The sequence below is a fragment of the Lagenorhynchus albirostris genome, chromosome 16 (genome assembly GCF_949774975.1).
Source record: "Lagenorhynchus albirostris chromosome 16, mLagAlb1.1, whole genome shotgun sequence".
In the NCBI taxonomy this organism is placed as follows: Eukaryota; Metazoa; Chordata; class Mammalia; order Artiodactyla; family Delphinidae; genus Lagenorhynchus; species Lagenorhynchus albirostris.
The window spans coordinates 46,649,997-46,794,175 of NC_083110.1; the positions used below are offsets into that span (position 1 = coordinate 46,649,997).

General features: G+C 36.4%; 1 protein-coding gene and 1 pseudogene across 1 annotated transcript; both read left to right on the top strand.

The window, feature by feature from the left end:
• Positions 1-217: 217 nt before the first annotated feature.
• On the top strand, positions 218-89,829 carry PTEN (phosphatase and tensin homolog; the record flags this gene model as incomplete). Its single annotated transcript, XM_060125761.1, has 9 exons — positions 218-995; positions 26,716-26,800; positions 51,287-51,331; positions 57,792-57,835; positions 59,662-59,900; positions 75,609-75,750; positions 80,651-80,817; positions 83,530-83,754; positions 86,350-89,829. Coding segments are annotated over 9 exons (1,911 nt in total), but the record flags the coding sequence as incomplete, so codon positions are not given.
• Positions 89,830-99,130: 9,301 nt separating this feature from the next.
• LOC132507684 (U6 spliceosomal RNA) lies at positions 99,131-99,222 on the top strand (annotated as a pseudogene).
• The last annotated feature ends 44,957 nt before the right edge of the window (positions 99,223-144,179 follow it).

Sequence of the window (144,179 nt, forward strand, 5' to 3'; positions counted from 1 at the left end):
CAGGCCGGCGGGCGGTGATGTGGCGGGACTCTTTGTGCACTGCGGCAGGATACACGTTCGGGCGCTGGGACGCGGCTGCGCTCAGTTCTCTCCTCTCGGAAGCTGCAGCCATGATGGAAGTTTGAGAGTTGAGCCGCTGTGAGGCGAGGCCGGGCTCAGGCGAAGGAGATGAGAGACGGCGGCGGCCGCGGCCCAGAGCCCCTCTCAGCGCCTGTGAGCAGCCGCGGGGGCAGCGCCCTCGGGGAGCCGGCCGGCCGGCGGCGGCGGCAGCGGCGGCGTTTCTCGCCTCCTCTTCGTCTTCTTTTCTAACCGTGCAGCCTCTTCCTCGGCTTCTCCTGAAAGGGAAGGTGGAAGCTGTGGACTCGGGCGGGAGCCGGCTGAGGCGCGGCGGCTGCACCTCCCGCTCCTGGAGCGGGGGGCAGAAGCGGCGGCGGCGGCGGCGGCTGCAGCTCCGGGGAGGGTGTCGGAGTCGCCTGTCACCATTTCCAGGGCTGGGAACGCCGGAGAGTTGGTCTCTCCCCTTCTACTGCCTCCAACACGGCGGCGGCGGCGGCGGCACATCCAGGGACCCGGGCCGGTTTTAAACCTCCCCTCCGCCGCCGCCGCACCCCTCCTGGCCCGGGCTCCGGAGGCCGCCGGAGGAGGCAGCCGTTGCGAGGATTATTCTTCTCCCCATTCCGCTGCCGCCGCTGCCAGACCTCTGGCTGCTGAGGAGAAGCAGGCCCAGTCGCTGCAACCATCCAGCAGCCGCCGCAGCAGCCATTACCCGGCTGCTGTCCAGAACCAAGCGGCAGCAGAGCGAGGGGCATCAGCCACCGCCAAGTCCAGAGCCATTTCCATCCTGCAGAAGAAGCCCCGCCACCAGCAGCTTCTGCCATCTCTCTCCTCCTTTTTCTTCAGCCACAGGCTCCCAGACATGACAGCCATCATCAAAGAGATCGTTAGCAGAAACAAAAGGAGATATCAAGAGGATGGATTCGACTTAGACTTGACCTGTATCCATTTCTGTGGCTGCCGCTCCTCTTTGCCTTTCTGTCACTCTCTCTTATAACGTGGGAGTAGACGGATGCGAAAAATGTCCATAGTTTGGGTGACTATGACATTTAACCCTGGTCGGATTTCTAGATCATGTATATTATGTGCCTCTTTTGAATGCATTCAACCTAGGGTGTGTTCGGCTATTCGGAACTCTTGCCTGGTTGCAAGTGTCAAGGCACTGATGGGTTTCTTAGTCTGTCTGTGGGGACTCTCCCCTAAGGGCTATTGTCCGTTAATAAAGAATACAGTACACTGCTAGTGGATTAGTGAGCTCGGTAATCCGGTCTGCTAAATGAACAGAAAAGTAGATGCTTTGAGGTTGAGCATATTTCGATTAAATCTTGGCTTTAGGCCCTAGATCAAGGGTATAGATCAGATTAAAATGAAAATTAGTGTTGCGCGTACGCATATTGCATCAGAATCTTGCAGTGATTGCTTTTAGTTTCCTGAGTTGCATTGATAGATTCTTTTAAAATGTGAGTTGTGAACCGAACTGATTTGCATAACTTTAGAGAGAGAATCATTTTAGCATATATGGTGCTCATTTGAAGGCAAAAGTAGGTTTGTATGTTGAAACTAAGTTAATTACAACTTTGAATCGCATTTAGAAGTTTTGTAGCTTGAAATCAATAGTACGGTGATACATCTCAAAGGCGCTCTTACTAGATCTTTGTTAAATTTGCTTTTTTTGTCTCGTGTTGGGCTGATGTGGGATAGGGCATGAAATTTGCAGTTCAGTAGCACTGTATATTCAGTGCTCTTGTGACACATAATAGAATGGAGATTGAGTGGTTTTTGATCCCAGATGATAATGTTGTGTAGGTTCAAGGGTATTGTGTGTAGCAAATGGTGATTGCAGAGATTAAACTTCAGTTTCACTTGAAATTTAAGTATTATTGTGATACCAGAATTGACACTCACCTTATTTAGGTTTCAGGTCCTGTGACACCTTTGGGTATCCATTAACTTTACTCTGGCTTGTGTAGAATATCAGTATAAGTATAATTTACCAGCTAATAACCAGAAATGCTGGCAAGAGTGGATCACTCCAGCTTCGGATTGTAGGTGTGTTCGCTTTTTTCATATGGTGTATTAAATTTACTGAGTCAGCTTGTTGGATAAGACAGAAACCCAAGAGTTTCAGTGGTATATAATTGGTTGTCTAAAAGTTAGGCCTTTATATTTCAAAAGATAGTGGTTATCGAAAGGCATGAGTCTTTGCAGTTTCAGGTATAATAAACCGGTTTTGATCAAGGATGGCGATAGAGCCCTCCTTTTTTGCAGAATGGAAAGTATCGTAGGAATTGAGACTCACTGGTAGGCCAGTGTAAGGCATGAAGAACAGGATTAAGTTATTGGTCTGAGGAGACTGAAGCATTTTATTAAGGCCTCTATTAAGATAAAAAATTTGGTGCTGTGAATTGTAGCAGTGGACAATACTTACTTAAAACTACATAATTGCATAAGTGTTAATAGCCTTAATAAAAATGGTTTCTTAGCATTAAACATTTTGCCTAAAGGTAGAGTGACACTAAAGTGTCTATACGTCCAGGTAAAAACCGTGGGGAAGATTTTTTTGAAGAAAATGTTACATATCTGAAGAGGTTTTATTCCTTTGGATTATGTATCCACACATAAATGTGCACAGCTAATTTTGCCCCAGTTTTTGATATGAAATGAAGATAAAAGTTACTGAAGAAGTAGCTTTACAACACACACAACGTAAGTTTTCTGTTAGGTTAAAAAATGATACTTTAAAAGAATATTTGGAAAGTTTGGAGTTGCATTAATTGAAAAACTTTACTAAAGCTGAACTTGACCCGCTTGCCCAGAAGATAATCAATTATGAAAAAACTCTTCTGATTTGTAACCTATTTCAAAAATAGTCTACTATTGGTGTGACTTGACAGTCATCTAGATGTATAGAAATAAATTAATTAAATGTTTAAATTTTTAAAATAAACCCCCATTCAAAAAATTTTCTAGAATGCTGTTTGTTGGGCAGATTGATTTTAGTATTCAGAATATGTTTATGCTATTTTTGCTTTACACATTTGATTTAAAATTATCAGAGTTATAAGACTAACATTCTACCGGGTTCTTATATATGAGCACTGAGGTGATTAGCCATTTCTCCTTTGATTTCAGAGTGTGTGTGCCTCTATGTATGAAATTTATGTGACTTACAACTTTCTCTAAAACTGTCCTTTTAGTTATGGTATGCATAGAAAGCATTATCGTATATTGCATCAAATGACTAATAACACTTAATTTCTAGAGTTGTGGTTTTATTGAGCCAAATGTTGATGTGAAAAAAAAATCACTTAGGGAAGTCAGTAAACGGTTTACTTTTTTGGTAGTTGCACTTCCAATAATTTTGAAATACCAAAGCACTTTAGTTTGCTTGGTTTCACTTTAGTGTTTTGTATTTACTGTGGTGGGGGGAAAATTAAAATGGTCATTGAAGGCTTTGTCTCTAGCAGGTTGTAGTATCTCTCTAGCAGGTTGTATGTAGTATCTATTTCAACAGCTAACCTGTTCAAAGTTAAATTCTTTTATGAAAGTAGTGATTGGAGTATTTTTATAAAGATCAATAATGAAGTGATTTCCTCAGAGGAAAATTGAGGACCATACTTTACTTAATTTTTTTTGCAGAATTGAATTATTCTAAAAATAGTTTGTTGGTGGGTTTTATCCTTAATGTTAGTCTGGAAAGTAGTATTAAACATGAGACTATAAAAAATTCATTGTCTTTAGATTTCATGGAAACTTTAGGCTTCTGTTGTATTTTAATGGATAAGTTTGATAAGTTTGCATCTTCATAGGGAATACTTTTTAATTCGTAGAGAGTACAGGGGCTATTGAAGTTAGCTGTATTATCTTTTAAGATTAGTGATTACTGAAATGACTGTATTGTGAGGTTTTTTTTGAAAAAAGATTCTACTCACAATTTTAATTTACATTGTTTTGTATCTGTTAAGTTGTGTTTCTTTCCTGTGCAACATAATTGGGCCACCTAATTGCTATACAGTAATTTATAAACTTCATTTTCATAAAGCGTATTAAAGAATAAAGCGCATCTGAGAGGAATTTACAGTTTATATAACTCTTAATATAAGTAAAAAGGAATTTTATTGCTGTTCATTGTAAAAGTTTGCACAGTAGTACAGTCATCAGTGCAGATTTAACATTGCTTATGATACACTAAATAAATACTAAGTAAATATAAAATATGGTGAGGTATAATCACCTTAACTTTAAATAGTTTTAGAAAGATAGTAAAGAAAGGTGCATATGTGTGTATTACCTTTCAGAATTTTATTTTAACAACATTCAAGGTAGCTGGTGATACTTTAATGCTTGTGTGGAACCGTATAGTATCTGCTTTTTCCCATTAACCACACACAAAAATATAAACCTCTTAATGTTATAAAATTTCTTACTTTTTGGAAGTCTTTAGTACTGATTTTCAAATGTCCTCATTTTGAGATTTGCCCCATTTGCTATTTGTTCATTTGATGATAGCTTAATACTTTTTAATAATTTCTAAGCAACTTAAGAAGTAGTCACTTCAGTGACTTTTTAATGTAGGAGTATTTATTATGGGAAGATCACTTCACAAAGTTTCTACATTAAATCACTCTCAGTAAACATTCTATTTTTAAATTTTTGCCTTTGCAGTTTTAGTAAGACAGCAGTGTAGGGAATGTTTTTATATTAGTATTGTATGTGAAATTTGAGTTTGTGAGAAGAAATTTAGAAGTTTGTGTGCATATGACAGTTTTTCACTTACTTGAAATGTTAGGCCTTGGCTGTACTATAAGAATTTAGCTTCCAGAAAAATACGTTATTAATGATGGTGTAAGAAATTTATTTGGTGTGTTTTTTTTTCCTGTAGCCACCATTATTTCTGAAGTTTTATTTCTATTTCATAGAACCGTCACTCTTTATTTTCTCCTGTCTCTTTTTTTGTTAGATAAACTTAAGTAAAATCAGTATTCTTTTGTGGTATGAATTCATTAAGAAAAGGTGTTAGGATTTGTTCTAAGGATAGTGACTTAAGACATTTGTATCAGCTTGTGAGATTGGGGTCACAAATGGTTTCAGTAAATATTCAGTTTTATGATACTAAATATTCTGTTTTACAGTTGCTTTCTATGTGGTAGCTTTGAGGTTAACACAGTTGCTATCAGAAACACCAGTAATGTTAGACCGAACAACCCTAAGTTGTCAAGGATTTGCTGAGCAAACTGATGTCCTTAATTCCTTTATTTAGGCCATATTAGTGCCACATGCATTCTTTGCTAGGTGGTCAAAAGTGTTTTGGTCTGTGATTCTCTAAGTATTGAATATGTATATGCATTTACTAATGTAAAGTACTTTCATTTGTCAGGAAAGGTGAAATTAGTATATTGGATTTGACTATTCACATATCCCCAAATTTTTGGAATTTTTTCATGGGTTACAGAAAAGCTATTGGCAGTTTGGTTCTTTTAAAATAATTTGCACTGGAATTAAAAAAGGCTGTTAGAAAAATATTAGTATAAGAAGAATAAACATAATTTAGGGGTAAATTAATTTTATATGGAAAGTCTTAATTTAGTTCAGTATAGTTAAGGCAAATTCACTTCATTTGCAACAGTTTGCATTAAGAGATGAGTGGACATCTTCAGGGTATTAGGTATACACTTGTTGGTAGTGTTGAGAATATTGAGAGATTTGGATACTGTGGTGCACCTTCCAGCAAAAGAATATTCTTAACCTGTATATAGTGTGGAAAAAAAGACTGTTTATGTATTATATTTTAAGTGATTATACACTTAATTCTTACCAGTAGTCATCACTTCAGGTATGGACAGTGAATCTAACTTATAAGTGTTTGAATACTCTGTGTATATATGTAAATAAAGACAGAGTGAGGAAACTATAGTAATATTTCTAAAAACTGAACTTTTTTCTCTTTAGAGATCATTTGTGGATGTGGTTTTATAATTTTTAAATAAGGTTAAATCTATTTTAAATTACATTAAAATATTGAGTATTAGTTTTATCTACACACTGTTTGTACATTGTTTCATTTTAGATTTTAGGGTGGCAGTGTAGGCTCTGGAACCAACACTGCCTGTGTGGGAATCCTGACTGCCGCTTAGCTGGATGACTGTGTAGGTTACTTTTCTCAATCTGTTATATCTGTAAAATGAGGATGATGGTACCAACCCACATAAAGTTTATTTTGAAGAATAAATGAGATAATGTAAATAATTCACTTAGCATAGCACCTACCACATTGTAAATACTTAAATGGTAACAGCTTGTCTTAAAAATCATAATTTCAGATTACCCATGTATGAGAAATTATTTGTCTTCATTTATGGGAGGAGCAGTGATTTTAACTGAATTTTTCCTCAGTTTTGGATATGTTAGCATGTTAATTGGTTCAGGCTATGACTATTTTTTAAAATAGGGGTATTCTTTTAGGAGTTGTGAGTGTAACATGTCTGTGATTTTGCTGTTTCATTGCAAATAATTTGAAGCTCTGCTCCCTCATACTATGGAGCAAAGAAGAGATAATCATTGCTAATCGAAGAGTATTTGCTTTAAAATACTAAGGTATGATGTAAACTTCCTCTGTTATGGCTTAATGAAGTAGAAGTTTTAAAATAAAAATTTGCTATAATATTAAATTTTCTTTAGTGTTAAAGATAGGTCAGCTAAAATATCATATAGTTTTATTCACAGAGTAATCTCCATCTCAAAACTTTTAATATATGATACAACAGTTATATAAACTGTCTTATCAATAAAGGTATCTTAGCATTTCTTTCTAAGTTCAGATTTTTGGAGGAGTCATGCAACTTTGAATGCCAAGTTAACATTTATTACAGTAACATTTACACTTAATATAATTTGGCAGTGCATTAATATAGGAATTTTATTTAGGTTAAACCTTTGTATTATTGTTTCCCATTTTTGCTTTTGATCAAGATTCTCATTGTAGGCCCTAGAAATGGGAAGAAGAGCTAACGGATTTCTTTCTTCATTTATTCTTACCAGGTATGGGGAAGGATGGGATAAGCTTGAGACCTGCCTATTAAAGGCCATTACTTGTACATAGGGATCAATCTGTTTTTTCCTTTCCCTGTGCTGGTCTCCAAGCTGTGTGTCGCAGTACCCTCAGTAGTGAAGCACTTGATTTCCAGTGAGTTTTTTTTTACATATTTGTTTTGCATTGCAGAATGAATTGTGCTGTCTAACTTTATATGCAGTTATCTGATTATATGACTTTTACGTGTTTTGTTATGTGTTGGATAAACTAGCTGTATTTTTGGTCCAAGTCTAGGTTGTAGAATTGAACTGTTCATTTTGACAACTTTTAGGAAAATTTAGTTATCTAAAATTCCCTCTCTTTCTCTCTAATGCTTCATGCTCCTGTATTTTGTTTTATATTACTACCTAAAACTTAGTTGATTTAGTGTTATTAAAGCACTTCTGAATAGTTTTCAATTTTATTTATTTTGATCTTTGTAGGTTCTCAGGCTAAATATAATAAGGTTCTATTTTCTTTAGTAGTAATTGCAGGGATTGCACTCTGCTAATTTTATATGTTTAATATTTTTGATCTTTTAAGGAGGCTGTAATTATTTAAGGTATTATGAAATGGGTTGTGATCTGATTCTTTAAATCATATGTATTCCTAAAGTGATTTATAAATATAATAGCATACTTGTTCAGAGTTGCAAACAACTCCTTGTTTTAAAATGTGTGCAATTGTTTTTTCCATTTAAAATTCTTTTGCTCTCATGAATTTAGTGAGACTCTTCTTTTTGAGTGTTCTAGTTACTCGGAACTTACTGGAGATTAAATAAATAGAATTTAAATCTTTTCTCTACTTTTAAAATGAAGTTTGGGTACCTGTTTGGATATGAAACAGTGTTATTACTTTTTTTGGGGGTGGGGGATGGACAGTGCTGGATATTCTGTTTGCCCATCAAGATCCATTTTCCGCCTTTCTCCACCCTTCTTTGAGGCCTGGTAGACTGACATCCTTAGATGGCTCATTCAGGCTCCCTTATCCTCTGGCTTCCATTTGGATTCAGTCCCCAGGAAGCTCTAGCAGAATATTGGAGGGAAGAGGGCGAGTTGGCAGGGGTTGCTGTTGGGCACTAAGACTATAGCTCCTTTATGATGGCTCCTCTTCTATGGCTCTTTATTCCGATAATGGCTGCCTTCCATTGTCCCTTTAGGCCTAGGGGTGAAAATGGTTTACAAGGCTTACCACCATTGCTAAATTCTGTGATGCTTCAGTATTCCTTATTGGTTACCTTGCCTTTAAGCGGTCCTTGCATTAAACTCTCTTCAAATCAAAAAAAAAAACAGAAAAATGAACTTTGGGGAATGTTACCAAGCTTGATATTTAGGTGTAATGTATTTATCAATTACTTTACTCTGAGTCCATCAGAGTGAAAGTGGAATGCCTGGACTTTTTTTTCTTTCATAATGTGAAAAAAGTACTTTGCCAGGCTTAACTTAGCCTTGTAAAATTTATTTAACATTTTAACTTACTCGTTTATGAAGTATGAAAGATGAAAAAGGGAGGACTTAAGTCAGAAGTGTTTTTTTCAATTAATAGAATTAGCTAGTATATACCCTAACAGTGTCTTATATTTGTTTAGTATTTTTTCATTAACAAAGGCTTTTCTTAATCATTAGCTCATTTGATTTTGCAAAGAAAAAAGGAGCAACCTAAGAGATGGTACAGGGCTTCCCTGGTGGTGCAGTGGTTGAGAGTCCGCCTGCTGATGCAGGGCACAAAGGTTCGTGGCCCGGTCCGGGAAGATCCCACATGCCGCGGAGCGGCTAGGCCCGTGAGCCATGGCCGCTGAGCCTGCGCGTCAGGAGCCTGTGCTCCGCAGCGGGAGAGGCCACAACAGTGAGAGGCCCGCATACCGCAAAAAAAAAAAAAAAAAGATGGTACAAGCATTACTTTCCTCATTTTTTGTAGTATAGGAATCGTAGCTCCAAAAAAAAAAAAAATCAGTAACTTGTTAAAGGCTACCTGAAGATTGGGTCCAAAGAAGGATGCAGGGTTTTTAGGTACCTCGTGCAGTATTTTTCCCATTATGTTACATCGGTGGTTCTCAGACTTTAGATGGCATTCGAATAACTTGTAGGGCTTAAGTCATAGATTACTAGCCCCACCTCCAGAGTTTCTGACTCATTAGGTCTGGGTTGGGGCCTGAGAATTTGTTGGTTTTTTTAAATTAATTAATTAATTTCTGGCTGCGTTGGGTCTTTGTTGCTGTGCGTGGGTTTTCTCTAGTTGCGGCGAGCGGAGGCTACTCTTTCGTTGCGGGGCGCAGGCTTCTCATTGCGGTGGCTTCTCGTTGCGGAGCACGGGCTCTAGGCGCACGGGCTTCCGTAGTTGTGGCACGCAGCCTCAGTAGTTGTGGCTCGTGGGCTCTAGAGTGCAGCTCAGTAGTTGTGGCGCACAGGCTTAGTTGCTCTGCGGCATGTGGGATCTTCCTGGACCAGGGCTCGAACCCGTGTCCCCTGCATTGGCAGGCAGGCTCTTAACCACTGTGCCACCAGGGAAGCCCCAGAATTTGTATTTCTAACAAGTTCCCAGGTGGCGCTGATGATGGTAGTCTGGGGATCACAGTTTGTGAATCACTGTGTTATATTATCTCCTGTCAAGCAAATCCTTAATGTGTTATCTCTTTTAGTTTAATAGAATTTACACATACATTATATCATTTGATTTGTAAACCCTAAGTAGCTCAGCATGGCAAATGTTACCCTGATTTTTGTGGACGAGGCAGTGAGTTTAGAAAAGCAGCATAGTGGAATGGAAGGAGCATAGATTTGGGAGTCAGCTAGACCTAAAGTGTAGCTTAAATCCTTGCTCCGCTACTTATCAGTTATGTAATAAAAGATAAACTCCTTAACCTTAGTGAACCTTAGTTTTCACATCTCTAACATGGTAAAAACCCTTAACTTGTAGGGTGCTTTTTAGGTGTCTTAGAAGAATATATTTTCAGAATATTGTTTGCCAACTGGGAGTGATCTCCTTCCACCTTGTCTGGGTATTTGGCAAAGTCTGGAGACATTTTTGGTGGTCACAGCCCCGGGGGTGGGGGGGTGGTCAAAGCACGGAAGCTGTTGGCATTTGTCTCAGAGTAGAGGCCGGGAATGCTGCTAAACATCCTACAGTGCACAGAACAGCCTCATCCACAACAAATAATTGCCTAGCCCAAACTGCCAACGCTGCCGAGGTTGAGAAACTCTGGTTTAGAGGTGTAAGTGTCTGGTATATAATAAGTATAATATTTGATAAGTCAGTACCTTTGTCCTTAGGTTGTGGTATTTAAGGTGAAATTGCTAATAAATGATAGAGCTAGGCTTTTAATATCTATTTTTTCTGACTGCTGCTAGGCCAGTATTCTTTATAATAACTTTTTCCACAAAACATATCCCTGGTAACAAAAAAGGGTTTATTTGGAGAAGGCTCATGTGTGACTGACTGATTGTGAAGGTGTTGCTTTGAACTTCTGTCAGAAAAGGCTGAAGATGTTTTCAATAAACGTGAGTATATTGCAGTACATGAGGTATTCAGAAGGGTGTTACATAGAACTCTAACGGGATGGATATGCTTTATTAAAGCATTTTTCATTTCATTTTTATATTGCCATTAGTTTTAAAAGTAATTCTTAGCTTGCTTCTTTTAGGTATGTAATTAATAGTTACTTTGCTCACAGGATACTTGTTTTGTGCTGTTTAATTCATTCTTTAATCTTCTGCTTTTTTTTCCTAAAGCTGTTTTTGTTACAGTCAGATGTGGTAAAGTTAAATCTGCTTATGTAAAATGGCAAATTTCTGACAAGTTATAAGAATTTCTCATATCTTTCCAGATGAAGTAGGGCCAACTCTAAGGTTCTCTGATGCATGTGTTACATTCTTTTCTAGACCCTAAATTTGCTATGTCAGCCTGTTGAATTAAAGTGCTGTATTTATCTACATTAAAAACTTGCGTTAGTGTGTGAAAGTTTTAGAAAAAAATTGGGATGGAGTTTTAGACTAGTCCAGAGATGAGAAGATGCCAAGGGGGTAGCTTAGTGGATTCTGAATTTTGTGTTGTTTTTAGGGCAGACAAACATAATTACGAAAGTGTTCTAGGAATTGATTGTTTGCTATGATTTTTTTCTGTTCACTTGATATTACAATTTACTTTGCCTCTCAACTTTGCACAGGCAGATTAAAATGTCAAGGCCTATTTTAAAAATCCTTATGAAATTTAAGTTTTGACTGTTATGATTCTTTGTGAAATTACAGGAGATAGAGATACTAATATTTTAAAACCAGGACTGCTAATCATGTGATAGCTTCACATTTATTAAGAAAAACAAGTAGCATTTATTATTGTAATTTAATTGAATAAATATGGTATTTATTTCAGTATATGAATAAAACATTCCATTTGCTTTACTGTACTTAAGAATATTTTTTTTATAAAAACTAACTAAAATTTTAAAAAAATTACTCATTGTCCTACTTCTCTGAAACTTCATATTTCCATGTTAGCTTCTAGTTTTTGTTCATATGCATTTATTTTAAAATATAATTCTTCATAGTGAACTTAGAGGTGTGTGTGTGTTTTAACAATTTCCAAAGCACCTCATAATTACCTTAATTATTTTAAATGGCGAAGTCATCAGAAATATTTGTTTCTCTGTAGTTATACATTAAACATCTATCCAGTATTTGGCCAATTTTTTTTCCTGCCCTTTTCAGATTTTCTTCAGTGTGGATTTAAGCTGACCTAAATATTAGAAAAGGTTTTCATGATTTTGATTCACAAAATCATAGTCTCTTACACAAAAAAATAGCTGAAGTTTGAAGTCTAGAAGCTTTTTTTTTCCTTATTTACTTATAGGATAGTTATCGCATATTTAAAATTAAAAGCATATTTTAATTATGTAAAAGTGAGGCAAAATAAAATGTATGTAAACACTTTTGATCTGTCAAATTTTCTTTTGCTATTTTCTATTCCTATTACTAATAGCAATAGTAATCCTATTGTGTTGAAATTAAAGTAGATATAGAAGTAATTTGAATAAACTGTCACATCACTTTATACTAAAGTTGTTATAACCCTGTTGCTGTCCTCTCTTTAATCAGAAAGGGTATGACTTATGATGTTACTGTTCCGTAGAGCATATTTTGAATGATACAGTTTATATTTGCTTAGTTGCCTTGGTGATAGTAATTGGTAATAGTGATTGATGCAGGTTTGATGTGCATTTGCATTTATAATCAATATTAATTTTTGTGGTAAAAAATTGCATTTGTTTGTATCAAATTTTAATTTTAAGTATCAGTTACTAAAACATGGAAATAATTTTAACCTTATTAGCCAAATGATAATTCTCAATGAATTTATTCATGTAGTTAGAAAAAAAAATATTGTGGAAGAAACAAACTTTTCTCTTTTTTAAACACAGTTACTTGTTAGAGTAACATTTTTCCAAATGAGATAAAATTGTTTCAATTCTTTTTTTTTTTTTTTGCGGTACGCGGGCGGAGCACAGGCTCCGGACGCGCAGGCTCAGCGGCGGCCATGGCTCCCGGGCCCAGCCGCTCCGCGGCATGTGGGATCTTCCCGGACCGGGGCACGAACCCTGTCCCCTGCATCGGCAGGCGGACTCTCAACCACTACGCCACCAGGGAAGCCCTGTTTCAATTCTTAAACATAAGGAAATTTTAATCTAGGTGTGGGGTACCTTCTTGGGTGTTGATGAAAACATAATGAAGGCAAAAATGTTTTGTTTGTAAGTAAATATATGTATTTTTTTAAAACTCAAGAAGCAATCTAATATATGAATAGTTTTCATGGACTAGTGGTAGGAAATCTAAATAAATAACTTAGTATACGGAAAGTATACAATTTTTCATATCTAGGTTCTGTCTAGTGTGAGCAAGTTTATATCTAATACTGTAAAATACACTGAGGTACTGGTTATTAAGGCTAGTTGGATTCTTCTTGATAATGAAAAGGTCACACAGATTGTGATTTTTGTATAGTGTCCAAAAAGTAAGGTTTGCCATCTGTAACACAAATATAGGAAAAAGTTAAGATAATCTAGTGATATAAGTGGTTTTGACACTTCTCTTTTTGGAATCATCTATTAATTACAATTTTTAAAAACTAATAGAAAATTTTAAGCTTTTGCAAAAATAAAACTTAATGGTTATGCCAGTGTTGATACTTTTCTACTAAAATACAAAGATAGCAGTTGGGAACTAAAGATTATGTAATGAAAGCCTGGCTTTTAGTCATTTACTTTTAGAAGATTGTTTGGATATTTAAGTGGAAACATCGTGTTTTAACTTGAGGTATTAAGTTATACAATATTTTGATACTGTAGTTATACAAGATTTTTAAACTGTAGTTTCCCTAAGAGTTGATATATAGGAATTCATTATTACAGAACTTAATCAAGGATCTGATTGAATAAGTATTCCTTAAAGATTTGCTTAAATATTTTTCAAGTTCTCTTCTTTCTTCTACCATAACTCACTTCTTGTCTGTATGCTAGTAAATGAGTTTCCCCTAAAATTTTGCTATTGCATTTTGAACCACTGCAGTAGTTGTTTCTATAACTTAATTTCTTTTCACCCCCAAGAATTTAATCTTGCCGAGTTGCATAGAAGTCTTTAAAATTGCATATTGGGCTTAATAAGATCTGATTAATTTTAATCTACTTTGTTTTATTTATTATGTTGACATTGTTTTTTATTGAGAAGTTTGTTACCATGCCAAGTGATTAATATGATCAGGTATAATATTTCAGTTTAGATACCATTTTGAATTTATGTTCTCAAATTCAACTTTGTGTCCAGGGTTTCTATTTTCCGTGTAAGAAACATCTTGCCAATTTCAAATTAATGTCTGATGAAAGTAGATTGTTTTACTAACATCAGTTTATAGATTTTGTTCATTCCTGAATTGTAGGCCATGAACAGAATGTTGCCTTTGTGTACCTTTTTGGATAGATAGTGTGTACATAAATTATATCTCTTACATGAAGTGTGGTGCATGTGTAGGTGAGATTTTTTTATCCAAATACTAAAAGTGTAAAAGTCTTCACCTGTTCTGTTTACTTAATAGTATTTAAATGGTGTGAGGTGTTAAGAGCTCCTTTCCCCTCTTTTCATTTCTGTCCCTCCTGTCTAACTTGGTATTTTTGTTTTTCTGTATGTTAAACGTTATGGTTTTTGTTTTCTTTTTGCGGTACGCGGGCCTCTCACTGTTGTGGCCTCTCCCGTTGCGGAGCACAGGCTCCGGACGCGCAGGCTCAGCGGCTATGGCTCACGGGCCTAGCCGCTCCGCGGCATGTGGGATCTTCCCGGACCAGGGCACGAACCCGTGTGCCCTGCATCGACAGGCGGACTCTCAACCACTGCGCCACGAGGGAAGCCCCAAACGTTATGTTTTTAAAAGTTTATTTACTGGTTGAAAAAGTTAGTAGCCCTTAAGTTAGTTTTTTCTTTAATGTTTCAGTCTAATTAGTTTCCAAGATTTTTACTGTGTTCTCCTTTGAATATGAAGATTCCACAACTAACCGTGATCAGTAATTGTGTTTTCTCCCCCATTTGCAATATTGGATTCATACTAATAATGGTATCCCTTGAGGAACATGCTGTTTAAAATTAAGTGTTATCAGTTCAAAGCAAGCAATGTACCTTATTCTCATAGCTGTTAGTATATTCTAAAATTGCATATTATTAAATCTTAAGATGAATTTTGACTAGTATTTTAGTATATGTAATTTCAGATCTTTTGGATAATATACTTATTCAAGCAGTTATAAATTGATACAATAATTAAAATACCATCAGTGGGAATATGAATCATATTATACAGTAGTATTAGAACAAGGCACTTATCATAAAATCAGTAATATGATTCTTACCAATAGAGTAATGAATGCCAGTATGTGTGCCTTCATATTTTAAAATCTATATGAATTTCTAGTTTATATTGTTCTTATCCAGATTAAAATACTACACTTAGGCAAAACTTTTTGCTAATTGAGGAAAAAAGTCATTTCCAGATGATTTTCTGACTTAAGATATGGAATAAAGAGATTTGATTTTATAATATTAAAAGTCAAATATAACATGAAACAGCACACACTTGTTTGGAGCTTTTCTCCTTTAAAATGTTTCAAATTAACAGGACTTTCTTTGAAAAGTAAATTTGACTGTTAGAAGTAAATTTAAAAATCTTGCAGTTTTGGCTAAATTAATAGGAAAAAGAAAATCCACTTGTTGGAGACACATTTGTATTAGAACTGTGTTTTCTTAGTACCTTGTGTGTGTGTGGTAGTTTTTGAATGTTAGGAAATTTGTTCATGATTGTATCTAAAAGATCAATTCAGTTACAAATCTTGGAATCTTTTTGTTCCTTCCAGAATGCAGTTTGCTAATATTGAGTGAATTGGCACTAAACGTTACTGGCCTTTGTTGTCAAACTACTGACAAATCCCTTGGCATCTTGTACCTTAACTCTTTGAGTGTCTTTTTTCTGTAAAAGTTAATGGCCTTTTATCTTTTTGCATAGCTATAGAGTAGCCAAAACTAATGTTTTAGGTAGTCACTTCTATTAAAATAAATGATAAAAGAATGGCTTTTATAATAGAATGATATTACAGAAGTAATTTATAAATCTAACATTGAATATGAATATTAGAGCATAAAAGACACCCTCTTATGTACTTCAGAGTAATGATGGATTGATATAATTTTAACTTTTACAGTCTTTAATATGCTTTATTAAGATTTTATGGTAGAAAACTAATTAGAATTTACATTTGGCTTGGTTCAGGTATATAATGTGGATAAGTATGTCTAATGCATGTTGTTGAACTGATAATCTTTTTGAAAGTTGTTATGTGTTACAGCCATAATTTGTTTGATTTGTCATTGGTAGTCAATCTTAGATGTTTTTTAGTGGGAGCAACACTTTAGGGAGGGGTGTGTGTGTGTGTATTTTAACAGCAGCAGAGTTCTGAAACAGGAAATCAGTCTTATCGTATTCATCCAGAGACCTAGGAAGAAGGTAATTGTTTGGTATACTCGTTAAAACCAGTTAGTTGGGCAACTTAAATTTTTAGAGGTTCACAGATGTAGGCTTGAACAGTTGTGGATATATTATTTCATAATTAACAAACTACTCTGGAGAAGAATTGATTGAGTTAGTTGAGGGGACTAATAATCCCTCAGCTAATACACTAGAAAATTGTACTTTGGATTTTAGACTATTGCTTGCATTATCAGTGACTTGATATTTTTCCATGGCTCTAATTTGATTAAATTTAAATAAATTTCAGTGCCTTGATTATTCCTTTAAAAAGATTTTTTTTAACCTCAGTGTAATCAATATATCTAGCTTGAAATGTTTTCAAAATGATTCTTAAATTTGAACAATTTAATAGAAAAAAGTTACTTCTATTTCAGATATTTGTCACTGGAAATTATCTTTCCCTGTTTGTTAATGTACATATGAACATAATTAGATCCTTGTAATCAGTGTTTTCATACTGTTCTGTGTTCTCTTTTATCACAGATTTTTATCTGTCGATGGATACTTATTTTAATAGCTATATAGGTAATATTTCATCAGGCTAAATATCGTGGTTTGCTAAACAGCACTATTGTAAATAATCTTTGTATAGTTTTTTTTCCTTGGTTTGTTTTTTTAGATTATATTGTTAGAGTGGGATTGTTGGAATAAAAGATACAGCAGTTTCATGGCTCTATAGGTTGCAGATTTCTTGTTTTTTTTTTAAGATGCTCATTCCTTTATTTATTTAGTTTATTTATGTTTTTGGCTGCATTGGGTCTTCATTGCTGCGCGCGGGCTTTCTCTAGTTGCAGCGAGTGGGGGCTACTCTTCGTTGTGGTGCACGGGCTTCTCATTGAGGTGGCTTCTTGTTGCTGAACACGGGCTCTAGGCATGCGGGCTTCAGTAGTTGTGGCACGCGGGCTCTAGATCGCAGGCTCAGTAGTTGTGGCGCATGGGTTTTGTTGCTCTGCAGCATGTGGGATCTTCCCGGATCAGGGCTGGAACCCTTGTCCCCAGCATTGGCAGGTGGATTCTTAACCACTGCGCCACCAGGGAAGTCACATGATTGCAGATTTCTTGCCAAACGAACCAGTTTATAGTATTGTTTCTAAGTGGAAGAATTACTAGCAATTCTTGATATTACCTTAGAAGAATGTAATTTTTCATTTAGAAAGTGAGATATAAACTTGTGTAAACTTTTCAGTCAAGAAGAGTTGGTATAATATAAAAACATCAAAGAAAGTTGTGAGGTTCAAATTGCTTGGAGAAGTAGAAAACTTCAGTGGAGTTCCTAAGTGATTTGGCAGTCAGTTTTCCTTTCTGGTTTGGCACTGCTAGCAGATAATTAAAAAGTGTTAAAAGGAACCTAAAATTTATGCTAATGTGAATTTAAGTTAATATAATTTGTTTATGAAAACTGTCTTGAGTTGCCTTGTAATGAGACATTTAAACTAAAAAATAACAGGACATTTCTAACTTATGCAACCTCAAATAATAACAACCCCTTATTTACAATTGTAGACCCCTTTGCAGTTTTACAGATTTAAAGATATTTCCAATATCGCATTTGATCTTTGAAACAACCGGTGAAGAAGTTACAGCAAGTGTTATTATCATTGTTTTACAGAAAAACAAAAATATTTGAGGCTCAGAGATTAACTTAATCTGAAGTCTAGGCTTTTAAGTTGCAAAGCTAAGAATGGAATTCTGGTTTTCTATATTAAATGACAGTATGCATTAAGTACTTAGTACAGGGCCTGTCATCTAGTAAATATTTTAGAGTTCCTGTGTCCTGTGTTGTTCCTGGACATTTCTTCTTTATTCTTAAAATTCCCATCTTTTTGAGCATTCTTTCTCTTCATATTTCTGTAGTTCATGCTTTTGTATCTACATACCCTTTTCATTTTAGAAAATAAAATTTTAGGCTGCATTAATTTGGTCTGTACAGGGATGATTATATGATGTATATTAGGGCAGATGATCTTAAATTCTGAACAATTAACACTTTATCAACTGGGAAATTCAAGGAACTCCTATTTCTGCTTTCCTCCCAATAGAATCATCAGAAACCAGATCCAAACATTTAACACACTTATTAGGGAAAAATAAAATCTAGTTAAGAAATATAAAATCTTTTATTAAATGAGAAAGTCATAGAAGTCTATGAGCATGGGTGGTATTTAAAACATAATGTGATTATAAAAGTTGATAATGTGGATTAACTGTGACATACTTGGAAAGTATTTGTTAAATTTAAACCTGTTAAAATTTGTTGAAAGAAATGTAAAGCTGATGTAGTTAATGAATGAGTGGCTGAATTTCTTTTCCTCTCACCTGAGCCTTAAGTGTCTGTGAGTTGAAAGCACTGACAGAAATCAGGGGAAAAGCTCCAGAAATTCCTCGAAAATGAAATTAAATGGTGATGTCCTGGTATTTGCTAACATGCTTTGATTCTTGTTGTCTTTTGTTAGTCTGACTTTATTCCTTTACTCCCGCTGCCAGTTTAGCTCAGTGTTCCTCTTGTGAGCCAGGCAACTTGAGATTTGCTTTTGAAACTTTTTGATCACTACCTCTCTAAAATCTGTATGTCACTTTTTATTTGACCTGTCGTGTTCCACGTATGCTATAGCTTCACATTGTACAACTTTCAGTTAACTAGAATTCTAAAAATAGCTTTTATGTGGTCTGTGGAAATAATTTTCCTTAAAATAATTATGGCAGGAAAAATAAGTATTTATTGGTTTGTATACGAGCACTGCACTTCAGTTTATAAGTTAAGGGATAAGTATATCTATATACTATACAGAGTACTACAGAGAAACTTTTCAGAACTGCTTTACTGTTAGTAATTATCATATTTATTTATTTTTAATTAATTAATTTTTGGCTGTGTTGGGTCTTCGCTGCTGTGTGTGGGCTTTCTCTAGTTGTGGTGAGCGGGCTTCTCATTGCAGTGGTTTCTCGTTGCAGAGCACGGGCTCTAGGTGTGCGGGCTTCAGTAGTTGTGGCGCATGGGCTTCAGTAGTTGTGGCTCGCGGGCTCTAGAGCGCAGGCTCAGTAGTTGTGGCGCACGGGCTTAGTTGCTGTGCAGCATGTGGGATCTTCCCGGACCAGGGCTCGAACCCGTGCCCCTTGCATTGGCAGGCAGATTCTTAACCACTGCACCATCAGGGAAGCCCCTGGTAATTATCATATTTAAAATAAGATTCAATCTGTGTCAGGAACACATTGTTATAAAATAAAGCTTAGGGAGCTATTTTTTCCCTCCCTTGTCATTTTAATAAAATGTGCAATAGAATGGTAAGTAGTAAAACAAAGTATCTTAGGGAGCTATTTTTGGTTGTTATCCTCTATTTGAAAATTCAAGGTAAATTTATAGTTTAAACCCCATTAATTTAGGCTAAAATAAATTTCTGAGATAAGGTAGACTCATGAGATCTCAAGTCACATGTTTTTTGAAAGATGTTTTGTTAATTAGAGGTAACTTCGAACATATTTTTAGTGTTTTAAGTTATGCTTGGATGCTTAGAACAGCCAATAAAAAATTATTTAACTCATAGTAGCCACATTATTTTATAATAGGTCATTTATATTATGGGTTGAATCAACTTCTGTGCACAGATTTTAGAACTTAACTATTATTTATTCATTATTTTCTTTGGGACAGTGTTCTGTGGTGTGAAGGGATTGTTGTAGCACTTGAATCAAACATGGTATACTGTATATAATTATCAGAACTCATAAACCAGTCACTTAAGATCTGTGTATTTATGTAAATTATACCTCAATTAAAGGAAAACAAAACACATTTTAACATGTTTACTTGAAGGAGGAGGAGTGGGGAAAGACTGTCCAGTGCATATCAGATCTCCTGTAGCTATGGTGGCATCCGACCTAGGCAAGATAGTACCATGTATGCATTTCTTACTCTCTCCTTGTTGCATGTGCAGGAGCCATTGGGAAAGAAGGCTTTTTTTTCCTTTTGGAGTTATATTTTGCATATGTTCTTAAGTTAAGTAAAAAGGCAAATTGATACAGTAAAGATTTTAAAGAGTTAAAGATTCTGTTGGGTTTTGATGTTCTTTAGAAGGGTTAGGTTATTCAACAAGTCATTGTCATTGAAAACCAACCAAATAGCGGTGGGCTCTTAAGATCTATGGTTATACCATTTGTTCAGTTCATAGACATCACTGTGTTCTAGGCATTGTTCATATATTAAATCATTTAATCTTTATAACAACCCTATATGATAGGTACTTTTATTAGCCCACTTTTATTATTCAAAATAATATCCAGTAAGTGCAAGTTAAGTCTATTCTGTATTAGAAGTCATATATATATATATATTTCCCCCCCCACCTCAGTTATTCCTATTTGGTTTAAATTGTCTAAAAAAGTATGTCATAAAAATTTTAATGGGAAGCAAAAAAGTCATATGTTAGAAAGGTTTTATTTATTGACATAATTCTTGGCATGAGAAATGTTTGCCTCAAAATTGAGCATTCGTAAGTTGCTGACATCAGTTTTGGAAATACCAGTAGATTTTTGTATTGTCTTTTAGAAGTTTTTTAGTTTTAACGTGTGATTAGTAAATTACTTTCATTTGAATATGCTCCCTTTGAAAATTTTATATTTTTACTATTGATTTGGAAGTATAGAAAATCTTAATCTTCTGAGGCAGAATGGTACAAAAAGTTTGGGCTTTAGAGTTACGTACATAATGGGTTTGAATTGTAACTAACTACTTGCTGGCTTTGGGACCAATCTTTTTGACCCTCAATTTCATCATCTGTGAAGTGGTAATGTTACTTCATAGGATTGTTAGGATTAAATGAGAATGTATTTGGCGTACTGTCTGGGACATGTTCTCTGTTTTTCTAATTTATGATGGATGCCAAAGTGTTGGGTAAAATCTCAAACTGTATGAATAGGGAAGTTGGGAGTCTGAGGAAAAATGAAACCTTAAGAAGGCTAAATTCCTAGATTCTATTTAAAGGAAGGATTGGATTATTGCTCTGCAAGAAACTCCCATGTTGATCCTGGCCTTTGACTCCTTATCTGTCTGATTGAATTGAACTTCCTGTCACAGCATCCTTAAAACCAGACCTAATCTTCTGTCAGTCCTGCCACCTTCTCCATAAAGCTTTGTGTGTGAGCTATACTGGACTGCTCACTTTTGCTGAATATTTTATGTATTTCCATGTATCTGCTCTACCCTCTCTTTGAAATGTTGTAATTGTTCTTGTTTCTTCTGTTTACTGGTGTATGACCTATTTCTTAAGGATTATCTAACATACTACTACCTACTTTGTGAAGCTGTATCTCTGCCTCTACAGAATTAATCCCTCTTTCTCTGGCTCTTAAAATATCTTGATCTTATGTATATATAATAGGGCCTTTGGCATAGTTGTATGTCTGTGCGTCTGTCTTCCCTGATAGAATAGGAACTCCTAGAGTGCTGTAATCTTTGCTTACTTAGTCTTATGTTCTCAGTGCCCCTTGCACAATGTTCATTGTGTTTTTGAATGTTCAAAATGTGTTTGGACATTATTATTAGTTGCTGACATCAGTTCTGGAAATCTGTAAATTCAGTCGGCCCCCTCCTAATTAAGTAAATAAAGGAGGGGGCTGACTGAATTTACTTTAATGAGTATATAACATCCCCAGTTATGTGTAGTTACTGATAAGTATTTTTCTTAAGTAAGTTAACCAAGCCCTTTCCAGCCTTATTTACTTTATTAGTTAGTATTCATAGTACACGGATAAATTTGAGTTTAGTCCTTGTTAAAATGACTGCATTTCAAGGGGCTTTATATTTCTATGCTTTTCTTTCTTTCTTTCTTTTTAAATTTATTGAATGAAGTACAGTGTTTCAGGAGTACAGCAAAGTGATTCGGTTTTATATATATATGATTATAAGAATATATATATTCCTTTCCATTATAGGTTATTCAAGATATTGAATATGATTCCCTGTGCTGTGCAGTAGGTCCTTGTTGTTTATCTATTTTATATATAGTAGTGTGTATCTGTTAATCCCAAATTCCTAATTTATCCCTCCCCCCACTTCTATGCTTTTCTATGAGGCTAGAATCTTACTAGCATTCTCACAGAAATTAATGGTTAGGTAAGTTTGTTAGTAGTAATAAAAATTTTTTTACATAAAAAATTTTCTGTTGCATTGCTCAGGAAAACTTGGCATTATTTCAATTTATATTTTTTACTAAAATGTATTTATAATTTTTTAGGTAGGAATTCCAGATTTGTGGCAACTGCCACTGCTTTGGGTTCCCTACTGCTGCCTCATTTTCTTCTGACTGTTATTTCCCATTTTCTTATGTTTCTACTCTATAAGACAGAATTAAAAAGTAAAGATGATTCATTTTCAGGAATTGTACTGCTTTAGGCTTAATTTGAGCCTCTGTTCTGGTTTTTTTTTTTTGCGGTACGTGGGCCTCTCACTGTTGTGGCCTCTCCCGTTGCGGAACACAGGCTCCGGACACGCAGGCTCAGCGGCCATGGCTCACGGGCCCAGCTGCTCTGCGGCACGTGGGATCTTCCCGGACCGGGGCACGAACCCGTGTCCCCTGCATTGGCAGGCGGACTCTCAACCACTGCGCCACCAGGGGAGCCCTGTTTTGGTTTTTTGTGTGTGTGTGTGAGTGGATACAATATGCTAAAACATTTTGTTAATTGAATAAGGCTACATTTTTAAGTGGGGCTACTTTCTTATGTGAGAATAATAGATGACAGCTAATATTCGTGATGTTAAAAATGTTAATCCTAACGGTTTTCTTTTGGAGTCTTTATAGTAGAAGAACCCTTTGAGGTTGAGGGTGAATTTATGTATTCTTAAAGTGACAAAAATTGTTCCTGGCCCATAGTAAAAGCTATTTAAGTCTTAGATACTTTTATTATTATACTTTTTTTTTAAAGAAATTCAGCATTTTAAAAAACTACATACAAAGCTGATTGTAAGTCATATAGGGAAAGACAATATTTTGTCAAGACACTTAGTAAATAGATTTGGAGATAATTATAAAACAAACATAATTTTTAAAACCCGTTATAGAGGGCTTCCCTGGTGGCGCAGTGGTTGAGAGTCCACCTGCCGATGCAGGGGACGCGGGTTCATGCCCCGGTCCGGGAAGATCCCACATGCCGCGGATCGGCTGGGCCCGTGAGCCATGGCCACTGAGCCTGCGCGTCTAGAGCCTGTGCTCCGCAATGGGAGAAGCCACAACAGTGAGAGGCCCGCATACCGCAAAAAACAAAAAACAGAAAAACAAAAAACCCGATAAAGAAATAGTACAGGTGCATCATACCAAAAATACAGAACAAGCAAAAATGAGAAAAAATATATATTCCTACCATCTAGAGATTATTACTTTTAGTACTTTAGTTTGTAATCTTTTTGTCTACATAATTTAATTAAGTATACAGGTATACTGTATATGTTTTCTTTTATCAAAATGGTGTCACACTGTACCTTCGCTCTTGAAACCTTTTTTTCAGTCAATAATGTCTACTCTTCTATTTCTGTAAATTTTCATCTCAACCAATCCTCGGATCATATTAAAATTTCTTAAAATGTCCTTAATGGCTGGTTTGTCTAAAACAGTAACCAGAACAGGATTGTACCAGTGAACTTGACTGTTAGAACACTTATGTCTTTCTAAATCAAGGATAACTACCCATCCCTCCCCTCCTCACCTTTTAAAATGATATTTGACTTTTTAAAAAGATAATTTGAAAGAGACTGCATCATGTCTGGCAGACCTTTTGAATTTGTCCAGTTTATGCTCATAATGTCATTTAGCTTGTTCTATCTCATATAGTGTCTGTAAGTTAAAATTTATATCTCTAAGTGCTTGGTGGATTTGCAGCTTGAAGATGATTTGGCTATCATAGATGATGCTGTGTTCTTCATATTGCAGCACATCAAAAGTTATGTGATCTCTACTTAACTTTCTTGGTAGTGCTGAGATTGACCACTGAAATTGGGTGATGACAGTCTTTTCTGCCCATTATTCAATTATGTTTGTCTTCTTACATTAGAAGATATTTTGTGCAGTGTTACTTCGGCTCTGTACGAAAGTTCAGGTCCTCATTATCTAATACCTGTTGGTTTAGCACCATTTGTTGATCCTTGCCTAAATCAGTAATTTTATTAGGGCTTGCAAAGTTTGATTTTCCTAATTCTGTCTTTTTATGTTTATTAACTGGTATTTTCTGTTGCGTTTGCTTTATGAAATGGAGTTATTTGCTTTCCCTGAAACAGAGTTCCTACAGGAAAAGTAGGATAAATCCTTAATCTCCCCCTTCACCAATTTCAAAGTAAAGAACTATTCCAATAGCCACTTTTATCAAGTTATAAATGAAAATAATTTTTTATTTAGTTGCTCTTTTTCTGTTTTGAATATCTTTATAGACTCACGGATTTTCATTTTATTCAGGATTCTTTAATTTACTACCATTTAAAATTTTTCTTTGATACTCAGTTTGTCACACATTGAGCCATTGTGATATCCTTCATGCTAGCTCCTATGTCTGTTTGATATAGACCACTAATCTCTATGCCTTCCTGCTTTTTGGCACAGAAAGATATCCCAGGCTCACCTTGTACCTTCCCTGCCCCAGATCTGACATCAACCAGTTTTCCAAGGAGTTGGTACCCTTTAGTGTATTATGATATTAGGGATGAAATCGGGTTCTAGAAGTGTTTACTACTGCTAAGGTGACATACTTCTAAGCCATTTCTTTGAAAAGACCTAAACAATATAGAGTTCTACAAACATGAGTTCACATTAATATATTCAGTTATTACTTGAGTTCTTGATTTTATAATGGTATCTCTTTTCTCTTACAGTAATAATCATGAATCTTCAAGTCATTAACATAACTTCATTGTTTTTTCCTATAATATAAGGAAAAAATTGAAGGTATCAATACTGATATTATTAGAAATAAACTATCAGAAGAAGTTTAAAATTTCTTTTTAGCTCTCTTCCTTCTTAGAATACTTCCTGCCCAGAAGTACAGTAAAATTAGTGTCCAAATAACCCTTGAAATAAATCCTTTCTCCTGGTTACCAATTTGATATTTAATCAGATTTGTTTCAATGTCTGCTTCCCTCTTTCCCCTCCCCTTCTCTATGAAGCAACCATTTTTGTTAGTTTCTCAGTTATCAGTGTGTGTGTGTGTGTGTGTGTGTGTGTGTGTGTGTGTTGGAGGGTTCAAATTCAAACAAAAATATGTATAAATATTTCTTTTATAAAATATCTCTTTTATACAAAAGGTAACATACTATATACTCTGTTCTGCACATTTTTTCTTAAAATATTCTGTAGATCTGTCCAAGCAGTACTAGTAATCATAAAGGTAGAACATATAGTAATATAATCTTTTCTTAAATTATAATGATATATCAAAGTGAAAGCTTTTAGTAATTTAATAGTTATTTTTAGATTGAAAATAATACTGAAATAAGCTCAATAGTGTGAATGCAGCAGAAATAAAGAAAAAAAATCTTTAAAAGGGCACTGGATTTCGTGAATTTTAAATTGTATTTGGAAGATGAATGGGTCCAAGTAGGTGGGCATAGAGCTTTAGAGATGGTCTTGAGTGGCTTAAGGCAGATTAGCTTGGCTGGTTTCTGTGTCAGAAAATCATGAAATTAGAGAGGGTTGATAGAGCTCAAGAATGAGAGCTAGTATGATGGACAAAATGCATAGAAATGTAGATTATTGGTGCTTTTTTATGGTTAATCTGATACAAATCTTTGAGGGTAGAAGTTTGTTTTATGCAACTGTAATATATAACATAAGTTAATAGAATGGGCATGCTAAATATTGATTACCTTGTTTGGAAATGAGAATAAGTTTCTACCTCAGTTCAGCATTATCAAGTCATAAATACCAAGGGCTAGAAGAGATCATAGTGGTCTTCTCAACCTAACTATTGTGTAGAATAGGAAAGGTTGAGTTGTCCAATTTATACAACTGTTTAGAGGCATAGCCAATTCTTAAATCTGACTTTGTAACTCTTAATTGTATCTACTTTTCTCTATACTGTAGTACCTTTTACAACCATGAAAAATGAGAAGTTGTACGCTGTTTTTTGTTTTATTTTTATTTTGAGTTTTGTCCTGATACTTTAGGACTGTAAATATGGAAGTTACCTTTTACCTTAGGTGCATTCTAAATATACTGAGCAGAAGGATTTAAAAATTGTTTTGTCGTATAATTGCTTTGAGGATCTTTTGGGGGATCAATGTATTTACCTGTATTTCTTAATTACACATGATGGCTTATAAGTAAATACATTTGACAATCTTTTATTAGCATAGCTTGTAGTGGGGAAAGCTTCTTTTTATAATCAGCTAATGTTTTAAAACATGTACATGTAGTTTGCATTGTTGTGTATTTCAATCAGCTAATGTTTTAAAATGTGTACATGGTAGTTTGCATTGTTGTGTATTTCAGTCAGCTAATGTTTTAAAATGTGTACATGTAATTTGCATTGTTGCATATTTCCTTAACTTAAGTACTCAGATATTTATCCAAACATTATTGCCATGGGGTTTCCTGCAGAAAGACTTGAAGGCGTATACAGGAACAATATTGATGATGTAGTAAGGTAAGAACTCTTTAATTTTCTGTTTCAAATATTGATGTATATTCGTGTTGTATTTTCATTTAAAAAAGATTTCTAAACCACAGAAAAAGATGTACATTGTGATGTAAACTTTATTTTTATTATGTTGGTGACCTATAACTGCTTTTTTCTTGCTTCACGTACCTACTCGGCCTCAATGGGATAAAACTCATTTGATAAGAACTGACCTTTTACATAATCAGGTGTATGTGATATGATTTCATGGACTCCATAAAATGCCCCTCACCAGTTTAATGTCTGGATTCCATTACACTATGATTTTTGTCTTTTATTTCACAATTGGGTATTATCCTTAAAATCCTGAGTGGATTTATTCACTTAAATTTATTTATGCTAAGGTGTAGGTACCTGGTACCATGTAATTTTACATAGAGCAGTTTATAATGGGGCATAAGTGTACCAAGGACCTGAAGAAGTATTTGGTACAGGGGATCTAGAAAGGAGTTGCTGGGCATACCAAAGCCTAAGTGTTTGCTTTACAATTTTGCATAATTTTCTAAGTGTAATTATCATTCAGTTCTGAACAGTAGTTCTCAAGGCTCATTTAAATAATTTTAAATACATTTATGACCTAAGAGTATGTAATATATTTTATGAGAGAAGGAATTTTTGTCTGCTGTGTAAATAGTCAATATGTTTTCTAATTTCAGAGCAAAAAATATGTGTATAAATAAATCAACTGTAAAATGTCAGTAGGAACTTTAATTGGCTTTTAAAAGTTAAAATTTTGGATTATTCCCTGTACTCTCAGAAGTATTTTTTTTGGAGACTTTCAATTTAAATATTTGGTGGTTATGAGAATTAAATGTTATAATGCGCAGGAAAACACTTTGTAAAGCTTTTTGCAGATGTAGAATCCTTTTTAAATAGTTGTCTTAGTATATAAGACTATCTGTACTCTCACATGAGCTAGGCATTGTTGTTTTACTAAGTGGTTAATTTTTAGCAATTTGCTTTGAGCCAGAGTATATTTACATTTTTGCAGTATTGAGTTGTATCCAATTGGATTTTTGTAATATTGTGTTCAGAATTAAATTTCAGTATCTACAAAAAACTCCCAGAGTTCTTTGTAGTTTCTGTTACGGTTATAGATGGTGCATGAGGCTGTCAGAGGAACTATTTAAGAACTTGAAAATAGGAAATGAATTTGCCTTCTCATAGTTGGGCAGGACACGATGGAAGAATGTGTAATATCGCAGATCCATGGGAGCAACAGCTTGATATGGCTTAGTCAGTGATAATACCCATCTACAGAAAATAAAGTGAATGATAGAAAAAAGAATAAGAGAGGTAAAGTTTGACTCAAGAGATGGAGAATCTGGGAAATGAGCAGTGCAGTCATCAAACATGTGTTTGCTGCTGTGGTGCAGGAGTGTTTATCAGGCCTCCTTATGGCCTAGACGAAACATCTCTGAAGTCTGTCTACTTCACATTACTATAATTCTGTATTCAACCAAGTCAGGTTAATACTTATACGGAAAAGGAGTATGAGTACTCTGAGCAGAGGATGCGTTTTCTGATCACTGTAAGGATATCCTTGTGATAAATTATCCTAATTTTTACATTGTCCTCTTCTGAATGTGAATTAGTCCCTTTTGACTGAATTTACTGAGGCTGACTGATCATGTTTCAGATTACTGATAAAGTCCAGTTTCTGGTTCTATACGTATGACTATCAGATCTTAGGTTGTAATAACGTCATCAAGCAACTACTGTGCTGGGAAGTATTTTGATCTGTCATCTTCTGACTTCATAACCTCTGCTTTTATGCCTCTGAATTAAGATTCACACATTTAGCTTGTAATCAGGAACAAAGGTTGAAATTTATTCTATCTTCTTTAAAGTTTATTTTATCTAGCTTTTGACTTTTTCAAATGTCACTCTTGAAAAGAGTTTTATGTGTATGGATTGTTATTTAGCCAGTGGTTACTTTAGCCAACTGATCTTGTCACCCCAGTGATAATGGTAATAGCACATAAAAATGAAAAATTATCAACTGAACATAATAGCTATGCTGTGCTTGTTTTTTTTTAAATTTATTTTATTATTGTATTTTATTTATTTATTGTTTCTGGCTGCATTCGGTCTCCGTTGCTGTGCGCGGGGCTTTCTCTAGTTGTGGCGAGCGGGGGCTTCTCATTGCGGTGGCTTCTCTTGTTGTGGAGCATGGGCTCTAGGTGTGCATGCCTCAGTAGTTGTGGCATGCAGGCTCAGTAGTTGTGGCTCACGGGCTTAGTTGCTCTGCGGCATGTGGGATCTTCCTGGACCAGGGCTTGAACCCGTGTCCCCTGCATTGGCAGGTGGATTCTTAACCACTGAGCCACCAGGGAAGCCCACTGTGCTTGTTTTGTTTTTGTTTTGGATTGGTGGATAAATGGCCAGTAAGGCTTTGTTGGCCTCAGTTACCCGCCCCCCTTAGTTTATGAGAAAGGATGAACAGTGACCAGGAAGGAAGATGTGGTTTTTCCTGTGAAGTCAAATGAAAATAAATAATTCCTAAGTAGATTGCATGTTAGGATTAACCTCTCCATGGAAATGACTGTCTCTAGTACCTAAATAATTGATTTCCTTGAATGGCTTACACTATATTGGAGACACTAGTACTAATCAGTAATGATTCCTTTTTGGTTCAAAGATGATAACATCTCAGTGAAAAATGTATTTTCTTATATCTTTTCTGTTAACAAAAAGAAAACATTGGGATTTAGACATTGGGATGTCTAAAGAATACTTAAAATTACCTTTTCTTCTCTAATTCCATATTTTCCCTATGATTTTTCCCCCCAAGCAGGAAATATTGTACAGAATTCAGACTTGGTTGTTGCTGTACGTCATTGCTTTGAGTAAAATAAAATCAAATTACAAATATCTTCATGCTTAAATTATTTAACCGTTTAGGGATATGGTTTATTATAGCAACGTGAGATTTTATACTTGAGGTACTCAAAGTAATACTTCTGTGACAGATATTTAACTTCTCCTTTCGAAGTTACCTCCTGGGATCAGGAATTTAATGTAAAAAATAAAAAGAGGTGAAAAAGAGAACCAAGTTGAAATTTTTTACTATCTTAACTGCAAATGTTTTCTTTAATAAGCGATCAGAATTGACAGGACAGGACAGGGTCATTTCATAGAAGGGAAGTTGAAGAACTAGCTCTTCCCAGATTTTTTTTTCTTCTTAATACTGCCTTCTCTCCCCGTTTTTTCTTGCCACTAAATTCTTGCTGTGACCAGCTGGTAATATGAAACAATGTTTTATTCAGGTGATTGATTATTCTTTGATATGTATATTAATCTTGTGTGTGTGTGTGTGTGTGTGTGTGTGTGTATTAATCTTATCCCTCAGGCTAATATTGAAGTTATCTAATTTACATGTTATCTGGTATAAATCTAGGCAATCTTTAACAAATTGATGCTTCATATGTTTAACAGACATAGCTTGAGAACTGTTCTGTACCTAATAAATCAGGAAAGTTTAGGTTTAATAGAGGTGAACTGACTTTCTTACTGCAGAAGCTTTAATGTGCTATTACTCATTGTAAATCTCCAAAGAATGAAATTTTAATATGTTGCTTTCCTTTTTTTTTTCCCTTTTCTTTCCATTTCTCTTCCTCTCCCTCCTTTCCCCCTTCTATCTCTCTTTTCTTTTGTAGTATAGTAAATAGCATCTCTCTAGTGCTAATAGTGTTCCATGGAGCACAATTTGGGAAATGTTGAAAATGAAAAAAGATGTATATAACAATATTTTCCTCTAGTTTGTCAGTAGGAAATAATTTACTTCCTCCTCTTTTATTGGAAAGATTTTAGATGTGGGAAGATTTCTGTATTTATTATGAGGAAATGCTTAGAGCTCAGTCTCCTGATATTTAGTGATTTTTGAAAAAAGCCTTTATTCATTATATTGTATACTATCAGCTTTTTTACCCATATATAAGCAGCTGTATTATAGATTCAAAAGTTCATCTTCCCCTTTCCTGTTTTATACATTTTCTTCCCGAAGAAAAATTTCAGATATTCTTTCTTGGGCTTCTCTGGTGGCTCAGTGGTTGAGAGTCCGCCTGCTGATGCAGGGGACACGGGATTGTGCCCCGGTCCGGGAAGATCCCACATGCCGCGGAGCGGCTGTGCACGTGAGCCATGGCCGCTGAGCCTGCGCGTCCGGAGCCTGTGCTCCGCAACGGGAGAGGCCACAACAGTGAGAGGCCCGCGTACCACCAAACAAACAAACAAAAAACTTCTCTTAATCACATGCTGATCTCTCAATCAACCTTAATTTTATGTTGATTTTCAATAAAAAAGGTGTTTGTCATCTCAACATTACCATTATTGGTTATTCAGTGAAAAAGAGTTGAAAAGAGATTATTTAGAGGAAAGCTTCAAAATAATTTAGAGGAAAGGATATCAGTTCCCTCTCCCTTTCCAACAGCTTTCGACTAGTTCCCTCATATTGCCTCTCTATTTCCTGCTTCCTTTTTTTTATTGAGGTGTAAATCCCATAACATAAAATTAACCACTTTAAAGTATACAATTCACTTACATTTAGTACCCTCACAATGTTTTGTAACCACCACCTCTGTCAAGTTCCAAAACATTTTTTATCACCCCAGAAGAAAACCCTGTCCCCATTTGCTGCCTCCCATTTCTTTTGTTAGTCTTTTTTTTTTTTTTTTTTGCCGTTCGCGGGGCTCTCACTGTTGTGGCCCCTCCCGCTGCGGAGCACAGGCTCCTGACGCGCAGGCTCAGTGGCCATGACTCACGGCTCACGGCTCACGGCTCACGGGCCCAGCCGCTCCGCGGCATGTGGGATCTTCCCGGACCACGGCACGAACCTGTGTCCCCTGCCTCGGCAGGTGGACTCTCAACCACTGCGCCACCAGGGAAGCCCTGTTAGTCTTATTCTTTACAAATAGTGAAGCCATGAAGGATTTGACAATGATTAAATTATCTGCACCAATTCAATTTTTGATATTTTAATAATAGGTAACATTTACATTTATTATATACATGTGTTACTGTTGTATAAGCAGTTTACATGCGTCATCTTATTAAATTGCTACAGTAAACCGATCACCATTTCATAGATGGTTTAAAAGAAGCTAACTTCCCCAAGTGCCACAGCTGGTAAGAACTGAGGCTGAGGATTGAGTCCAGGTATGTCAGATTCCAAAGCTGATTTCCTTAATAACCATAAAATCCTGTATATCAGAGGACAAAAACTGGAAACTCTTGGGCTCATCTAGCTTGTTGATGTCCTTTGTTTGGCCTAACACAGTGTTGGTCCCCACACAGTGTGGGAACTCATCAAAGAAAATCGTTTCTGGTATTATACCAGATATTTCTTTAGGATTTGAGTCTCCAGATTGAAAAGACCTATATAGTGCCAAGCACAATAAATGAGAACAGGCCAATACCAGGCAAATTATTTTGAAATTAAAAATACCAAGAATAATGAGAATTTCTCAAAAGCTTTCAGGATCATTTAGAAAGGATTAGGAATATCAGTGGCATCTAACTTCTCAGCAGTAGAATTAAAGATAGAAGATGGAGGAACAGCACTTCAGATGTTCTGCAGTCAGCCTAGAATTCTGTGTCTAGCCAAACCATCAATCAAGTGCAAGAGTAGGGAAAAAAAGACACTCAAGGACTAAAAACAATTTGTCCTTGTAACATATCTTAGGAGATTACTAAAAGATGTGCCCTAGCAAAACAGGGAAATAAACCATGGAAGAAAAGAAAAGGGCTTCGATAAACAGAGAATACAACTCAGAAACAACAAAGGAAAGTCCCAGGGTGACAACGGTGCCACAAAGCTGAAGAGTAACCAGTAGTGATTAGAGCAGTAGGACAGAGGGCTGCAGGGAAAGAAATTATAGGTGGATATTGAAATATTTAGGAGAAAATATAATAGATTCTTAGGAAATTAGGTGAGTTAGAAACAGGAAGCAATTTAAATTTAATATTTGATTTATTTAACCCAAAATTGTGATGTTGCCATTTGAAGGGGATTAAGAGAAATGAAATATTTGTGTTGGGGGTACTACTGGTTTTGTAAGCCTCCTCTAACATGGCAGAAAATATGTAGGTAATTGATAAATCTACAAAAAGCATTATTATGTATATTATGTAGAAATGCTGAATTAAATACCAGGAAAAGGAATTCCAGTACTTGAGGGTAGTTGCTTTGGGGGGAAAAATTTGGGTTTGAGGATGAAAAGAGATGGAAATGAGTAATTTTTTTTATTGTGGTATAATATATATAAGGTAATTTCATTTTAACCAGTTTTAAGTGTACAGTTTCAGTAACATTAAGTATATTCACTTTCTTGTGCAACTATCACCGCTATCCATCTCTAAAACTATTTTATCATTCCATACTGAAATGTACTCTTTAAACAGTAACTTCCCATTCCCCCTACTCCCAGCCCCTGGAAACCACTGTTCGATTTTCTGTTTCTATATGTTTGACCATTCTAGGTACCTTAGATAAGTGGAGTCATTTAATATTTATCTTTTTGTGACTTACTTCACTTAGTGTAATTTCTTTAAGGTTCACCCATATTGTGGTATGTGTCATTGTATGTATATACCACAATCTGTTTATCCATTCATCTGTTGATGGACACTTGGGTTGCTTCCACCTTTTGACTATTGTAGATAATGTTGGTATGAGCATGGGTCTACCAGTATGTGTTCAAGTCTCTGCTTTGAATTTGTTTAGGTATACACCCAGAAGTGGGATTGCTGGGTCAAATGGTCATTCCACGCTTAATTTTTTGAGGAACTATCATATTGTTTTCTACTGTGGCTGTATCATTTTACATTCCTACCAGCAATGTACAGATGTTCCAATTTCTCCACATCCTCGTTGCCAACACTGCTATTTTCTGGGCTTTCTGGGGTTTTTTTGTTTGGTTGGTTGTTTCTTTTGGATGATAGCCATCCGAATGGGTGTAAAGTGGTATCTCATTGTGGTTTTGATTTGCATTTCCTTAATGATAAATGATGTTGAGCATCTTTTCATGTGCTTTATTGACCATTTTGATATCTTCTTTGGAGATATATCTATTTAAGTCCTTTGCCTGTTTATGAGTTGGATGTTTTTTTTGTTGTTGTTGAGTTTTATATATTCTGGATATTAATCCTTTATTAGATATGTGATTTGCAAATATTTTCTTCCATCCTATGGGTTGCCTTTTTACTATGTTGCTTTTGTCCTTTGATACATAAAAGTTTCAAATTTTGTTGCAGTTCAGTGTATCTATTTTTTGTTGCCTGTGTCTTTGGTGTTGCATCCAAGAAATCATTGCTAAATCCAATGTCATGAGCTTTTCCCCTGTCTTTCCTTTTAAGAGTTTTATAGTTTTAGGTCTTTGATCAATTTTGAGTTAATTTTTGTATATGATGTAAGATAAAAGTCCAGCTTAATGCTTTGGCAAGTGGATATCCACATTTCCCAGCACCATTTATTGAAAAGACTCTCCTTTCTCTATTGAATAATTTTGGCACACTAGTCAAAAATCATTTGACGATATATACAAGGTTTTATTTCTGAGCTCTGTATTCTATTCCATTGGTGTATGTCTGTCTTTATGCCAGTACCATACATTGTAGCTTTGTACAAAGTAAATTTTGAAATCAGGAATTGTGAGTCCTACAACGTTGTTCTTCTATTTCAGGGTTGTTTTGGCGATTTGGGGTCCTGTGAGAATCCATATGAATTTTAGGATGGAATTTTCTATTCATGCAAAAGAAAATAGTTGTTGAGATTTTGATAGGAATTGCATTAATCTATAGATTACATAGTATGGTATGAAATTTTAACGATATCAAGTCTTCTAATCCAGGAACATGAGATGTCTTTCTGTTTATTTAGGTCTTCTTTAATTTTTTTTAACAGTGTTTTGTAGCTTTTTGTGTACAAGTATTTCAACTCTTTGCTTAAGATAATTCCTAGATATTTTATCCTTTTTGATGCTATCGTAAATAGAATTGTTTTCTTAATTTTCCTTTTTGGATTGTTCATTGTTATTGTATAAAAATGCAACTGATTTTTGCATGTTAATTTTGTATGCTGCTACTTTGCTGAATTTGTTTATTCTAACAATTTTTTTGTGGCATCTTAAAAGTTTTCTATATATAAGATCATGTCATCTGCAAACATAATTTTACTTCTTTCTTTCTAATTTGGATGCCTTTTTTTCTTCTTGCCTAATTACTCTGGCTTGAACATTCAGTACTATGTTTGAATGGAAGTGGCGAAAACAGGCCTCCTGCCTTGTTATTTACTTTAGAGGAAAAACTTTGTCTTTTACCATAGCATATCATATTAGCTGTGGAGTGTTGTTGTTTTTTTTTTAATAGACTTTAGTTTTTAGAGCCATATTACATTTGCAGCTATATTGAGCAGAAGGTACAGAGATTTCCCATATACCCCCTGCTATTCATGCATAGCTTCCTCATTATCGATGTCCCCAACCAGAGTGGTACATTTGTTAAAATTGATGAACCTACATTGACACATCTTTATCATGTGAAGTCCATAGTTTACATTAGGGCTTGGTATTGTACAGTCCATGGGTATGGACAAATTTATCATTATAAATATATATCCACTATTATAGTATCATACAGAGTAGCTTTACTGCCCTAAAAGTGGTCTGTGCTTCGGCTATTCATCCCTCTTTCTCCCCAGCCTCTGGCAACCACTGATGTTTTTACGGTCTCCACTGTAAAGCTTCTGTTTGACTTTTCCAGAATGTATTATAGGTAGAATTATCCAGTATGTAGCATACAGAAACTCTCTTCCTATTCAATATGGCAGTATATGAAAACTCCACAGCACGCTGTGTACAACTACTTTGGGAAGACAGTTGGTGGTTTCTTACAAAACCACACCTACTCCATACAGTCAAGCAATGCACCCCTTTGGCTGTTTACCCGAAGGAGTTGAAGACTAATGTTCACACAGAAAGACTTAGTGTTCATCCTTTTCATGGATGTCATACTTCTTAAATGTCTGGCTCCCAAAAGAAGAAAAGGGAAAAAAAATAGGCTCTGGATCTCTAAATCCCCTGGAAGCCATTTCAATTGTTGGGAATTGCAACAATGGCAGCCTGCTTGTGTCTGCACATCCATAATCGTAATCAGAAGCAGCAGTCAAGGATCAAGACACAGATCTCTGATATTTGGAGGACAAGTCCCACAAGCTCCATCAGGAATACATCCATGGCTGCCTGCTGGGAGGGGATGAGGGGTGGATAGCTGCTACCACACCAAGAGTTGAAATTGAAATTAACTGTGATTTACTGTCCAGGCCTTCTCCTGGAAGCTGCAAGCTTTTGAATAGACTCCAGAGTTCCAAAATAGTTACATCAGACAGATTATGCCAGTACAATTTTTGTCTAGGTGGGGAGATGCATTCCTAGTGCTTCCTATTCTGCCATCTTCACTCAAGTAATTTTTTATTACAAACTTTTTATATCTCTTGGAATATATATGTTTATATATTATTTTGACAAAAATAATTTTAAAAATTTTGCACATTGGAAGCTTATTTAGAACTATCTCATAGGAATTCTTTGAGGAAAGGAAAGACTTAAAAAATAAGACAGTGTTTATTCTCACAACTGTCTTTAATGAATTCAGATTTTATATATATATGAAATTATTTGAAATAAGGTATAGAAATTAGAGAGATTTGAATTCAAGATTTTTTAAGTTTTGAGGGTATTACCTCTCTGCTCTTGTCTAAGTTCTTATTCTCAACTTTCCAAGTATCCACAATTAAATTTTCCCATTTCCCTTTGGAAAGTGTTTTCTTGCTTTTTTCCGCCTTTCCATTGTATCAGACTTATAAGGCAATGAGCCAATTGTGGGCATGAAATCCTTGGGAGGAGAGAGGAGGAAGTGGGAGGGACAGTCATGCTGAATGTTTCCCTAAGTAATATTCAAGTTCTTTGAGAGAACTTACCCTCCCTCCTTTAAAAAAAAAATGCTGTGATGTTTTCTTTTAAATAGATTGTTTATTCTCCTGCCTGTCTCACTGTTGCCCACAGTGCTAGATAAGAAATTACAGTAAAGTTCAAATATTAAAGGGAGCACACAAAAAAGTATGTGTATGATTTCACCAACCCTCATTAAAAAAAAAAGAAAAGAAAACTATAGGAAAATAAAAGAAAGCAGTCAGGGTTCTTGGTTGCACATGACAAAAAGTAACTCTAATTAGCTTAATTAGAAGACAATTTTTTGAAAAATATTAGATAGCTCATAGCTAGAGAACCAGACTTTGAAGATTTTCAGAAGCTAAGAGAAGCAGGGCATAGTCAAGAGGTTATAATAAGAGTATCCTATGCTGAGGACATTGCTGCTTGGATATTTGCTGTCCCAGATACTGCCACCATGACTGGATATTGGTGGCTGTGCTCATAAACTTTAAGTTCCTCTGGAGATCTCTCTGAATAATCTCTGACTCCTCCGCACCTTGCTCTCACTACCGGGATTCAGTGTTCAGAACACAAGGACATAACTGATCTTAGACGTTGTACATGTGATGCGAGCAAGATGGGGAAGGGTGTATTTGCTTCTCATCTCTTGAAATTCTCCAAAATGGAATGGTTTTGGATGCTCAGCAGCCTAGAGATGGCAAATATCCCCTACAGATTTCTCCTATTTTACACGTCCCACCCTCAGACCCTCTTCCCAAAGATATCTACAATTAAAAGTTTCACATATTCTTTAAAAAATTGTTTTCATCTTATACTCACTTTTTAAAGAATTACAAATGAGAACATACTGCATATTCTTTTTTCATTTAACATACTTAGGAATTTTCCATATTGGTGTGGAGATATAATTGATTATTTTATTGGTTGTCTTTTATTCCATTTTATGATCATACCATAATAAACAGCCTGCCCAGATACATTTTTTACGGTATTTCCAGTTATTGCTATTGAAAACAGTGCTCTAATGAAAAGCTTCACACATTTATCTTGGTGTCCTTTTGCAAGTACTTATAATCCTTAAGGTAAATTCTTTGCAGTGGGTCCAGTGGGTCCATGGTTTAAACTAAAAAATGGTATCATTTTATATTCTCACCAACATGTATGAGTCTTGCCCCTCTCACAGTCTTGGTGAACTGAATATTATGAAACTTAAAACTTTTTACTATTTGTTGTAATTTGATTTTTGATTGCATTTCTTTTTGAGGTTAAACAACTTGGTGATCTTTATTGGTCTTAACAGATTTTTCCTTGGTTTGTTTGTGTATACCACCCTATTATTATTTTTTTTCTTAATGATTTTTATGAACTTTTTGAAAATTAGCAAATTAGTGGTACCGTTTCTTCAGACCATTTTTATAATGCTATGCCACTCTTGCCATTTGAATTTTACAACTACAAGATTCAGATGAAGCAGTGATAAAGAGCTTAGTGGATTATTTCTGTTTGAATTATTTATTGTTAACTGTCTTCTCTACTAATATGTATAATCATGGAATATCAGAGATTTTTGTTGATAGCTGTTTGTTAAGAAATGTTCTTTAAGAGATAGCCTTGCTTAAATTGCAAATAAAAAATGCTTTTAATCCAGAGAAATATCATGTACCAATCACTCTTGAGTTATTGAATCAGAGCAATATTCTCTTGGACAGAGAAGATAGAAGTGAAAAGGAGATTTAGGAGTTACTGCTTTTTTTCTACCTCTAGCATTATACAGCTGTCTAACTCATGGAATTCTACCTTATTTATTGTTCTTTTTTTAGTCTAAACATTGCCCCGCACTCCAAGCCTTTTCTTTCGTCTTTTCCATTTTTATGTTCCTTTATATACGTTACTCTTTTATGTTCATCTATAACTATTTCCCTCCTTTTTTCTGGCGATATGTATTTATTTGTTTGTTTATTTTTAAAATAACGTTGTGGGTAAATTCTCTGAAGCTTTGTTTATTGGTCTTAGATAATTTCTGTTTTTCCTCTTTTGTCTTTTTTAAACTAGAGTCATTTGTAATTGTTTATACAGAATTTTAGTTTTTAAAGCCTCTCTATGGTCTTTCCTTTTAGATATTGAGTTATGAATTCATAGCCTGTTATTTAAATGAAGCTTTTGAAATCCGTTTTACTGATCTGTATCATATCTAACTATGCCAGTATTTCCTTCCTTGTCTGACGTAAATTCTAAAATTATATGAACACTTTCTCCCTGTTTCCTGGCATTTCCACTCAAACTTGTTCCTCATTCTTGGTTAGAAATGTGTCCAAATTGTAGTTCCCTTCTTTATTAGTCTACTGATAAAAGAAAATTAATAAAAAAATATCAAGAATTTGTTAGAAAATTGCATATAGTTGAAAATACCTTTTTCAGTGGATATTTTGACAGTTGTGAAGTCCCCAGTTATTACTGTATCTTTCTTCTGTTTCAATTTTATTCTCTATCCCAAGAATACACCCATTTCTGTTTCCTTTCTAAGAAGCATGTGCATTGTATTCCAGTGGATTTTTTCATAGATACATCTTTTAGACTTATGCTATCCAATATGGTAGCCACTAGCCACATGTAGCTAATTATGATTAAATTTACATTCATTAAAAATAAATTTACTCATTCATTTTCCTTTGCACCAGTCACATTTCAAGTGCTCAGTAGCTACACGTGGCTAGTGTCTACTGTGTTGGACAGCACAGATATAGAACATTTCCATCATTGTGGAAAGTTCTATTGGACTACTATTCTAGACAGTGCCATTTTGCTTTTCATTCAAAAAAGTTCTAATTCCTGAAGATGATGTGCTCCTTCTATTGCTATGTCTGCTATTAATCAAAATAAATTTGAGATTTTTTGAGGTGGGTTGCATTTTATAAATTGATGCTTATAATCATATTACTCTTAAAAACCAATTTTTTAAGGTATAATTTATATGCAACATGTACCTTTTTTAAGTGTACACTTCACTGAGTTTTGACATATATATGCCCATGTAAACATCACCACAATCAAGATTTAGAACATTTCTATTACCATAAAAAGTTTCTTAATGCCCCTTTGCAATCAGTCCCCAGCCCTGGTTCCAGGCAATCTCTAAATTTGTCTTCTCTCACTGTAGATAAGTTTTGCCTGTTCTAGAATTTTATATAAATGTAGTCATATAGTATGTACTGTTTTGTGTCTGGCTTCTTTCTTTTAGCATAATAGTTTTGAAATTCATCCCTGTTGTTGCTTTTATTAGTAATTTGGTTCTTTTTATTGCTGAGTGGTATTCCATTTTATGGATATGATATAATTTATTTATCCATTCCCCTGTGATGGATATTCAGGTTGTTTTCAGTTTGGGTCTATTATGAACAAAGCTGCTATGAGTATTCATGGACAAGACTTTTGTGGACATATATTTTCATTTCTGTTGGCTACCTATGAGTAGAATTGCTGGGTCATATAGTGTAGATCAATGGAGCAAAATAGAGATTCCAGAAAAACTCACATATACATTAATTGACAAAGGCTTATTAACAAATGAAGCTGGAACAACTGTAAGTCAGTATGAAAAGTAAAATGAGCCTTTCTCATCATACAGGCATACCTCATTTTGTTATGCTTCACTTTATTGCACTTAACAAATACTGCATTTTTTTTTTTTTTTTTTTTACAAATTGAAGGTTTATGGCAGCCCTGAGTTGTCAAGTGATGTTTAGCATTTTTTAGCAATAAGGTATTTTTAAGTTAAGGTAGGTACATTGTTTTTTTTAGACATAATGCTGTTATTGCACACTTAATAGACTATAGTATAGTGCAAACATAACTTTTATATATGCACTGGGATACCAGAAATTTCATGTGATTTGCTTTGTTGCTATATCTGCTTTATTGTAGTCATCTAGAACCAAACTCAAAATATCTCTGAGGTATGCCTGTACACATAAATTAACTTAAAATGGATTATAGATGGAAACATAAAAGAAAATGTAAAACTATAAAACTTCTAGATAAAAACACCAAAGAAGAAAATCTTTGTGACTTTTTGTTTAGTCAAAGATTTCTTAGTACATACAAAATTAACCGTATAAGAAAAAATTGACAAAGTGAACTTCATCAACATTAAATACTTCTATTTTTTGAAAGACACCATTAGTGAATAAAAAAGCAGCCACAGTCTGGGAGGAATATTTGCAGTGCATATATCTGACAAAGGACTTGAATTCAACACAGTATAAAGATGCTGTTACAAATTTATAAGAGGACAACCCCATAAAGGGCAAAAGATCTGAACAGAAACTTTTTAAAAGAAGATTTATAAATGATCAATAAGCATATGAAAAATTCAAACTCAATCATCAGGAAAATGAAAATTAAAACGCAGTGAGATCCTATTTCATATTTAATGGGGTGGCTAAAACTTAAAGGGCTAATGGGTTGGCAAGGATGTAGATCAACTGGAACTCTTATCCATGTAAAAGCACAAAATGATACAACTTCTTCAGAGAAATGTTTGGTGGTTTCTTATTCATAATATTTTTAATAGCCTTCTGAATTTTTTTCAGTGGGTTATAGATTACTTACTACACTGTTTATTTCTTTTCCTTCTAATTTTATACCTCTTTAGATAGAATAGATTTTCTTTAGTTCTGGGGATTACTACCTTTCACCTGAATATAATATAAAGCTCTTATTTTTGCTCTTCTATTTAACTTGAGATAATGTAGGAGAAAGTACTACTGTGCAGGCAAGAGTGAAGAGTACATTTTCAACAAGATACTTTCCTTGTGTCTGATATGTGACTGATTTTAATTCTGACAACCTGAAGATGACTAGAAGAAAATAGTCAAGGGCTAGAATATTTGCAGTTTGCCTGTGTTAATGGGATTAAGGCAGATATAATTTATGTGTTAAAAAGAAAAACAACAATCCAATTTCATGTTTTAGTAGTAGCAGTAGTAATTGTAGGTATATTAGGGTTCTAAGGGCAAATGTTGATTCAACATGGATACAGCAGATGAATTAAAAATGGTTACCAAATAGTGACTCACCTACAGAAAAATGTAGCAAATAAGTAATTATTTTTCTTTTTAGCCTATTTCTGAATTAGTAAGAGCTATCTAGTGTTCTTAGGCTATTTTCTGAATGGGATACCTTGAAAGGGGGTTTGCTGATGGGTTTTTCTCAAGCTGCTAGGAGCAATTGTTATTATGATTGTGGTTGTTCCTACTTGGAGTTTTGTTACCAATGTATCCACAGTAGTGCTTGTCACATTGCAGGTGTTCAATAAATATTTGTTGGATGAATTTTTATCAGTTCCCAGCTCTAATAATATAGACCTTAATATCAGTAAGTACTGGCACCAAGCAGAAATATACCAGTTCACCTTTAAAAAACAGAATGACTCTCAGGCCTTACAGTAAGACTTCAGTTTAATGCAGTGGAGTATATTTAGTTTGTCAACATAAAGCCTTTCAGTGAAAAGAAGGATTGGTTAGCTATTGAAACATGGAAAAAGCACTGCCAAGAGAAAGGAAGCCTTAGCCAATGAACTTTAGATATTTTTGGCAAAACCATTCCTTTTGTGGAGATGGAAACATCAGAATATCTTAGTCTATTAAAAATTGCTTCATTTAACTAACTTCTCTTGTTTGATTCCACATTTATTCAGCAACATTCTGATTTCAATTCTCAGGTCTGCTTATGGTGAGATATGGTCATAAAGATATGAATAATTTAGTTCTTATGGCAGTTGGATTTTTCAATAAATTAGTATATTGCCATTATGATCATTTTGATATTTATACATCAGTCATATGATATGGGTTTTAATTTGTCCCTGGGGAGGGGGGGAAATAACCCACTCAATATACTAACAGGATCAAGTCTAACCCTGAAAGGTAGAGGGTTAGACTCTGGACCACCAGTAACTTCAAAGTAATAACTGAGTTTCTTATGCCTTCTAAGAGTCAGTATAAAGCTTATCTTGCAATCTAGATTTTTTCTCCTCTACTACAATGAGTTCAGTAGCATGGTGTTAATGTATAGAGCATCTAGATTGAGTTTTGCATTTGATTTATGTAATCTTGTCTTCTTCAGAGTTGAACATTGCATAGTATATTAATTTGTAGAGAGTGACAACTTGTGTAGCAAGTATATGTAAACATTTATATGTACTATATTTCATGAAGAAATATGAAGGTCAGTTTTGAACTTGCTTTGTAATCACTGACTTTTTTTTTTTTTTTTGGCTGAGTTGGGTCTTTGTTGCTGCGTGCAGGCTTTTCTCTAGTTGCAGCGAGTGGGAGCTGCTCTTCATTGTGGTGTGCGAGCTTCTCATTGCGGTGGCTTATCTTGTTGTGGATCATGGGCTCTAGGTGTGCAGGCTTCAGTAGCTGTGGCTCGCAGGCTCAGTAGTTGTGGCTCGCGGGCTCTAGAGCGCAGGCTCAGTAGTTGTGGTGCACGGTCTTAGTTTCTCCACGGCATGTGGGTTCTTCCTGGACCAGGGATTGAACCCGTGTCCCCTGCACTGGCAGGCGGATTCTTAACAATGAGCCACCAAGGAAATCCCCAATCACCAACTTGCTTAATTGGAGTGTTTAGTCCATTTATATTTAATATAATGATTAATATGTTTTATTTAAGACCAACATCTTTCTATTTGTGTTTAGTTGTTCATTCATTCCTGTTTCACTCTCATTCTCTCCATTCCTCTTTTTCTGTCCTCTTTGGGGTTAATAGAATATTTTCAGGTATTCAATTTAAATTCTTCTATTGACTTTTTATTTGTATGTATAAATATATATATTTAGAGTTTGTTCTAGGTATTATAGAACACATTCTTAGCTTATTACAGTTCCCATTAAAATATAAGAGCCCTACAACAGTAAAATTCTGCTTGCCTCAATTTTTTGGTATGATTTTATATCTATGTATGTAATAAACCCCAGAATACAGTGTTATTTTATTTGCTTTAAACAGTCAGTTGTCTTTCAGTGGAATCAAGAGAAGAAAAAGATGTCCTTTTATATTTATTCCTATATTTACTATTTCTGATGCTTTTTGTTTCTTTCTGTAGACTCACTTTTCATCTGGAATTAGTTCCCTTCAGCCTGTGGGCAAGTCTGCTGGCGACAGATCCTCTCAGCTTATGTTGATTGTTTTTGAAGGGCATTTTGCTGGATATAGACTTCTGGGATGGCTTTTTTTTTTTTGCTTTTCAGCACTTCATTAGATCTGATGAGAAGTCAGCCATTATTCAGACTGGTATTCTCCTATACATAATGTGTCTTTTTCTTTGACTCCTTTTGTTTTTTTCCGTTTGTCTTTGGTTTTCAGTGGTTTTGATCATGATATGCATAGTGTGGTTCTTTTTATATTTGTCTTACTTGAAGTTTATTGAGCTTCTAGTATCTCTAAGTTAATGTTTTACACCATGGGTGGGGAATTTCCGGCTGTAATGTCTTTAAAATTTTTTTCAATTTCTTCTGTTCTTCAGGTTAGATAATTACTACTAATCTTTGGTCAAATTCATATCTTTATTTTCCAGCTAATATTTATGCATAACAAACCACCTCTAAACATAAATAGCATAGACCATTTATTTATTTTATACTCACAGATTAAGTGAGTCAGGAATTCAGACAAGGCATGGTGGAGGTGGCTTATTTCTGCTCCACGGTGTCTGGGGCCTTAGTTGGGAAGACTCAGTGACTGGAGATGAGTTGGCACATTGGGGGCTGAATCATCTGAAGGTGTTTTCACTCACATGTCTGGGAAATGCAGTCCTTATCTGGGTCTTTAGTTGGGCTGTTGGCCAGAACCCCTATACTTGGCCTTTCCATGTAGGCTAGTTTGGGCTTCCTCATAGCATGGCAGCTTGTTAAGAATGAAGTGCATGGGTAAAAGTGCATGGCATTTTTATGACCTAGCCTTAGAAATAGCTTTATGTCACTTCTGCCCATACTGTGTTGGTTGAGGCAGTCACAAAGGTGTGCCCAAGTTCAAGGGGGAGGGACCATAGACCCCATCACTTGATAGGAACAGTGTTAAGGTTATGTTGTATGAAGAGCATGTGGGATGGGAGATGTAGTCATTCTTAGAAAATACAATCTGCCACATCTTTCTTCTGCAGTTCCCAGTCTTCCATTAAGACCATGCAAGTAGATTTTTTTCTTTTCAGATACTGTACTTTTGAGACCCAGAATTTCTGTCTTTTATAGTCTCTGTGTCTTTGCTGAGATTTGGCTTTTCATTTGCTATAATCATTTTCCTTTACATTCCCATATATATTTATAATAGCTGCTTCAAAGTCCGTGTCTGCTAATTCTAACATCTGGTTTGTCTTGGTGTTGGTTTCCACTGACTGCTTTTTTTTCCTTGGTCATAGGTCATGTTTTCCTGCTTTGCATGTCTAATAAGTTTTAATTGTATGATGAATGTTGTGGGTGATATGTTGTAGGGAGTCTGAATGTTAATTTAAGGGTGCTGAGTTTCATTTTGGCAGGCATTTAAATTAATGGTTAATCTTCTTGTATTATCAGGTTTGGTTTGCTTTGTTAAGGCAGGCCTATTTTAGTTTTGTCTTTTGTTCAGGGCATGATCCTTACTCCTAACGTGTGGCCTTTCTGGGTTCTCAGCTGAATACGTGAGTTCCTCAGTGAGGTCTCTCCACTCTGGCTGGACCAGAACTCCTTCTCCTAGAGCTGTGCTATCTCTGGTGTCATCTCCATTATGCTTCCAGATTCTGCACATATGCAGCCCAACCCATGGCCAAGGCCCTGAGGTGAATTTCCATACACACTTCGAAGTCCCTCTGTCTGTTCATCCTCCTTTTTCTGCTACCCTCTTCCACAAACTCTAGCTGCTTTACCACCCAACTCCAATCTCTGCCTGTATACCTCAGTGAAACCTTTGTTCCATTTGTGCTGCTTCCTTCTGCTGTGTCAGAAGAGTCTCCAACCTGAAAACAAGGCAGCCACGGGGTAACCTCATGTTTCTTTTTCCCTAGGGATCATAAGCCTATGCTACCTTTTGTTTAGTGCCTCATACATTTTGCCCAGTTTTACAGTTATTTACAAGAGGAAAACTCCTGTACCAGATACTCTTTAACGGTCAAAAGTATATACATGCTCCTGTAAGAAAAATTTTAAGAGATGGCCCCTTTATATTGAATGCCAGTATAAAAAAAGATTTTTAGAACAAAGTTATTTAAGGCCTATTCATAAAAGAACTTTAATCTGGTTACAATAACTTTGCTACTGTATAATAATTTATAATGTTCAAATTTTGCTTTTTACTGAATTTTACCCATATATTTGTATTGATGTTCTCTAGAAATGGCAAATAAAGTGAAAATTTTTATTTTATTCTCTCTCCCTCACTAATGGCAGATATTCTTTCCCAGTCTCCAACCTGTTTTAATAGCCTTAACATTGCCCCTCAACAAGCCACTACTAGTTTGACACCTATTTTACCATCTCTAATGTATTTCCATTTTACTAGGTCAATCAGTATTATTTTGTGGGATATTTAATTTAATGAAAGGTTACCCTAATAGATACTTTTCTTTTCTAGAAGTGAAGTGATTTTATTTTTAAATGTGTGTTATAAGGCATCAAATGAGGCTGTTTATTTAGGAAGCCTTTAGTACTTCCTGAATGGAATGTAGAAAAATAAAGGATTGGGAAGCAGAAATTCTTAGCAGTTGTGCCCATAATAAATAATACTTGAAAGTTAAAAGAGGATAAAAGTTGGCTTTGAACATACATTTTAGACACCTAGCTAAAGTAACATATGAAGTGTCCTGATGAAATTGAAGAATAGGCTTTCCATGGCTGGAGCCTCTAGGAGGGATTTAAAGAGATAACACTTTACCAGCATTTTAATGAATTGTTTCTGTTTTGTTGACATCATTTCTCACTGATGTTAGATTTGTGATTTTGGCATACAGTGTGTGCCAATAATTTCTTTTTTTTAACATCCTCAGGACAGGCTCAGTATGAATGAAAATATAATTAAGAAAAACCTCATGAGTCTTTATAAATAGGAATTGAATGAATCATTAAAACTAATTATTTCTCAAGGAGGACTGTTATCACATTGAAAAAAGCTTTGATCCTTGTTTTTTCTACTTTAAAAATAGTATATGAAAATATTAATTTTATGTAAACTCTAAAAAATACTGTTTAAAAGAACCTAGACTTTTAATGAAGCTCACTTTTTGGAGGTAAAACATAGTGTGATATAATTTCATCAGTTCTTACTTTTTTGGGAAAATACATTAGGACAGAAAACTTTTTTCTTTTGAAAGTAGTATGTGCTTATGTTTTAACAACAAAATTGTAGAAGTAAATTGTTGAAAGTAAATCATGAAAGCCTCCATCTTTCCCTGAAAACCCAGGATAGCCACTGTGATCATTTTGGTATGTGTTCTGTCAGTCCTTTAGACTCCAGTTGAAGTGTACGAAGGGCTGCCACATGTGAATAGTATTCCTTGGAGATGGGCAATGGGATGTGTACATACCTATTAATATAGTATTGGTTTATGTATTTAGATTCAAAACATAGTTACCAGACTCAGAATGAACTAAAAATGAACTGTTAATTCTCCAAAATACCTTTTCCCCCCCTCTGCTCACATTTACATTGTAGGCTTTCCGTGAGAAAATTGTATTTTGTAGATCATTTTTTACTTATTCATTTTCTCTCAGAAGAAACCTATGGTGGAAGATATGGCAGGTAGCAATGAGTTGTTGTTTATTAAATTTTATGATCACTGTCCTTCAAATCATTTGTCTATGTTTTGGTTATTCTAATTACCCATAATATTTACCTAAATTTCCAACCAAATTAAAATAGAAACTGAGAAAAGTCTAAAAGTATGTATAAAGCTTCTAGAACATAGAGAATATCTTTATGAATTCTTTATGTGTAGGGAAAGATTTCTCAGAGAGGATGCAAAGTTCTAAACAAAAGAAAAATTTGATATATTGGATTTTATCAAAATTTAAATTTGTTTATTTTCAAAGCACAATATTAAGGAAATGAAAAGGCAAGTCATACACAAGGAGCAAATAACTGACAAAGGACTTATACCCAGAATATATAAAAGACTCCTATAAATCAGTAATAAAAAAGACAAATAATCCATTTGGGGGAAGAAATGAGCCAGTGACTTAAACAGACATTTCAAAGAAGAAAGTGTAAAAATGGCTAATAAACAAATGAAGGACTAGAATTTTAAAAAGCTGACAACACCAAATATTGATGAGACTGTGGAGCAACTGGAACTCTTAAAATGTTGGTAGGACTGTAGAATGGTATAGCTGCTTTTGAAAACTGTTCAGTAGTTTCTTATAGAGTTAAATATGCACGCACCCTATCTCCTCTGTGACCCAGGAGTTCTACTCCTAGCTGTTATTTACTCAAGGAAATGAAAGCATATGTCCCCCAAAAGACTTGCACGAGAATGTTTATGCACTTTATTCATAATAACCCCAAACTGTAAACATCCCAGATATCCATCAAAGGAGAATGGATAAACAAATGGTGTTATGTTCATGCAGTGGAATAATAGAATAAAAAGAATGAACTATCCATACATGTAACAACATGGGTAAATTCAAAAAACATTAAGTGAAGGAAATCAGTTTAAAAAGAATGCATATTACATGATTACAATTACATGAAATTAAAGAACAAGGCCAAACTAATATATGGTAATAGTAGTAGCTACCTGAGAGCTTGGTGGGGCTTGACTGAAAACGGGCATGAGGGAATTTTCTGGGGTGGTAGAAGTGTTCTATATTTTGATTAGAGTGGTTGTTACAAAACTTATAGAATTGTACACCTAAGATCTGTCTATTTCACTGTATGTAAATTTTTACCTCAATTTAAAGAAAAGTCCAAAAGTAAAAATTGAGAAAAAGGTACAGGAATATAGAAGATAAAGAGGGTAGAACAGACAGGAGTGAAAGGGTCTGTAACAAACCACTTTTTCCTGTAATATATTTATAGCTCAGTAGAAGTCTGTAGCAGAATCAGTGCGTCCTGGGTTGGTTAAAGTAGTGGGTTAAAGCAAAGAATTATAAAAAGTTACACATACCTTAAATATTTACTTTAAAAAAGTTGTACACATGAAATACTAAAATCAAATAGTTCTATAGGGTTTATTAACAACCACTGCCACAAAAAAAAAAAAGGTAGTTATTTTCCTTTGTTTCCAAACTATGCCCTGTGGCAAGAGTTCTTAATCTTAGGCCATGCACCTTTTTGACAGTCTGGTGAAGCTTATGAACCCTTTCTTAAAATGATTTTAAATCCATAAAATAAAATTCATAGGATTATAAATGTGCCTATTATATTAGTTTTGGTTATAATTGTTATAAAATATTTTAAAACATCTATATAATAATAGTTATTAACACATTTAAATCAAATCTGTTGGCAGGTCTAATGACTTAATTTTTGCAGTGTTGATTGTAAATAATATTTTGATATCTTCATCAACTGTAGTATGACATATCAGTTAGTGATAAAGTTATAAGTACTGCTTGTATTACTGTGTAACAATTTTTCACATTCAAGTTTATGGACTCTTTTTTTCTTTCCCTCTTAACCCAACCACATATTTTCATTCTCCCATTCTTCCAGTAGTATATTGTAATTTTGGTTATATCAATATTGGGTTTTTATGTCATTATGACTAAATAAATGTCATTCATAGTTAAGCAGTATAGTATATTATAACTGGTTTTTCCTACACATTTTGTTTTCCTTGGATTTACAATTCTCCCTCTCTCCATCCCTTCTTCCCTCCTTTTTTCTCTCTCTCTTTCTCTCTCTCTCTCGGTTAGTTTCTACATTCTTAACTTTAATTCATCCCTAAACTTACTCCTAGTTGTATAAATCTCTATATATGTTTGAGCACATTTTTTATTATATTAATTTCATCTTCTCCAGGAACCTTCCGGTCTGCCCTAATCTGGATTAGTCATTCTCTAGGCTTGCTGTATGACTGTCTAATCAAGATGTCCATTCACTATTCATTCTGGGGATTCTCCTTTTTCTTCTCATGCGTTGGATTCTTCAGTTTCTGGAACTTGTCATCTTCTTGCACGGTTTCTCACCCTTGTTTTGGTGGAACACATCTTGTAGTAACTTCCTGAGAGAGAATATGTGGAAAGCAAAATTATTTGAGACTTTGCTTATTTTAAAATGCCTTTATTATGTATGTATTCACACTTGTTTTATAGTCTATCTTGGTATGGAATTCTAGGCTGGGAATAATTTTAAGTCAGAAGGTTTTGCCCAGTTGTTTTCTAGCTGCTGGTATTGCCATTAAAAAGGATGATGTTATTCGGATTCCAGATTCATTTTATGAAACATGTTTCCTCTCATGCAGCTAGGATCTTATGTTTATGTCTTCAGCATTCAGAAATTTCAGTGAGATATGTATGCCTTTATTTGGGTCTGTTTTAATATTGCTGAATACTCATTATACCCTTTCAGTTTGGAAATTCATGACCTTCAGTTTTGGGTGTTTTTCTTGAATTATATCTTGGATTTCTTCTCCTGTGTTTTCTGTTTTTTTCTCTGGGATGCCTATTCATATGTTGAATCTCCTAGACTTTAGATCTTCTAAAATCTTCTCTTCTGTTTTCCATTTGTTCTTCTATTTATTCTATTTCCTCAGCCTTATACTTTTCTAACCCCTCTATTACCTACCTTACAGGATTAAACAAATTTGTATGCATAAAGTATTTAAAATAGTGCCTGGCATATAGTAAGTGTTGGCTGTAATTGTTGTTGTTAGTTTCTTAACTAATTGTTGAGGGGAGAGGTCTTTGGTCTTTTGACGTATTATTTTGACGTATTAGCTGTATGACCTTGGGCAAGTCCTGTAATTTCTTTGATACCTACCTCTCAGATGTTTGTGAGCATCAAATGAGAATATGTATGTGAAAATACTTAATAAACTTTGTACAGAGCTAATAGTTATTACTTGCATCCTTCAAATATCAAAAGTTTTTAGTTTGAAAGAAAACGATGTCTGAATTTCCAGGATTATTTTTAAGATTTCTTGATTGCATGTGACTATTTCTCACAAAACTGTATAAGCTAGGTAAACTTGAGCTAAATGCTAATGCTGCTTTTTAAAGAAGTTATTTCTTAATACTCAATCTCATTATGTTAGGCTGAAGAGAGATTATGAAAATATTCATTTTATGAAGAGCTTTGGCTTTACTTCAGATTGTATAAATCTGTGTAATGTAATAATTACTTAAGAAAGACCTGATTACTAGTTTAAATCCATGGATAGACTATTTATTGGAGTTTATTTATTTTTCTTAAATGATATTTGAGATTAGGAAAAATAGAATCTGTCTTTTGGTTTTTCTCAATAGTAGTAATGTAATTTCAAATGTTAGCTCATTTTTGTTAATGGTGGCTTTTTGTTTGTTTGTTTTGTTTTAAGGTTTTTGGATTCAAAGCATAAAAACCATTACAAGATATACAATCTGTAAGTATGTTTTCTTGTTTGTATGCTTGCAAATATCTTCTAAAATAACTATTGAGTGAAAGTTATTTCCTTGTTAGAATGAGGTAAAGATATATTTTAACAGAATTGTATTCCTAAAACAATTAGTTCAAGAAGTCTGATTGAGAGCATTGTTAGGTCATTTAGAAAGTGTAATGATGAGGTAAAACAATGTTGGCACAGATTCATGTTACTTGATCTGCTTTAAATGACTTGGCATCTAGCCCATCTTTGGGCCCATAACCATGTGGTAACTTGAAGTGTAATTCACACACAGCTTCTGCTAAAGCATTAATGCCATCTTCCATGGAGGGATGCTTCTAGAGTAGACATAATTTTATTCTGTGTCTCTAGGTCAATTGATTGAAAAAGCTATTAGCATATTCTCTAACTGTATATAAAATAAATAAGTTAACTAAAATTGTTGAATTGGGTGGTTTCTCTTGTCTGGGGCAGCGATGTAAGGATTGCCTCTTGATTCAGCTAGCTGACCTTATCTTTAACCTTTCATTTTTTCTTTTGACTTTGTGAGTAGAGGTGTAAAATAGAAGAAGAAGGAAAGAAAAGTGTGAAGAAAATATCTTATCATTTTTGCTCTTGACCATTTTTTCCTTCCCAAAATATTGACCATTTTCTAATTAAAAAAACAAATTGTTCATAAAATATGTTATGTTTCTACCTGGCTTTTATTTTTCCTATGTGATATGTATAAATTATGCAATGGAAAAAATTTTAATCTAAAGTTACGTATGCTAATTTAGTGTTATAATTTCTGTAGAGTTTATTTATCAAATGTAAGAACAAGGTTTTTTTCTGCGTTCAGTGGGCTTTCAGATATTCACCAAAAAAATGAAAGATTCTCTGTGCCTTATTGGCTTGTGGGATGTTGCTTTTTTATCTTTAATTTAGTGATCTTTATACTCTGATAAGACTTCAGAAGACCTGAGAGTGAAGTAGACACTAGTATTGTATCTCTTAGTGAGTTGTCACTGATTTCCTCAGATGAACAAAGAAGCAAACATTTATTGAGGGCTTGCTACATGTTAGACATTTTACAACATTTTGTTAGTGCAGAGGTGAATAAGATGTAGTTCCATTCCTCAGGTAATTATAGTCTAATGTGAAAGGTAGACAAAGTATTATAGAAGAGGTAACTCTTGTATAGAAGAGAGCTGTGTAGACAACAGTCAAAATAGTGCATTGCACCCCGTAGGGAAGGCTTCATAAAGAATGGCATGTTTGAGCTGGGGTGAAAAGAATCATAGAGGTTGACCTGAGGCTTAGGAGGAGGGGAAATGGCAGTGCAGGCAGAGAGAATGGTGTGTAAGAAGCTTGTTGGCAATAATATTGTCTAGAATATGGCAGATAATCCATTATGGTCAGATTCTGGTGTGTGTGTGTGTGTACGGTATAGTAATAAGCAAGATGAAAGAAAGTAAAAGGTGCTGTAGAAACTTAAGTTTAGGTGGGTTCCAACTTAACAAATGATCTGTGCGAGTATCTTTCTCTTTTCTGGATTAACCTCTCCTACAAAAACTCTTGTTACAGGTGCTAGAGTGTTTCTGTGGAGGAAAATAAAAACCACAAAGTTTTGTAGTTTTTGAACAACTGGATTCAGAAGTTAAGTTTCAAGCAAAAAACCAAACAGGACATGAACTGTCAAAAGCTGGAGTCCACTAAATGAGTCACCTCAGGCTTAGACTCTTAGTACTGGGCATGTAGAGAGTCCCAGACTCTCTACTAAAGATAGAAAGATACTAAAGACAGATTCTGCCTTATTTCAAAACTTTATTTGAGTTTAACATTATATCCAAAGAAAGGAAAGGAAATTCTTTTCATTCCTGTATGCAATGGCTTCCTGCTTCTAGAATTTAGGGCTCAGGTTTGTACTGTCAGTATTGTGGGTCACTTGTGTTATTATGGTTAAAGTTGGCATTGGTATCTAGCCTGGAGAGTTGATTGCCTATTTGTTTTTGTATATCCAAACATCGGACCCCCAAGTTAATGAACTGTCTCATTATTAGTTGAGAGTAGCTTTCGGTGCACATATTTTAACTCCCTTATTCCCCCATCCATTTAATGGAATCATAGACTGGAAAGTACCTGAAAGAGATCATTTAGTCCAACCTTCTCATTTTACTGATGGGGAATCTGAGGCCTAGAGAAGTTAAGTGAGTTGAACAGGGTCACACAGGTACATATGGTAGCAGACCATCCACTGTTGATGCCAGTATTCCCTTTCTGTTTTTTTGTTTGTTTGTTTTAATCACCCCAAATTTTACTTTCTTCAAAAGTTTCTAGAACTACCAAGTTGTAGTATGTTTTGATTTCTGATGTTACTTTTCAGTCTTCTTTACTTTTCTACCTCTGTTTATATTTCTGGCTCTGGGTAAGTGAGTCTTATAAGTAGCAGATGTTTCTATTTTGTTTCTTTTATTTTTAGGATATTAATTAGATGTGATGTATGTCTTTGCAAACATATGTAAATGGAAAGATCTTAAAATATTTGCACTTGACATACCTGTATTTAATAGTATATTAAACTTTTTATGGCAACTATGACATATGTGGGTGAAGAAGAGTTCTTAATGTGGACTTTCTAATAATTGACTGTAACTTTATATCTCTATTATCAGGCATTCAGTAAGTTATTTTAAGAAAGGACAAAATTAGCCTCATATCATTAACCAAATTCAGGTATACTTGGTGAATTACTTAGTACATTAATCAGTTCGTTTTATGCAAGTGTGTGTACTTCATTTTTGTATTTTCCTCTGTAATCTGTCTTCTGGTGGGGGTAAGGGGAGGAGGGGGGAGATAGGGTATAAAGATATACTATAGTTCTTGCCTTTGAGGAAGTTAAATGTTCACTGGATACTAATTTTTAAAAGGTTGACTATATTTCATGGTATATTCTATTTGACATACAGCTATGCATCAATTTGTGGTAAACCTTCAGCTGTTGTTAATTTTTATCTATTAAGTTTTATTTTGTAAGATAGGGATAGCTCCATTGAAGAGAGTAAAGAAGAGACCTACATGCCTAGCTGATTCTATGACGAGTCTCATTTCTCTGGAAGCATTTCCTATTAATCTTATCCCTTTCTTCACTTTCTGTCTACTGCTTCATAAAAGCTCTCTTTCAGTGCATCTTTATTTCTCTTGTCTTATATAAGCCAATATGAGGTGATGATTTAAAAAAAGATATCTTTTGAGTTCTAGTTATAAGGAAGTATAAATACACTTGTCTTAGTCAGATCCCATTTACCATTCATGTATCTTTAATTTTGGTTTGTTGAAAGACTTGCCTTATCACTAATATACCATAAATTTACAAGGGACTCTGTGTGTGTGTGTATGTGTGTGCAGTTATCAGAGAAAGTTTGTGTTTTGTTTTTTTAAATTTTTAAAATTTATTTATTTTTGGCTGCGTTGGGTCTTCGTTACTGTGCGTGGGCTTTCTCTAGTTGCGGCGAGCGGGGCCTACTCTTCGTTGCGGTGCACAGGCCTCTCATTGCCGTGGCCTCTCCTGCTGCAGAGCACAGGCTCCAGGCATGAGGGCTTCAGCGGTTGTGGCGCACAGGCTCAGTAGTTGTGGCTCGTGGGCTCCAGAGCACAGGCTCAGCAGTTGTGGCGCCTGGGCTTAGCTGCTCCGCAGCATGTGGGATCTTCCTGGACCAGGGATCAAACCTGTGTCCCCTGCATTAGCAGACGGGTTCTTAACCACTGCATCACCAGGGAAGCCCCATCAGAGAAGGTTTTAATTAAGAGAGTCTTTTTCCCGTTGTGGAGCACAGGCTCTGGACGCGCAGGCTCAGCAGCCATGGCTCATGGGCCCCACCGCTCCACGGCATGTGGGATCTTCCTGGACCGGGGCACAAACCCGTGACCCCGGCATCAGCAGGCAGACTCTCAACCACTGTGCCACCAGGGAAGCCCCATCAGAGAAGGTTTTAATTAAGAGAGTCTTCTTTCTTACCTGACCAACCACTCCCCAGATCACTTTTATCACTACCAGGCGCAGTATATGTTTTCACATACTCTCTATCCATACCTGTAGATATTTTCACAATTTTTTCATGTTTTCATTATCACTGTTTGTTGGTTCTTTTATGCCAAATAATGCTCTTGTTGGAATGCTGACTTTGACTAAAATTTGTTATTGTTTTTTAAACTTCTATATTTTTTATTATGCGTGGAGTATGGAACAATACTGAAAAAAGTTTGACTTTTGTAATCAGAGGTGCTGGGCTCTTCCATTTACCTGTCGTGGTTTGGGGCCAGTTTTGTAATGCTCTTCTAAATTTTAGCTTTCTCATACATAAAATGGAGACAGTATTAACTGTTAAATGATTGTGAGGATGAATTTAACAACATGGAAACTTTGTAAGGTATGCACATCTAATAGACATTTAGTAGCTCATTATTTTCACTTTCCCTCCATTTTTTTCCTCTTAATAATATTTGAGAATCAGTGTATGAAGGCAGTTATCAGCAGTGTTTATCAAGCCAAACATTTTGAGCTGCTAAAAATGTACAGGAATTTTAGATAACTGAAGCTGTATGAAACTCAAAATGTTTATTTTTTGTTGTGCTCTTATGAGACCAGTTTCTTAGAATTGTTTCCTGGTATATACCTCTCCCCTCACCTCGTAAGCCCTATTTTACATGATTCCTTATAAAATATTCCATTAAGGATTCTTCTCTATTGACCATACTCCTCTTTAACCTGTACCAAAGAAAGTGTAAAACGTTACTATTTTCTTGGTCAGTTCTCTTCTTTCTGCCTGTCATTTTTTTTTAATAAAAGCAAGTATGAAATTATTTAGCAAGGATGCATATATGTGCATATGTCATTGTTAAATAAATTTTCTTTCTAGCAAAACTCAATATACTAAATTATAGTATGCTAAAATGGAAAAGCTTTGTTTTCAGCAATATTATGAGAAGCTGATTTGTTTCAGGTCTGACCAGTTAGAAATTAGTGGGTTGCAGTTTGCTTATAATTAGTTCAACCTTCATGCGGATTTTTTTTTATTTTTGCCGCACCACCTGGCTTGTTGGACCTTAGTTCCCTGACCAGGGATTGAACCCAGGTCCTCGGCAGTGAGAGCACCAGGGAATTCCCAACCTTCATGTGGATTTGAGTTTAGAAATTGTTTAAAATAGATGAACTCTACAGATATTTCAGGATTTCTAAATGTAAAGCACAGGTCCATAACCACTTATGTGAAATTCTTTGGGCTAGTTGTGTTTCAGCATTCAGAATTTTTCAGTTTTTAGAAAGGTAACATGGAAGCATATATTTTGTATTGCATAACACCCCAGTGGGATTTGGAACAGTACCTAGGATAAAATGTTTCACTCTTTGCTGTAAGCGTATTCCTATTAATTAAGGAGTACACATTCTCATAAACTCAGATCAAGTTCTGCTGCAATTGAGTTTGCCATACAGTTAAGAGAAAGTTTCAGATGCTTCAAAATTTGGGGATTTTGGAATGGTAAATTCAGAGGCTATGGACCTTTATTTGTTTTAAAATGCTAAGTTTTTATTTTAAATAATTTTTTAAATATCTGGTTTGGTTAGTAGTTGAACGTACCAGAATGCTGCTGACCACAAGCTAATGTATGGAATCCCTTTCTGAGCCTATTAATGTTTATAAACATGGCCTATTAATCATGAGTCAGCCAGTGCATGATAACAAACGTGACTACTATTAAAAAGACAAATTTTAGCATGCTGTAAGTAATGCTAAGTCAACATTACTTTTTTGTATTCTATATTGATTTTACTTACTAGTCTTTCATTACTCTCAGACTTTAATTAAAACTTATAACCTGAGAGATTATTGAAAAAGATGACCTTTGGCTTCTCTAAAGAGAGAAAGATCTGGTTAAAAGATGTAGTTAAGTGTTGTGTCTGAGTAGATTAGCATTATTCAGTTATTCTTTACTTTTCCTTTGCCCTTATAATTTTACTGTTTTTAACATACATCTTTTGTAGTAATAGTTTGAGAAAACTGTGTATGCTCAATTATAAGGCAGAGATAAAATTGAAGCTAGTTAGTTGTTTACACATATCTTGTGAAATCAAAAATAAAGACCATTAGCATATATAATTTTCACAAAAGGAATGTGAAGGTATAGATGCAAGTGAATTTGCAGTGTTGTATATTAGTGGCATTACAAGTTTTGTAAGCAAACATATAAGCTCTGATTGTATATACTTAACATTTTCAGCCTTGATTTCCTTAATTGTAAAATGTGGATAATAACAGTACCTACTTCACAGGAGTCTTAAGATTAAAAGCAATAGTTAATGTAAGACATTTAACATAATGCTTGGTACATTATAAAGGTTCAGAAAATGTTTGCTACTAATATACTTTTTTTTCTCAAGTGCAAAAGATAATTTTATATCACATTTAAACTTTTCTTTTAGATGTGCTGAAAGACATTATGATACCGCCAAATTTAACTGCAGAGGTAGGCATAAATACACTGTATTATGTTTGATAACTTGAAGCCAACAGTCTAAATCTTACTGTCATACCAATAATGAATAATCTCAATTATTAAGTGATATATTTATCTTAAAGATGGTCTTAGAAAATTTGAAAAATAAATTTAATTTTGCTATTGTGTTTTTGGAAACAAGTATCATATAAACCTGCCAGTAGTACTAGGAAGACTAAATTGTAGAATAGACCGAGAATTAGGAGAAATTCCTAGACTAACAGTAGAATAAAGAGAGGGTTATTCCTACAGTTTGATGCACTTGGTGTAACAGTAAGAGATTACAGGGAGAAAGAACAACAACTTAACTCCTATCGAGGAACATGACCTGCGTGGTGGAAAAGGGTATAATGAAATATGGATAAGAGGAGCCTGATAGATGAGAGCAGGAGTTGATTTAAATGTGTTCTTCTCCAGGTGTAGTAAATTCTATCTCAGAGCCCACAGAAACTTTCATTTTTATTTGTGGAATGCTTTGAACCATGAGAGACCTGAAGAGTTGAGAAGCTTGGCAAGATGCTGCCGTGATAGTCAAAAAGAGAAAGTGGGTGCCTTGACAGATTGATATATTTGCCATTGATCCCTCCTAAATGTTTAGAATGGACTTCCAAACAGTTGGTTTGAGAATTCAGAAGTGCTAATGGCTGTGAGAGCCAGGATAGATTTACTAAGAATGTTTCATTTTTAGTGGATTTAGGCTACTGCTTACTGGTCAAAGAGTGTTTTACTCGAGGTTTATCTAGCTTTAACAGGTTTTTCTGGATGTTTTTGTATGCCACTGGGGAAATGAAGATGGAATGATGGTACAGCTGGGCAGATGACTAAGTAAAAGCTGTCCTGATGATTCCCTGTAATGGTAGTCATTGTCTACTTGAAGAGCTGTTCTGTCACACCAAAGGCTTAATTGAGTGTATCTTGTACCCCATTATGAATGACTTGGTTGAAGATATAAAGGACATACTTTTCACATATTTAGATAACACAGAAGATAAGTACATTGAATGTTAGTCGGCATTTTTAAGAATCTTAATAGAGTGGAACCAATAAGATAAAATTTAGTAGTGATATATTTAAAGTCCTATTTCTAGAAAAAATTTTTTAAAAACCTCAACTCTAACTATAGGGAACAGAGAAGTTTTGAGTTCTTATAACTCATGTGAAAAGACCTGAAACTTCGCTTGATAAACTTTACTACAATTGTATACATTTTATAGCTTGGGGTTTTTATTTCTCAATTTCTTTTGTAAATGTCTTTAAAGTCATGTGTATACAACACTAACATTTGCAAGACCATCTTTAAAATAACATGTTTGACGTTTTTATTATATGAAGTGTAAAATGCAGTCTTTTCCATTGTTGATTTGTTAGTGATCTGTACTTTCTCTGGAATATATGTTTTGTGATTATGCAATATTATAAGTGTTACAATTCCTTTTGTTAGAAAATGTATTGAGAGCCCTGATAAGAGGCTCCTGTGACATTTAATTTTGAGTTTACCTCCACCTCTGATATATTGTGACCTCTGATACTTCTTTGCTACTCTATTGCAAAGTTTCCTCCTTCATAAAGTGAGGAAAATAATACCTGGTTTCCCTGTCTAATGAATAAATTTGAGTTGAGAGACTATTTTCTATTCAAAAATTAGAAAATTATGAGACAAATTATTTTTCTCTGGAGTTCAGTTTTTCTTGAAGAACTCTGTTAAGTTTATATGCAACATTTCTAAAGTTAACCTACTTTTAATAAGCAATTCAGGAGAGATTTTTTTCTTATTTGAGGTTATCTTTTTACCACAGTTGCACAGTATCCTTTCGAAGACCATAATCCACCACAGCTAGAACTTATCAAACCCTTTTGTGAAGATCTTGACCAATGGCTAAGTGAAGATGACAATCATGTAGCAGCAATTCACTGTAAAGCTGGAAAGGGACGAACTGGTGTAATGATTTGCGCATATTTGTTACATCGGGGCAAATTTTTAAAGGCACAAGAGGCCCTAGATTTCTATGGGGAAGTAAGGACCAGAGACAAAAAGGTAAGTTATATTTGATGTTTTTTTCTTTATTCTTCCTAGATCTGAGAATTTATTGGAAAATAAATTTTTAAAAAGATAGTTGTTAACCCTTATTTTCTTTCCTCTAAACATTTAAATTAGTATACTACCTTAACTTTCACATGAGCAAATGACAGATTCATTCAATTTTTCTGTTCATTCTAGCATTTTCATGTCGTGCTAGCAAATCTTACCCATTAACTGGATTGCATATTTGGTATCATGAAATCTTTACAAAGCATTTAAAAAAGCAGCACATTGATCAAAAGTAAGCTTGATACTCCTGAAGCTTGCTTGAAAATAAAATGTCTTCGGATAATAATTTGGATGCCATTACCTAGTAAAGTGTGATCTTTACTTTTAAAATACATAGAGATTATTCTTTGATTTGAATACTCATTAGTGTGGTTATAATTAAGATTAATCAAGAGTTCTTCTCTTATTCAGAAGACTAAAGACTATGCTGAAAATCATTGACAAATTTAATTTGTGTAGTACATTTGAAAGCAAAAAATGAACTCTTGGGAGAATTTTTTACAGTGATTTTCAAGGGATTTATTTCTTTGGATACTAAGTATGGCAAAACATGTTTACATTTCTTACAAATGGACTTTGTACATTTCTGTCTCCAGGAAAGAAAAAACACCAAACTACTTCAGATAGATGGAAAAACTCATTTAGAGACCTCTATTGAGGAAGACATCCTAATTTTATATGAAAAATTTATTCTAGTTTTAATAATTTTCACAATGAGGAAGGTTCTCTTACAGTTTAAGCTAATTTCTTTTTAATTTAACTTCAAAACAGAAACATAAGTGATCATAGCCATCATTTTCAGCTGGATAATGGCATTGATTCCTGGTTCCTTTACTCCTTCCTCATTTCTTGTTTTACTTGTCGTTGTTACATTTTTGAATTATATCTAAGGATGCCAAAGCACTGTTTATTGGTGACAGTTTACAAAATTGAATCTTATTGTTAATGCATGATTTTGGTGAGTGTTGATTATAACAACTTGCCATACATTTCTGTATACTGTGTGCACCCTGGGATGATAGCACTAGAATGAATTCCAGAGCAGAGGACTGAGATGTTTTCTTTGGTTCATCCTTTCTTCATTTAGAGGGAAACAATTGCTTTTACTGATTAAAAATATAGAAGGTAAATTTTTCTGTACTTAAGTGAATAAACATAGGGCAGCACAGGGAAAAGAGACTGAATGAGAAGAAAACCTAGAGAGATGGCTCAAATTAAAATACAGTCACAGGAGCAGTGGTAGAAATTTAAAACAGGGTTGATGAGCAGCAGACATTTTGGTAATCAAAAAGAAATCAGGTAAAAAGAATTTAAAATAAAAACAGAAAAGTTGTATAATGTTCAGCCAGAACTAGCTTTAAGTTAGGGGCTCTTAAACTGTTTCTGTTATATACCTTTTAAAAATATGATGAAAACTCTATTCTCCCACAAAAAATGTGCATCATGTACATGAGCAGAATATTTTGCTTATAGTATTTAATTGCACTGAAAATTATTTTTTTTAACAAAGAATGTAAAAAATACTTTAAGAATAATGTCTCATTTTCTTTTTTTATGCCAGGCAGTGGCCACTACTTGAGACTGCTGAATAAATCCAAGTGGTACAAATTAACCAAAATTAAGCTTTAGTTCTGCTCAGTAGTAAATTTTCCTGAAAGGGCTACTATTATTTAGCTTTTAAAGAACACATTGAAACTATGCCATTGTCTTTGACTTGGCAACTTTTATGTCATTTTTGATATCTAATTAGTTTTGACTTTGTTTCCCCATCTCATGAAAGAATGAAAGAGCAAATGGACTCTGTAGATTTTTTAATTTTTTGCCAGATGAAAGTAGGCTTGTGTCAAGAAATAAGAATTCTTATAAGACTCTTCAGATTAATTCATGTTGCATCATTTTCTTTGCCTTCTAGTTATTGAGATCATTTTTTGGCAAGATTCTGGCATAATGCTGTGTTTGAAGGAAAAAATTATGACTCCACATTTTAGTTTTAATATTGAAGAGTTAAACTGTGTTAATGAGTTTGTATTTTATGCAGGTAAAATTCTAGCTATAGAATTTGTCTTCCTAAAGCAAGTGAACTTATGTATAGCAAAGAATTGCATAGTTGCTCCCACTTCTTGACAAAACCTCTTAAGTCCTTGATTGAAAGTCTTGGCTTTCCTGAATTTGGCAACTTTCACAACAGTAGATTTTTTCATGACAAATCCTCTTGTACAGTCTGTGATTCAAGACTTGGCTCTCATGAAGTCATAGAATACTTTTACAACAATAGCTAAGCTTTCTCTCGGGATTCATGGTAGAGTCTTACACACCAGTGCATACTGGTGAACAAAGCATGGAGTCACAGTGACGTGTAGAACTTCTCTCTTTACCAAAGCAGCAAAACCAGATGTTTTGCCAGGCATTAAGGTGTACTCTGTCTACAGAATACTGAGATTTCTTCAGGGGACTTTTTTTGGGCAGAGAAACGTCACCGTTTTGAAAATGTTACTGTCTGCTGAAGTTTCCAAAAAGGACTCCAAAATAGGAATTATTGTTTGTGTCACCATGCATGTATTTGATGAAAACTAGTAGCTGGCTAAACTGAGATTTCATATGCTGAAGAGAAGTGGTATCTCCAGTCCTTTCATGACCTGCTTCATAGTTTTAGGAAAAAATGTCTGTTTTTTTGGAATGGATAAAACTGTTTGATAGAGATACTACAACAGTCTTACTTTTCTGTTGCAAACTACAAGTATGTTTGACCATTTCTAAGATATTTGCCTTCACCATGTTCACTGTGACTTTTTTGTTTGTTTGGCATTACAGTATCCTTGTAGGTTACTTTAATCAAGAATTTTGAGTTGGGGGGCAAATAAGGTATTTGTAATGGTCCAGCCTTTGTAACTAAGCTGTGCTCTCACATGTTCTTACACACACCTCCCACTCCCGTCATACTTCCCTCCCTCTTACTCTCTTATACCCACCCACCCCCGCATATGTGAATATATACTCTGTCTGACGTGGGTGCTTCTTCAGGATAGTTGGCCGAATGCTTCTGATAGTGAGAACTAGCCATATAAGAAGCACTTGGGATATTCCGTCCCATCGTGTTCAAGGAAAAAGTAAAACCTAAGGATACTTAAACTTTATTGTATTTTATTTTCTCTGTTTTCTGTTTAAGTTAGATTCAAGAGATGTCTATATAATGAAAAATGAGGCCATATTTTAATTTTCAATGGCAAGATATTGTAGTCATCACAATCTGGTAATACAATTGTCAGTTCTGTTTCTCTGTGGAGGAGAGGAGAGGAGATTTGATGAAATGGCAAGCCCCATGGGATATTGTTGTGAAACAGGGGCCAGAGTGAAAAGATAGCAAGAGAAGTATTTATGAAAATAAAATGCAAAGCCTGTAGTGTCATGTGGTAGAATAATAGTAGCTACATCATCAGCAGAACTGTTCCAGGCACAGCATATTCTCTGTCCTCTCACAGGTTAGAATCTCACCCAAGTGAAAAGTGATGGGTTAATAGAAAATGGAGTTCTGTATGTACTACTAAGGATGTACTCAGTAAAATTATGTTTAGCTGTTACATGACATTAAAACTCAGAGTTATGTAATTTGGCCAAAATTGATCACTTTAGCATCTTGAAGTCAAAGTAAATCATTAAGATCTGCTGGGCTTATTTTATTAGCTCATGATTAATTAATATACCTAGACTATTTTTTGGATGAATTATTCACAGGCTCTAAAGGAGTATCCTAATGTGCTCCTACCTTTATCCTTGTGTATATTTTAAAAGGCAAAAAGACATTTATGGGCAGATGCTGTTGACAAAGCTGTATTTTACTAAACGGTGTTGTTTCCATTATAGGTTGAAACAGCATTAGAAAGCGAGACAGAGTAGATAAAAGTCATAAGATTATGAGGTTTTTTTTTTTGTTTTTTTTTTTTTTGCAGGAGTATTTCTTATTTTATAGATGATAAAACTGAGGCCCAGAAAGATGAAGTGCTTTGAACAGGATTATCCAAACAATTAATGACGGTGTTCAGAGTAAAATTTGAATCCCCTGACACACTGGTGAACTTCTTTCTACAATATCAAGTCCATAAATCCTGGAATTGTAAAAGAGTTTTGAAGCTCTTCAGAATTAATCTCTGCACAGAGTCAAGCTCTCCTGAAAGGTCACATAATGATGATGAAATTGGCCTCTTTTGACAAGGCTCCTCAGTTTATATTTAAAAGTAGATTCTAGAGCAGTAAAGACCCCTGATTAAGTAGAATAAGGATAGCTTGAGTTTGTTGGTGTTAAAAATATAATGCTGCAGGCTTCCTTCAAATCTTTGGAATTTGTCTTACGAATTTTCAAATAAATCACGTTTACCTAATGGTAAGAGTACTAGTGAAATAATAATGTATATAATAATATATTTTTAGGGCTTCCCTGGTGGCGTAGTGGTTGGGAGTCTGCCTGCCGATGCGGGGGACATGGGTTCGTGCCCCGGTCCGGGAAGATCCCACATGCCGCGGAGCGGCTGGGCCTGTGAGCCATGGCCGCTGAGCCTGCGCGTCCGGAGCCTGTGCTCTGCAGCGGGAGAGGCCACAACAGTGAGAGGCCCGCGTACCGCAAAAAAAAAAAAAAAAAAAAAAAAAATATATATATATATATATATATATTTTTTAAACCTTTAATGAATATAACTTATCATAAGAAAACTTAGCTGAGCATGGTAGAGCTGTTGTTATACAGCTGTGGAATTCTTCCAGAGAAATAAGTTATCTGATAATAAATATAATTGACTATCCAAAGTAGTTTTATTCTTGAAATATCTGTTAGAGAGATTTATTATCTTACCAGTATTTTAGGTTGTGTCTGTAGATTTGCATTTTTGTAATTGTGAACCACTATTATAGGAGATACGTACATTTTATCAGTTTGTGTAGGATTAATTTTATTAGAAATGTCTTTAATGTTCTTTTGCTGTAGCCTTAATTTTAACTAAGGAGAAACACTAAGAAGCTGAAGAAAATTGTGTTCTGGTGACATTTTTATAGGAGCAGAATGTTTCTCCTCCTCCTCCCCCACCCTCTTTCTCTTCCTCCTTCTCTTCTCTGCCCCCCCCCACACCCCCACCGCCACCTTCCCCTCCTCCCTCTTGTTTTGAAGAAAGAGGAGCTAGTTGTTATGTTTTTGGTGAAGATTTATAGACTTTGAAGAGACTCTCCTCAAATTAACCTGGTAGAGTCTTGACATTTTTCTCAGCAGACTTGGTACAAATTAGATGGCAGAGTGGTGGGTGCCAACTGACCATAAGATGTACAGCTGTGTTAGTAAAATACCCAAATAATACTTCAGGATTTGAATGTTGCAGAGAAGTACAACTGATGCCTCTTATTTAAAAAACAAGTTTTCTGAGAGTGGTGTAACTACTTGAGGGAAGACTTTCTTACTCAATAATTTACAAGAAGGCAATTATGTTATACTTCTCTAGAAATCATTTTTTTGCATATTTGATCTTTTGCTTTATGAGCACGTGGCAAATTACTCTAAAATGAACTGTCGATGGTTCCCACCCCAATAAATCTCCTAGGGTTGCTTCCTATCTAATCTATGCCTTACACTGTCTGTATTTGTACTTATGCTTCAGAATTAAAGTAGATAACTCAAAATATTTATTACAGACTATGAATAAAGAATTAAAACATCCTACCAGTAGGGGTAAGTGTATATTTTGGAAAGATTCCCAAAATTTCTGAATTTAGAGAGAGAAACTTCTATTACATGACAAACTTACCCAGAATCTCTCCTCTCTCTCTCTTGTCTTCCTGCTTCTAGAATGGTAGCAGGTAAAGTAAGCATTAATACTTACTTTCTTTGATTAAACTCTCAGGAAAAAATTTGGAGGCTTTGATTTTCTTTTTGGAGGGGGGTTTGTTTTCGAAGCAGTTATTAAATTTCTTATGTATTATGATCTCTCTATGTGAGTTCATTAGCTTACCTTTAATGAAGACTTCTATCTTCTAGAAATAATAAATATTAACTTTATTCTAAGTGATAACAAGAAGAGGAAATTTTCTAGTGTCTCTGAGGAATGAATTTATGTTCTAATATATAATCAGATTATTTTTTTCTAGTCTGTTTACTAAATTTCCCCATATGGTAACCTAATGAAATTTTCTCATTTTCTTTTCATTTAAAACAAAGTAAGGAAGAACAAACGAAGTAGATGTAACAGGAAAAGAAATGTATTTATGACTTCTTTCTGGTTTTCCTGACAAACTCATGACAATTTATTGGTTGTTTTTTGTTGTTGTTACTGGGTGGCAGGGGAAGAGCAGTGTTTGAGAGTACACACTTGAATTAGTACATATGCACTCTCTGCTGTGCCACGCCAGGATAGCTGGACACTTGAGAACAGCTCTGCAAATATTTATTTGTTACAAAACTTTGTCTTATGTGAAGCCTTCAATTCTGAAGCATTTAAAACTTAAAAGAAATTAGGATACTAAGAATGTTGTTGTCTAAAATTGTATCTAAGGAGATAAGGACACACTTATGAATGGGTACATTTTTACTGTAGGGCTTAAAACCGTTTAAGGCTTTATTTTTTAATTTATTCCTTGATTAATTATTGAGATATAATTGACATAAAACAGTGTGTAAGTTTAAGATGTGCAACATATTTATTTGATACATTTATATCGCAGTATGATTACCATTGTAGCCTTAACCTCTGTTGTGCCACAGAAGTATCATTTCTTCTAGTGGTGGGAACACATAAGATCTTGTCTTTTGGCAAGTTTTTAATGTTTATAATGTAGTTTTGTTGTCTGTAATCCCTGTACTTTATATTAGATCTCCAGAAGTTATTTATCTACTAGCTGTAAGTATGTACCCTTAAACATCATCTCTCCCATCCCCTCACCCACCCCCAGCGTTTGGTAACCATCATTCTACTGTTTCCCAGTTCAGTTTTTGGTTTTGTTTTGTTTTTTTAGATTCCATATATAAGGGATATTGTACAGTGTTTGTCTTTCTCTGTCTGACATATGTCACTTAGCATGACGTCCTCAAGGTCCATTGGTGGTGTCGAAAATGGCAGAGTTTCCTTTTTTCTCAAGGCTGAGTAGTATTCCATTGTATGTATATATACATTTTTATCCATTCATCTGTTGATGGACACTTACGTTGTTTCCGTATCTTGGCTATCGTGAACTACAATAAACATGGAAGTGCATACAAACAAACAAACAAACAAACAAAGTAAGCTATAATTATCCTCTTTTTTGGCTTAAAAAAACCTCCAAATATAACATTCTTATTTTTTCTAACACATTAATTCTCCTGGGCTAAACTGTTTCACTAATACATGGTATTGAAGCCTGTTATCCAATCTGTATATTCATAAAATTTTAAGAGTTTATACCTTGAAGGACCTTAGCAATTATTTCAGACCCATTTTAGTATAAATGATAAAACAGATCTGCAAAGATCATTTTGTCCTAGGTCATTTAATCTCTCTGTGTAACAACTCAAAACCATATCTCCTAACCTCAAATCCAGTATCCTTTCTACGGTTCTATGTTCTCCTGTCCAAATTATTTTTCTTTATTATTTTGATCCCCAAAGTAGAAATAGAAACTTAAAAAGGAAAAAAATAAGTGACTGTGTTATAATGTATTATAACTCTTTCAGTTTCAAGTCACAGAAACCCAACTCAAAATAGCTGAAACATAAGGAGACATTTATTGGCTTATATAACCCTAAAACTCTGGCCTGAGTCTAGATGCTTAACAGATGTCAGAAATCTCTCTCTCTACTCTCTTTTTTTTTGTCTTTATATACTTTATTTTTAGGCAGACTCTACAAGTAATGGCAAGGTAGTAGCTCCAGGTTTACATGCTGTCTACTTTAGCAACTGCGATGGCAAGAGAGCTACTATTTGAGCAAAAATTTCTAGTTTAGGTTCTCGTTTACCTGGATTAGGGCATGTACCCATCCCTGAACCAAACATTCTGACCAGAGGCTTGGGCCATATATCTGAAGCTGAAGAATAGGGCCCCCCTCCCCCTCCCCCAAACCACAGGGAGAGATGGCATCCCAAAGGGGAAAGGATAATAACAATATCAGTTTTCTGCTTCATATTATTCTCAAGAATTCTATGGTTCATGTACCACTATTTAATACACTACTTATAATTTGTTTCATAGAACTGAAGCACTGTAATACTCTAAGCTTTGGAGGTTTTTTGTAGGTGGGAAAAATAAGAGCTCAGAGAGGTTGTGAATCTTTCAGGTTACATAGTTGGTATGCGTGCTGTTAGTAAAACCCAGGACGTAGGAGTAAAAAAAATTAGAATCAGACTCATATTTAGGTTCAAATCTTGTTTTTGAACAAGGTGATTATGTGCACCAGGAGTGTTTTCTTATCCTTAAAATAGAGGAGATCTATCTTGTAAAGTGGTGGTAGTTTTAGGGATATATGTAAAATGTCTGGCATGCCGCTTAATATCCAATAACTACTGTTATATGTTGTCATTGTAGGAACTGGCATTCCTAAAAGCCACATTTCTTCCTTTGTTGAATTACTTTCCTGTAATAATCTTGCTGTGATCACTCTGAAACATGGATTTCCAAGCTTCAAGCAAACACTATCATTGTAAAACATCTACATTATTTCTGAGTTTAGAAGTGCCAGTGAAAAGTTTACTGAGGTAGAAAATTACTTTTTAAACTGAGGAATCTAGATTGTGAATTCATCTTAAAGAAGATGATTTGAGAGTATTGATATGGAGCAAAATGTGTAAAACTGGATCAGGAATGTCATTTTATTTTAACACAGGGTGCACTCCACAATGAAGACTTAGCAGTTATGGACTTTTTAGTGCTAAACATAACATCATAATATATTAAGCAAAAACTGGAAGAAATTAAGAAAAATTGATAGCAATGCTAGTAGGAATCTTTTTTAATGTACTTTAAGATCAGGAAGGTACAAAATAAGAAGATATATAGATGGCTTGAATAATATAATACAAGCCCATAAAATGTATTTCTTTTTTTTGTCATTCACAAAACAGTTATCAATATTAATAATTCATTAGGCCAACCATAAAATCTCACCTCCAAGTAGAAATATATAAACCTCATCCCTTGGTTACAATTCAATAGAATGAGAGATTTTGTTAAAAAGTTTAATCAAACTAAATCAACCATTTGGAAATTTAAAGCCACTTACTTAAATAACTTTTGGACAATGAAGAAATAGAAATTTATATTAGATATTATTAAGACAATAACAAATAGATGGATTAATAAAGATGAAAATATAAATGTATGAATTATCAAACAGTAAGCCATTTAAACTAATAAATCCAAACACTGTATAAAAATGCCAATAGGGCTTCCCTGGTGGTGCAGTGGTTGAGAGTCCGCCTGCCAATGCAGGGGACACGGGTTCGTGCCCCGGTCCGGGAAGATCCCACATGCCGTGGAGCGGCTGGGCCCGTGAGCCATGGCCACTGGGCCTGTGCATCCGGAGCCTGTGCTCCGCAATGGGAGAGACCACAACAGTGAGAGACCCGCGTACCACACACACACACACACACACACAAATGCCAATAAAATCAATACATCTCTTTTTAAGCCAATCAAAGGAAAAAGAAAAGAGAGGGAAAACAAAAAATCAGATGTTGGAAGTTTGAGAAAAGAGATAAAACTACAGTGTGGAAGTGACATTAAAAATTATATTCAGGTATATGCTAATTAATTTGAAAATTTCAATGGAAAATAAATGCTTCAAGATGAAATCCAAAATCTGAATAGACCATCCAAGAGTGAAAATGAATAGGAGCCCTCAAGAAGTACCTGATGTGAATTGCATTTCAGATGGCTGCTATCAGACCTTGAAGCATCAAATAATTATGTTATTTAAATTGGTCCAGGTGTTAGAAAGTATGTAAAACTGCCCATATGACTGCTTGCATAGCCCTTCTACCTCAATATGATAAAGATAACGTTTTTAAAACCAAAAAGTATAATATGGGGGAAATTAAATGGTTTGGCGAAAAGTTAAGAGTACGTGGAAGGAAGTTGTGAGGGATAAGAGTGGAAAAAGAGGTTAGGCTATATTTTCAGGTTGTTAAAGAATTATAGTGTTTGATAAATTTGTTGTTATTTGGGTAGACACTGGAAAGCCAGTTAACATTTTGAATTATTTGGTAATGTGATTAATCTTATATTTTTGTAAAATTAATCCAAAAGCAGCATAAAAAATGAATTGGAGACTAGATAAATGAAAGGCTGATAATCAGTTGGCTATTGCAAAATTGCAGGAGGCGACTGAATAGAAAGGCCACAGAAAACCAGAACTGGTATTTTGAGAAGCATTTCAAAGTCAAAATCTGGGTTTTGACTGAATCTCTTTGCTATGTACCTGAAACTAACAGAACATTGTAAATCAACTATAGTCCAATATAAAATAAAAATTTTTTTAAAAAAGAAAAAAATCTGGATTTCGACATCTGAATAGACGTGAAGGAATCATGAGTATGAGTATTCTAAACAAGCTTAACCTCTGGTTTGCCTTCCATTTTGCATGGAATGTGTGTGTGTGTGTGTGTGTGTGTGTGTGTGTGTGTGTGTGTATGTGTGTGTGTGTGTGTGTGTGTATATATATATATATATATATATATGCCAGGTAGTTGATATGCTGACTGATATACCAATCTCTGCCTCGACTCTGCTGCCTGGACCATTGCCATAGTGCTGGGGTTCCCGCACTTCTCTTTACTATAACCCTGTGTATATCACTGCTGTCTCAGATTGTTTCCTTCACTCAACGATGGTGATGGTATTAGAATAGATTTTCGGCTCAGATGCTGGAGAAGACAGTGAGTTGAGTATAACGACAAATAACAGAGGTTGGTCCGTGCAAGAATGTGAAAGCTTCAGTTCTGGGATATGTTGTGTTTTAAGTGCTTCTGAGATTTCCAGCTAGAAATGTCCAAGTGTAGGAAATTCTGGAAATTCTGGACTGGGAGTTGGGAACAAAGTCATATTGAGAGACACAGGTTTTGGAGTTAATGTGTAAGACATAATTAAACCAGTGGAGTAGATAGGATTGATATAAAGAGGGAATAGCTGAGATCAATTTTTTGAGATATACCTGCATTTAGGGACAAGAAGAGAAGAGATAGCTGGTAAGGATAGGAGAAAACCTTTATTATTTTTAAAAAATATTTTATTTTATTTTATTTATTTATTTTATTTTATTGTTTTTGGCCACACCGCACCACATGTGGGATCTTAGCTCCCTGACCAGGGATTGAATGCATTGGAAGCGGGGAGTCTTAACCACTGGATCTCCAGGGAAGTCCCAGGAGAAAACCTTTAGAGAGTGTATCCTATGGAAGGAACAGGGAGTTTTCAAAATGGCAGCTAAAAAATGAGCCACAATGATAATAAGAAAACAGTAGCAAATGACCATTAATGACCATTAAGAACTAATGACCATTAAGAGATCAGCCTCATAATAACAGATTTCCAAGAGTTAAGGAGTAGAGGCTTCTCAAGAGTTTATATATAGAGAGAAGATGATAGTTTGAAAGAGATACAAGATTTTGGGGAGAGTGTGGGTCTTTGGTCTTAGAATTGTTTGCTTGTTTTGGATAAAGGATAAGCGTTACCTGAGCTTTTTCATTAGGAGGAGACAGGTGGAGAGAATAAAGGCAAAAGCCAGAGAGGAGAAAATTAATAGAACACTTGCAAAAATGGAACCAATGTGAACATGAAGAGACACTGTTAGAAAATATCAGAACTAAAAAGATTTTTTTTTTTAAGATGTTGGGGGTAGGAGTTTATTAATTAATTAATTTTATTTTTGCTGTATTGGGTCTTCGTTTCTATGCGAGGGCTTTCTCTAGTTGTGGCAAGCGGGGGCCACTCTTCATCGCGGTGCGCCGGCCTCTCACCATGGCGGCCTCTCTTGTTGCGGAGCACAGGCTCCAGACGCGCAGGCTCAGTAGTTGTGGCTCACGGGCCTAGTCGCTCCGCGGCATGTGGGATCTTCCCAGACCAGGGCTCGAACCCGTGTCCCCTACATTAGCAGGCAGACTCTCAACCACTACGCCACCAGGGAAGCCCCTAAAAACATTTTAAGACGAGAGAAAATAATTTTGAGGGCGCTCACATCAGGTGACCTCAGGGTTCCCAGTAAAATGGGAACTTAGTTCTTTGAGGATGATATTTAGGACAGGACAGGAAGAGAGGTTTTAAAATGCTGAAATCATTATAGTCAAGTGTTAATAAGTGCATAACAGAAGAGAGTTATTGAATGATACAGATTTGGAGTAGGTGAGACTGAGTAAAGACAGTGGAAAAGTGGATTGGAAGGAATAGTGGGAGGAACACCAAATATCCTCCTGGTCTGTGAATATAAGGGAATTGAAGAAGCAATGGCTGCCTTTTGAGAAGATGGCCAGGAACATGATGCTAAGTCAATCTGAAGAATGCTAAGTTTAGCTAAAATTAGAATGTTTTGAAAGTTTTACTTCAGGAAAAAAGTTAAGAATATAAGTATTTTTCTTCACGGTTAGAGTAGGAAAAGGAGAATAATTAGTGGTAGAGAATAGAACTATATTTGGGGGATATATTTATAGATCAGTTTAGCTTAAAAATTCTTGATTCAAGAATAGAATTGATTTTTATTAGTCTTAATTTAACTGAAATAATGGAAAATTTGAGAATGTAGTAATTTTTAATCTTCAAGAGCTTTAAAGGTCAGCCCTCTTTTCAGATATGTAGAATTTTTGAAAATCAGTAAAAAGTTCATTTCTCAGATTTTTAAAAAGATACATATTTAAATTTAATCTTAATATTCAAGATGCTGTATGTAAAACATGCACATGAATCATTGTTTTCAGTGTATGCATTCAGGAAATATATTTGAAGTGTTACAAATCACATTGTCAACTTAGTGTGGAAGTTTTACTCATTTAGATTATAGTGTATTCTGTACAATACATTGTATTGTTAATTAAATTTTAGTAAGTGTGCATGATGGCTGTAAGAGATGAGAACAGAGTGAGGACAACACATTAAGGGCTATGGTCCATACACATTTGGGCCTTCCAAATTTTTTTTTTTTTTAAGGAAAACAAAACAAGAGTTTATTCATTACCAGATATCAAGATCTAATATAAAACTGTAAAACTGGCTTGGTGGTGCTGAATTCTTTCAGCTTTTGCTTGTCTGTAAAGCTTTTGATTTCTCCCCAGCTTTTTAATTTCTGTTAATTTGGACACATTGAATTTGAGGTGCCGGTAAGCTAACAGGTAGGTAAGGATTGCAAAGTTAAGGTACAGAAGACTAATTATGCATAATTTGATAGTAAAATAATAAATTTACAATTATGTTTTTCACCATTTTTCTTTGAATTGTGTCAATAATTTTGATTCATCTTGTATTTACACATTAATTATTAATCTGCTGGTGAGAACTTACAGATTCATAACACTGTTTCTCTACACATTTGCCTTTCTGTTAAGGATTAACTGGGTGTATAAACACTTGCATTATAGATACGCTACCAGTCACTTGCTACTTGAGTAAAATTAAAGTTTTGACAACCTTTTAATTATTTCATGCAAACTTACACCAAGAATGGAGATAAAGAGAAAAAATATCATCTATCATTCCACTAAACCCCAATAAATAACTTGACAGCTTGGTCGTCTAGTAGACTTCCATTGATTTAATTTTTAAAATCTTATTTAATTTTAATTTTTAGACTAGATTATAAATACACATGGTTCAAAAAAGATTCCCTCCCACCCACCCATCTTCTGTCTGCTGTTTCCCCCAACCTGCTTTGCAGTTCTGTATTTTATCTTGATACATATGAATAAGTTTTTTTGCTGAAATGGCATTAAATAATGTATAAAAATAATTTTAAGTTTAAACACTTTTTAAACTTTAATGATAATTTTTAGCATTAGTGTTTGTAGCAGCTATTCAAAGCAACACTGTTTTATTGCCATTTCTTTAAAAAAATATGTAGAACTAAAAATCCAGCAATTCCAAAATTATACCTTAAATGTAGGTGAATTTCTCAAACTGCTGATTCAGATTTCTGTAACATTCTGTTGTTTTAGCATGCTTTTGTCTAATTGCGTTTAGTGTTTAATCCTCATGAGAATCCTGTGAAGATGGTATTGTCTTCATTTTCCTGCAGAAACAAAGTTTGTGTTTTGACTGTCAACATTCAAATCCAAGTCTTCTGATGATATGATTTTTGTACTATAGCCAAAATCTTAGATCATTAGTCCTGATTTGAAATGGCTTTTTTTCTTTTTTTTGCGGTACGCGGGCCTCTCACTGCTGTGGCCTCTCCCGTTGCGGAGCACAGGCTCCAGAAGCGCAGGCCCAGCAACCATGGCTCACAGGCCCAGCCACTCCACAGCATGCGGGATCCTCCCGGACCGGGGCACGAACCCGTGTCCCCTGCATCGGCAGGCGGACTCTCAACCACTGCGCCACCAGGAAAGCCCATGAAATGGCTTTTATCCATTATTTGGCATTTTATGTACTTTTAAAATTGTAATAAAATCATACTGACCTTTAAAAAAGAACCAAGAATACTGAAACAAATACCTATATACCTGCCATTCAACATGCTTTTCTTTAAATTCACGTAAATGTACTTTCTACTTTTCATTGGGGAAAGAAAAGTTTTTATGTCCAGAGTTTTTAACACATTGGCATATTTATATGCCAATATAACATCCAAAAGAGAAATATTGCAAATTCTAAGTTAAATGCTTAAATTATTCTGAAGTCATATCATGTAATAGGAAAAGAAACCTTAGATAAGTTCCCTAATACCTCACTTATTCAGCATCATTAGTGAGTGCATTGCTGCACACAGTAGATTTTTTTTTTTGAGATAAGTCAGGGTCCTCATTTAAACACCACATGAATTGTATATATTTTTAGCACTGTAATACTCAACTTTTCTAAAACATTATGTATTTCCCTGGTTACATGCAAAGAGGTGTATGTAGCTCAGGGACATCTCTAAGTACCTTTGTTGTCAAACTATTGCATACATTTATGTCAACTGCATACTCTTGTTTTTGTTGGGTTCTAAAGCCAGCATCACTTTTTGCTGCTGCTATTTCTGCCTCCTAAAGGCAATATGCCTTTATCTGACTTGCTGATTCTGATATGCTTTTGCCTGGAAAATAGGTATCCAAGTTTTTGAGGAATTCTGTGTTGAATAAGAATCTATACATGCTTGTGGGGAACCCTACGTGTAAAGAGCACAGCTGTAGAGCAGAGGCCTTTGACAGTTATTTTGGATATGCAGTGGCCTTTGCTTATTGGGTACATGGGTCAGAGATTGTTGTGACCATTGACTAGATGGGGGTGTTATGATAATTGTATTTTAAGGGAGAAAAGTTATTCTGATGTTTCCTTTATATTGATGTTGCTTTGATTTACTCTATTACTGAGCTGGATTTAAGTATTAAATCATTTAAGGTCAAATTTCTAATGTATATATGTTCTTCAATGGATACAACCCAGTTACCATAACGATTTAGTGAAATAACTATAATGGAACTTTTCTTTTGAATTTGGCTTTTCTTTTTTTTTTCTGTCCACCAGGGAGTAACTATTCCCAGTCAGAGGCGCTATGTATATTATTATAGCTACCTGTTAAAGAATCATCTGGATTATAGACCAGTGGCATTGTTGTTTCACAAGATGATGTTTGAAACTATTCCAATGTTCAGTGGCGGAACTTGCAGTAAGTGCTCTAAATTCTCATCCTTTGATGTACTGGAACACTTTTCTTAACATAGCTAGAAGTTTATTATAAAAGTCTAAAAAGAAATTTACCACACTTAAAATTTATGCAGGTTTGTATATTTCTTAAGTATCCAAACTAATTAATTAGCTCAGTTGTTCAGCACATTGGGCTGTGGAAGCTAAGACCATTGGGTTTTAATGTCTTTGAAGCCAAATTATATTTATGAAAGAAATATTCTGTGCTGCAGCTACCAAATGCAGCCTATATTCTGACTAGATGACTAAAATAACCTGTCCCGTCAGCATGAGAGTAGCATTGGGGTTCATCCCTTTACCGGTGTTAGGGCAAGGACCAATTCCTTGATATCTTAGTAAGACTAGATATTAATAGTAATGGTGATAGGGACAAGAAAAAGAAAAAGAAAACGATGATAAGAGATGGCAACAAGCTGAAGTATATTGAATGAATAGGGTAGATTCAGTGTGTGTGGAGTATTAGAGAAAACCTGGATTTAGATCGGAGTTCCAGTGCTAGATTTGTCCTTAATGTGCTATATAACCGAGGGCACATCATCTACCTCTCTTTGTCTTTGCTCATCAACAATATGAAGATATTTTGAAATCTGAAACTTCCTAGAAAAGTACTAAATAAGGATCATGTCATTGATGCCTGTCTCTAATTTATTTCTCTCTTACCCTAACGTCTGTAAGCCTACCTCAGTCACCCTGGTCCCATTCTGCTTCTCTGCCATTCGCCAGAGTTCTTAGCTAAACTGATAGGAACCTTAATACTTTGACCCAAAGCAGGTAGTCAAGGGAGAACACATGGAAGGAAGTATTGTTCAGCCCTGTAAAAGACCAGACTGTTGCTGCTTTTTTCTGTTACAGAGTTTTTTATATTAGTTTCTACCTTGGAAGTAATCAGTCATGTTTTCATGTTTAAGAACTGTGTTTTATTTATTCAGAATACAATTTTGTAGTTTCTAGATAAGATACCACTGTATTACTTTTTCTAATACCTCTAATAATATTTCAGTGATATTCTGCAATTTGTTGATGGTTTCAGTTTTTAGCTTAAAGTTTGCTTCTTGACAGTATTTATGTAATTAAAATTTTTCTGACCTTAATTTATACCTAGGGAATTAATTTCTTGATGTTGTTTATCTTTGTCAGATAGGTGTGATCACCTTCATTAGATCTTTTCTGTATTCTTAGGGCAAATAACTTTATCAGAGACCACAGATCTATTAACACAGCATATGAAAGGCTTCTAAGAGACCTCACTGATGCTTTTGTCATCTCAGTACAATTTTTAAAACTCCAGAGTACAAGGTACTAGGCTATCAGAGATGATTGGCACAGGAACTTTAGATGTATAGTGGAGAAGGGAAAAGGAAGAAAATAAAAAAGCTCACGCTCTTCCTATAGTATTAGATATCACTGTAAGAGCCAAATGGTAAGGTATAAAATATTAGAGAAATAATAAGGGAGAGAGAACATTCAATTCAATAATCTTATCTACTATAATTTTTTTTTCACATTGGTCTCTCTAGCAAACATCTGTCAGTTCTGCTCTACATTTAAATGGGGTGTGTGTGTGTGTGTGTGTGTGTGTGTGTTGGATCTCTCAGTGTATTACATTTAAACTTCTCAACTTACTACTGAAATCTTTGTAATCTTTACCAATTTGCTGGTTCTCTGTTTATGCACTATGATTTAATACTATGTAGTAAAGCTGTAGAATAAGTAATATATAACTAATGGGAGGTTGTATGTATAAATCATAAATGGTATATTTAGAAAAATCAAGTTTGTGGGGATTGTCAAATAGTTTCATGAAGGAAGTCTAGCTCTTTATTGAACATTTGAGAAAGCATACAGTTTAGATTGGCCTTAAAACCAAAGAAAGTATTACAGGCAATAGGAAATAGCTTGAATTGAAGCACAGCAGAAGGAAATGAGCTGGACAAGAAATATAGAGATGGAGAATAGAATAGGAACGGAATGTGTGGCTGACTGTTGGAGGATTCCAAATGGGCATATCGGACTTGATTTGATAAATACTATGGTGTCAGTCGTCATACTAGAGGCTTAATAAGCTGTATTTAGGTATAGTTTTGTAGAAGGTAGTGATTGCAAGAGGGAGAAAAATGGTGGAAAGGAAAGCAGTTATGTGACTTGCTTTAAGCCAGATGTGCTTTGCTTGGGCAATCAAATGAGGTGTGATTAGTTTTTCTTTTGCCATTTATATCTAAATATTTTGTCGGAGCTTTTATTCTGGTCAGGTGAATAATTCACAGAAAAGGGAAGACAGAAAAGGGAATCTAACTGAGACTTGGAGACATGAATGTTGATATTTTGGTTTTAAACATGTTGTAAATCAGGTAAAGGTGAGCTATTTACATGAAGATATTTAGTGGGTACTTGAAAGTATGGATTTGAACTTAGGTGAGAGATATACCTGATATTTTGAGAAGCATTAGGAAAGAGACATAGCAGTTAAGCCTTTCATGTAAATTTGGCGTGGGGCTAGAAGACGGGAAGGTTCAGAGGAAAACAGGGTGAGGGCTGAGACCAATAGGATTTGTAACAGTGTGGGTTCAGGAGGAGGAAGAGGAATCAGTGAAGAAAACAGACCATGTGAAAATAAAGTATCTTCTGCAAAGTTGTCAGGGGTCAACAGCCATTTTCTTATTTGAGTATTGTCTTAATATTTCTAAATAAAGGAAAGGTTACTATCTTCTGTGTATCTGAAAGGGTTGAAAAAGTTAATAAAAGATGACCAGTGTGATTTTTCTCTCATACTATATCAATATGCATATATCCAAGAAAATTTAATTGTAATTTTTGTCTGCTACGTATCAGCCTCTTCATTTCGTCTTTTTAGAACACAGTCGATCATATCAGAGATATATGTCTCAGAGTTGTGTCTTAGAAGTCAAAAGAACCATACTAATGTTGGACAACTGTTAAGTTTGGTCTTATCTATCTAAAATGTTAAATTCATACTGTAAAGAAAATTATTTTCTTTAGTGATTTGAAGAAATATTTTCTACTTACTTTTATTAAAATGTTTTAGCTTAGTGTTGCTTAGATATTTCCTCAAAAAATTAATTTCTAATTAGATTATCAATTGTATATATAATTCTAAAGTTCTTGAAGGTACACATTTTAGATGTAGTTTAATTGAAATCTGGCTTACACAGTTAATTTGCTTTTTAAAGTCCTAAGATCAGGATTATCAGATTCTGAATTAGTGGAGTTTGAATTAATAAGATTGCAAGGCATTTCCCTCCTGGTTGATTTTTATCACAGCTTTGAAATCATACCTTGTTTATTTGCTTCTTCAAACTAGGCTTCCCAGTGAAATTTTCAGTATCAAATAAAGTCTTGTAAAATAGCTCCTTGTACTTTGAATCTTTAGTCAAGGAAGTGAAAATTATTGACAGGTTGTTAGTGTAATGTTTCCCTTTTTTAGAGTTCCTTTTTCTCATGATAAATGTCTCACGAATCCATACTGGAATAATCCCTCATGCTTTTATGAAGCCTACTATTTATTATGTGATTGATGATACCTCTTTAGGTATTATATAGATGAGCCAGCAGGTGTTTATTACACTGGAAAATTTTAGCCTGAATAAGCTTTTTGCCTTGTCCTCAGTTGTTGGTCACATTGATAAAGAATGTGATACTTCTTTTTTTTGTCTTTAAGGATGATGCCTTTGGTGCTGAGAAATTTATGTCTATATATATGTATTTCTCATGCACTTTATGCAAGCTTATGTTTTTATTTCTTGATTATCTTGGTATGTTTTGAAACTTCAAGACCCACTTCTTACCTCCTCAGGTTAATTACTTTTTTTTCTAATGAACTCTTGTTTTTGAACTTGGTGTACTACAAATAAATTATCCTTTGTCAAATTATTTAGGTAACTTAAAGTTTTTAAAGTCCTAGGATCTTAATGTTCATGACTTTAAATTCTGTCATTAATGTCATTAGGTATAAATGTATTTATGTGTAGATTTTTAAAAATAAAAAACATAATCCTTGCCTGTTCACACTTACCTGCCTTTTAGTTGCGTTGCTAATATAAGCATGATACATCTTGAGAGGTCATATTTTACCAGTTATTTTAAAACACACATGGGTCAAAGCCAAAGTACTTGTTAATGAAAATGGAGTGTGTTTTGGAGAAAGGGGGGTTGTGCTGTAATTTGTACTTGATGTCTGTTGCATTTCTTTGCAGACATTTCAAATCTCTTTCCTCCTGTTTCTTGTGGTGGTGGCTTTATATACCTTTAAAAATAAAATATGAGTTATAAGTAAAATTAATTATGGTTTAAATTTTTATAAATATTGAAACTTGTGCTTATGGAATATATTATAACTTTGTTATAGATTATATTCTCTTCTTGTGAATGTGTAATGATTGGTATTTTGTGGTTTTTATTCCATGGTAGAGACTTTAAAATACTGCAGCAAATACTTGTTTTAAAAGTTACTTTTTATGCAGTTCATTTATTGTAATGTTGAAATTTTGATATTACTGTACAGTGCTAGAAGTCCAGTCTTGGTACTTACTATTTATGAAATAGAATTGACTTTAATACCAGTAATAGAACCTTATGTTGAAGGCTCAAATTAGGGAAAACCTTGTATTGATTTTACTTTGCCCTAGTTTATTTCTGCTGATTTGTTTTATTTATGTATTTATTTATTTATTTAGCTATCCATTTATTATTTTCTATCCACTGATTTGTTTTAGATCAGGGGTTAAAGATGCAGAATTACTACTTTGTGTATATTGCTGATATTAATCATCAAAATAGCTTTTGACAGTTTGACAGTTAAAGGTATTTCCTGTGAAGTGATACTAGTTATGTATTTGACCACGCAGATCCTCAGTTTGTGGTCTGCCAGCTAAAGGTGAAGATATATTCCTCCAATTCAGGACCCACACGACGGGAAGACAAGTTCATGTACTTTGAGTTCCCTCAGCCGTTGCCTGTGTGTGGTGACATCAAAGTAGAGTTCTTCCACAAACAGAACAAGATGCTAAAAAAGGTTTGCATTTTACTTTTATTGGGAAAAATATCCAGAATAGCCATACCTTGAATAGTAACCTCAGATCTTTTGCTTAAAGCATTTAGTTAGGCAGAAGTCATTTCTGTAAGGAGAGACTATAAGATGTATTTTATGACTGACATCTAATGAATCATGAATTATTTTCTGTTAGATCTGCACATGCCTTTCTTACTATGCCATCGGTGAGCCATTATTAATGGTAAATAGTCCTATTAGAAGGAAACGGCCATGTGGCATTATAATTTGAGATGAATTTTCCTTAACTTAGGTTATGCATATAAATTTTATAAAAGTATTAAAGATTGCATACATATCCCATTCAATGAGTTACAGTCCTTTTAGAAGGGATGATTAATTACTGAGAAGTTAACATGGGACCATGAGTTTGAAAAAAAAATTTGGTCTGTATGTATAAATAAAATCTGTTTTGTGGTCTTGTGTAATGACACAAACCACTTTTCCCCCATTTTGGTTAATGTTTCTTGAGACTGGGTCATTTTATATTTAGCTTCCTCAAATTTACTGAGTATTTTGATTTTTAGTTAGGAGAGAAATAAATATGAAGAGGAAGTAATAAAGAATGAAAAAAGTGTGGTATTATTTAAATATGCAGGTTTAGAAAGTTAGTGAGGTTTGCATCTCACTGAGCTATATTTAGAGAATGCAGGGGCTCATTTTAAAACAAACTGTGTTGGTTTAAAATATTAAGTGTGAACATTTAAGGTGAACCTAAGGTGCAAAAACATTAGCTGTGTATATTGTTACTGCCTCCTTAAACATACCAGATAGTGTATTGCTAATCTTTAGACAATCTCTGTAATAGGATTGATTTCATTTTCCTGAATTTTAGCTTTTTTTTTTTTTTTTGAGAGAAAATAAGAGGAAGCTTCATTTACTACAAAAGTTTTAACCTCTATTTTGACTTGTCAAAAGAAGTATAATTTCCTTTATCCAGAATCCAGGTAGCTGGAAAATCACAAAATGTAAAACTGATTTTTTTTCACCAGAAACCCATTTCCTACATGTTCTGTATAAATAAAAGTTAAGTATATCTCAGTAACTTTGAAAATATATTTTTCAATAATCCAAGAAGTGTTAACAAATGTTTTAAAATTAAGGTAAGTAAGTTTTTTCCTTCTATTCACTGTAAGACTGGTCCACACAAGATTTTATGTTTTGCTTTTAAAAATAGGCACCTGTATCACTTTCCCTCTATGTTTAGGAGTGTACTAATTCTTATTCTTCTAGTTCTTATCACCTGTACATTATATTAACACATGTAAAATTGAAGATTAAGTTAAATATTTATAATAATTTGTGTATCTTGAATTACTTTACATTTATTTCCATTTTATGTGGTTTTCCTTGCCTGTTACAAATGTTTGTTCTGATTTAAACAAGAACAGTTTTACTATAATCAGTACATTAGCAGAATCTACATTTTTTGAAATTTAAATTCTACTAGCTTATTTTCTTCTGACTCTAAGTAAAATATGTGTCTGGTTATTACTAACTCAGTAACTTTGCTAAAATGATTGAAATTAACAATATTTTCAAAGGCTACCACATATAAAATTGCTATGCTAGGTACTGTTAAAAGATACAAAGACATTTAAGACATAAGTTACTTAAGGGTCTTACCATCTTCCTGGGAAAATAAACTTGAAGATAAATTAAAATAAAAGATTTAAATGGCAGTTTAAGGCACCAGATAAGGTGTCATGGGGTTGTACATCATTAATTGTCAAATAATGCATACAGGCCAGTTCCACTAATTAAGAGAACATTTTCTATGTTGATCAAGAAAGGTTTGAGGGGCTTCCCTGGTGGCGCAGTGGTTGAGAGTCTGTCTGCCAATGCAGGGGACATGGGTTCGTGCCCCAGTCCGGGAAGATCCCACATGCCGTGGAGCGGCTGGGCCCGTGAGCCATGGCCGCTGAGTCTGCACCTCCGGAGCCTGTGCTCCGCAACGGGAGAGGCCACAACAGTGAGAGGCCTGCATACCACAAAAAAAAAAAAAAAGAAAAGAAAGGTTTGAAGTAATGGTCAAGAAAGGTTTGAAGTAATGTTGGTGGTTTTTGATTTACAAGACCTCATTATTAGTTAATAAGTGATTTTTTAAAAAATAGGCATTTTATAACAACAAAAAGTTGAAGTTCTTACCCCCCCCATATTGTATTATGAAAAATTTCAGACATACATTGTCATGCAAGAAACTGGAGCCACTTAATATTTGTATTGCTGTAGAAGTAAAAATGTATCTGCCTTGCCTCCTTGGGAAGTTGTAGTGACATTTTAAGAACTTTTGATAAAGTAAATTTTGTAATAGCTTGTTGAAACAAAATTAAATCCATTTCTGGGTTTTTTAATATATACATATAAACTCAACACTTTTAAAAGCTAGTGTTAGACTAGAAAAGGAAATATTTTACTTAAAGTATTAAAGTAAGTTTATTTTAGAGCTTGTGGAATTATATTTTTGGTCTAGATTTGAATTAAGGGAAAAATCCTATGTGAATTAGATGCAACAGATAACCCACAGATTGCCCAGTATTAGTCTTTGTGTTTACCTTTATTCAGAATATTAATGACACATGCCATAATTTGTTCACTTCTTAGGGCAAATGTTGAATATAAGTAACATTGTCTTTTTTAAAAAAAATTTATGTCTGTTTTCTTTTTTTTTCTTAGGACAAAATGTTTCACTTTTGGGTAAATACATTCTTCATACCAGGACCAGAGGAAACCTCAGAAAAAGTAGAAAATGGAAGTCTATGTGATCAAGAAATTGATAGTATTTGCAGTATAGAGCGTGCAGATAATGACAAGGAATATCTAGTACTCACTTTAACAAAAAATGATCTCGACAAAGCAAATAAAGACAAGGCCAACCGATACTTTTCTCCAAATTTTAAGGTCAGTTAAAAACATTTTGAGGAGTTGGTGAGTGGTTCTGCGTGTGTGTTTGTTTTATTCTAGGTGTGTAGCTGGTGAAAGACTTGCTTGGCTAATTTTTAAATTACGTATATTCATAAGCATTGTTTATTTGGCAGTAAGTCAATGAAATCCAATGCACAGAGAGTCAAAAGGCTACAGTTTCCTTACCCTATTCTTTGTTAGTTGGTGAAATCTGGGGCATAGGTTAGGGAGGGGATTTAAGTAAGTTGGATATGAAGTAGGAATAGGTGAAAAAAGAAGTGAAAGGGAACTCAGCCCTTTGGGAATGACTCCTATGGAATGTTCTCACTGCTTTTACTCTTGTCCCCTCCAGTTTATTCTCAACTCCTTAGAGTGATCTTAAAAATGACTTGATTGCGTCACTCCTGTTTATACTTTTTAAAGACCTTGTGCTTTTTTGATGTGACCTGCAGGAACCTGCATAATTTAGCACAGGACTACCTTCTGCATCTACTCTAGCCACATTCTCTCCCTGCGATTCACTCTCAGACCTGGTCTCTTTTCAGTTCTTCAAAATGCTATACTCTTCTGCCTCAGGTCTTTACAATTCTTTTCCTTCTCCCCGAACCTCTCCACCCTTGGCCTTTCCCTGCCTTTCACGTGGCTGTCCCTCACATTCTAACCTTAGCTTCAATCTCATGTGCTCTGTAAGGCCTCTGATCATCCTCCCCTCTCCTTCTCTTTGTAAAACTCTGCTTCCTCTAATTATGGAATTATTTGGTTCATTTTACTTTTATCTAAATGTGATATGTATGTGTATATTTCTATTTATATTTGTAGAGGAGAATTCTCCAGGTTAAAAAGCTGACTTGTAAACATTCCCAAATGGTGGTTTGCCATTTTTTTCTTCCCCTTTCCTGTTGCCTATTCTACTTCATTTTTCTCTCTTCCTTTCACCATACCCTCCTCCTTTCTCTTTTTAAATTCTCTCTTCATTCCATTTTTATACCATGTAGCAAACCTAATCATAGCTTATAAGAATATTGCTGCTAGTAATAATAAAAATAAAGGGGGGGCTACCTGTTTTAAGTGAAAATATATCTAATAATAAGTGCCTTTAGAGCTTATATTTAAAGTGTTCAGTAGTGTCTTCTAGAATTCGTAGGTTTCCATTTACTTTCTTTTCTCTGTCTATATTTTACTCAATTATTAGCTTTTAAAATGTGACTTCCTCTAACTTTATTATTTTCTGTTTTAATATTGCAAGAGGTTTTATATTTGTAATTACAAATAAAGACTATTTCAGTTATAAGTAAACATATGAGTGAGCTATACAAATATCTGGGAAAAGAGGGAAAAGCTGGTGCAGAAGCCCTGAGACAGGAGTGAGCTTGGTTTATTTGAGGAGTAATAGATAAGAAATTGTTTTGACTAACGCACATCAGTCCAAGTGTGAAGACGTTGAATGTTTTCTGCACGGGAAAGATGTAATCTGAATTTTGTCTTTAAAAGTTTACTCTGTCCCCTCCTTTAAAATATAGACTCGAGAGGGGCAAGAATGAAAGCTGGGAGGCTAGTTGAAGGTAGAACTAAAAGGATTTACTGATGGATTGGGTATTGGTTGTAAGAGAAGGAGAAAAATTGATAATGATTCTTGGATCATGGGGGAGGGGCTGTAGATATAGTAGAATGATCAAAGGATTTGAAGTCAGATCTAATTTAATTCCCACATCCACTACCTACTAGATATGCGGCCTTTAGCGAGTTCCCTAACCTTTCTGAGCTATAGCTTTCTCTCTTTTAAAATAGATACCTACCGTTTAGAGTTGTTTTGTTTTGTTTGGTTTTTTTGCGGTACGCGGGCCTCTCACTGCTGTGGCCTCTCCCGTTGCGGAGCACAGGCTCCGGACGCGCAGGCTCAGCGGCCATGGCTCACGGGCCCAGCCGCTCTGTGGCATGTGGGATCTTCCCGGACCGGGGCACGAACCCGTGTCCCCTGCATCAGCAGGCGGACTCCCAACCACTGCACCACCAGGGAAGCCTTAGAGTTGTTTTGACAGTTATTTCAGCTCTGCCTATAAGGCTGTTGGTTCACTGTTAAGAGCACTGTAGGATATTAACTTTCTTATTACTCCCTTTCGGTGAAGTTTTTAGGGCGAATGGAATCCTAAACATCATTGTTAATTAGTATTTTACATAGTGTAGTATCTGTATTTTTTAGTATTGTTTGTATCAGAAAATACATTGAATTTCAGATAAGTAGTTAAGTGAAACATTCTTTTGGAACGCAACTCTTTGTGAGTTGAATTTTGTGATTGAAAATAGATTATGTGGACTATTGAACTCAATACATTTCTTTTGCAGAATTATTTAGTTAATGCTTATAACATGCCTATTAAAAAATATAGTATATTAACATCCCAGTTTCTTTTCATTATATACCAAGAAAGAAAGTGTAGGAAATCTTAAGAAGAGGGTCATTTAAAAGGCCCTTTAAAGATCATATGTGTCATAGTACTTAAAAATGAATCTGTCAAAAATATGTATCTTTAAGTAATTTAAGATTAGTCAGATTTATGGATTTTCCATTTATACTTTCTCTTCTTTCTCTAGGTGAAGCTGTACTTCACAAAAACAGTAGAGGAGCCATCAAATCCAGAGGCTAGCAGTTCAACTTCTGTAACACCAGATGTTAGTGACAATGAACCTGATCATTATAGATATTCTGACACCACTGACTCTGATCCAGAGAATGAACCTTTTGATGAAGATCAGCATACACAAATTACAAAAGTCTGATTTTTTTTTTATCAAGAGGGATAAAACACCATGAAAACAAACTTGAATAAACTGAAAATGGACCTTTTTTTTTAATGGCAATAGGACATTGTGTCAGATTACCAGTTATAGGAACAATTCTCTTTTCCTGACCAATCTTGTTTTACCCTATACATCCACAGGGTTTTGACACTTGTTGTCCAGTTGAAAAAAGGTTGTGTAGCTGTGTCATGTATATACCTTTTTGTGTCAAAAGGACATTTAAAATTCAATTAGGATAAATAAAGATGGCACTTTCCCATTTTATTCCAGTTTTATAAAAAGTGGAGACAGACTGATGTGTATACGTAGGAATTTCTCATTTTGTGTTCTGTCACCAACTGAAGTGGCTAAAGAGCTTTGTGATATACAGGTTCACATCCTACCCCTTTGCACTTGTGGCAACAGATAAGTTTGCAGTTGGCTAAGAGGAGTTTCTAAAGGGTTTTGCTACATTCTAATGCATGTATTCGGGTTAGGGGAATGGAGGGAATGCTCAGAAAGGAATATGTTTTACGCTGGACTCTGGACCATGTACCATCTCCAGCTATTTACACGCACCTTTCTTTAGCATGCTACAGTTGTTAATCTGGACATTTGAGGAATTGGCCGCTGTCACTGCTTGTTATTTGTGCATTTTATTTTTTTTAAGCATATTGGTGCTAGAAAAGGCAGCTAGAGGGAGTGAATCTGTATAGGGGTACAGGAATGAACCTTCCACAACATCTTAAGAATCCACAAATGAAGGGATATAAAAATAATGTGGTCATAGATAAGAAACACAGCAACAATGACTTAACCATATAAATGTGGAGGCTATCGACAAAGAATGGGCTTGAAACATTATAAAAATTGACAATGATTTATTAAATATGTTTTCTCAATTGTAATGACTGCTCCATCTCCTGTGTAATCAAGGCCAGTGCTAAAAGTCAGATGCTATTATTACCTACATCAGTCAACAACTTACATTTATTTTATTAGTTTTCAATCGTATACCTGCTGTGGATGCTTCATGTGCTGCCTAAAAGCTTCTTTTTTCTCATTAAATATAAAATGTTTTGTAATGCTGCACAGGAAATTTCAATTTGAGATTCTACAGTAAGCGGTTTTTTTTCCTTTAAAGATTTATGATGCACTTATTCAATCCAATAGATGTCAGCCGTTCCACCCTTTTGACCTTACACATTCATTACAATGAGTTTTGCAGTTTTGCACATTTTTTAAATGTCATTAACTGTTAGGGAATTTTACTTGAATACTGAATACATATAATGTTTATATTTAAAAGGACGTTATTTGTGTTAAAAAGGAAATTAGAGTTGCAGTAAATTTTCAACACTGCACAAATAATGTCATTTACTTTTTCAGTAGAAATTGTCCCACATAATGCTTTTATCAATTTGCTATTGAAAGAATAGATTTTTTTAAATGTGCAGTGTTGAATCATTTCTTCATAGTGCTAGAGTTAGGACAAGGGCTTCAATTTCACTTCTTAAATATCATATATTTGATATGCCCAGACTGCATACGATTTTAAGCAGAGTACAACTACTATTGTAAAGTTAATGTGAAGATATGATTAAAAAGAATTTTTTCCCCCAGAAATTTGGTATCTTTCAAATGATACCTTGACCTTGAAACATTTGACCATCCAGCCAATTTATTTCTTAATGGTGTAAAATCTCATTTTCAATAACTTATTGGTGCTGAGATTGTTCACTAGCTGTGGTCTGACCTAGTTAATTTACAAATACAAATTGCATAGGACCTACTAGAGCAGCATTTATAGAGTTTGATGGTAAATAGATTAGGCAGAACTTCATCTAAAATATTCTTAGTAAATAATCTTGACATGTTTTCCATACCTCATCAGTTTCATTCAACAAATAAAATTTTAAAATTTTTAACAAAGCTGTTAGGATTTACACATTTATATTTAAACATTGATATATAGAGAATTGATTGACTGCTCATAAGTTAAATTGGTAAAGTTAGAGACACCTATTCCTAAGATCTCATCATTGAAATTTATATGTCACCTTGTCTTTCATAAAAGCTGAAAACTGTTGACTAAAATGAAAATCAACTATTCATGTTTTGAAGATGGTTATTAATACTGTTATTTGTTACAGTTTTGGGCACAGTATATTAAAGCGTAACTTGTATGGTTCCAATATGTAACATGGAGGGCCAGGTCATAAATAATGACATTATAATGGGCTTTGCACTGTTATTATTTTTCCTTTGGAATGTGAAGGTCTGAATGAGGGTTTTGATTTTGAATGTTTCAGTGTTTTTGAGAAGCCTTGCTTACATTTTATGGTGTAGTCATTGGAAATGGAAAAATGGCATTATATATATTATATATATATAAATATATATTATACATACTACTCTCCTTTATTTCAGTTACCACGCCCATAGAATTTGACAAGAATTGCTATGACTGAAAGGTTTTTGAGTCCTAATTAAAACTTTATTTATGACAGTATTCATGATTAGCCTGAAATGCATTCTGTAGGTAATCTCTTTGAGTTTCTGGAATGTTTTCTTAGACTTTTTGGATGTGCAGCCGCTTACATGTCTGAAGTTACTTGAAGGCATCACTTTTAAGAAAGCTTACAATTGGGCCCTGTACCATCCCAAGTCCTCTGTAGCTCCTCTTGAACATTTTTTGCCATAATTATTAAAGGGTAGTTGAATAAATAGCATCACCATTCTTTGCTGTGGCACAGGTTATAAACTTAAGTGGAGTTTACTGGCAGCATCAAATGTTTCAGCTTTAAAAAATAAAAGTAGGGTACAAGTTACTGTTTAGTTCTAGAAAATTTGTGCAATATGTTCATAACGATGGCTGTGGTTGCCACAAAGTGCCTCGTTTACCTTTAAATACTGTTAATGTGTTATGCATGCAGATGGAAGGGGTGGAACTGTGCACTAAAGTGGGGGCTTTAACTGCAGTGTTTGGCAGAGTTGCCTTCTACCCTGCCAGTTCAAAAGTTCAATCTGTTTTCATATAGAATATATATACTAAAAAATTTCAGTCTGTTAAACAGCCTTACTCTGATTCAGCCTCTTCAGATACTCTTGTGCTGTGCAGCAGTGGCTCTGTGTGTAAATGCTATGCACTGAGGATACACAAAAAATTACGATGTGTACAGGATAATGCCTCATACCAATCAGATGTCCATTTGTTATTGTGTTTGTTAACAACCCTTTATCTCTTAGTGTTATAAACTCCACTTAAAACTGATTAAAGTCTCATTCTTGTCATTGTGTGGGTGTTTTATTAAATGAGAATATTTAATATTTATAATTTAAGTTGATTAGATTTATTGCCATTTTAAATGATGGGCAGCCAAATGTGATTATTAAGTTTTTGTAAGGTTTGTTGTTTTTTTTTTTCCCTGCTGTCCTTCAAAGCCTACAGTTATATAAAAACATGGGCTCTTGTCAGTTTGGGAGTAGAGTATCAGTCTACTCATGTTTGAGAGAGGCATTTAGCTTTTTTAGTGTCTTAGTCAACACTTAATATCCTGTTTCAAGCACATTAAATAATATGCTAATCCTAAAAAGTTCACAAGTCTTGAAAAATTGTGCATATATATTTTTTTTACTAAGATGTCTGAAGATAATTCCCCAGAATGGATTTGATATCTCAGATTTCAATTTTGTGGCTTTTCCATTCTTTATGATTCTGTAGTATGCCATCAACATATGGGGAGCTTCATCTACTCATTGTGACTTGTGCCATTTAAAAATTGATATTCCAGAATAGTCTAAAGGACTTTGTGTACTTGAACTTAATCTTGTAATTTCTAATATTCTTAAAAGCTAAGTAAGGCACTAAGTAAGACTAAGTAAGGCACATCCTTTCAACAAAGCATAGTAAGGTAATAAGTGAAAGTGTAGCTTGTACAAATGTTTTGAAAATAAAGCAGATCATTTATGTAACAATAGAATTTAATGTTATTTCAGGTTTACATTTTCTCCATGTGACTTTTTTTAAAGTAAATGTGAATATATAATGTAAAGAGGTATGAAAAGTATGTGTGTGTACACACATTTTTTCTTTTTAGGTATCGTAAGTATGGTTGAAAACTATACTGGAGTCTAAAATTATTCTGATTTATAAGATGATCTTGGTGATGTCTGAAAAATAGGAATTTACTGACAATTTTGTTTTTATTGCGTGTTCTCACAACTCTTAATTTGGGCTAGCTTGGTTAAGTGAATGCCATCACCATTTCCATTGAGAATATAAAAATCACCAGTGTTTAACATGCAGGCTTCCAAAGGCTTACAAAAAATCAAGACCCTTAAATCTAGTCAATTTGCTGCTAATGTGAAACTTTCTTGTTCTTTTATTCTTGCCAGATAATTAGCCGCAGATCTAAAACTTAGTCTTAAATGGCTTAAGTGTAAGTTTTGATTAGCAGTGCTGTTACTAGTGCAGAGAGAAATGTTTGTGAATGGAAAAAATAATATAAATATTCAGTCTAAACTGGTAAAAGTACCTAAAAAACTAGCAAAAAAGATAATAGAGGAAAACATTTTAAAACTTTTAAAGATGACTTGTTAGAGACCGATTTTCCTATAGAATTATGTATCTATAGGAAGCCTAATGATTATCAGTTGTTTTTAATTTTAGAGCAAATCTGTTCCTTTATGACCATGATCTTGGTATTCTTCCATTTTTTAAGAGATCTTCCTTCTTCAAGTATTGGGTTGGCCCAAAAGTTTGTTCGGGTATTTAACATCTTACCCAAAAACCCGAACGAACTTTTTGGCCGACACAATATATCAGACTGTATGTAGCCATTCTGACAAATTCACATGTGTTGGTAGCTTTAAAAGTTTGTTATGTAAAGTCAGTAAAGGACAATAGTTTCATTGGTGGTAATACCCTTTGGTTCTTAGTTAGCTTTTTCGAGAATAGTTTCCCGTAACAAAATCTTCAGTGATAATCTCACCACCTGGAAACAGCTATTATTAATGCTTTAGTGACTATACAATCATTTTTTTCTGTATATTCATGTATATATTTTCTTCAAAAAATGAAATTTGTACTGGGCATACTCTCCAGGCCTTTAAGCTTAGTATTTCCATCACGGATTTGTAGAATGTTAAATTACATCAGAGAATGGACAGTGACTGGATTCTTTCTAACACTACAGATGCAGATTATGTGCAGTTATTGAGAGCCCTTTCCAATTCAGTGGGTCAGTCATGGACGTTTAAATATTGTTAGCATCAGAATAATACATGTCTAAGTAAATAAAACGGTTACATTTATTTAGCATAGACAAGCTTAACATTGTAGATATTTCTCTTCAAAAACCATTTCAAACATTTGTATTTTGGAATTAGGTGTTAAACAGAATGTGTGAAACACTGTATTAGTAGTGAATTTCATCATCACCTTTCTATTTCTCTTTATAGGTTGGAAAAGAAGGGTGAGCTTTTCACTTTTTATAATTCCCAAACAGTTGCACAATTTAGAGTGAATTAGTTTAACACCTGGAAAACAGAAAAAAAAGCCACTGCTGGTTTATCACTTAGTTGTTTTTACATCTGTGTGCTCATGAGACTTCCATCACATCCAAAACTATTTCATGAATGGTTCACCTTTAGCTCTGGAACTTAACCATGATTAGTATAATGGTGGGCTTAGAACATAGATCTCTTTTTTTAAACAGTTACTTGAGAATTTGGTGGAAAAAAGTTTAGCTGGAGGGCAGTACATAACTTACAAACCAATGTATTGATATTTTATGAACATTTTTACATATATGAGTGAAGTCAACTGCCATCTTTGAGCATTACCACATTTTAAAATAAAGCTGCATATTTTTAAATGAAGTGTTTAACAAGGATTTATATTTTTCATTTTTTTAATTAAAAGTAATTTATATCTCCTTTGTTGCATGTGGATTCTCATCTGTTCTTAAAATGGTTAGAGATTTTGTTTGTGCTGGAATGGAGCAAGGCCTATAGTCATGGCTCTAGTGTTTCAGTTTGTCAAATCTGTTTACTGTAGTGAGATTATCTTAAAATGTTTAGATGTGGCTTTCTGTAGCTTATCATTTATTGGCTTTTATTTATGTACACTTTTAGGATTTTCTGCCTACTTTATACAGTTGTCTAAATGATATCCCACGTTTACAAATGCTCATTCAGTTTCTATTTTCTTTTTCCATTATAATGCCTTAATGGGCAGTTTTTAAGTGTGTGTGCATGTGTGTGAGTGTAGGGAGGTCTGGGTGGGTGGTGAGAGTGCTAGGTTCCGATTTTAGAGATTAAATAGTTTGATTCAGGCAAACAGTTCTCACTGGAATTTTACAGTTCATCGTAATGAAAATAATGTTAACCCTGGATGACCTTTGACATACAGTAATGAATCTTGGATGTTAATGAATTTGTTGGTAGCATCTTGATGCATGCATTATTGAGTTATTTTCTAAGTTGTGCATTTATCCAAAGTTGGTATATTGGAAATGTTTATATCAAATTCCATTTGGCTACTGATGGACGTAAAAACAAATGCTTTATTATGGAGAGTATTTTTTCTTTAAAAAATTAAAAAGGTTAATTATTTTTAATATTTGGTTTTAAACTTTTTATTTGACAAGTATTTATCAAGTCCTCACTATATATAACAGATGTTTGGAATACATTAGAGATCAAAACGACACCCTCTCTTGCCCTTGAGGAGTTTCCACTCTAGTAGAGGAAATAGACCTTATTTAAAAAGTTATAATATGTGATACTGTAATGATTACCAAACATTCCATATGCTCCTCTAAATTTTCACCCCTTTGAAGTTAGATGGAGCCATTGTAACTAGTTTATTCCAACAAAATAGTACTGAAAGTGATGTGACACTTCCAAGGAGAGGCATTGTAAATAAAATCCCTTGTACAATCCTTAGGCTTCTCTCTACTACAGTGACCGAGTACATGACATGTTCCAGATGGTGCAACTCTGTCATCTTGGGTCTTGAGTGACTATATGAGCAAAACTTCCTCAGATTCTCTCCCTACATTGAATGTGTTAGATATTAGCATGAGCAAGAAGTAAACATATTGACGTAAACTGAGATTTTGGGACAACTTGTTACCATAGCATAATTAATTACATTCTGACTTATGCTTTGGAAGGATCAGGGAAGGCTCTCTTGAGCAAGGAAGGAGTTAAGAATAAAGCAAAACAGAAAGTGACATCTTTAAACAACATGATGCAATAAGGAAACTAAACTGCAAGTCACTCAATAGTTATTGAGCACTTGATATAGGTCAGGCACTGTTATAGATGCTTGGGATACAAATGGGTGAACAGTGGATTCCTGTCTTCATGGATCTCACATTCTAGCAAGGAATAATAGATAATGAACAATCAACATACCATATGTAAGTTAATAAATGCTATGGGGGGAAAACGTAGAACAGGGTAAGGAAGACCAGGTACGCAGAGGTAGAGAGATTGCAGTGTTGAATAGGGTAAGTCCAGAATAGGCCTCACTGGGAAGGTGAGACTTGAACAGACCCCCTGAAACAGTAGTTAGAACTTTTCATCCTTTTAATCAGCAAGGTGCACTCATTATCCTCTATAAAATTTTATTCTCACCTTTTACAACTCTATATTAATTCTTGAGTTTTTAAGACCATTATTGGTGTATCTAGATAGAATTTTTAAGAATACCACTCAAAATAGTCACAATGTTCTAAGTTACTTAATTTTCTAAATTGGTTTGGCCAAATCTATATAAACAGTCTGTTTCTCTTCATTTTCAGAGTTGAGTTCATTTTTAAATTTCTTACAATCTTACTAAATGTGTGTGATTGTACTTTGGCAATATTTGGTATCACTTCAGTAGAAGTTAAAGTTCTGTTATGGCCTTAAACACTACTGTAAAGCTGAAAGGAAATGTCACTTACGATTTATTGATGGGAAACAAGTTGTAAATTTTGAGTTACCTCAAAAAACAAAAGGTGAAATTTATGGCCTAGTTCTTTATATTCTTAACTCGAGCAAAAACCTGTGGAAATGTATAAATATCTAAATAGTAAAAGAAATATTTGTTCACAAAGAGGGACACCCCCCCCACTCTTCTCCTACCCCATTTCAAGATCCCAGAAGTTTAACTTTGTGATCAAGGGAAAATAGTATAATTAAATTAAGTTGATACAGTAGAAATTTGCAACTACTTATCAGGAATATTTATTATTAACTTGTATTTGCTATTGATCAGTTTCTTCTTCCTATCAGGGCAGGTATGTATAATTGGACATAAAATTTTGAAAGAAAATGTTAACTTTAGCTTTTTAGGAAATAGAATTATAAGTGGTTTAAAAGACATTTCCTTGACAGTTTTGCATTTTGTTTTTATTCTGAGTCCAAGGCTTTTTTTTTTTTTTTTTTTTTAAACACATTTTACTTTGCTTTGGAAAGAATTTAAGGTAGCTGACTGGGTTTCCCTAACGTGAGAAGAATTGCCAAGTCAGTTTAGGAAAAAATATTACTTGTATCCATTGGTCTTGGCCTAAGGGTTAAACTTCGCTTACTGGGAATATCTCCTGAACCTACCTCACTGGAATTTGAAAATCCATACATTCCAATATTATTGTGAATTGCTTCTTTAAGCATTGATAAATAAGCCGTCAACCTAATTTTCAGGGAAATAAGCCACATTTTCACCGCAGTGTTTACTCTTCTTGCAACAGCTGAGACTTGGGAAAAATTGAGTTAGTTATGTTTTTCTATTTGATATATTTACAGGTAAATATGACCTGTAGGTATTGTGAAACTCACCAAAAATATAATCTGTAAAAAATTTTTTAAGTATGACAATATTACCTATGCTTGTTTATATCTATGTTTATGCTTCCCTTTTCCGTTATAATCATGCTTTTGAAATTAGACATTTCCTAGTTTTCTAATCCTTACTATAAGGAAGAGAAATGTATTTAAATTTCATGGATATGAAAATTAGCAAACTTCTCAGTTTTATTCAGTATTTCCATGAAGACATCTTTGGCAGGTAAACATCTTACATGGCTATCCTCAACAAGGGAACCACAAGCGTTCCTTAAGTAATTAAATAGCTAATATTTTGTTTACCGTGTACAGCCATCACAATTCATATGAATAATGCATGGGCTTGTTATGACTATTAGTATTGTATATTAAATGAACATTTGAAAGAGAAAATGAGTTTTAGTCTTTGGTAAAATAGTAGGTGTGAGGTAAAATGTCCCTTTTGCCAGACTCGGCAGACATCGTTTAATGTGTTTAGCTGTCCTTGGAGAAGACTTAAGCCTTTGTTTCTATAAAAAAAATCTAATAAGGTTAAAACAAAAATATCACTAAATTTAAACACAGTTCTACCTCAGAAAATCTGAAGACACGTACTTAAAATTCATGGGAATTCTGTGATGTCAGGTACCTAGAGACTAAAGTAAAATAGCACAGAGAGAGAGAGGAAGGTGAAGTAAGAAAAGAAGGGAAGGCAGGAAGAAAAGCATGGGAGAGCTCAAACTAACTCTTAGTACTGGAGGGCTGGTAGAGGGATAGGAAAATAATATTCGTTTGAGTCTGAAGTATGTGCCAGACACTGTGGTAGATATTTCACATGCTTTACCCACCCTTCAAGGTAGGTAGTTGTATCTCATTTTCTGCACAAAAACTGAAGGTCAGAGTACGTTAATTTCCCAAGTCTGACAACTAGTAAGTAGAACTGGATATGAACAGGGCAGCCTGCTACCTGTTAAACAGAATCAAATTTACAAAGTGAACAAAACCCAAAGCTTAAACAACTAATGCGTAATGAAGTCATACAGATATTCTTTATTACTGACAGAAGAAAAGCAAACCTCAGTACCAGCTGTAAGTCATGCAAAATGAATTGCAAAGAGAAATCCTTAATTGTTTGAGCCATAAAAGAGAAAAAGAAAACTCTGTATCTTGCAAACTTCTTGACAGGTAAGATGGTAAGATGTTGGCACGCATTTTCATATCAAGACTCAGAATGAGAGCTCTTTTATTTACTAGTTTATTATTAAATCAACTCAATAAACTTTTACTTTATTTTTGCTTGACCTAGAATACCCGGACTGTTCAAAGTAATTGGTTCTCAGTTAAACAGGCCAACCAGCCATCCGACAAGTACGTGTTGCATGCTTTCCGTGTCCGGTTGGAATTATGGTAGTGTAGAAGTCAGAAAAGTTCATAGAGTTTGCATTTTAGAGTGGGGAAACAGATTTTACATAGAGGGAAGAGCAAGTAGCATGGCTTGCTGTAGGTGCAAACTTGGCCATTCAGGAGCCTGTTAAGAAGAGAAAGGCTGGTGTAGAGTAAGTGACCAGGGAGAGTGGTGGAAGATAAACATTTGGAGAAGTAGGCAGGGAAACTTCTGGTTCCAGCTGAGGTGGGCCAAAACCACTCAAGTCTGTCTGTCTTGCTAACGACAACTAAAAACCTCTGGAGCAAATGTGAAAGTCAAGTACCTAAGAACTCTGAAAAGTAAACAAAGGCAGGTAGATTGTGAAGGAGTGTCAAAACTTGGAAAAGCAACCTGTATGAGGATGTTTCCCATTTTTTTCTCTTTTCTCTTACAGCTTTTGCCTTAAGGGTGGGCCCCACTTGTGGAGCTGCACAGCACTGGAGACATGACTAGCTAAAATTCAGAGAAATCCAGCTTTCTGGCCAGAGGAACCAGAAAAAGAGTCTCCTTTGAGCCAGAGAGCATGGGGTTGGGGAAAGTGGGAAAATCTTGAAGAGATGCTGAGAGAAATCCTGACAGTTGGAAAATCTTCTAATTCTGTGTATGACATTCCACACATCCTGGGCTCACTCCTGAGCTGGCATGCACAGGATGGACCCAAGGCACCATAGCAAAGTCTTTGAAAATGAAACTGAGATCGGAACCACCACTCTCAACAGGTGAGACAGAATATGCAATCTGAGCCTAATTGGGTTGATTGCCTGTTTAAACAAACAGACAAACAAAAACAAATAAAATGTTTTCCCCCAAGTTCCAACAAGATCCAGAGTTGGTATAACCTAATATCCAAAATTATGTAACTAGGAAGAACCAAGAATATTTTTTCTAAAGAAAAAAATATCAAGAGATGCCAGCCTCCAGATTACCCAGATGTTGGAATTATCAGATGTAAATGCAGCTATTATAATTACGCTTCGTGAGGTAAACACACTTGAACTGAATGGAAAGATAAAAGTTCTCAGCAGAGAAACAAATTATAAAAAGGATCACATGGAAATTTTACAGCAAAAAGTACACCATCTGATATTAAAATAAAAACCACTAGATGGGCAGCAGAAAAATGGAAATGATAGGAGTCAGCAAACTTGAAGATAAATTAATGTCAGATTTTAATGATGACTTTAAAGTCTTAAAGGTAGATGAGTGCTTGAAAAGCAAAATATATCTGATTGTAATTAGCTACACGTGCCTTAATAAGGTATTAATCCAAGTACATTCATGGGGCACCCTCAGATATATATGAAGAAGTTCCTGCTATTTGTCAATAACATTGAGTGAAGAATTTGTATTATCATAGGTCCAACCATAATTATGTCAATTTTATAGTGTTTTATATAGGCTTAATATGTAAAAACATGTTTCAAATGCTCTGTGACTTACAATGTCCAAAGTGGCATTGACAAAGAAAAGTTTTCTGATTGGGTCTATTACATTGTATACCTGCAGTAAAAGCAATTTTGAAACATGGGAGAGTCATCACCAGGTAACTGCTAAGCTCATCCTCAGAATCAGTGCTTGGTAATCGCTTTGCTCATCTGCTCATGTTAACTCATTGATTCATCCTTTGCAATTGGGCCTTTTCCCAAATATGGATGTTATTACAGAGATGTCCTAAGAAAATCGACCTATCATGTAGGCATAATACATGCTCTTTGATTTTACAACAGAAAAATATTTGATGTTTAATGCTGCTACCACTCGGAAATCTTAACAAATTTCTAGGTTGGTTTGGAGAAAAACTGATAGTATTGCAGTTCATTTGGAAAAAACTACTTCTGATGAAGGAAGAGAATTTCAAGGCTTTAGAATACCTCCCATTGGTATAGTAGCACCATACTACTCTCAGACATTAGTATAAATTTTTGTGATTGCAATGATTATTCTAGATAACAAGTTTTGCCATTTAGTTCTCATAAGGTAGGAAGTATGATTATATCCATCTGATACACGAGGAATTGAGGTACAGAAAGGTTCAAAAACTTGTTGAACATAGCAAAACTAGTAAGTAGTAGGGCCAGGAATTAAATCCAGGTCAATCTGATTGCCAATCCTAGGCCATTAACTACCGTGTTATACATGTTACTTCCTATAACAACTTAATGAAACCTTTAATTTCTTTAAGAGGGCATAGTCTTCAAATTGGAATGGGTAGAACAGTGGGGTAAGGAAACTTTTCAAGCTTTTTGGTCTCAGAATTCTTTCACACTCTTAAAATTTATTGAGGATGTCAATGAGCTTTTGTTTGTGTGGGTTATACTTATTAATATTTACCATATTAGAAACTAAAACTGAGTACTAGCTTTGGCAGCATGTATATTAAAACTGGAACGATACAAAGAAGATTAGCATGGCCCCTGAAAATTTGTGAAGCATTCCAGGATCTGGAACTCACATAGTGTTGTAGGTCAATATACTTCAATTTAAAAAAGAAAGATATTTTACAGCTAAAAAAATAAATAAAACTGAAGCATTATTACCTGACATATTTATTAATTTAAAAAATGACAATAGGGCTTCCCTGGTGGCACAGTGGTTGGGAGTCCGCCTGCCGATGCGGGGGACGCGGGTTCGTGCCCCGGTCCGGGAGGATCCGGCATGCCGCGGAGCGGCTGGGCCCGTGAGCCATGGCTGCTGAGCCTGCGCGTCCGGAGCCTGTGCTCCGCAACGGGAGAGGCCACAACAGTGAGGGGCCCACGTACTGCAAAAAATAAATAAATAAAAAGATCAAACAGAGTCTCTAGGAGGTAAAACATATATTTAAAAAAAAAAATGACAATAATAAACTCATTACATGTTAACATATATAACATTTTTAATCCAGATGACTGTGCTTTCCAAAACAAAAATTTAGTGATAAGCATGCATTTTAAAAAACAGTTTTTCACATCTTTTTGTTACGTGCCTTAATAGAAAAGAGTTGGATTTTCATACATGCTTCTGTATTGAATCCATTATCATATGGTTTTTGGTTGTAGTATGTGTGAAGAAAATACGGACTCACATAGATATGTAGTTAGGAAAGGGAGAAGTATGTTAACAGCCTTTTCAGATAATTGTAGATATTTTTATTTGGTACTACCAGCCCATCAAGTTGTAATTTCTTTAAGGTTAGTTGCAATGTGGAATTGGAAACCTTCAGTGAACTTTTTATATTCAGTTTAATGCAAACACATTGATTTATCCTGTTGTTTGAATGGATCTTTTACCCATGCATGATTTTGTAACATCATGCATGGGTTATTTGGAAAATATTGGTTCACTGAGTTGTGTAGATCTTCCAAATGTTGACACATTTCATTACACAATGTGAGAAAAAAATCACGTTTGCAATTATCACTCTGGGCTCATCAGAAAAGTCTTTAAATATTGGGGAGCTGTCAAGTTCATGGTGGCAGATGTAAGTTTTAAAAAACATTAATTTTTACTCAAAAGCTTGAATTTTATTACTGACAACAAATGCTGTTAGTTGTTTTCCTGAAAGGGAGGGTCTCAATATTCTACAGGGGCTGCAGGCCACACTTTGAGGATCACTGATGTAAGAGCTTTGATTGGGAGGAGGCAAGTAAGAGAACATTTACCTAAAAGGTCCCAAAAATTTAATTTTCAGAGTGATGAAGGGACTTGGAAATGAGGTCTCAGAATCACTGGCAGTACTCTTATGATAAATTAGGGGAAATCGGAGAGAGTTCAGACACACAGAAATGAGAAAAGATTGCCTTAACTCTCCAGAGGGATATATTCTGGGCAATGAATGCCAGTGTGTTTAACACTGATTCCCAGAAAAATGACTATACCATATTCTGTAGCCGGTAATTGAAGAACATTAGAAAATAATTCAGTGATTACCAGATGTCATGAGGACAAGGTAGGTCATCTTAAATTTCATTTTTCCTTTATGATCATCTGACCCAATGCTTTACAAGGTATACATGTGAAAATGTTTGAATAACTACATAAAGACAGTTGAATAATAATTTGTATAGGTACTGCTTGTACAATGCACAAATCTCATTTGATTAAAAACCATTTACAGAGCACCCGCCATATGCAAAATACTCTGTTAGGTAAGGGACTGGTCTGAGGGGCACATATGGAGGACAACTAAAAGAGTTTTCCTTGGGAACAGAAGCCCAAGGGTATTTTCAAATGTTGTAAAATATTTGAAGTCTGCCTTGTGAGAGAAAGCAGTGTGGTGTTTTGGAAAGAGCATAGCCCTGGGAGTTAGAACATCTGAGTGCTCATCCTGGCTTTCCCACCACTCAGTGGATGACTTTGGGCAAGTTACTTCAATTCTAGATCTATATTCTGTATCTGTAATAGTAAAGAGGCAAAGGCCTCCGAAAAGGATGAGTTGTGCTCATGGAGCGTAACCAGAATTTATGAATGGAATATTCGAAGGCCAAGTTTGCCTCCCAATAAGTAACTTCCAGCTCTGTGCTGTTCAATACCATAGCCTAGCCACATGTGTCTGTTGAGAACTTGAAATGTGACTAGTCTGAATTGAGATTTGCTGGAAGTATAAATTACACACCAGATTTTGAAGATTTAGTGTGAGAAACAGAATGTAAAATATCCCCTCAATACAGTAAGTCCCCTACATACGAACCTTCAAGTTGTGAACTTTCAAAGATGCAAACGTGTGTTTGCATGTCCAATCGCGTACGTTAGTTCACTTGTCTGGCGTACATTGTCATGTGCGTGCATCCTCTACAAGCCGTTGTGCTTTTGTGTATTTTACTGTATAGTACTGCAGAGAGTACAGTAGAACGGTATCTTTATTTCAAGCCCAGGATGTCTGGAAGCAAGCAGAAAAGCAGTGGTGATGTAGCTGGTACTACTGTACTTTTCAAAATTAAAAATGTACTGTAAAATTAAAAATGTTTTCTTTATTTTTTGTGTTTGCTTTTTATGTATTATTTGTGTGAAAAGTATTATAAACCTATTACAGTACAGTACTATATAGCCGATTGTGTTAGTTGGGTACCTAGGCTAACTTTGTTGGACTTACGAACAAATTGGACTTAATGAACGTTCTCTCAGAACGGAACTTGTTTGTATTAGGGGACTTACTGTAATTTTTATATTGATTACATGTTAAAATAACTTTCAGATATGTTGGGCTAAATTAATATATTATTAAATTAATTTCACCTGTTTCTCTGTACTTTTTGAAATATATGGCTACTGGAGAACTTAAAATTACACATATGGCTTGCATTATATTTCTTTTGGACAGTGCCGTTCTAGCTAACAGAGTTTCTAACAAAAGAATAATAACTTGAAGAACTTAATCTTACTTTTAACTTTACCTTTTGAGGTACGTAAGGAGAGGCTGGGTCACATTCCACTCAAATGCAGAAGTAAACCAAGAGAGAGGAAGACGTGGGATCTGGAAAAGGGGAGGGAGAGCAGCAAAGAGAAGTCCTAAAAATAAGAGCTGTGTAGCACGCCTAGAGAAGCAGCAGCACAGAAGCAGAAACATGGAGTCTTCAAGGAGAAAGATCTCCAGGGGAAAAAAATGGAAAAGATGTGTTTGAGTGTATTCAAAAAGTTACTGACAGGTAAATGACAGAGATGTTGGGGCATCGGGTGCAAAAAGTGTTAGAGGTACATTTAAAATCAAACAAATGAAAAGATGGAGCAGGGACTTCCCTGGAGGTTCAGTGGTTGAGACTCTGCACTTCCAATGCAAGGGGTGAGGGTTCGATCCCTGGTCAGGGAACTAAGATCCCACATGCTGTGCGGTGCGGCCAAGAAAATATATTTTTTTAAATGGGTTAATTGGGGGCTTCCCTGGTGGCGCAGTGGTTGAGAGTCCGCCTGCCGATGCAGGGGACATGGGTTCGTGCCCCGGTGCGGGAAGATCCCGCATGCCGCAGAGCGGCTAGGCCCGTGAGCCATGGCCGCTGAGCCTGCGCGTCCGGAGCCTGTGCTCCGCAACGGGAGAGGCCACAGCAGTGAGAGGCCCGCGTACCGAAAAAAAAAGGGGGGGGGGGGTTAATTATTGATTCTAGGAAAAACGAAGGGTTGAACAAAATAGGATGTGTGGTTACAAAGTTTCCTCAGAAGCATTACTATACATTATTAAAATGTAAACACTGTTTAATGATTTTACCAAAAATTGCTAAGCTGTTGGTTTGGGTGGGGTGATGGCGTGGGGAGAATGATGCTATGGAGGAAGCTAAGTCCCTGTCCACCATAATGGGAAGGCAATTGTTAATACCTAACACCTAACATTGATGAATCAAGAGATAGAAGCATAATGTTTAGTTAAATATAAGGAGGCAAACACCAAGGAAAACAAGAATAGTTGAGAATGGATTTGAGACATTTCCTCTGGAGGGTCAGGGCACAGAGAGAGGTAGAGATAGGAATCTGTCCCTTTTCATTATAAACCTTTTAGCATTATTTGAAGTTTAAAATTAGGTACATGTGTTATTTTCATACAAAATAATTAAAAATTCAGCATGAGATTTTGATGCTAATGTTTTCCAGGGTTCTGAACTTCTCCCTCTTCCTTTTCTCTACACCAACAGCTTGCTTGGGTGGTTTCTTCTATTTCATGCTATTAACTGTCCTTAGTAATGTATAACTCATATCTGACTTCCCTCAAAAGGCACTGCTTCCCCTGTGGCCCTCTCACGTAGAAGCTGATTTTACCTTTACATTTCAGATGGATCAAGATTTGGTAGGGATGGGGTGGTAGGATAGGCATGGTCCTGGCTTGTCATCGTTACCTCTCTTGTCCTAAAAAACAAAAACAAAAAAACACATCCCCTCTGAAGTTTATGGCATTAGACTTTACAATTCAATGCTCTTCCAAGTTGCAATTTCCTGGTCACCTGCTTTTCTTCACTGATGACTTTAGTACCTTGCTTCCTGTTTTCCTACCTACCCCTAAGGTTAGAGAGGGACATTTCTTAGTGTAAAAGGGGTCAACTCATCAAGAAGCCATAACTGCTTTAAATATGTGTATGTCTAATAACAGAGCTTCAGCTATATGAAACAAAAGCTAATACAACTGAAAGGAGAAATAGACAAATCTACAATTATAGTTGAAGACTGCATTTATAAATATGAAGTAAACCATAATTAAGCAAAATAATTTAATTTTAATTTATTTTGAATGATTATTCCATTCACAAGGTTTAAAAAGTATATACTGTGTAGAGTATATATAGTATAAAGTATACAGTGAAAAGTCTCACCACCTTGTTATACATTCCTTAGCCAGTTCTTTTTGGAGGCAAACACTGTAGCCAATTTTTATGTATTGCCTAAAGATATTTTATGCATATATAAAGACACTTATATATCCTCTATTTTCATTTTTTTATACAAACGGTAGCATGCTGTACACATTTCATATACTCCATTTTGTTTTAATATTTAATAATATTTTGATTTCATTATTGGTACATAAAACTCTACCATAGGCAATTTAGGGCTTGGCACTTTCTCCTTAGTTCTGTGGGGGTTTTTTGTATACAGTTATGCATGCTGTGGCTTGAAATTTTTCAACAGGTCTCAAGCCCCCAGGGAAATTGCAAGAGAATTTTTTTTTATTGAGATATAATTCACATACCATAAAATTCACACTTCTAAGTGTACACAACAGTAGTTTTGGTATATTCAGAAAGTTGTCCAAACATCACCACTTTTTATTTCCAAAACATTTTCATCACCTGTATGAATCAGCAGTCACTCCCCATTTCCCTTCCCCACATCTCCTGGCAACCACTATACTACTTTATGTCCCTATAGATTTGTCTAGTTTGGACATTTCATATAAATGAAATCATACAATATATGGCCTCTTATTCAAGTTTCATCCATGGTGTACTTCACTCCTTTCTGTGGTTGAATAATATTCCATTGTGTGGATATACCACCTTTTGTTTGCATTAGAAGTTTAAACATCCTTGTTAACAACATATAATTGAATCAATACAGGACCAAGTGATGTGATGTAGTATATATTGAAACATAAGTCCTTTTTAGGTTGTGAATTTGAAAAGGTCTATTTTTAATACATTTTACAAGAATATTTAGATATGAGTTAAACACGTTTAGGAGAATCGAGAAACCTTGCCATTTGCGACAGATTTCTGGGAAAGATGGTAGCTTACATATAAAATTTTGAAGCTTTTCTCAGAATTAGAAATGGCTAAGAGGTATTAAAGAAACAAAACTAAAGTACCTCGAACTAATTTGTTTTGAAACCAGGGAATGGTGCCAACCACATTCCACAAAATTCAAAGAATTTATATCAGATATGGTGCAATGGGACCAGACTGAAGTGACAGAGAAGAAGGTCAATCCTGGAAACCCTACTGGCACCCCTTAATTTAAAATGATCAAGGTTATGAGTGAGGGTGGGAGGTGTGGCTATAATAAGAATATGATTCAAGAGCAAGTTGGGAATTGTTCTTTGATCCATCTTCTCAGTAACTTAGGGCTTCACATCTAGGCAGATAAGGACTTTCCAGATCAGGAGCGGTATAAATGCCTACATTCTCATCAAGAGGATGGAACACTGTTCCAAATGAGCGGGTGGACCAAGAGTGGCTACCAAGCCAAACAGTAAACTAGGCATGGAAAATTGCCTTCCTGTGACAAGAGAAAGAAACATGGAAGGCGAACAACAGAGACAAATTCTGCCACCCCAATCTGACCCTGGGGCAGGCTCTGGCCTCGTTCTCTCCAGCCTTCTGTAGACTTCTTTTGGAATGGTAATGAGAACACACATGGGCAGCCTTCCAGTTGGATCTAAGAGGAGGTGTCAGGGGTGCTCAAGATGAGCAACAAGCCTCAAGGAGAATCTGTGCACACTATTTGGGGCAAATATCCGATGTGGTATTTACCTCCATGTGTCTAAATATGTCAATACTCAATCTCTTTATTATTTAATTTTAAAGATTGTATTGACTTCCTATTTGGTAGATGCCATTTATTACACATATACCCCAATTCTTACCCCTTTTCAATCCTCCTGGTATAGTTATATCACAGTTTTTAGTTAAATCAGTATTAAGTATTTGCATCACTGGACTAAATAAATATTGCTCTCTTTGTCCTGATTGTTTCTTATACAACTTTTGGTTTTTCCTATGGTTAGTAGTTGCCTGGTTTGTTTTCCTTTGTCCATTTCCTTATGCCTTGTACCCTTTGCTATTTTTTCTCCTTTCTTTTTTTTTGTTTTTATTTTTGTTTTGGTTTTTGCAGTACGCAGGCCTCTCACTGTTGTGGCCTCTCCCGTTGCGGAGCACAGGCCCCGGATGCGCAGGCTCAGCAGCCATGGCTCACGGGCCCAGCCGCTCCACGGCATGTGGGATCTTCCCGGACCAGGGCACGAACCTGCGTCCCCTGCATCGGCAGGCGGACTCTCAAACACTGCGCCACCAGGGAAGCCCTCTCCTTTCTTTAATGTAATTTTCCACATGGTCAAATCTGGCTGTAAACTATTCATTCCATTTATTTTCCTGGAGGTGTTCCTTTGATTGTCACTGGTTGCCCTCTTGGCCTGCTATACTGAGGTGATACCGGGACTTTCCTTTTCTTTTCTCTTGTGTTACATTCCTTTCCCCCCTTTATCTTCCAATCCTTTCCTGGCTACTGTGTCTTCCTCTTTCTTGGTTTAATTCCTGTTTTAGTGATGCTCATAGTTCTGGAACTTCCCAGGGAAAGGTACAGAGGAAGTAAAATTTTTTTGAGATTTTGCATGTCTGAAAAGATGTTTTTTTTCTGTTTTCGTACTTGTTTTAGTTAGGTATTGACTTTTAGGTAGCAACTCACCCTTAGAATTTTGAAGTCGTGTTCAATTTTCTTCTTTAAATTTATTTAGGAGATACTTAAATTGCAAATATTAGGTGCCAGACATTATTCTGAGCACTTTACAAGTATTAACTCATCTAGTCCTCATAATAACCCTATGAGGTAAATACCATTATTAATGCCATTTTTCAGATGAGAAACTGAGGCACAGAAATATTAATTAACTGTGCAAGGTTACATCACTAGTAGGGAGCAGAGTCAGGATTCAAACCCAGGCAGCCAGGTTCCCAACTTTTACACTATTGTGCCACCTCTGATGTAAAGTTCAATAGCATTTGGATTTCTGTTTCTTTTGTGGGACCCTTTTTTTTTCTCTCTGGAAGCTTTTAGAATCTTCTTTTTATTTTTGGTGTTCTAACATTTTATAATGTGCCCTAGGGATTTTAAAAAATTCATTTTGTGTAATAGTAGACTCTTTTAATTTATAGTTTCCTGTCTTTTAACTCCTGAAAATTGTGTGTGTGTGTGTGTGTGTGTGTGTGTGTGTGTGTGTGTGTGTGTTTGATAATTTCCCTCCCACTGTTTTCTTTTCTTCCTTTCTGGGACTCCTCTTAGTCATATGTGAACTTCTGGATTGATACTTTCATATTTAAACATCTTTTCTCTCCTTGTTCTACTTTCTGGTGGATTTTCTTGACTTTATCTTCCCAGTCCTTCTATTGATTTTCAAAAAAGAATTTAAATTACATTTTCATTTCCAGAATCTCTTTCTTGTTCTCTGAATTTTTCTTCTGTGTGGCTTCCTGTTGTTGATTTATAGACACAACATATTCTCATCATTTTGAGGGAAGCAATTACATTTTTAAAAATTTCAAGTTTTCATCTGCTCTTTGCATTGTTTTCTTCTTCTTCAAGTTCCTTTTTGTTTGTTTGGATATCTTTGTTCACATTAATAAAAATGTCTTTCCAGATATTGCTTGGTTGTCCATTCATATTGAGGAGCAAGAGATCCAAAATCCCAAAGCTCTGTTTTCAGTATTACCCCTCTTTCTACAACACTGGACAACTCTGCTTCCTGCACCTTTTTTGGGGTTTGACAGAATAAACTGACTTTCTTCTTGTAGGTATCTTTCACCGTAGGCATTTAAGTTTCACTTGCTACTGTTCTGATAGGTGGTTACTATTCATCCATATCTGTTCCATTCTTTCCATGTTTATGCTTTGCAGATGTCTCCAGGATTCATTAAAGTTGAATTTGTGTTTCTGTTCTCATTCTCCTTGCTGTTTGGAGGAAGTTTCTGCGAGGAAAGGTGTGCAGAAGTATCTTTACTTTGCAATTTTAAATGGAGGTCAACCACTCTTTCTTCTTGAAACACCTTCCTTTCCTGGCTTCTGTGACTTCACAGTCCTCAGGTTCTGCTCTCACCTCTTTCTTCTATATGATACATCAAAATTTCCCTCAGGCTGTGGTGCACGGCTACCTGCTCATCTCTCTCTATACTTTACCCAATGTGCTCTAATCCATTCATGTGATATTAATTACCTCTGTAGCCTAACTTCCAAATTTATATTTCCATCCAAGATCTCTCCTTAGAGTCTCAAGCTTGTCTATTTTTCAAATGCATCACAAATTTAACATGTCCCAAACTCTTAATTTTCAGCCGTAAACCTGTACCTCCACTAGTCTTTGACATCTCAGTAAATAACAGCACTGTCCAGCCAGTTGCTGAAGCCTAAAGCCTTGTAATTTTTTCCTCTTGTTTAACAACCCCCTCCTTACCACATTTAATCCAGCCCATTTAGTCCAAGATTCTAATTCCAAAATGTAGTTTGAATCCTTCCACCATAATCCAGACAACTATAATTTCTCATTTGGATTCCTGACCCAGCCTCCCAACTGGTCCCCTTCTTCTACTTTTGTCTTTCCACCCCATGCTTCAGACAGCAGCCACAGTGAATTCAAAATATCCATCAGATCATGCACTCCTTTTCCTTAAAGATCCTAGTAACTTCTCATAGCATTTCCAGGAACATCCAAGCTTGTATAAAACTGGGAATGTCCTGGTTTTCGCCAACCTCTTGAACTTTATCTCCTGCAGAGTGATTAGGGTAGAGAAGAGCAAGAGTGTCTCTGGCCTCAGGGCTTTTGCATGTGCTGTTCCTTTTACCTTCCTCACTCTTACTCACTTTCTTCATATGGACTGCTTATTTCCATCCTCCAAATCCCATCTTAAAGTCACTTCTCAAGAGATCTTTTGGATCACCCAATCTAAGGTAGGTTCCCCCAGGTTTTCTGTCATAAGACTCCCTTCTTTTTCTTCGATAACTTGCTCCAATTCATATTGGATATTTATTTTCTTACTTACTTAAAGTCTCTCTTTAACGCCAGAGGATGAACTGTAAGCTAGTGCAAGGATTTTTTTCTTTTCATCATTATCCTTCCAGTGCCAGAACTGTGAAGATCTTCCATTAATATATTTTTCTTTTTTAAATAAATTTATTTCATTATTTATTTATTTATTTTTGGCTATGTCAGGTCTTCGTTGCTGCATGCGGGCTTTCTCTAGTTGCAGCGAGCAGGGGCTACTCTTTGTTGCGGTGTGTGGGCTCTCACTGCAGTGGCTTCTCTTGTTGCTGAGCATGGGCTCTAGGCACGTGGGCTTCAGTAGTTGTGGCATGCAGGCTCAGTTGTTGTGGCTCACGGGCCCTAGAGCGCAGTCTCAGTAGTTGTGGCACATGGGCTTAGTTGCTCTGTTGCATGTGTGACCTTCCCAGACCAGGGATTGAACCCATGTCCCCTGCATTGGCAGGTAGATTCTTAACCACTGCACCACCAGGGAATACATTTTTCAATTAAATGAATGTTTTCAAAAGTAACTAAACAGCAATGAAACAAAACAAAAGTGAAATATATAAAAAAATTCTGCCACATAAATTAAAGGATTACCATAGTATTTCAAGACCACAGGATGAGCATACTTTGGGAAGGACAATTAAATTTTTGGGAGTATTTGCTTAGTGTTTTCAGGGTACTTAAAGAAATTGTGAATCCTTTGAATAAGCTGTAAAAGGTGATATGGTGAGACAACAAGATGAGAATAAAAGGGAAATGTGAGACTAAAATGTAAGGGAACAAGTAAGAGCGTAAGAGAAATTATGATGACATTAGAAGCAATAAAGAGCAGAATCAATACTGCAGAGAATCAAATCAGTTAAATGAAAGACAAGTGTAAGAAGCTCTTTGAGAACACAGAAGAAAAGAACAAAAGTCTATTAGAAGGAATATAATACATATGGGAGATAAATAACATAAATAATAACATACTGGGACAAAAATCCCAGATCTTACTACCCCCAAAGTGGCTAAATGGCAACTGGAAGGGAGGTGATGAGAGGGTGTGTGTGTGTGTGTATATATATATATATATATATATATATATATATATACACACCAATGTCCATAATTTTTATAGGAGACACCAGTGGATACCATTCATTTGTGAGCAGGCACATTTGAGAATATAGAAGAGAAGCATGGATTTAAGTAGTTTTTTTTTTTTTAACATAACCATAAGTAGAACTAAAATATTCCAAATTACTATTGAAGGAAAAAATATTAGAGCATCAGCTAAAAGTTAGAAAATGGTAATGAAACATTTAGAAACATATAAGATGACAGAAATAGATCCAAATGTATACAACCTAAAAATAAATATAAATGGGATAAAATCACTAATTAAGGTAAAAAGTATTAAGTTGGATCAAAAAACAAAATCAAATAAGATGCTATTTACAAGACATCTAAGATGAGGTAACAAAGGTTAATCAGCATTTATTGATTCAATCATGTGATCAAATTACTGAATGCCTACCGTGCACCAGGAACTGTTATAAATGCTGGATTAAAAATGTAAGAATTGGCAAAAATATGCCATACAAATACAAAAAAAAAAAAATAAAGCAGGGCTCCCAATTTACATAGAATGTTTTCATATTCTTATAAAAATCAACAAATAGGGGGCTTCCCTGGTGGCGCAGTGGTAGAGAGTCCGCCTGCGATGCAGGGGACACGGGTTCGTGCCCCGGTCCGGGAAGATCCCACATGCCGCAGAGCGGCTGGGCCCATGAACCATGGCCGCTGAGCCTGCGCATCCGGAGCCTGTGCGCCGCAGCGGGCGGGGCCACAACAGTGAGAAGGCTGCGTACAGCAAAAAAAAAAAAAAAAAAAAAAAAATCAACAAATAGGACAAAGTAGATTATTGTTGGCACTTATAAACCTCAATAAATACTTAACCGTAGTAAAATTATATGCATTGAACAACATAATGACAAAATATATAATGCTAAATCTATTTGTAATGCATGAAGAAAAGGATCAGAACAATAGTGCAGGGAAACATTAGCATATTCCTCTGAATCTTTACCTAACCAAAGAAACAGAAGTATATATGATTATAAAAAACTGAATAACATAAATTAATAATATTTAGTTAAATATATAAAAAGTCTTATTTCTTGCAAAAAAACTCTTATTTTTAATGTCCATGGAACACTAAATGAAAAATTTTTAATGAAAAGTGACTCATGTGTATAATATAATTTTCTTTTAAAAATCTGTATATGTATATTTATACAAATATATTTAAATAGATAAAAAGAAAGCAAGATGAAGACTGTTGTAGTAACAATGTTTTTCTCTGGGTAGTGGGATTTCTAGTTATTAATATTTTCCTTTTATTTATAGGTATTTTCTAGCATTTCTACAATGAAGATGTATTGCTTGTATAATTAAAAAAGTGAAGGGGAGGGGCTTCCCTGGTGGTGCAGTGGTTGAGAGTACGCCTGCCGATGCAGGGAACACAGGTTCGTGCCCCGGTCCAGGAAGATCCCACATGCCGCGGAGCGGCTAGGCCCGTGAGCCATGGCCGCTGAGCCTGAGTGTCCGGAGCCTGTGCTCCGCAACGGGAGAGGCCACAACAGTGAGAGGCCCGCGTACTGCAAAAAAAAAAAAAAAAAAAGTGAAGAGCTAGCCAATTTATGGTAAAGTGAAATACATATTATTAGAAAAGAGATGGACCATAATAAGAAAGAGGTGATCAGTAGGAAGGAGGAAGTATGACCAGAGTGGGGGAAAACTTTAGTGTGTTTTGGGAAGTTTTATTAAGCTACAAGAATTGAGAGAAATCCAAGAAAAAGACATTATGACTTCATATATGGAAAAGGAAGCCAAGGCCGTACAACATTAGAATGAAAGCTCTTATCATAGGAGAACACTTTCCTAAGCAGAATGTACCACAAAGTACAGAACAGAAAGAGAAATAGATCTCAAAGGAATATAGGTATTAAAATTAATGCTAATCCTGGAGGGATTATATTACTATGTTGTTGATTTTGGAAAGTGAAAAAAAATTCAAGCTTCATGAAATGACAAGAGACACTGCAGTGTAGTAAAAAGAACCATGTGGAATTAGGCCTACTTGAACTGGAATTCAAGATCTGCCACTCAACCGTTTGTTACTGGATTTAAAGGTCTCTCACCCTGTTTTCTCATCTATAAAAAGAGGATAATAATGCTTTCTTTGGATAACTGTTATATTGAATTACCTAAAGAAAGGATATATGCATATATGTATACATATGTACATGTGTCTGTATGTATGAATATATGTACATATACACATATACGTGTAGCATCAGGCATAAATGAATCCAGAGTTGGTTAGAAAAGCGTTTGAAAGAAATTGAGCCGCATCTTGAAGGCTTAATTTGGCATTTATGTATTGAGTACTTACTACATACCAGACCCAGGGACACAGAGGGAAACAATAGAGACATCATCTCTGTCCTCAAGCAGCTTACATTCCAGTCATGACTGAGAGTCTTCTAAGCAAAGAAGAATCCCTGAGCTAGAGAATAGTGGAACTTAGATTGCATTTGTATACATCAAATACTGTACAAATAATTATAAAAACCTTGCTGCAAGTCCATCTCAGTTATTCACTAAAACATTTAAAGCAACAGTTTACCTAGGGTAGCCATTTATATCCAGGAAAAATGTATTCCTTCAACAAATGCTTAATGAAAATCTTTTATAAACCCAATACTCTGATAGACCCTGTAAAGATAACATAGTAAGAGCATGTGTATTTTTTTCTTAAGGACCTTGCAGTGCAGTAGAGAGTTAAGATATATAAAGTAATGTCTATAAATTCAGTATCAGGTATTAGAAAAGGGACTACATTGAGGACAGAAAGATTATGCTGGGCAGGATAGCACCATGGAAATTTCATAGAGGAGTTGCTGGCATTTGGAAATGTTACATGAAAGCTAGAATCTGGATAGACTAATCCCTGGGTAGGAGGAAGCATTACAACGCACACTCCTGGGATACAAAAAAGGATGAAAAAAGACCAGAGAGAAAAGATAACAAGTCAGCAGTGAGTATTTTGATTTGATTAGATCAACAATGATCACAGCATAATTTAGAGAGTTTCAAAGATTACTGTTTGGGATGACAATGCAGGCATATAGAATTGAATAGGTGATTATGGGAGGTTGGTAAAAATGAAATTCTCAAGTATTTATTTCTGCCTGCCTGCCTGTGACGAGTGTTTCTCAAAATCAGTGAGACATTTGTACTCACAGGCTGAGTAAGATGTTCATGAGAATGTCAGAGAGCTTGTTTGTCAACCTTGATTGACAACTGATGTTTAAAAGACAATAATGTAACTTTCATGATTTAATGGAAATATGTTGCTATTTAATGCCAGAGGAGGAAGAACCAATATATGCAAAAGCCTGTAGAAATGAGAAATATGGACAAAATAATCCCCTTTTTGTTTCAGAAAAATGTAAAGTAGTGCCACAGGGATCGTTGGCAAATATTATCATCTTTGACAGCTGCTACTCAATACAAATTCCAGGAAACCAGAGGCTTCTGGGTAATGTGAACCACAAGGAAAGAATGCCACACTTTGTGGCTGAAACTTTTTAATGGAATACTGGTTGATCTTAGTGAAGAAGGCCGGGGGTCAGGGTCAGTTCTTGTTCCCGTAGAGGGCCCTACATAGGGCCCTTCCTTCTTGGCCTGTGTGATTGAAACGTCTAGGGATATGGTTCCTTCTTTTTCTCTAATATATTGAGTTATAGGTGTATAACTATTGCTTAACTTAAGACATAGCTTAATAGGGCTCTACTCATTTTCTTCCCCACTTTGGTCACGCTGCGTCACTTGTGGGATCTTAGTTCCCCAACCAGGGATTGAACCCGGGCCCTAGACAGTGAAAGCACGGAATCCTAACCACTGGACCGCCAGGGAATTCCCTCTGCTCATTCTTTAAATGAACATGTATTAAACAGTGGTTGCATACATGGTTCCTGCTTGGAGGACCTTGATTTAGAGGTGGTATATATGAGTCAGAGCCACTCAGTAAAACAGACTCACTCTACGTTTTAAATTAGAGGGAATTGATTACATGATCAGGGAAAAACTGGGATGGCAAAGGGGATGGTGAAGGAATAGTAAGAGTAGGAAACTGCTACTGCCCTAGGGCAAAGGCACAGGGGTGGGGGGGATGGGAGGGATGGGTGTGGAGGGGTGTAGTGGGGTGTGGTCGGGGAGAGCAGTGTTGCCAGAGCCCAGAAGGACTGTGTGGAGGGGGCTAGAACCATGGCAAGAACCATGGTGGGGCCTGACTGGTGGGGAGCAGCTAGAGACATTTCCAGGAACATCACAGAAAGCTAAGGAGGAGGGGAGAGGAATATTCTGGTTCCCCCCAGCTTCTAGCTTCCTAATGTTTCACACGTGTCTTCCACTGGCCAAAGCAATCCAGAGCTAGAGGAAAGGGAACCTGGAGAAAGCAGTTCTCTGCAGCATAGAGTGGAGCAGGGGACAAGTGAGGTCACTGTTGCACTGGGAGAGAGATGCATAAACAATGGTTACAATGAGATCAGTGCTGACGTAGCTCTCGAAAGCAAATCCTACGGGAACAGGTTGTACGAACCTCTGTGTGGTGGGGAGGGCTTCAAAAAATGATATTATTTGAGCCACTTCATGATGAATAGTTTATGGTAGGAAAAGACCGGGTTGGGTGGGGGGGCGTGGAAGGGGAGGAAGGGCACTTTGAAAGAGAGGTGAAAAGACTTGGACGGGTAAAAACGTATGTTAGAGTCGAGGACTGACGACAGCTCTGCAGAGTTAGAGCATCAGTGCACTGGGAATTGATGCATCAGTGCAGGGGTTGAGGCTGGAAAGAGTCTGAGATCTGACCAGGACCTCCTTGTGCTTAGGACCAAGAGTTAGCATCAGCTAGGACTGGCGAGAGTGTCATTGAAAGTTCCTGCCCAGATCTGCACCAGCGTGAAAAGGTGGTGTAGAGTGAGAGAGGGACGAGAGGAAGTTCCTTTAGGAGGAGGAGAGCTTGGGGAGAAGGGTTGAACTTGCCAGGGTGGAGCACACAGAGAGGAAGGGAACTTGGTGATATTAAGGATGTAGGCTATATAGGATTTGGTGATTTAAATGTAAATGATGAGGAGAGATCAGGCAATCCCCCTTGGATTATATATGCGTACATACATATATACAGACATACGCACATGGCTTGGGTAATTGTGATGGCGGTGCCATTTACCCAAAAGGAGGAGGAAACTTTGTATTTACCTTTCTGATGTTTTCTCTATGTGTTGCTTTTTATTTTTGGCTATACTTCTACAAGCTGGTGGAATTTGAAATGGAGAAAGTTAAAACTGCCTAAATGGTTGCTGCCCCATCACTAATAGGAAGAGAGTGAGTAGCACACGCACTGCTTTCCCCATTAGCTAACTCACTACCTAGAGGAGAGGCAGGTTGTGCAAGCACACAGTAGAGGTCACTGCAAGGAACTAAAGAGCTAAAGCGGGAGCGAGCCTCTCATTCTGCCTGGCGCAGAAGTGGAGGTAGGGTACTGGTGAAGGCTTCCAAGAGGAAATGACTCTTGAATTGAGGCATGAGGGATGAGTGGGAGATTTGTGGGTGGTAAAAGGAGAAGAAATGTATACATATCATATGTGAGAGCATGGCTAATTTGGGCAATGGTAAATGGTCCAATCTAGTTGAATACAAGTGCGAGAAGGAATGAGTGATGTGAGATGAGGCTGGAAGATAATCAGAAGCAGAGCAGTAGGGGCCTTGATGCAATGATAAGTTACAATTTTTACCCTATAATGGATGGAGAGCCATTGGAGAATTTTGAGGAGAATCTTCACAGCTTCTTAATAGCTTCTTGCTTACTCACTGCCTCACTCCCCCACTCAACAAGTATTATCTAAGTTCCATGTTGGAGTGCCCTGGTAGCAAGGTGAAGGATGAAAAAATAAAAGATATCTGGCAAAGAAGAAGAGCTGTTTTCCAAAATGTGCTTCTTCTGCCTAGCTACACAGCCGGACCACATCTCTCAGTCTCTTTTGCAGTTAGTGTGGCTGTGTGTCCTTATTCTGTGAAATGTGTGCAAAAAGTTAATTGTGCTACCTCTTGGTCAGGCCATTAAAACCTCACATATACTGGGTTTTATGCTTTTCTTCTTTCTGGTGGACTCAGTTGAGACCTTGGAAACCAAGTCATGAAGATACTGCTGCTGCCATCATTACAGGCCTCCTTACTATCTTGAAACACACTCTCGGACTGTCCTGTGAGCCAGAAATAAACATTTGTGACGTTGAGTCATTGTGTATTTGGATCTATTACCATAACTTAGTCTACTAATAATACAGAGTGAGATAAAATCTTGGTGTGAGAAAATGAAAGTTTCAACTAAGGACAGGGGATAGAGAAGGGGGAATGGGGTGATAATAAGCAGCTATTTAGGACATGGAGCAAGCAGGACCTGGAAAGTGGTTGGCTAAGTGGTTGAGAGTGGAGACAAGGTCCAGCATGATTCCTAGGTTTGTGACAATGGTGACATTCATGAAGATGGAACATACCATAAGAGGAGCAGGTTTGAGGGAAAGAGATGTTTGGTTTTTAAAAAAAAGAGATTTTGATTTGTCCTAAGTGTTAGGTATATGAAACTGGCTTAGTGCAGAAGTCTGGAATTTAGATAAATATTTGGGAGACTGAGGTGATAAAGGTGTGAAATCATTCATTTAAATGTAAAAGTACAGTGTAGAGAGAGGATAGATAATAGACTTTTTTGAAACAGAAATATTTTGTTTTTTAATATTGACCTTAAGTTATTATAAAACTTCAAATATGTATAAAATTGAGAGAATGGTGTACAGTCAACACTCCAAATCCTGAGGCTGTGCATCTGCAGATTCAACCAACCATGGATGGAAAATATTAAAAAAAAATCCAGAAAATTCCAAAAAGCAAAACTTGAACTTGCCATGTGCCAGTAACTATTTACATAGCATTAAGATTGTATTTACAACTATTTGCATAGCATTTTCACTGTTATTATAAATAATCTAGAAATGATTTAAAGTATATGGGAGGATGTGCATAGGTTCTATGTAAATATTACACCATGGATTTTGGTATCTGCAGGGGGTGCTAGAACCAGTCCTCCACAGATACTGAAGAGTGACTGTAATGAACTCCTTGTGCACCCATCACCACACTTCAATAATTTCACTTTTACTAGTGATCTCTTGTACATAACAAATTACCCCCAAACTTAGCAACTTAACACAATAAACACTTATTATTGCACATTATTTCAGTGGGTCCTATGTCCAGGAGCGGCTTCGCTGTGCGGATGTGGCTCAGATGGGAACTGTGGTCATCTGAAGGCTTGACTGGGGTTTGAATATCTACTTCCAAGTTGATTCGCTCACATGCCTGGCAAGTTAGTGCCGGTTGTTGGCAGCAGACCCTGGATTCCCTTCATGTGGATCTCTTCACAGAGTTGCCCAAGTGTCCTCCTAACATGTTAGCTGACTTCTCCCAAAGTGAGTGATGTTAGAGATAGCAAGGCAGAAGCTATATTTGTGAGCTCTTCTTCAGACACCTTCATTTCCACAACATCTTATGATAACACAGGTCAACCCTATTCCATGTAGGAGATTACACAAGAGCATGAATACCACAAGGTGGGGTTCATTGGGGTTATATTGGAGGCTGGGTACCATAGCACTTACAGCCAATCTCGTTTCTTCCATGGTCTAATCCCATTCCCCCTGCCTGGATTATTTTGAAATAAATCCTCAACATTTTATCATTTTCTTAAAAAATATTTCCATAGATATCTCTAAAAAAATAAAGCCTCTTACTATTTTCACACCTAAAAAAATTAATGATACCTTCTTAATAAAGTCCAATATCTAGTCAGCATTCAAATTTACTTGATTTTTTTGTATCTTTATGTCAATATACATATATATTTATTTATTTTATAATTTATTTATTTGAGTCATGAGCCTACTAAGGTCTGTATATTGCAATTGGTTGATATAACAATTAGGTCTCAATTTGTGGGTCAGTTCACCCTTCTGTTTTAAATTTTTTTATTAAGGATTACATTTACTAGTTGAGGAAAATAGGTTATTTGTACTGTACCACAGTCTGCTTTTTGATGACTGCAGTGTTATTTACATGTCTCTTTCCTCCCTGTATTTCTCATAGAGACATCATCAATGTTGAAGGAGTCATCAGAAGAAGAGGGCTTATTAATAGACAGTTTTGCTGACTGACCTAGTGTTAAGATCAGTATTTGGCCAAAACTAATACACTATCACAGAATGGAATTCTGGCATATAAAAATGAATTTGAATTCTTATTTTTAAATGTAATTATTATTACTATTTTTTAATTTAAACACTGAGTAGTCAAATTTGAAAACTTTGATATCACAACATAGAAACCATCATTCCTTAGTGCTGTCTCTGCCTGGACTTCTCCTGTGGTCAAACATCTGTACATTCCCAACAGTGAACTGTTGTTCTCTTTCAGTTGAAGTCAGTGGAGAAGCAATATATTTTGGGGTACCCCATTTTTCTCTAACACTTTTTTTCCTTTATATCCTTTCTTTTGTTTGCACAAAAGATAACTTATTGTTGTGTCCAGATTTTAGAGACCTTCCTGCTTGTGAGACTTGGAGGTGGCAAAGGTGATATTTTTCTTTTTATTTATCCTCTCAAGGCATGAAAGGATTTCCAAATAGGACTTCTTCTTGAAAGACTCATGGCCTAATGCAATTAAATGGTAAATATAGTCCTTGAAAGTGATTTTATTAATTTTCATAAATGTTACAAACCAAGAAATTCCACAAGGACTAAAAGAGTTAAGCTAGTAGCCTTGGTGAGAACAGTTCTAGAGGAATTATTGGGTTGGTGGCTGATAGTGAATGGGAGGTGAAGAAGTAGAGACTATTGTATAGGATTCCTTTAGAAATTCATTTGTCCAAAGAAGGAGAAAGAGCAGTAGCTGGAGGATGTGTTGAGTGGAGGAACGGATATTTCTTTTAAGATAGGGAAGGCTTGTGCACATTGGGCTGAGGGTACAAATGAACGTCAACATCTGGAAGAATAAGGACGGTTAGTAGATGTCAGTGGTCAGGGGCGAAGCAAGATAGAGATGGAAAGTTCTCTGAACATGCCACAGTTGACGGGAAGGAGAACTCCTTTGACTATACCGGAATGGCCTTTGCAATATGCTTTCCCTTCTCACTAATGGAAACAGTGACACACACAGCACTTCCTTTCAAGAGCCGTGGTAGGAGATGCCCTCCAACTTCTGGGTCCTCATTAGTGTGTCCAACCTGCTTAAGCACAGTGCTTCCTTCCAAACCACAGAAAAGACAACTAGAAGTGGTGGGGCCACTTCTCAAACCTGAAGCCACCCAGAAGAAGCTGAGGCCATAGAAATTGAGGCAATGGCAGGATCCCTCCTACCTCGGTCTGGTTTTCAGAAAATCAAGAGTTTCACATAGGAACTCAAAGTGACAGGCTCAGGGTGGTAGGATAAGGTCAAACAGATTATTCACTGTTCAAGTGTGCCTGGGCTAGGGAGCCAATGGAGACTGAAACCCTCTGTTCATCAAGGCTCATGCCCAGGGCCAGGGAATGTACTACAACCCTAAGAAGGACACATTTTTTTTTTTTCCTAATACATAGTACTCCATATGAGTAACAGCAGCCCTGAGAAAACTCAAAAAGTACTTCTATTGAATCTCTATCAATGGCTCAGATGAAGGATTCCTAATCATTTAGATGCTTAATTCTACACTCTGATATATTTGGAACATACCTGGAACACAATTCTATTTCCTGACTCCAGTAAGAACTTCTTAAGTGAGTATTTTTTAAAGCAATATCTCTGATAACCAAGAAATAATCCACAGATGAGTCACACAAGAGGCAATGTGAATATTAAAGAAACACATGGGAAAAATCTACCATCTCATTAGAAAACAAAGAAAGTAGAATAGAGCAGCCTTGAGGCAACATCTTAAACACTCAAAAATGCAATGATTATGCCCGAAGACGGTGATGAAACTTACATTCACAGGACAGCTGGTATCATTTGAGGACAAACCCATTTGGAAAGCAGCATGGCAACATGTATAAAGATGTTCCTATTCTTTTCTTCCCCACACAGTTATCCCATGCCTGAACATTTATCCCATGGAATTAATCAGGAAAAAAAATGCTGTATGCATGAAATTGTTCATTGCAACATCTACAGTGTCAGATAAATCATAGGAGATCAAAAAAATAACCATGTATTGATCTAGCAGTAAATGAATATATGTTTCTGCTACAGGAACATTCTATATAGGATAACTCTATGATAATGGGATGTTACCAGAAATCATATGTGCAAAATATGTGCCACCATTTTCTTTTTTTTATTTTTTTTTTGCTGTACGTGGGCCTCTCACTGTTGTGGCCTCTCCCGTTGCGGAGCACAGGCTCCGGACGCGCAGGCTCAGCGGCCATGGCTCATGGGCCCAGCCGCTCCGCGGCATGTGGGATCTTCCTGGACCGGGGCACGAACCCGTGTCCCCTGCCTCGGCAGGCGGACTCTCAACCACTGCACCACCAGGGGAGCCCTGAGTCACCATTTTATAATCAGATAGCTTATCCAAATTATACAGTGGTTGCTTTTGTATTCACTAGTGATCTTATGCAAAAGTTTTACAGGGAAAATAATCTGGGCATTGTTTAGTGCTTAATATAGAGTAATGGTTCTGAAACTTATGTGTACATCAGAATCACTGGAAGGACCCCACCCCCAGAGATTTTGATTGAGGAGGTTTGGAGTGGAACCTGAGAATCTGTGTTTCTAATAAGTTTCTAGGAGATGCTACTGCTGCTGAGGTCCCAGGACCTCACTTTGAGAACCACTGGTTTAGGGTCACTAGCTTTTGCCCAGGGAATCATAATGATAACTAAGAATCTGGAGTAGAAAACAAAAACAAAGATATAAATTCCTAGAGGTCAAAAATTGTGTCTTACTCATCCATATGTCCCCAGTGCCTAACCCCATGTAGTGTCTAGGTAAATACTTGTTAAACTGAGTTGACCCACAGCCAGGAATTTCATTAGATAGTGCAGATCTTCACTTTCCAGTTTCTTTCCATCCACTGGAAGTAGGACCGACAGCTCTACCTGCTCATCGTAGTGTTTATGTTGGGGCCAGCTGGTTGACACAGGCTCTCTGATCTGACCCCTGGAATATTCAACCTGGGTAATGAGTCTGGGCAATGGGGCAGGTGGTGAGTTCTGCTCTTGCTGTTTTCTGTGCCTCTTAGATCTGGACTCTCAGCAATGGAAGCTGAAAAATCAATGCCCTGGCCTTCTATGAACTCCATTTTTAGCTGTGAGGAACAGAAAAGAACAGTGCCTGTGAAGTCAGCAGACTCGAGTCTACTGAACTGATGCACTACGATTTAAAGAATACTTCAATTAATATATTTATTCAAGCTTCTTTGTGTTTTTACAATTGTGGAAATGCTAGTCATGTTTGCAAATTGCTCTGCAAAAGGATTTTGTCATGGTTTTTAAATTTTACTTCCAATAATAAGGTTTCTTTACAGTTTTGCTGATATTGGATGTTATTAATCTTTTTAATTCTTTCTCTCTGAGGGAAAATAATTATGTTTTTATTGTTTTGGGTTTCATTGTTGTGATGCCTAGTGTAGTTGAGCAAATCTCATATGTTTGTATTTCTTCTTATGTGACTGCTTGTTCTAATCTTTTTCTTATTTTCAAGTGAGTTGTTTGTCTTTTCCTTACTTATTTGTAATTGCTTTTCTGAATTTTGAGTAGTAATTCATTTTTGGTTTTATGGTCTCTCAGTCTTTTGAATGTCTTTTCACATTTTTATGTGGTCTATTAGTACTATACAAGTTTAAAATTTTTATACAGTCAAATGCCATTGGTTTTGGCTTCTGGGTTTTCTGTCATAATATTATAAAAAGATACTTTCTGTTTTCTAAACTTAAATTTTATTTTAAAATACTGTATTTTTAAATAATCTATCTGGAATTTGTTTTTAGCATGGCAAGAGGTAGCAATCTAATGAATATACATTTTTCACAATATCATGACTATCCTTTCCCCGCTGATCTGAAATGCTGCCTTTATAATATTTTAAATTCCCTCATACACAGCATTTTTGAATTTTTTGCTTCAGTGAGCCATCTCTCTATTCACTAGCTAATACTAACACATCTTACCTTAGCTTTTTAGTGTTTGTCAAGTTATCCCTCACTGTTGTTTTAAAAATGCCTTGGCTTCTCTCATTCATTTTCCTTCATATAAAATTTGGAATCAGTTTGTCAGTTCCAGAAAAGATTTTGTTGGAATTTTAATTAACTTAAAAAAACCCTGCTGGGCTTCCCTGGTGGCGCAGTGGTTGAGAGTCCGCCTGCCGATGCAGGGGACACGGGTTCGTGCCCTGGTCCGGGAGGATCCCACATGCCGCAGAGCGGCTGGGCCCGTGAGCCATGGCCGCTGAGCCTGCGTGTCCGGAGCCTGTGCTCCGCAACGGGAGAGGCCACAACAGTGAGAGGCCCACGTACCACAAAAAAAAACAAAAACAAAAAAAAAAAAAACCCTGTATATTTGCATTTAAATCAATGGTATATCTCCACTTATTTAGGTTTTGTTTATCCTATTCATACTGTTGTTGAATGTTTCTTGTTGGGTTTTTCGTGTGTTGCTGTTATGATGGTGTCTTTTTTTCTTTTAACTTTCTAACTGATTATTACAGATTGTGATAAATTTTGTGTGCTGATCTTGTACTAGCCGTATCTACCCTCATATAAGTTCTGGAAATTTTTTAGTTTATTCCCTTGGGTTCTATGTAGACAATCATATTATCTGCAAAATAATGATTATATGTCTTTTCCTTTTCCATATGTATGTTTCTTTTAAAAATTTCCTATCTTGTTTAATTTGTTAATACTGTTAGTAAAATATTTAATAATTGCAGTGATAGCATGTTTTCTGATCTTTTTTGATTTAATGGGAATTATTTCAATGTTTCTTTCTGCATTAATATAGTGCTTTCTATAGGCTCTGCTATATACTTGTCTAAACTTTAAGCTAAGTAAATTTCCTTTTATTTCTTTTCTGGGCTTTTTTTCTTTTTAAATTGGAATATGTATTGAAATTTAACAAATGCTTTTTAAAATATATTAAACTGCATGTATTTTTTTCCTTTGATCTGTTATTGTAGTGAATTTCATGAATATATTCTACATAGAACATAGAATACATTCTACTTGGTCATAACATGTTATGCTATTAATATTCTGCTGGATTCAACTTTCAGATACTCTCTTTGTATCAGTTCATAAGTGAAATTTGCCTATCAATTAACCACATATTGGTTGATCCAAGACCACCTCTGCAATTTGTGTTTATTCAATCTTAGTTGAGGTTCATGTGTTCTGTTCTACTATTTACAGTATTTTATCTTATGTTTTTATTTTCAAAGAATTACTCACGATTTCTCTAGTCACTGACGAGTTGCCCCGATTTTTCAGTACTCATCGGGTTTATCCTTGTTTTATTAAAAAAATTTGTGAGGGGGGGTCAACAGTCATCTGTATTCTTGATCCAATTCCAATATTGTTGCTGCTGTATTTAGGGGGAAAAATTATGCCTATTTTGTAACTTTCTGCCCTATTAAATTCTCTTTAAGATTGATAGTTGCTTTATTTATTGGTTTTAATTTTTTAGATAAACAATAATATTATATGCAAACAACAATTTTATCTCCTTACCAAAATATACATCTTACTTTTCTTTTCATTGTTTTATTTCACTAACTAGAAATTCCAGACCATGTTAAATGCTCATGATTAGAGAGGGCATCTTTTTCTTATTTCTGATGTTAATGGGACTCACTCCCTCACCATGTATATAGTATTTGCTGTTGGTTTTGTACAGATATCCTTTTTTTAAAAAAAAAATTTATTTATTTATTTATTTATCTTTGGCTGTGTTGGGTCTTCGTTGCTGCGCATGGGCTTTCTCTAGTTGTGGTGAGCGGGGGCTACTCTTCGTTGCGGTGCGCGGGCTTCTTATTGCGGTGGCTTCTCTTGTTGCAGAGCATGGGCTCTAGGCTTCAGTAGTTGTGGCTCATGGGCTCAGTAGTTGTGGCTCGTGGGCTCTAGAGCACAGGTCACATAGTTGTGGTGCACGGGCTTAGTTGTTCCACAGCATGTGGGATCTTCCCTGACCAGAGCTCGAACCCGTGTTCCCTGCATTGGTGGGCAGATTCTTTAACCACTGCGCCTCCAGGGAAGTCCCTATACAGATATTCTTTATTTTGTTTAGGTTATATCTCTTTCTTCCCTCTATTTCTAGGTTAACTAAGCAATTTTTTAAAAATTAGGTATCAATGTTGAATTTTTATCAAATTCTTTTTGACTTATTCAGAAGGTCAATCTTTTCCCCTTTGACTTAATGAAAAAAGTACTTCTAATTGAGGGAGGTCACTGACATTCTTTTTTCCTTGATTTTCTTTTATTGTTCTCCTATTGTCATTGCAGAACAGGATGAACAGCAAGACCCTAACAAGTGAAGGGGTGTCTCCTGCCAGTGAAGATGGCAAGACAGATGGATTGAAGGTGCTTTTCATGTTGGTTTTTTTCAGTCATGGCAATAAATTTTCATCACTCTCCAACACTCTAAAGCCCCAAAGAACAAGGGCCTGCAGAGTCAGCTTCCTGGCCAGGGTGCCAGGTACATGCTGCAGCCATTGAACAAGATGAAGCCAACTGAGGAACAAGATAGAACGCATGACCCTGGCTCTTTACAAACTAAATAACCAGGCACAGATGTCACAGGTTTTCTCTTTGCCGTTCAACACACCCAAAGGGGATGCAGGGGCCAAGTTCACTAAGATTCGCTCCAATGTAGCTTCTGTCCCCCTTCCCATTTTATTTTTGAGTAGGGGATTTGATTCTGAAATACTTCATATTTGACAATTTTTGTTAATGCTAAACTTTTAGAACTAAGTCTCAGGATTTCCCATGTCTATGTATAAATGCTTTTCTTATGAACACTGTTCGGAAAATGTGCCCAATTATCACTTGTGCTCACAAGGATTTCCTGAAGCTACATCCTGGACCTTTCTAACTAAATACAAGGTTAATGAATTACCTGTGGGGGAGATTTTTTTAAGTATTCCACAGAGTCATGGAAGGTGACTCATTTTCCCATGAGTGTGTCATTGTAAAGGCCTTTCTTAGCATTGAACTACAAGGTAAGACAACAGGCCTTAGTGATGAGCCTGTAGGCTAGGTTTCCAAATTGTGAGAGAGTATTCAGGGTGTCTCACACCCCAAAAACATGTTCAATGAAGGGAAATCTAGGAAACTTTAATATGACCCTTAGACTGCAGACCTTTACCAATTGAAGGGGCTCATTCCCTGCTTTAATCACAACTCCATTCTAAGAGGAGAAGCTTCTCACAGGAAGTGGTAAGAGATATTATGTGCTTAGTCCCCATTACCACTGCCCTATCACATAAATACATAGCAGGTTAGTGGTATCTGACTTAGGCTAGCCAGTGACCTTGCTCAAAGTGTTTTTGGGTGAATCACATTGCCCTCTCAGTAAGGTAGAATTGGGGCACTGAGAGACTGAGCCAGTTAGGGATGGACATGAAGATCACAGGTCAAGCTGGGGCAAGAGAGGTCTTAAGAAGCCAAGTACAAGTTAAAATGATGAGAGAGAAAAGTCTCTGAGCAAACAGAGGACAATGGATGGCAAAAAGAGAAGCAAAGAACAGATGTGCTGAGAAAAGCAGGTAAGTCCCAAGAAATAAAGTGACCTTGGTTCCTTATGGTTCCCAGCTCTGTTTCTCATGAGGTACAGGATGTGCTATGTAGTTTCCTGTTCTTGGGTTTCTATGAGATCTCCATGTATTCTCATAATACTCATCCTTTATATGCATCAGCTATAGGATTATTGCAATCAAAAGACCTGGCCCAAAACCCTGACAGTGTGGGAAGTCTACATTTAGGCAGGCAGTAGAACCTTTAAAACTCTATCTTTATCCCTAAACAGTTGCTCCTAATTTGCCCACCTCCTAGGAAACTTGTAGGATTGGAGAGTGAATTTTTTGGTGCAGGCTGAGAATGTCCAGACCTTGAGGATCAAGGTTTACTGCCTGGGCTGAGATCTCTCCACACTCCTGCCCACGAGGCCTGGCGATTTTCTAGGCCCTTAAGGCGGTTTCATCTAATGCTTTCATATCATGCATGACTATTTACAAATGATGCTGGGCAGACTGTGTACCCACCTCCACCACTTATACCCCCAGAACTGTTCATGGTGACAATGCCACTCTATTCTTTGGTAAACAGAGAGCAGAATAAAAAAAGATAAGAATTAATTGTATGGAGAGGGCATATTAGGAAAATAATTCTAATTTCAACTGAGTGGAGAAAGAGAAGGCTTGAATGTGATAGAAGTCAGTGCCAGGAATTTTCTGAATACTCTAGGATTCCTGTGGGGCCTGCAGTCATCCTTCAAGGCCCAATTCGTGGAGCAGCTTTTCTTGAATTGGGATTCGAAGGGTGGAGAGGATTTGGACATGCGGATGAATGCTATTTCGTGGAGAAAATAGCATGATTGAAGATGTGGAGAGGGTCAAGTATGTTATGTATACAGAAAACTAAGGACAAGTCAATTAGCCTGGGTGCTAAGTGTACATGAAAGGGGAAGATGCATGTTGTACCAGGAAGGTAAATGGACACTAAATCCTGCAATGTGCCCTAGGCAGGCAAAGTGAGCATTAGAGTTTCATTAACAGGAGAGTCATTCAGCAGCTGCTCTTAGGAATATTAACTTGGTAGCAATGGTTGTGAGGATTGGTGTGAGGAGGAAGTGAAAGTCAGGAGATCTGGTGAAAGATAATAAGAGAATAATGTACTTTTAATAAAAAGAAAATAAGAAGGGAGAGGATGAGAAAAATATTACAGACCAATGGCTCAGACGGGCCATGAAAAGAAGCAGTCTGAGTTGCTCTTGGAAGTTGCTTGTGTTTGCTGTTGGAAGGACAATGGTGCCTTTTAGGAAAGTGGGAGATTCCAGAGGAGAAGGAGTGGGGGAGATGGGGAAGAGGAGGAAATAATGGGGAGGGAAGGCCATTCTTAAATCACTTTAAGAAGGTTCAAAGACTCATTTGATGAGTTAACAACAATTTTGAACACACCCTGTCTTAGGGAAAGACTCAGAAAGATACACGTATGTCATGGCTAAATTAGACTGAATGTTTCATGTCTGCACTGGGGGGAGTGTGTGGGTCTATGCCTGTAACTTATATGTCACTAAATTCTTCAATGTGTATGTAATTTGTATAAAAATGTCAAAAAAAAGTCTTTTTTTCTAAGAGAGTTAAGCTATCCTATGGTCTATAGCCTTGGAATTTTATTTCACTGTGATAATTTTCAAATCCCTTAAAATGTTCCTGTATATTTATGACTCCAAACTAGAAAAATCTAAGGCCTTCTGTCTTAGCACATTTCATTTCCGATAAGACATTCTTTCCACAATGACATTTGAAGGATCCCTGAAGGTGACCGATGGGACAGTAATGCTGAGTGAATTTAGAGTTTTAATTACTGTTTTATTTAATTGCAAGTGGGTACTGTGGGGGAAAAAAGCACCAACAAAGGAAATAATTGTTCCAAAGAATTACATCTGCACTGCATTCTCTGTCAAAAATTTCTCATTAAAAATGCATTTCTTTAAAAGTAACTCAAAGCAGCTGATGAAATACAAGCACATGGAAAGTTTCTAATCCCTGTGCAAATTTGGATTCATCAAGGATCATTTGCCAGAGACTTGACTCAATGGCAAAAGAGCTTCTTACCATTTCTCACATCTTTTAACTGGGTTCCATACGTAAGTTCAGATGCCTACAGTTTTATTTCCAAAGCTGAGTATTTTCCACTTAAACACTTCCTTTTCATAATACTCTCAGTGTCTCTGGAGCACTATTACTGTTTGATTTTTCCCTTTAATCATGACTCTGACGGTTGTATTTCTATATTTTAAGAGAGTGGATAAAGAGAGACTAAGCCATAGACAGCACTCCTAAAGAGGAGACAGTCCTGAAAGCCATCCTGGGTGCCTGGGCCACCGTCAAAGACTGGGGTCCGAGCAATGGCAGTTATCAAGACTATTCCCAACATCCCGTAGCTTTATGGATACCACAGAGATCAGGCTTGTCTGCCCGGGGGCAAGTCTTACAAAAGAATAAGAACCTAGAAAAATATGGGCATCTCCTTGAAGCTTGCTCTGCTGATGAACAGAAAGCAATAGATGGGCAGCAGGAGAAGGGTGAAGAGAAGGTCAAAAACTCAGATTGGGGCTGATGCTGTCTAGAAGAGGAAAAAGCTCATTTATAAATTTAATGAGCACCTATTATGCATGGGGACATTGCCAAGGGCTGTGGGAATCCCTGTCTCGAGGACGTTTACAGTCTATAGGGGAGGTGGGTACAGGTACCACATTGATTTAATTATCATCTCCTCGGGCAGGTTTTCCTGGGTGATCTCTCTAAATGGAGTCCCTCTTGTTCTTCCCCATTAGAACCTAGTGATTTCCTTTTATTCATGTTCAGAGTACTTTTTCTACATATGTAATTGGACATGTATTCGTTTTGCTATTGCTGTATATCTAGTAGCTGGCACCGTGCCTGCCACATGGCAGGTGCTCAATCAATGTTCCTTGAATGAATGAGTGAATGAACAAATGACAAGACCGAGTAACTGGAGAAAGTCTCAAAGGCCAGTAGAATGCACTGCACACACACACAGCTGGAAATAAATCTTGTTGGACAGGGAGAAGCCACGTTACTTACCAGAACTGACTTCAAAGTGCAGGTGGGGGAGTGTCCCGGTAGCAGTGCCTGGTGGGGTCTGCTGCCTGAGGACATCATGGAAACAATAAAGGAATCAAATGAGGATGATGGAATCATGCAATCATTATGTATTCAGGGGTAGAATCTTGATGACCATGGCCACTTCCTCCTCCCTGAGGAGCTGCTGAGAACCATGGCCCAGTGTGGCTCAGGGGAGCAGTTTCTGTTCCGGCCTGATCCAGATTCCTCTTCTCCCATCTCCTGCTGCCCTCCTTCTGAGTCTGACACTGGTCCTTGACCTGCAATGCCTGCTCTGAATCTGTCACTTCCCTGTTTCAGGATCTTTATTACTATTTGCAGATTATTCTCAGTCTCTGAAAATGTGATTGCTCAAATTTCACTTTAAATACAGTCTGTATCAGTTGATATTTATAGAAGTTTTACTTCCCTCTACTATAGGCTGCAAGAAAGCCTCCTGCCTGTACGACCCCAAAAATAATAACATAGTCACAATTTACTTAGTATTTACTGTGTAGCAGGATTGTACCAACTCCTTTAAGTAACTAATTTAATCTCTGTCATGCAAGAGGACACGGAGGAAGACAGCATGTATTAAATAGAGTGGAATAGCTGCTATGACACGCAAAGCCTGATGTTTTGCTCACGTTACTGTCCATGTAGTGTGGCGGTCAAGGGTGTCTACCCCACACAGCTATTCGGGGATTCAGAATCCTTCCATACAGAGGTGCCACTATCCTCTAGGGCGTCAGAATCCTCTCGTAGGTCCCCTGAATCTGGTGGCAATTGATAAGAGAAAGGAGAGAGGAATAGAAGGGCTTTGATGTCAGGCCTAGAAATGGTATATTCCTTTTGCTTAAATTCCATTGGCCAGAAATCAATTGCATGGTCCCATCTAAATGCACGGGGGCTGGGCTGTGTGGTCTTGTTATATGCCCAGGAAGAAGAGGAAATGATATTAGTGAAGTATCTGGCTAATCTCTGCCACACACAGGTTAAGTGACTTATAATACAATAAATAAGAGCAGACCTCAAACCCATGTCAGTTGAACTCCAAGGCCAAGCTGTTAAACACATGTCTATGCTCCCTTTTACTCCCGTTACCCGTCACTTTGTTTGTTTTGTTTTCTTTTGTATACTGCACTCCAGTCATACCATAAAGGGAAGGTTATAATCTGCTCTTTATCAGGAAGATTCGCTGCCTGATTAAGGGCCAGGCTGAAAATGGATTTGAAGGTACAGAAAAATGGATGCTGTGACACTTCCTCTGTGAAACCATAAAACCTTTCTCTTCAGGCCAGAAGTTCAGGGGTGCTGTTCCTGCTTAACCAATTCCTGCCAGATAGCAGAAGCCCGCATTACATTAAGGACTTTGGACCTTACCCTGCGGCCAGCCTGCTTGTGTATTCTTAGCTGGGTGCTTTGAAACTGCAAGTGTAATCTCCCAGTGCTGTGATGGGAGGGCCTTGCATCTGTGTAATGGGCAAACCTTGATTTTACAAGCATACTTCATTAATTCTAATATATGCTTTTCATATGTTAACAACTCTGAAATCAGGATTTTTTTTTTTTTTTTTTGCGGTACGCGGGCCTCTCACTGTTGTGGCCTCTCCCGTTGCGGAGCACAGGCTCCGGATGGACAGACACAGACTCATGGCTCACGGGCCCAGCCGCTCCACGGCACGTGGGATCTTCCCGGACCAGGGCACGAACCTGTGTCCTCTGCTATGGCAGGCGGACTCCCAACCACTGCGCCACCAGGGAAGCCCTGAAATCAGGATCTCATAACTGATGGCATCTTTGAATCGCTGTTGGCCAGGTGACAGTGCTAACCTGTGCATGTTTGAACTTAGTCATAGGTATTTGTATTATTGTCCCTTCAGTTGAATTATATGCACTGTTGGTATTACCCAAGTTGAGTTTAGCTGCTCTTTGAAAATTTTTCAAAAAGATCATCCTAAATTTCAGTATTGAAATGAAAAGTTAGAGTTAATGGAAAGGTTTGGAAACAGAGCAGTGGGGTATAAATATGATATCAGTAAAGAAAATTATATGTTTGAGGAATCACTGTAAAGCAACAACCTCATACAGGGTAATAGAGGTAGATTACTGCAAGCTTATGAAACTGTGATATATTTTGTTACTGAGTTGTATAAAAAGGCATTGCCTGTTAGTACGTGCCAAGCAAGAATGCACCCACATTACACATTTTAGAATGGGTGGCAACATCTTGAAGAAAACCTGGAGCCAATAGTGGGGACATTTGTAAGAAATGTTCCATCATCAACACAGAGAACAATATTGTGCAGAAAAATATGCATATTGATTCAGAAGAGTTAGACGCTGAACGCAAAGATCATTTCAGGAATTTCTTAACTAATTTATTTTCTTTTTTATATATACACAAGCATGGTGCATAATAAAAGTCTATGTCCCAACAAATCTAGAAGAGCTTTTTCAGCAAGTATAAAATAAAAATTCTAAGTGATGAGAAACCATCCTTTCACAGATTAATTGGCATCTTTCTTTCTTCATGACACAGAAGTTAATGATGCATTTTACAATCGATGGCTTTTTGGTGTCAATGAAATAGCTACTTTCTCATTTGAGCTCTTATTCCTTTGGGTATTAGAAATTAAATTTCATTCATTTCAGCAGCCCCCCTGCCCATGATTACACTGCATTTCTTGGGGGTTGACATCTTGCCACCATCTAGATTGGGGGCAGTGCATTTGCTGAGCATGATTTTCTCTCTGCGCTGGCAGCCACCGAGATGACCATTCTGTCTGATCCTGGTCATCAGGCCACACTGATCATTGCTGGCTCCTTTTCGTTCTCATCTCAGGGCCCTTTAAGAGCTAGATGGCTCTTTCTGCTGGCTCAGGAGGGCTTGGCCCACACCTCCCTGGACACAGAAACTCTTTGAGGCCGCTAAGGCCCTGGGCCACTCAGTGGGCTCTCTGGAGCACGAGAGAGCTCCAGAGGTATTCTGAGTATTCTGTCCCTTCGCATCCTGCTAAGTGGTGGGTACTGGGTAGACTTCACTCCTCCCAAGCTTCTCTTAGACCTGCAGGAATCCAACTTCTCTATCACTTCAGAGTGAGGAAACCCAGCAGCTGCTTGGGGCTGTGTATACCTGCCACGTCACCTTTCCTCCTCTGGCACCTTGAAACCTTCCTGGCTCTACCTGGGAAAAGAACACAGATGCCCTCAAGCCTGTGTGGACTTTGTGGCATTTCCTTACGCATTCCTGCACAACTAGGGGAGGTGGCTGGGCTGTGGGACCTGCCGTTGGGGACCCACCGGAGTCTCAACTCTCTTAGCTTCTGTTCCAACTCCCCTTTCATCCTAGTCTGGGCAATGCTTTCTAGCCTTGAGGGCCAGCAAGCTTCTCTCACTTCATGCCCCAAACTCTTCCAGCTCCGTGGAGGCTTTGGGCTCTAAAACCCAAGCGAAGAACAGATGTGTGATTTTTTTCCTACTTTCTGAGCAAGTGTCTCACAATACACAGCTGACTGAATAGAAGAAAAGTCTGGGAAAAAACCAAGAAAATCACATGGGCTAACATTTCAAAATATTATCCTAATGCAAGTTCTCACTGTGGTTACCCTTTTACCTTTATTTTAACGTGTTCTCTTAGGTCCATTTCTTACATTGCTGATTTTCTGCTCTCCGTCTTAGCCGCCTGGTGCCTGATTTCAATGAGGCCTCAGAGTTTGTTTCTCTAACTGCCTCAGAAGCCAGGGTGGAGGAATAATTACTCTCTTCCCCTCTCCTTCTCTTCTTTCTATTGTTATAAAGTTTATAATTTTGTCCCATTATAATCAGTAACATGCAGCGAAGTTAGAGAAAGGAAAAAAATCATGTGTCACCTCTCTATCCTAAGACAGCCACTCACTGGTGACATTTTGTTGTTTCTTCTTCAAGTCGATGTTTACTGCTTACTTCAGTTGTGTATATTTTTCATGCAGTTTACTTTGCATCTGACATAAACCCGTATATCCTGCTTTGTTCGTTCAACACTATGACTACTTTTCCTTATTATTGTAAAGTCTTCAGAAATATTAAATATAGCAGTTTACTCAACCATTTCCCTAGTATTAAGCATTTAGCAAATTTCCATTGTTATTATAAATAATAATAGCACTGTGATAACATCTTTGTGCATGAAGATTTTCCTACATTTCTGATTATTTTCTTGCGATAGACTCCCAGAATTGAGATCACTAGAAAGACTACCATTTTAAAAACAAGCTATTTTCCTAGACTCCACGTAGGGTCTCCTCTCTCAATATGGAAAGTCTTTTGCCTGGTTAGCCTATATTACATTGGGCTGTACTTGCCATTTCTGGTGGGAAAAAAACCCTGATTCCTACTGATGCAAGAACATTGTACATTTTCATGAGAGTAAAACTGATGATACAAAAAAATGTAAAGCCCAAAGCTTTGCCCTGTTCTTTCCCCATTTATCAGTTGTTATAGTAATGCTTATTCGAGGGTAGTATGTACTGTTTGGCTGGAAGTTTTCCACAAGCTTGCTTGCTTGCTTTCTTCCTTCCTTCCTCCCTCCCTTCCTCTCTTTCTTTCTTCCTTCCCTCCCTCCCTCCCTCCTCCTTCCTTCCTTCCTTTCCTCCCTCCCTCCCTCTTTCTTTCTTTTTTACTTTTCTTTCTTTCTTTCTTTCCTTCCTTCCTTCCTTCCTTCTTTCTTTCTCTTTCTTTCTTTCGTTTTCTTTCTTTCTTTCTTTCTTTCTTTCTTTCTTTCTTTCTTTCTTTCTTTCTCTTTCTTTCCTTCCTTCCTTCTTTCTTTCTCTCTTTCTTTCTCTTTCTTTCTTTCCTTCCTTCCTTCCTTCCTTCCTTCCTTCCTTCCTTCCTTCCTTCTTTCTTTCTTTCTTTCTTTCTTTCTTTCTTTCTTTCTTTCTTTCTTTCTTTCTTTCTTTCTTTCTTTCTTTCTTTCTCTTCAGTTTCTATGGATCTTGATGGCTTTTTTGGCCTCATTATAACAGTTTGGCATTCATCCATAGGAGGAGATGTACTGTGCCTACAAGTACAAAGTCTGACTCAAAAGGTTACCTCTAAAGTTTTACTATTATCTTTTAACCGAAGCTGTTGATAGACAACGTCTGGTATTACAACTAAAGGATTACATTGAACATAAAAGTGACTCTTAAAAGTTATCTGGAGAATTAACACCCAAAGCGGATTCATTCAAAGCACTCTCCTCTCCAAGGAGCTAATCTAGATGGCTGAGCACTTATTCCAAGGATGTATCATCACTCAAGATTTTTTAAGGCCTCCTCTTTTGAAACTGCCATCAGAGTCTCCGGCACATTCTTCTGAATATCCTCAATGAAAAAAAAAATCTTAATCCTTTGAGGAAGAATTGCATCTTTTAAGCCTTTCATTGGTATTCAGAACAAAATCTGAGTGCATAGTGAGGTGAGTGGGCAGATGGACAAGATTAATAAAAATAAAACACGAATGTACTTATATAAAGCAGTGAGGCTGATTCTTCTGTGTGACTAGTAAATAGCACAATATATGAAGGCGTTCTTCAAGAGAAAGGAGATACATTTTAAGCCACAGCAGCATCCTTGGGATATATAGGTCAACCTCCTTGTTGGCCAGGTTGAGGCATTATATACTCCAAAGTGTGTGCCTAAGGACGGGAATAAGGATGCAGATGTAGAGAATGGACTTGAGGACATAGGGAGAGGGAAGGGTAAGCTGGGAGAAAGTGAGAGAGTGGCATGGACATAAATACACTACCAAATGTAAAATAGGTAGCTACTGGGAATCAGCCGCATAGCACAGGGAGATCAGCTCTGTGCTTTGTGACCACCTAGAGGGGTGGGATAGGGAGGGTGGGAGGGAGACGCAAGAGGGAGGGGATATGGGGATATATGTTTACGTATAGCTGATTCACTTTGTTATAAAGCAGAAACTAACACACCATTGTAAAGCAATTATACTCCAATAAAGATGTTATAAAAAGCAACCACAAAGTGTGTGCCTAGGTATTTAATCTAAGCTCATTACTTACTAATGATATCATTTAAATATCTACATATTAAATTTTTTTTTCATATCTTTTTTTATTAGTTATCTATCATCTCTACACTATACATATTAGTGTATACATGTCAATCCCAATCTCCCAATTCATCCCACACCTGTCCCCCCACTGCTTCCCCCCCTTGGTGTCCATACATTTGTTCTCTACATCTGTCTCTATTTCTGCCTTGCAAACCAGTTAATCTGTGCCATTTTTCTAGATTCCACATATATGTGTTAATATACGATAAAAACTATATATTTTAAAAGATAATCCAAGTCTGAGATGAAGAAAAATAAAATCTGTGCATTGAAATTCATGGGCTTAATTAAGTTCCACACTCCAGGGAGGAGACTGCCTCTTTTAAAACAATGTCATTTTATTCATTTAAAAGGAGTAATACAGACTCATCATAGAGAATTTGGAAAATCCAGGAATTTCATCACTCAGAGATATTCCCTCATAATATTTTGATGTAAAAATATCTTAGATGGGGTTCCCTGGAAACAGACTCAGAGCAAAAAAGCTACATGGATGTTATCGGACGGGTTCTTTCTGGAGACATCCCTGTAAGAAAGTGAAGAGGGGGAAATCTGATGCCAGATGCAGGTGCTACTGAGACTCAGCTGATTACACGGGGGAGCTGGAGCTGAGAGAGCCTTTCAGAAAGGTTCCAGGTGGAGGCAGGTGGGTGGGCTTTGTATCCCTGCATCAGCAAGTCATTGGCCCCCTGGAGGGGGCTAATTTTGGATGAGTCTATTTCCCAGGGCCAAGAACAATTCCCAGTGAGGGATGCAGCTGTGAGCTATCTGCAGTTATATTTGCTGCAGCTGGGGAGGGCTACGTGCTCCAAAGAAGGGATTTGGGCCAAGACTGCCTTATCCACTACAACGTCCTTTCAAAATTGCTATCACACCGTGAGTACAATTTCACAGCCCACTTTTTCACTTAATGTTATTGGCTGAATTTTTCCCATTTCATTAACTTTTGGGGGGAAAGCATTTTAAATAGCTGCTTATTTTATCACATGGGAATATCATTTATTTACCTGTTCTCTTGTTGTTGAACATTTAATTTTTGATAAATTTTCACTCTAGTAAATAATATTGCGATGAACATCTTTGTCTCCTTGTAATGTACATGGTTATCAAAAGAAGAGCCTATATTTAATTGTGTGCTTATTAGTGACCAGGTTAGGCCAATATTTTTCTTGCCTTCCTTGTGGAGCTTTTATGAGGAATAAATGACAAAATGTGTGTAAAGAATGTTAAATTTAATACCTTATTTAATCCTCCTAACGACTCCATAATGCAGAGACCATTATCATCTCCATTTTGTAGATGAGGAAACCAAGGCACAGAGAGGTTAAGTAGCTCATCTAAAATTCCACAACTGGTGAGCACTCAAATACAGGGACTGTACAACCAGAGATTAAGGAATAAACCATACTATTCTCTCAGGCTGCTTTTCTGGTGATTTTCCTAAATTTATATCCTTAGAAGGAGAATCCTGCAGTCAAAGGGTTTGACTTACTTTAAGACTCATGATAAGAATTGCCAGATTACTTTCCAGAAGCAGCGAGCCCTTCTACCAGCAGAGTAGAGGGTTTTCTTTCACCATAGTCAACAACAAAGAACCCAAATCCTTTAGCAGAACCATGATAAGAAAACAACTAATCTATCTCCTTGTCTTCCATGAGGTACTAGGAACATCAATCATTCTTAAGCAGAAGGCTTTCCTTTTGTTTTTTAGTATGCTCAGTTATTTCAAGATCATCTTCTGCATGTTGACTAAAACGTAGCACCTACATTTCAGAGAAGGATTTTTGTTTGTTTGTGGAATGAATGTGTGAATGAGGGCAGGGAGAGGGCATAGACCAGCAATCTTGTACTGCATTGAGAGCTGTATAAAGCAGTGAGTGAAAACCTTGCAGAATAGTCCTCCAAAAACAGGGAAGGGATTTTTGATAATTGGAAAGTTTTCCAAAAATTCTTTACTAGGGTCTTTCTTAGTCTCAGTTGAATTGCTTGTTTAATAAACATTGACTGAATACTCCCTACTTGTGAGATGCTGTTGTGTGCTTGGAAACATTGACTTTTAATGTTGGAAGGAACTTTAGGGTCATGAGACTCCATCCCTTATTTCAAGGAGGAGGAGCTCAAAGCCACTGCAGCCTCTTCCAGGCATTTCCCACTTCTGGGGGTGGGGCTGCCGGAGCTGGGGGTTCTGTTATCCTTCATGATCAGAGAAGCCCTTCAGAAATGTCTTAGAAGGCACCTGGAGTTATTTTGCCTTATTTTAACATGGACTTAGACTGTTCTTACCTTCAAATAACTCAATAAATAATTTATTTGTGAATTCTGAAGGATTTCTTTGTAAAACCAAGAAGCTTTTCACTCAGATTTGACCTTTGGCACCATATTGAACCTCTCTAAGTTTATTTCCTTACCATCCCCTCTTCCACATAGGTTATTGTGAAGCTTAAATGAGCCAAAGTATGTAAAATTCTTAATAAAATACTTCCACAGACTAAGAACTCAAAAAATATTGGGTTCAATCCTCTTCCCTCTCTCATGCCCTCTGTTCTTGCTTCTTCCCAGAATGGTGTATAGTCGTGTGACCTTTCTAAGCCCCAATATCCTAATGTACTAAGAAAAAATACAGATTCTACTTTACTATATATTCACTGCATTGGGTTCTAGTGGAGATAAAATGAGGTAGTCCCTGTAGAGTAACTAGCATAGCGCCCAGCACAGAGCAGGTCAGTCATTTGTAGCTGCGATTACTTTAACACCTGTTGGTATGTTTTAAGTCAGTTGTTTCATTGGCTGGGCTGTCTAAAGGAATGGATCCTAGCATTTGATCAACTTTCAGACCTGCTGAATTTAGATAAAGGATAGAATCTATATAGAGAGATTGTAACATTTAGATTTTATGAAGGATTAATTTCAGCCCAGTTATCTTCAATGTCTGTGGTTTTCTCATCTCTTTATTTCTTCTTTTCTTTTCTTAACACTCTTTATTTATTTATTTATTTTCTCTTGACAATAACTGAAGTGTGCTCTTCTTCATGATTTAGTCTGAAGATAATTTGGGCCAGTGATGAGCAATCGAAATGACTGTCACCGGTCCATGTGGCCTCTTAGTTGCCGAATTGGATAGTTTGGTCCTTCTGGCCTTGGGCAGCATTTAACACTGCCGGATCCTCCCTTCCCTGGGCCTTAGGGACATGATTCCCTTTGTGCTTCCTGTTTTGCTTCTCCTCAAATCCTTCAGGGCTTCTCTCTCTTCTTTTGCCTAGCACTTATGTTCTGAAGTTTACCCCGAATTTCATGTGCAAACATCTTTTCCTCTTATTTCCCATTCTTTTCCAGAGTGATCTTTTCTCCTCCAATGATGACTTATCTTTATTGTATTGAGTTCAACCAAAATCTGTGCCTCTGACCTAGACTGTTTAGCAGTGTCCAGTGGCTCGTTTCAAACTGTGTTTGTGTGTGTGTGTGCTACTAGTTCAAAACTGAATTTATTTCCTTGAAAAACAAATTTAAACAGATGAATGGCAAACCTCCTCTTGGCAAGTCAAGCTCAATGTGTACAGAACATCATAATTTTGCCCCAAACCAGCTCCAACTCCAACTCCAACCCTTAATCATTATGCAACTACCAGTGCAAAACTGATCAGTCCAGGCAGCACAGTAGAGTGAATAAATTAAGTATTTTGCCTTTTCTGAGTAAAATCTCTCTCACTTTTCAAATGTCACCTTCTTTATGAAGACTTTGGTTCAACCCATCATCCCCTTTTCTGTACTATCTGTGCATTATTCTAGCATTAATTTTAACCCCTTGCTATGCTTAATTTATGTTTCTTTTCTTCTAGAATAGGGGGCCAATAAACTTTTGGGGTAAAGAACCAGAGAGTGAATATTTTAGCCTTTGTGGGCCATATGGTCTCTGTTGTAACTACTCAACTCTGTGGTTATAGTGTGAAATTGGCCATAGACAAAACATCAGCGAATGAGTGTGGCTGTGTTCCAATAAAACTTTATTTACCAAAACAGACAGTGGGCTGGATTTGACCCATGAGCTGTGGTTTGCTGCCTGCAGTTCTAGACTGTAGATTCTTCAAGTGTTACTTTTACCTGCCAGATGCTGTAAGAGGCCTGAGGATCCAAAGTCAAATAGGATTCAGTCCCTGACCTCAAGGAGACTACCTGGAAACCAAGCACACCTGCTGTGATGGAGGTGTTTATTAGTCTCCTGGGGCTGTCATAACAAAGTACCATAAACTGGGCAACTTATTGTCTTACAGTTTTGAAGGCTGGAAGTCCAAAATCAAGGCATCAGCAGGGTTGGCTCCTTCTGAGAGCTGTAAGGGAGAATCTGTTTCATGCCTCTCTCCCAGCTTCTGGTGCTTTGCGGGCAATCTCTGGCATTCCTGGGCTTATAGATGCATCACTTCAGTCCTCCACCTTCATGTGGCATGCCCCCATCCCTGGGCCCGTGTCTCTTCACATAATCTTCCTTCTGTGCAAGTCTGTCTCTGTGTTTAAATTCCCCCCCCCTTTTTTTTTTAGATGTTGGAAGTAGGAGTTTATTAATTAATTAATTTATTTTTGCTGTGTTCGGTCTTCATTTCTGTGTGAGGGCTTTCTCTAGTTGTGGCAAGCGGGGGCCACTCTTCATTGCGGTGCGCGGGCCTCTCACTATGGCGGCCTCTCTTGTTGTGGAGCACAGGCTCCAGACGCACAGGCTCAGTAGTTGTGGCTCACGGGCCTAGTTGCTCTGTGGCATATGGGATCCTCCCAGACCAGAGCTCGAACCCGTGTCCCCTGCATTAGCAGGCAGATTCTCAACCACTGCACCACCAGGGAAGCTCCATAAATTTCCCCTTTTTATAAGGACACCAGTCTATTGGATTAGGGCCCATTCTAATAATCTCATCTCAACGTGATTACCTCTAAAGACCCTGTTTCCAAACAAGGTCATACATCCTGAGGCATTGCAAGTTAGGACTTCAACATATTGTCTTTGGGGGAACACAGCCCAACCCACGACAAGGTAAGTGTATTTATGGTGCGCCTGAGGTGAGGGAGAGCCATCCTCTCCTTACCATCCCGGACGGTGGGCGAAAAGGAAAAAAAAGGCACACAAACTCCCCACAACACTTGGCCTGGAAGGATGACTAGTATCTTGCTAGACTGAAGAAAAGGGAAAGAGAAATCCAGGCTGAGCCCAGGCACAGGGGGAAGATTGTAAAGCACATATATTGAATAATTATCCTGTGCAGCTACAAGATGGTGAAGTTGGGGGAAGGGGCTCACATTGATGTTAGAAAGATAAGCTGGGGCAAGACTAATGGTGTGCAGGCTTCAAGAGATGTTTGCACAATGTTTGTTGAGTGAATGAACTAATGAAGTTAAAAGGAATGGTGGTGACTCATTGGCAGCCATGAATCCCTTCTCGGTCAATGTCGGGGGGCTCCCTCACTGTTCCAAGCGCTCATTAGCATCTGGGCTGTTATCCTGAAGCTCCTCCTATTGGCAACGTTTGCTTGGGCTCACAGCTCCCTCATAACTTGTGTGCTTCTGTGTCTACTAGCAGAATTCAATGACAACGTAAATGGAGGTCTAACTCATAAGCAAATGTTCTCCCGTGTAAATCCGTCACACTTTTCTTTCACTAATAAAAATGGCCAACAGCTGTTGAATGTTTACTCAGCACCAAGCGCTTTTCTAAGTATCTTATATATTAAGTCATTTAATCTGCTTGTGCCTCCATGAGATGCTATTATCCCCACTTAATATATGAAGTAATTGAGGCTCAGAGTGATGAACTGGCCCCATGTAATCTAGCTGGTGGATAACTGACCTTTAACCATTAGGCAACACTGCCTCTCTCTGTCTCTCCATTCTTGTCTCCCCATGGCCCGTCTTGGATAAATCAACCTGCTTTTGTTTGCCTCCACCTACTAACAATTCATATTTGACATTCTGATTCTTCTCTGTTTCCCAGTTCCTCTTTTCCTCCCGTATCTCATGCTTTTCCCCGCGCCTTGGCCTCTCTTTCACTCTTTCTACATTGACTCACTGGCTTTCCTCCTTTTGGTGTCAGCCATAGATCATTATTTTAAAGGACTCTATCTCAACAGTGACCAAATGCTTACCAGCTGCATATAAAAACGCAGCCCCTACAGATCTGATAGCTAACCTACTCCCATGTTTAGGAAGGTGTACAGCGGCTTACATATAAAAATATGAAATGTCGTTGGAGCCATGTAAGTTTCATTAAAGAGGGTCACAGCGATGCTGAGAATAACAGACTTTGAGAACAGAGTGTACAAAACACTCCCGTATCTTGTGCTGGTAGCATAATTTTCTGGGTTACTGTTATTCTGACATTACCCACATCTGCCTTTATTAGCACATATTGTTCAGTATTGAAGCCTGAGCATATGTTCCTAAATTTACCATTTCTGATCCTATGGTAGGAATAACTTTAGAGAGAGCTCGTGGCTGGTTATCCAACAGTGGCTGGCTGGAATAAAGGCCGTGAACTTTGCTCTGAGGCAAGCTTTGGAATTTTAGACAAATAAGTCTTGAGAGGAATTCTGGGATGATGGTGGGAGGGAGGAGGGGTGACAATGGGGCCATTTTCAAAATCATGACACTGGATTAAGTTAGACTTTTCCTATAAAGCGTCCTTGAGGTGCCCTAGCTCTCTTTTCTGGTAACTTTCTTGGATAGAAAATAAACAGAGGACTTTTGGCTCCTGACCACCGCTGCACCTACAGAAAGCAGCTTTTTAGAACTTGCGAGTGGCTGTGTGTGTATGCGTGTGCGTGTTTGGCAGGAATTTTCTGAAGAGGCATGAAGCCCTACTTTAATTCCCATGGATGCTGCTTGTTCCTCAGAATGGAAAATGTTCTATTTTTGGCCACAAGAATATTTCTGAGGGAAAAAAAAAATTAAACAAAGCATGGTAACAAGTTCATGTGTGTAGTTTTTGGAGTTTGAAGAAGTTTTGAGTTTAATGCATTTTGGGGGTGGGGAAAGCGGCTTCTTGGAGGCACTGGTCTCCGAGTGATAAGAACCTCTCAATTTGGATTCCTGGGTTAGGACGGGAGGGTTCTGGGCAGCAGAGAGCCTGCATGGGTGGGTCCCAGCCGAAGCCGTGAAGGCTACAGCTTGGCCTTTGATTGTAGGCAGACTGGCAGGTGAGCAGAAAAATGCCTTTTGCACCTGAAAAAGGAAAACACTGAAAAAGGCATTGTCCGCCCATCATAAACCTATCCTGGATCACAAGATAACACTCACCCCAAAGCGAGGCAACTGTGTTGGCACCCCTGCCTTAGTGATACAGTTGGCCACGAGCCTTTTAGGGGAAGGACGTCCAGGGGGCAGATTTCCAGCAGAGTCTGATCTCAAGGCAAATCAATGGTGGGGGGGGGCAGCTACATGGTGAACGAAAACTTTCTTGGCCTTTCCCCCAGCAGATACCTTTCCAGGAAACAGCTTTCTGCTGCCATGACCTCTTTGGCTGCTGTGTGACATCCTTGATATGAAAAGTGAGAAAGCAGACCAGCACGTCATCAACCAGCACCTCTTAAGGAGCATCGCCTGTTGAAGGCTGTCTTTTCTCATGAGCCCAACAGCACAGCCCAGGGGTCAATGGGAGGATCTTGAAGGAGAAGGGACCATTTTGCAGAAGTGGTTGGAGCGCCTGGCAGGAGTGATCAGAGAATCTGTAAAATCCTGGTTTGCCCTGGAAATGGAGCTGCGCCCTTTGGCTCTGATTAAGAAACACAGGCTTGTTTAGAGGGAGCCATGTAATCTGATGCCCTGAAGCGCAGCCTGGGGTTTTCTCTCCCCATTGTGCTGTTGAAATATTCTTGAATTCCAGTTGGTTGTTTCTTTCATCTGCTTTAAACCTGGCCCTTGGGTACAGATGCCCCCGTGCTTCTGGGTAACATTTAATTCTTGGTAGGAAGGGCTGTTCTTTTCTCATGAAGAGATTTGATATCTATTCGAGTTAGGAAATGAAGTGCTGGTGAGAAGACCTGTTATTACAAGTTCCTGAAGCAAAGTATTTCTGAGGAAAGCCGTTCTTGAAAGTAGCTCTGAGTCCATGCGATGTGTTGTGAGCTTGGGAATTTTTCTTCTTGACTGCAGTCTTTTGAAACATGTGCTCAAGCTTGTGGAACTTGCATTGTACTGGTTCAGAAATGTATACAGACGGTGAAGGGCAGGCACTTTTCCTTGGAGCCAGCTGGATTTCTTGTGCCTTTATGTTCATTTATTCAACACATAGGTACAAAGCACTTAGTACGTGCCACGCACGAGGGCAAACACAAGAGACACAGTCTCTGCCGATGTAGTGTTTATAGTCTGAGAGACAGACAGTACATAATATAGTCTCATCCTGAGAAGTGCTGTGAAGAAAAAGAACAGGGTACTGAGAGAGAGAATAATGGTAGATATGCTTTAGAAAGGGTAGGCAGGGATGACCTTTCTGGGAGGGTGACATTTAAGTTAACATCAAAAGAAGAAGCCAGTAACGTGAAGAAAGGAGGATGGGGATAGATTTTCAGGTGGAAGAAACAGCAAGTGCAAAGGCCCGAAGGTGAGAAAGCCAAGTATGTCTGAGGAAAGCAAATAATACCTGAGACGAGTGGGAGCAAAGTGAGTGAGGAGGAGAAAGTCCTGAGATGAGTTTGGAGGGTTAGCCATTGGGCTGGATCACATGGCATCTTTAGGTCGAGAAAAGGAGCGTAAAATTTATCCTGAGTGTTGGAAAGCCACTGGGGAGCTTGAAGCAGGGGTGTGGCAGGATCTCTCTTACAGTTTTGAAAGAGCACCAGCTGCTGTGTGGAGAATGGATGAGGGTGAAGGCAAGAGTGGAAAAAAGGAGGTTCCAGAAGCTTTAGAGGGTTCCCAGCAGAGCCAGGTTCTTCCACTTCCAGCCCCAAACCCTCTGTCGCTCTATGCGACCCGTCCCGTTGACCTTTGGTTTTACACTGTCGGTCTGGCTTACCCCCTATGTTAAAAAAAATGATTTTCAAAAACGTAAAATTTTGACTCGTAGGAAACATAAAAGGAACACAAATCAAAGATTTTATTTAACTAGTTAATTAATGAGGGAACCAATAAGATGTTATGGGCTGCTCAAAAACTGTCTAAGAAGTGGGGATATTT